At 39.5% G+C, this 143,653-nt stretch overlaps 10 protein-coding genes across 22 annotated transcripts in view; 2 read left to right on the top strand and 8 right to left on the bottom strand.

The window, feature by feature from the left end:
* Nucleotides 1-9,323, top strand: part of LOC138620467 (beta-2 adrenergic receptor) — a 15,806-nt gene extending 6,483 nt beyond the window's left edge. For both annotated transcript variants that reach the window (XM_069697707.1, XM_069697708.1), the window contains 2 exons: nt 3,829-4,196; nt 4,643-9,323. In XM_069697707.1, coding sequence (XP_069553808.1) covers nt 3,914-4,196; nt 4,643-5,544 — 1,185 coding nt within the window. In that variant the 5' untranslated portion in view covers nt 3,829-3,913 and the 3' untranslated portion in view covers nt 5,545-9,323. The remainder of the gene's footprint in view (nt 1-3,828; nt 4,197-4,642) is intronic.
* Nucleotides 9,324-20,359: 11,036 nt separating this feature from the next.
* On the bottom strand, nt 20,360-30,296 carry dhodh (dihydroorotate dehydrogenase). Its single transcript, XM_069697706.1, has 9 exons — nt 30,203-30,296; nt 28,973-29,185; nt 28,677-28,876; nt 26,913-26,995; nt 26,409-26,596; nt 25,742-25,855; nt 24,462-24,615; nt 24,214-24,373; nt 20,360-23,248 (listed from the first exon to the last, which is right to left on the bottom strand). Exons 1-9 carry the CDS (start codon nt 30,218-30,220, stop codon nt 23,161-23,163), a joined length of 1,218 nt encoding a protein of 405 aa, XP_069553807.1. The 5' UTR covers nt 30,221-30,296; the 3' UTR covers nt 20,360-23,160.
* Nucleotides 30,297-45,813: 15,517 nt separating this feature from the next.
* On the bottom strand, nt 45,814-51,003 carry ist1 (IST1 factor associated with ESCRT-III). Its single transcript, XM_069697701.1, has 9 exons — nt 50,916-51,003; nt 50,581-50,761; nt 50,382-50,469; nt 50,178-50,261; nt 49,960-50,070; nt 49,691-49,882; nt 48,573-48,671; nt 48,028-48,073; nt 45,814-47,369 (listed from the first exon to the last, which is right to left on the bottom strand). Exons 1-9 carry the CDS (start codon nt 51,001-51,003, stop codon nt 47,203-47,205), a joined length of 1,056 nt encoding a protein of 351 aa, XP_069553802.1. The 3' UTR covers nt 45,814-47,202.
* A 1,482-nt stretch (nt 51,004-52,485) lies between these two features.
* mphosph10 (M-phase phosphoprotein 10 (U3 small nucleolar ribonucleoprotein)) lies at nt 52,486-58,028 on the bottom strand. Its single transcript, XM_069697700.1, has 11 exons — nt 57,880-58,028; nt 56,277-56,955; nt 56,016-56,185; nt 55,761-55,926; nt 54,916-55,057; nt 54,701-54,768; nt 54,428-54,565; nt 54,221-54,331; nt 53,815-53,922; nt 53,489-53,719; nt 52,486-52,765 (listed from the first exon to the last, which is right to left on the bottom strand). The coding sequence occupies exons 1-11, from the start codon at nt 57,963-57,965 to the stop codon at nt 52,616-52,618; spliced, it is 2,049 nt and encodes a 682-aa protein (XP_069553801.1). The 5' UTR covers nt 57,966-58,028; the 3' UTR covers nt 52,486-52,615.
* On the top strand, nt 56,864-60,445 carry mcee (methylmalonyl CoA epimerase). Of its 3 annotated transcripts, none has more exons than XM_069697703.1 (4): nt 56,864-57,095; nt 58,001-58,120; nt 58,794-59,134; nt 60,065-60,445. In XM_069697703.1, the coding sequence occupies exons 1-4, from the start codon at nt 57,011-57,013 to the stop codon at nt 60,215-60,217; spliced, it is 699 nt and encodes a 232-aa protein (XP_069553804.1). In that variant the 5' UTR covers nt 56,864-57,010; the 3' UTR covers nt 60,218-60,445. The 3 variants fall into 3 exon arrangements, with proteins under 3 accessions (XP_069553804.1, XP_069553806.1, XP_069553805.1); XM_069697705.1 differs by having other exon boundaries at nt 57,019-57,095; nt 58,001-58,085; XM_069697704.1 differs by having other exon boundaries at nt 57,073-57,095; nt 57,939-58,120.
* A 1,555-nt stretch (nt 60,446-62,000) lies between these two features.
* Nucleotides 62,001-65,288, bottom strand: LOC138620462 (ferritin, heavy subunit). The gene is made up of 5 exons (XM_069697699.1): nt 64,991-65,288; nt 64,054-64,159; nt 63,410-63,556; nt 62,963-63,088; nt 62,001-62,434 (listed from the first exon to the last, which is right to left on the bottom strand). Exons 2-5 carry the CDS (start codon nt 64,153-64,155, stop codon nt 62,276-62,278), a joined length of 534 nt encoding a protein of 177 aa, XP_069553800.1. The 5' UTR covers nt 64,156-64,159; nt 64,991-65,288; the 3' UTR covers nt 62,001-62,275.
* A 2,998-nt stretch (nt 65,289-68,286) lies between these two features.
* rplp2l (ribosomal protein, large P2, like) lies at nt 68,287-71,848 on the bottom strand. Its single transcript, XM_069697692.1, has 5 exons — nt 71,786-71,848; nt 70,261-70,384; nt 70,106-70,154; nt 68,799-68,894; nt 68,287-68,415 (listed from the first exon to the last, which is right to left on the bottom strand). Exons 2-5 carry the CDS (start codon nt 70,381-70,383, stop codon nt 68,336-68,338), a joined length of 348 nt encoding a protein of 115 aa, XP_069553793.1. The 5' UTR covers nt 70,384; nt 71,786-71,848; the 3' UTR covers nt 68,287-68,335.
* A 1,323-nt stretch (nt 71,849-73,171) lies between these two features.
* lin7c (lin-7 homolog C (C. elegans)) lies at nt 73,172-84,525 on the bottom strand. Its single transcript, XM_069697691.1, has 5 exons — nt 84,299-84,525; nt 81,476-81,594; nt 81,301-81,372; nt 80,924-81,133; nt 73,172-78,924 (listed from the first exon to the last, which is right to left on the bottom strand). Exons 1-5 carry the CDS (start codon nt 84,333-84,335, stop codon nt 78,757-78,759), a joined length of 606 nt encoding a protein of 201 aa, XP_069553792.1. The 5' UTR covers nt 84,336-84,525; the 3' UTR covers nt 73,172-78,756.
* A 2,690-nt stretch (nt 84,526-87,215) lies between these two features.
* bdnf (brain-derived neurotrophic factor) lies at nt 87,216-102,932 on the bottom strand. Of its 10 annotated transcripts, none has more exons than XM_069697683.1 (3): nt 102,685-102,932; nt 101,077-101,195; nt 87,216-88,789 (listed from the first exon to the last, which is right to left on the bottom strand). In XM_069697683.1, the coding sequence occupies exon 3, from the start codon at nt 88,766-88,768 to the stop codon at nt 87,959-87,961; it is 810 nt and encodes a 269-aa protein (XP_069553784.1). In that variant the 5' UTR covers nt 88,769-88,789; nt 101,077-101,195; nt 102,685-102,932; the 3' UTR covers nt 87,216-87,958. The 10 variants fall into 10 exon arrangements, with proteins under 10 accessions (XP_069553784.1, XP_069553785.1, XP_069553786.1 ...); XM_069697684.1 differs by lacking the exon at nt 102,685-102,932 and adding an exon at nt 101,960-102,386; XM_069697685.1 differs by lacking the exon at nt 102,685-102,932 and adding an exon at nt 101,738-101,908.
* Nucleotides 102,933-120,501: 17,569 nt separating this feature from the next.
* Nucleotides 120,502-143,653, bottom strand: part of kif18a (kinesin family member 18A) — a 66,067-nt gene continuing 42,915 nt past the window's right edge. Inside the window, exons 7-18 of the mRNA XM_069697694.1 lie at nt 140,818-140,994; nt 140,631-140,705; nt 140,388-140,488; nt 136,355-136,517; nt 135,621-135,785; nt 134,460-134,581; nt 134,029-134,312; nt 131,901-131,957; nt 125,774-126,140; nt 121,852-121,944; nt 121,561-121,652; nt 120,502-121,260 (exon numbers count right to left, since the gene is read on the bottom strand). Of these exons, the coding sequence (XP_069553795.1) occupies nt 121,130-121,260; nt 121,561-121,652; nt 121,852-121,944; nt 125,774-126,140; nt 131,901-131,957; nt 134,029-134,312; nt 134,460-134,581; nt 135,621-135,785; nt 136,355-136,517; nt 140,388-140,488; nt 140,631-140,705; nt 140,818-140,994 (1,827 nt within the window). The 3' untranslated portion in view covers nt 120,502-121,129. The remainder of the gene's footprint in view (nt 121,261-121,560; nt 121,653-121,851; nt 121,945-125,773; nt 126,141-131,900; nt 131,958-134,028; nt 134,313-134,459; nt 134,582-135,620; nt 135,786-136,354; nt 136,518-140,387; nt 140,489-140,630; nt 140,706-140,817; nt 140,995-143,653) is intronic.

The raw sequence follows: 143,653 nt of genomic DNA, 5'->3' as shown, positions 1-143,653 counted from the left end.
GAAGCTCAGGAATATGGCTCCAAAAAACAACAAATACGGAAAGTTTACAGGCACAAACCAATCCACTATCTATTTATATACAACTAATCAAATATGTTTTGAAGGAAACACAATGCAGACTAGATTATGTTTTATATTAACATGAAAAGGAAATCTCACAAGTCTTAAAATGCTGTACACTGAAATATTCAGTCTTGCGATACACTATCTGCTTGTGTGACTATTTTTAATGGCTGTTTAGGCACTGACATACTGGTCATACTGGTTTCATACAGAAAAGGGCTGCAGTGACTTGAGACACAGTGTGTTAATAACATTTCATTCATTCCACACGATCCCTTTACCACGCTACTTAACCTAACCCCAACTACCAAAGGAGTGTGGATGCTCCCCACACACCATCCAACACACCCACTTCACTGCAACTGTGGCCACTGATATAAATGTAGCACTTCATTAACTATGAACAGAATCCAGGCAGTGATGACATTCGTTAGCACAACAAAACTGGGAAAACAATTATCCAAGAGTTCCAACAGTATTATGTATTATTATTATATAATTTCTACAGGAGGCAGAGTTGACAAGCTGCACTCAGATGAAGGACAATCTGGACTGAAAGAAAACCAGACTCAGAAAACTGAACTGCTGAGAAACCCGGAGCTAAGAATGTTGGGAAAAGAGAAGACTGGGCTCTTGAAAATCAAATGCTATATTACAGAGCCTTTAAAACAAAAGACGCCGGCAGATTGAGACCACAACAATCCAACACAGAAGAACCACTTAGAAACTGTAAAGGATCACATACTGAACAAACAGGAAAGCCCTGCTTTCACAACAGATTGATATGAAGCTGGTTTTGCCTAGTAACTGGAAATGTTACCACAACTTTAATTCTAGAAGAAATTATGACAAAACTGCTTTTCCAAGAGTCCATACATCTCATTCAGTTCTGTCAGAAACATTTTGTTCCCTTGTGGATGAATGTTTTGTAACAATCCAAATAATGGATTAACATGAAAAGTGTTCAAATTTGTACAGTTCATTGTACATTTTTTGGTGAAAAAACAAAGGAGATAAAGTATGCAGAACATAACTAGTGTATAAAGCATTGGGAGCAATATTAAAGTAATATTAGAATAAATTTGTTTCATATACAATCAATATTGTCCAAGCATCTCACGTCATTACTGGGAAGTTGTTTTTCACTATGTTACCTGCTAACAGGGGATGTATGATAACAAAAAAATGTGAATTTATAATGTACAAGATTGATCGCTGCTGTCACCTAAACATGTGCAGCCTGACAGGCCAAACCAACATCAGCACAAAGTCCGTTATGACACATTTTCAATTTTTCACCAGCAATACACAGAGATGTATCAATGTGCAAAGCAAATACACTCATCCACACATACTGAAGGCTGAGGTGCATCTACTGAATGCAATTCGAATTTGTGTTTATTTACTTCACACAGATGTTCTAAACAAATGTTCTAAACATTACAGAGTAAAAGTCTTAAAGCCACGTTAAAACTAATGATAAAGATGAAAACTTTGAAGGGAGCAGCATGTTTTTTATAAGCACGACATAGTGATGCTTAATTCAAAATGTTAAGGAACGTCAGCTCTTTGGGTGTGCTGTTAACACTGCTTTTGAATATGATTCACAAAAGACAAAGGCTTGTTCGGTTGTATTATATCATACCCTGGCTTCCTGAATTTAGATTGATATTCAAATTCAAAGTAATCATTCATATACAAACACGTTGTGCACGCAGACAAGCTTTAACGTCCTTTCATACGCAATTCCTCGGAGTCTTCATTAAATCCTGAACAATATGTTAGTGACAGAACGTACACACACACAAGTGTTTTCTCCTGCTTCTCAAGAAGCTCTCATTAGTCTGAGGCTAATTTATAGTTGATAATAGAAAAAGTATTCAGTCTCACAGCTGTGATGTTTCTGCACCCAAAGCCACTCTGCGAACATGGGCTTTGGTTTGGTTTTGCTCTGGTCTGAATATGTCCATTCCTGTTACCCTTTGTTTTCTCGGATGTGCGTACCTTCCTGCTCTCCAGCCCAATGAACAGCATAAATGATTGAAGGACCCATGTATTTAGTTGTCAGCTGAGAGAGACATTTGGTACTGAACTCTGAGTTTCGGCATGGGTACTGACAGCATCGAGGTGCTTCCAACAGTGTTAGGACACAAGAATAACATGTTACCACAACACACAAGTAATGAAACACAGTCTGTACTCCACAGCCCAAGAGGAAGGTCTATCTACCATTTATACCATAATCACCAAAGCAAATTGCATATATCTGTAGTGTAAACTTCACCATAAATTCACTTTACACCCTCCAAGACAGACACATGATTGGATCGATCATTTATTATTTGACCCAATCTTCCAGCAAAACAATAAACAAAAGGTATTTTTGAGAGATGTTCTATGTGCAGCCATTAAATTCACATAGATAGAACAAAAGATAGAATGCAGTATACTTTTAATTGTGGTCTAATATCAATGGCTTTGAAATAAGATAGCTATAACCTAATCCTCACTATAAATGCAAATGATGCAGATTAACATATTAAAAGTGAGAATGTTGGCAAGATATTCACTCAAAATTAATTCCCAGCTTGAGTGGATATGGTTTTCTAGCTAAAAGCTTTTGAGAAGGTCCAGTCAGTCCTTTGGGCTCTGACAGTTATTCAGGAATATCCGAATGAATACCCTTCATTCAGCCACATCAGGCAACATGAAGTGTTTACTGTTTTTGACTTCCTGAAATGTCATGCTGTCTGACCAATTTAATGTAATTTAAATCTGATGACATCACAACAGGTGTTACCGGTAAGACTTTCACATCCCTCACGGTTCTCTCTTGTTCTTGAGCTTAATAGCAAAATGTTGTATCTGTTCACGCAAATCGAGTCCTGATTGAACTGCATTTAGACCATCTAAAGCTTTCTGTCTTTTACACATAATGGGAAGGTTTCGTATTTCAGTAATTAATGCTGAACAGCTGGATGTAGGGTTAGCTCTCCATTAGTAAGAAAGATTTGCTCAATTCAGCTCTTATAAAACTAAACCAACGAGGTTGTGTTTCTTTTTAACAAACAACATCTGGCATCGCAGTTGTTTCTACATTCAAAGGTCCTTCGCATTTCAGCAATCTTAAACAATAAATAATTACAACTTTGATGGCAGTTGGAGGGAAGGACTTTTGAAGGTGTTTTAGTCCACGAGGATTTAAATGAAGCTGAAATGGGCGACGAACATTAAGGGGTTTAAACACCGTGTGATGAGCTTGGCTTGTGGTCCCTAAAGTCTGATATTTTACTTGCATGGTTGATGGAAGAGTGAGAGAAAGTTGTGAGAGCGCTTGATATGCAGAACTTCACACGGCATTTTACAAGACTGGATTATTACTTGGACAGATGGTTCAACTGTGATCATCCATCCATTATCAATACCTGTTTTATCCTGAAGGGTCACGGGCGGGCTGGAGTGCTGAGGCAGGGTACACCGTGGACAGGTCGCCAGTCCATCACAGGACCAACACAGAGACAGACAGAAACAAAGACCATGCACGCTCTCATTCACACCTAAGGGCCATTTGTAGAACCATCAATAAACCTAACATGTATGTTTTTGGACCCGGAGAGAACCCACGCAGGCACAGGGAGAACATGCAAACTCAGAAAGGCCCCTGGTGGAGGTTCGAACCCAGAACCTTCTTGCTGTGAGGCGACAGTGTTAACCACTGCACCGCTATGCCGCCCTTCAACTGTGATTTCTTTTATTTTTATTCAGGATAGTTTCCCAGTCCAGGACATGGTTTCCTAAGGGTCCTTCCCAGCAACGCATCTCAAGGGTTAAAACCAGTCTGACCTGGGCCATGACTGAGCCGCTACCCAACGTCAGCGTTCCTGGGAGTACAGCAGCTCTGCTGGTGACCACCGACAGTCCATTTAACCTGACTGCAGCTGCTCAGGCAGGACTCGGGTCGGCCCAATCACTGGCCCCTCTCTGCACCCTCTGCTGCTGTGGGTTTCTCAATCGCATCTTGACCGTGGTGTTCATGGTCAGCCTGGCGTTTGCCATCGTGGTTGGAAATGTAGTCACACTTACTGTCTTTGTGCAAACGAGGCAGTCCAGAACAGCACAGGGATACTTGAAAGGTAAATGTTGTAAATAATTTTAACACCCACGCAGGTCACGTTGGTAGTACCAACCTTTTCAATTGATTATTTCATCTCAGAAAATTATTTGAATTTATCATTCAAGTCACAAAATGAAATTTCCTGTTTCTATTCAATGCATTCTTCTAAAGAAGAGGAGAAATGTATCAGCCTGCAACACCAAAGACTTTTGAAGGTCTCATTACAAAGATATAAAAACATTTTGGTAATTTATTTCAGTGCTGTATGTAATTCAAACGGTTGCCGTATAACACTGACCAGATGTGATTATTAATTTAGATTTATATTCCAACACACTCGTTTATTTAATAGTAAAATTAAAGTGTTGACTCCCTTTTGCAGTTTTACTAAATAACAAACATAATGCCAAGAGAAAAGCCTTCATTCCGTTTCTCAGCTCTGTCTTCGTCTTGTCTCTCCGACAGTGTCTCTGGCCATAGCGGACATGATGGTCGGTGTTCTCGTGGTTCCTTTCTCTGTCTACACTGAAATCTCTCTGATGGTGACCACCGCTCCTCCCTTCTGGTACCATGGTAGTTCTACTTCCCCTGCCTCCTCTTCCTCACTCGGTGGACTAGTGAGTCCCTGGCAACCCTGCATGCTGATTGGTCCCGTGTTTGCTGGATGCACTTTTGTCTCCATCAGCACCATCTTCCTAATGACCTTGGAGCGCAGTGTGGCCATCCTGCGGCCACTCCACAAGGACGCCTTGGTGACCCGAAGACGAACTCTGCTCCTCATCCTGCTCTCCTGGGCTGCCAGCTTCCTGCTGGCTCTCGCGCCACTCATCTTCAGCAGCAACTTCACTTTGGAGTACAATGAGTGCAGTCGCATGTGTAACTACACCCCACTACTGTTTGGAAACCAGCTGCCACCTGATGCCAACATTTTGCTCTTATTCCCAGCTTTCGACTTCACACTGCTCGGCAGCACTTTAGCAGTTAATATTGTGTCTTTCACAAGCATCCGACGGTACTCAAGAAAACGCAAACTGCTGTCAGAAGGGAGTCTGAGTGATGGAGGGGGAGGAGGAGGAGGTGGCGGAGGATGCTCTCACAGGCCCTCCTTTTCAGACATCAAAGCTGCCAAGACAATTGGCATATTAACATTTGCCTTCACAGCATCCTTCTCTCCCATCGCAGTGTTTGTGCTCGGGAACGTGGTGGGATACACCTGGTGTAACTTTTCCTTCTTTGCCTTCTGGATTTTGACAGGAAACAGTTGCTGTAATGTCATTATCTACAGTGTCAGGGACCACCGCTTCAGGAAGGGTGTGACCCTGCTCTTTAAACGAGACCACTCCCCCCCACATGGTGAGAAGACCTGAGGGGCACATTCATTCGTTCAACAGCAACAAACATATATTTTGTGGCTGCGGTCCACAGTTCAACTTAGGATGGTTTGAAATGTTGAGAGATGAGCTCACTCACTTTCTTCAAGATGAAAACCCCTCTATGTTTGCACAGTAAATATAAAGCTTCACTTAGCTTAACAAAAGACACAGGAAATGGGGAAACAGCTCATCTGGCTAGGTTAAGTAAAGTGTAAGAACAATGATGGTTTTATTTCTTGGCTCTGAGCCCTTACAGAAAGTTTCCCATGTTTTCCATATGGGACACGTGATCAAATGTAGGAAACATGTTTACCATATGTTGCAACTTATGATAACATTGGGAAAATATGTGGATGGGCTTTACACATTACATCAGGAAAATGTTCCAAAACTACGTTTCCCATATGCAAATTATATGTTTCACGTGCACAATCACATATGTGTGTGGTCACATGTGATCACGTGTTTTTTCTGTTAGAAAATGCAAAGTAAGACGCATGGTTCGAGGGGTTTCACTTAGTCTCTTAATTAATCATAGATGTGTTTTGGGCATTAAATTAAATAAACCATACAGAGTGTTATCTACCATTTCCTTTAAGAGCCAGGTGTGGTTGCACCGTGGTCGATTGCTATTATAACGTCGAATATGCCATGTAGTAGGAAAGATTATATCTATCTATATTCATATTTTGCATGTTTGTGCTCTGCTGCATGTCCCTGTGAGTGCAACCAGCAGAGTCTACGTGTTGTGTACCCTCCTCTGTCGATATTTATCACGATCTTAACAATGTGCCGTTAAAATAACAGTAAAATGCTGTTCCATTGACTTAAGATCAGGTTTTTCTTGGTTAATCGTGCAATCACTGCCTCAAGATCGCCCTGCACCAACCATGCGCCTGACCATACCTCCTTTTAAGACACCCACGGGTGCTAGGATGGGAGCTAGCTGTTTCCCCTGTCCCCTCTCTGCCCCCCTCTTTATACTGAGCTGATCGTTTCCTGGCAGGAACTTTATATTTACCATACATCTATGAGAGTGGTATTAATCTTTCCATCTAACGCTTTGAAAGAAAGTGAATAAGCACAACTGCCCAAATATTTCCTTCACGAAAGTTTTAATAAAAAAAAAAAAGTTCCAAGTGAAATTAATAAAAAAATAACTATTTTAAACATTTAAAAATATTCCAGTTCTTTAATACAGATAATTGTAAACTGACGCCAAATTTAAAAATGTTTGGCCACATTAATATTTGTCTTTGGACCAACAAATCTATTTCTATGCATTGCATGATAAAACAGCTTTCAGGTTTGGACTAAACACACATACTGTAGATCATGGAGGAAATGGCCATTACGTGAATAAACTGCAGGTCCTGGTAGCAACTGTACTGCTGAAACAATCCACATCCTCTCCTCTGGTCTCCTTGTTTCGCCTTAGTCTATCGTCAAACCTCTGTCCCGACACTTTACATCAGAGGGCTTCTATGGGCCTTTCAATAATTTCAGGAAACAAATCTACCGTCTTTACGGGACCTGACAAATGCACTGCACAGCAAATTTTTGTATGTTTTATGTCAGTGGTGGTTTTGCCATCTATTAATTCATAAGGGTTTTTTGTGTTTATAAATGATGCTTCTGACTCCTCATTGGATTAATGTGGATTACAGATGTTTTGATTAAGGGAACAGTTTAGATTTGATTCTGTAGTGTGATAGACATTTATCTGCCTCAAGTATCAGAAATGCACAATATTAGTTACTATGTGAGCCATTTCCATTGTGCCATGTGTCAGACAATATTTTTGTATACAGGTTTTCTTTTTCATTCTATGATATCAGTTGTTTTTGTCATGAAATAACAGAATGATCTGTATTTTTATCTCATCAGTACTGACTAAATGAATGGAATAACAACCACTGAGATTAAGTATGAAAAGGATTATGATTAGAACAGACCCTCAAACTGTGCCAGCCTATCTTTTCAGGGTATAATGTATTTGTAACATAAAATGATCTGTTTCAGCTGTAAGTCATATGTATTGTTTGAAATTCTGTATTGTACAATTTGACAATATAATAACACATATACAAATGAGGTTGATAGCTATTTCTGAAGCATAAAATGGCCAAATGATATGGCCATATCATGTAATTTTGTCATGACTGACAGGCCTTTGATAACTAAGGGAAAACTAATAAGCACTGTAAAGAAGATTTTAGTCCCGCCATTAATTACTCTAAATTGTTTAAAATAATGTGAATCTATAAACAGTGATCCTGCAATTCAGTTAATGTGATAATAAAACCAAGATATTTTGTCCTGTTTATGAAGTACCCGAAAAAGGAATAGTTCAATATCTTGGAAAATCCGATTATTTGCTCTCATGCTGAGTTGGATGGACAGATCAACATTAAACATCCAGGAGACAATAGCTTCACTCATCATATCACCTGGAAACAGGGACAAACAGATCCCCTGGTTGTGTCCATAGGTAAAACATCTCATTTATTTGGTGCATACAAAAATGAACAAAAAGCCACTGCTCACAAGAGTCTTGCACATGACACCAGTAATCCCACAAATGGTTATTTCTGGAACTCATTCTTTGGATGAATTAAACAAGCCAGACATGTGCCAGGCTGTCTCTAATTGGCTACTTACACTTGCTAATTTCATTTGCACAGGTGCATTCGTGCTGTCAAGTACAGAAACATTCAGCAAACTATTAGGACCCAGATAGTGCACTCATACTGGTCCACAAACTGAGAATGAAATGATGGACACTTTTCCCCCTCTACGGTCACCATAATGTCTATGTAACCGAAAGGAAGGAACAACCGACAAACTGTGGCGGTCAGGGAACTTACAGCTTTTGCGAATCGTCGCAGTATACAAATACAAGTTGTGCACGTCCATACAGAAGTGTTTATTTTTCACCTCTATAGTACCTTTATGCTGCTGTTGGATAGAAGTCATCAGTATGTTTATTTCTGGCACAAAAACACGTACATTTTGTATGCCAAGTAAAAACAAAATAAAAACAACAACCAGATATGTTAGTGGGTGATGCATTCAAATGTTATGCTCATTTCTGGTCAGTGCAGATGTGCAGTTTCAGACAACAATACCCTGTCCAAATTCACACACTACGCAAGTGTGGTAAAATGTAAAAGTACTAATGGAAATATACAAATTAAAACAAGAGACTGGGAGGATTTTGTCATCTTTGGACAAAGCCAGACTAGCTGTTTCATCCCCTTTCCAGTATTTATGTGGAGCTAACTGTTTCAGAACTACCAAACAAACATGGTCTCAAGCTTCTCGTCCAACTCCGAGCACGAGAGTGAATCAACGGACTTCCCAAATTATTCCTCTAATGCCAACTGATTGACAATCCAGTTCATGTTCATGGAAGCATCTTTGAATATAAATGGTGCTGTGATGTGGCTGATGTTGACACATTACAAACATCAGGGAATTTAACAATCAACTGAAGGAAATATAATCTAATACGTTAACATGTTTGTGTGAAAGTCCCAGATTGAATGGATAATTATCGTAACTTACAGATGTTCAGGCATTATTTTTCTAGTTTTAAAATCTGTCACAATCCTGGCAGAATCTGAAACATGCAGCATCCTAATCATTGTTGGTTCTGTATAAGAAAACAAGTGATAATTATTGTGCTGACATTGAATCACTGTACAGAGTTGTATCAGTTGTGCAAAATTCATCAATGGTGATTGCATCAGAAATGGTAACAATAAATGTGTTTGGGAACATTTTCATTTGTGACTTTAATGGCGTTCAGTGTGACAGTAATGCCGCCGGTCACTGCTGTAATATTCCCAACCTCAGCAGTTACACAAGCTGCAGGAAAACCACTTCAGCATTTTCCCCATTTACTCTGGAGTATTAATGGCCTCAGCCCAATTGGATCAAATTTGTCATGTTACGTAATGTGGAGGAGAAGGAGCAACAGGAACATCAGGATACCTGTGGACTTAGCATGAGGGAATCTTTGATAGTGTGCAAGTAAGAAAGCAGAGTGAAGTCGAGTGTGCCGTCTCATCTCTGTGCTGGAACAACTAAAATAGCTAAGCTTAAGCCTGAAGACACAGAGAAGCAGATCTTGAAACCTAGTGACCTAAATAGTAATTTGTGTGTTTGCAGGGACAAGGACAGAGTTTGTATTTTACAATTACACTGTTAGAGAGTGATCTTGCACTTTGAGAAGATGTTAAGAGAGCGAGGTGGAAGAGGCGAGAGGCTGGTGGCTGACGTCAGCAGCGATGTGATGAAAATAAATGATCTGACACTGGCCTGCTCATGTTCGACTTCAAGAATGAGAAACATGAGATAGTCATGAACAAAGCACAGGGGAGGGACAGAGACAATGACAGAGAAACAATAAATTAAGGATCCTTGCATGGAATTTAAGTGACCAAAACCCTAATATGTCACTTTTGAATAAAATAATGAATCACTGCATATTTATCTGAACAGTCTCATTTGTATTTCTGGTGCAGACTCAGTGAATCAGTACATTATATCCTTACATTAACAGTCCTATGGATCATATCTTTGGTGACTACTGGCTGATGGTATTGTTCACTAACCAAAGCCGTTTCAACATGTCTACTATTAGTGGACGGCCTCACAAAACGTAGAGATTTTCTGCAGGAAGGCTGCAACTTTCCAAAATACATCCTGTTGTCAAATGACACCATGTATGTTTGGAGATTTACAAAACATCAAGGCCAATATGCATTTATTTATTTATTTATTGTCACTGAGCTGTGAAGCCTGTCACTTATTTCAAGCTGCATTAGTTTCACAAAGGCAGCCATTAAAATTACAAAGTTGATGATCTGCTGTTGTGTTTGCAAAGCTGCTTCACTTTTCTTGTTGACTACACCTTTGGTGCTTCCCTCCCATTTCTGACTATAAATGATAACAATAGCTGTCTACTGCCAACTGATTGCACCTGCATCAATCCATCAAACAGACTAAAGTCCTTGTTCTCACTTCCTGAGGTCTGATTGGTTCATCATTAAATTGTTATGCCCACCAACAGGTCAGTATAGGGTCTTATGAACAGAGACTGATTGGATTTATCTCCAGAGGCCCAAATCGAAAGTGATTGCACATTTTCAGTCTTTGCAACGCTCTTCCATCAACCATATCTCATAACTATATGTTTATATTATGCTAATTTTCAACAGCAAAAAATGTGTTCACACAGACGTAATGCCACCTGAATTATGTTTCTCTTACGAGGAGAGGTTTTATGAAGGCATCTAGCAAGTTGCAAATTTCCTGACACTATATTGAATGACTGCTGTTTTTTTGGGGTTTTTTTCTCATTATAATTGCTGTTGTTTACATTCACATTTGCAAACTTTCTGTGTTCTTCTTCACTGTCTCTGGTGGCCTATTGAAACCCTGTGTGCCTGTGTGTCTGTGTGCTAATCCACTGCCTGAATAAAAGGAAGACCATTACTCCATAGTACAAGTATAGGGTCAAAAACTATGCTTTCAAAGCAAATATGGGAAAACAATTGAGTCGTATTTTGGTTGCTTGCATTAAACTGAAGACCATGGACAGCTCTAAAAAGCAGCTCAAGAATCACTAGTGTAAGAATCACCAGTTGTAGTCACAAGCCGATTCACTTATAGGACCTGGTGTGCATGTTGCCAAGACAAGACAAATCCACCACAATAACAGTCTACAAGCTTTAAAACTTCATTTTTCAAGCCAGACTACAATTGAAAGACTGAGGTTAGTTCATCTAAAAAGAAAAGCACAAACACGAATATGTATCAAGGAAGGTGTAAGAGTAACTTGTCCGGGAATAACGAGACAGTGGTATTTCCTTGTGTCATGGGCAGGGCGTAGAACATGGGACTCGGTTAACCTCACATGGCCGCCTCAGAGGCTCTGCAGCGTCACTTTTCATACTGCATGTATGTGGGGAACAAAACAGGTTGCCACAGCCCTGTAGTGTGTCGCAACTATGTGCAAAAACAAGTTGTTAATATAATATCCTGTGTAAGAGCTTGAGACTAAATACATTTTCTCATCTAAAAAGGTTATCAACAAGAAAAATACAACTTTAGTTCCTTGTAAATCAGCTGTTGACATATAGGAAACACTGATTTGCAAGTAAAAAAAAACACGAGATGGTTATTTGTTAGTCAGAATCATTTAAATGTGGTCAAATATCAGTAGATAGTCAACATGAGTCTTACTGCTACACCTTCATCTTGAAGAGTCTTTTTTTAAAGAGACCAACTGCTCTGAGGAGCCAAAAATGAAAAGAAAATAGTTACAAAAAATACAAAAATACTTGTGGCTGTGAATTTCAGGTCTTAAAACAACAAAGTGTTAAATAAATAAAAAATGTCCCTCTGTTGTGTGACTTTAAGGGCTACAGCAGGACAGCCTTGTTTTCTATATTAGACAGACTCTGTATCTTTATAGTTACACCACAACACAACGACACAGACACATGCGCAATAACGCCACCAGCAAGAGACATTGTGGATGATAGGTCAGAGCACTTTGGAGCCTCAGCAAGGTTATGTATTGTTGTTTGTCCTGTTTCTTTTTTATCCTCTCTCATTTCATTGTCCTAATGAATTTTTAATTGTCTCTCTAAGCTCTTAAGGCAAGAGATGTGTGTCAGAACCAATAAAGCACAGAGACCACCTGTGGCTGGTGTCTGTTTTTGGCTCTACAGAGGAAAAGGCAAAGGCAGAGATGGCTGAGAGGGCTGACAGGGAGGGGTGGGTTTGGGAGTGATGCTGTGTTTCCTCCACAGGGGCAACAGCAAGCCACCTCCACTCCAGGTTTGCAGGAGTCAAACTAATCTGTAAAATGACACCGAACAACTGGGAATACCTTCATCCCTGAATTGTCATCATCCCATCACTGTTCTGCTGCTAGAGAGTGGAGTTCTTCCTCTAACAATTAAGGCCTAAAAGCAGCCATTATTTTGTTTGCAACTTTAAGTTAAGATTAAGTTAAAGTTACTGTTTCCACACTATAATAACTGAATATTACATGTGCTGATATTTCAAAAAAAAAAAAATGATTGAAAAAGCTGTTTTTTACTTGTGGTTGACTTGAAGTATTCCACTTATATCTAGAAGATCAAATGTTTATTTGGCCAAATATGTTAAGAAAGTCAATAATTTCCATGGGATGTACTTATGGTTTTCACAAGACCAAATAAAATAACCACTTTTTAATTACAACACATCTAGTTTTCTACAGTCATGATAGCAACTAGATGTTTACGTGCCTGCTTACACATATTACAAATATGCATGAGTTGAAATCTTTGTCGAACTAAACAATGTTTAATTACGGAAACACACATTTATTTCTTTGCTTGTCTACCGGTGTTCTTGGTCTGATCTATATGAGAAGAAGTCTTTGTCCAGTTATCCTTGGATCTGCTGTAGTAAGGTTGGAGTTTAACTATTCACTCAACCACTGATTGATAATCCTTCCTTGACATAAACCGATTGTCTGGAGCTTCTTTACTATAATTTGCTTTCTAATCCTCTGGAAGTGAAGTGCCTTTCTGTTTGCTGGTGTTTTGAATTTCTCACTCATGAATAACATATATGCAAATCATTTTGCTGTTGACGTGCGGTGCACTGAGTGCAGGGGGGATTGTAAAAGTGTGAGGCTGGTGTGATTAAAGTTTGTAACTGGCTGCTCATGCAGGCTAGAAAAGAGCAGAATCTCCATTGAGAGTCCGACAACAACAGCTCCATCATCATCCATCCATGTTGCTCGTCCCTACCCTCGCAGATATGTCAGCTAGATTATTCAACCGTAATCACAGTGGGGCTCCAGTGATCCCACCTTCCCTGCAGATCGAGCCTCAGCCGAGTACACAGACTGTTGGTCTGGTGTCACGTCTACCTGGAGTCTCTGCTGACGCTGACTGCTATAAATACACACACCTGCACAGTTCATCCAAAGTCTCTTCAGTAAACTCACGATTGCACTTAACTTGAGTGTTCCTGTCACTGCAGCCTGTCCTAATGCAGAGGTTGCTCTGTAATATTTATTACAAGGGTTTTACTGAGTGTGAGGAAGGAGGTATGATAACGCAACAGCTATAGCTCTTGATGCAATCGTTTTTTCACCAAGAGCCGAACCACGAACTTCCAAAAGTTTTAAAGTTTTATAAATGATCCTTAATTTGGAACAACTATTCAAACAAACACTAAATTCACTCCTCATAAACACTACAATTAAAATATTTAGCAACTTCCTACTTACTAATTAGCATTGTTTTCTCTGTATATCTTTAAATCAGACTGTTTGTTGAAAGTGTTGCAAACACAAATTATTAATTTTGTTTAAATCTTTGAATTACAGTTCATTAAACTTTGTTATTTGGGTATATATCTATTTAATTAATGTATAGGGGCTGAGTGAACGTATAAATTGCCTCTCAGGCTGCTTGTTTCACGCTGTCTTGGGCTAATGAGAGCTGAAGTCCCATATGTCTTTACTGCATGGCAGCAAGTGAGTGGGTGTTTGTTTATTTTATTGGAAGTGTGAGTTATGTAAAGCCTTGAACATCTATCGAAGCACTGAAATCGTAATATCTGGGAATTATCTGAAGTGGGTCCTTTGCACTTTTGCCTTGATACTTACTTTTAGTGTATAGAGCGGTACAGAACCAGAGAGCAAAATTTGATTTAAATAAATTATATTAAAGATTTTAATTTCAGCAGTATACAGTATATCATAGCTGTGCGGTTGTTCGCTAATGTTGGCAGTATCAGTACAGTCCTAATAAACAGATTTTTTTTTTTAATGTTAAATTAAATAATAAATACGAATTTCCAGATTTTACATTTAATGTTGTGCAGAAGAAACAATATTTGTTGTTAAGTTTTCATGGGTTTTAATGGCAGAGATAAGACCATTTTAAACTCAACATGCTGTTATTTTGTGAAGAGTTTTTCTCAGCTATTGCATGACTTAAAAAAAAATTTTTAATCAAGTCACAGTCAATTTTCAGATTTAAATGTAATCCAACTGGAAAATAAAATCCAAAAATGATTTCATTGTGTGTCCTTTACCATTTAAAGGAAGCATTTAGACATGAATAATATGTTTTATAACAAACTGGCATATAGTTGTAAGTAGATAAATGTGTTTAATATTAATTCACCAACAGGTATAATCAGATGAATGATGATGTAGTGAAGCAGTCATAATAATATAAAATACGTCTTTGTATAAGTTATATTACAAAAAACACTTAAAGATGTTGTTATAACTATATCTTAGCATGTTATAAACCATTTAAAAAATGTTTGTAAACGGATCATAAATGCTGTTAGAAGTCACTTTGCCAAAGATGTGTTTTTATAGTTTGAAAAAACATAACTACATTAACATGTATACTTTTTATGGAAAATAGAACCTCAAACAAGATGTATCCTGCTGTATCTGTCTCTTGCCTCTTTGGGGTTTTTTTTATGTATACACACCCTCCCATCAGCAGTAATCGATTTGGGCAGGGTGGTATGTGGTTCATGACTCTGCCTGCCTCCATCACACCTGTGACTTCCTGTAGCCAGAGGCCTCACCAGCTTTCATAACAGCCATCTGCAGGAGGACACTCGTCTGTACACTTCAGTCACCCTGCACTGCAGACACATAGCACTCAGGCTACTTCAGGCCTCCAAATGCATCCAGGCTTTTTCCACGTTCACACCGCTGTCTGCTTTTATTTCATACACAACAGGTGTTTTGCACCAAATGACACAAAACTGGACTTTTCTTTTTCAGTGCTTTTATTTTCAGACCTAAATCGGCCCGGAGTGAACATTTCCTGCTCTGTACGTCATGCATCTCAAACACTTTTAGACTGATGCACGTTAATCCGCTCAGTTTACCACAGTCTCGATCCAAAGAGAAATGTTTTGATGATGAATAAACTGTCACCTGTGCTGGAAACAGGTCATCTAGGTGTGACACAGCTCTCGTTTGCATGAAGTGCAGTGATGTATGAAAGAAAAGGAGGGTGTGGTGAGGCCAGTGCCCACTGTGGAGTTACAGTAAACAGCACTGATGTAGGTTTGTCAGTATAGTTAAAAAAACAACAACATTAATCTCATTAATAAACAGGATCACCTAACTGTCTCCTCCAAACAATGTCTGTGCGTCCACTACAGATGATCTCTTTGAGTCAGAGATTGTATGTGCTTTTGTTTGTCTAATAGTAATTTGACTACAAAAAAGAAGTAACTATTAGAAAATAATACTGCACATGTACAAAAGAAAAATGGAAACTTAGTGAGAGCCTCTGATAGCAGCTAGCAGTTCAGAGTCTAATACAAATGAGTAGATGAGGCTGTAGAACATCTGAACATTGTGTTCAAACCCTTACAGGAAAGAAAACAGGTTTCCCATGTTTCCCATGACCAAAATACATGTGCATAATCATGTGTGAGTTTTTGAAAGTTTTTGTTTTGTGAAATTCATGTTTTTTTTTCTGTAAGGGAAATACTGTAAGTAGCAGATACAATTTTGAGGCCGTGTCATGACAAGAAAGTAGTTATGTTGTATCTTAATACAAATCTTATATTTTTGTATATCAATACATATATAAAGAAAATGTGTTGATTTTGTTTTTCTGAAAGTAGATATAGAATCTGTCTGTGCTTAAGAAATAGAATAAATAGAAATACACTTGTTCAATCTACTGAGGTAACCCAGGATATATAGTATACTTTTTGAAATATAAGGGTGTATATATAGAAGAAAAATAAATAAATAAAAAAGTGAAACAATATGCAACATAATAAATAATTTATATTTCTAAAAATGTATATCCAAGTTCTTTACCAATTTTATCTTACTTTGTTAACTTCTGTCTGAAAATGACAGAATATAAACATCCAGATAAGATTACGTCACCATGAGGATTCAAGAAGAACATTAATGCCTGTTTGGTTGACTTGACCTGACAAGCTCGCAGCTGTCATTCCTCCTCCTCCTCCTTATGGCAAACAAACACCTCAGACAGCACCTGCAGCCCTCCACGTTACATAATCACCTCTGCTTGACATCCGCCTTACTGTCCATTGATACTTTTCACCCGTTTTTCAGAATTGAACAAAACTTTTTGAAGACCTGCTTTTATTTAAGTCTGTGACATCAACGATGGTGTAATAAAGATATATACCCGAAGTCACTTTAAAAATCTATTGCAAAATGGTTGTATTTGATTGAAAATTGGGATCCACTAAAAATCCGATAATATGGTTCCATGTTCATCCTTTTCTCTGCCATGATGTCCTAACAGCTGTTGCCTCTCGCCCAGAGGAGATGATGCTATTCCTCGATACGCAGTGTCACAATGTTAAAACAATGTGTGTCTGGGTTCTGGAAGAATATTAAAAGTGACACACAGTAATTTTAGATGTTGATTTACCTTTGAATCCCTTGCATTAAGCTGTTTATTAGGATGTATACCGAGAAGAACACTCTACAGGGATCATTTGTATATCTGAAAAGGTATTATGGATAATTGCAAGGAAAATGAATATTTTTGGGGTGACAACTCAACCCTTTACTGTGAAACACTGGACTAACAGACTGAAACAGGAGTCGCCTACATAACGGAAGAAACAACTGCAAATGAAAAGGATGAATACTTATATATATATAAATATATATTATCGTATATATATATATATATATATATATATATATATATATATTATAGTAAATAATATTATTTACTATATAAAATATGATTATTTACTTTGGATATTTTCTTGAAATAATGTTTTGGAATGTTTGGAGTCAAACAATTTTCTATATACAAAAAAAATTGTTTCAAAAAGGGCTCTGCTTACCCATGACATGTTCTCAAAACAAAATTAATGAGACAGTGCCATTGAAGAAGCCCAATTCATCACTACTAAAGCCTGTTTAAAACCATTTGAAAAGGTTAGTTTTCAGTTCACTTCTTACAAACAGAAACACAACATAAAAACATAAATGTAAGAAACTATTTTTGAAGTGCTTCATGAAGAGTGAGGCCGACAAAATTTTCAGTACGAAGCTGTTGCACCTCTAAAACTGGCTTTGTTTTAAGGTTAAGGTTAAGGTTAATAATCATTCCCTGTTAGTATCTTGTATTCATCTCATTTTAGATTAATTGAAAAAAAAAAATGAAAGGTCTGTTTGTCACAGCTGCATCATCTATGTTTTTCCTGGTTAGTTTACTTTGTTATTATTAGAATTAGCATTAGTTCCCAAACATGTCTATTTAAAAAGCAACAGAACAATTACTTTTGAATTTGTAATACTTCCTGCTTCAAATAGTGTAAAAGTACCAAATGAAAGGCACGACCGTCTGTGATGAGGTTATAGGGGGTCAGGGTGATGCAAGAACTGCTCTCTACAAGCTAAAGCTCTGTGTACCACTGAAAAAGGGCACATCTTCCTCATGCTCCCTAGTGCAGGTTAAATTACAGGCAAACAGTCTGTCACGACACTATAAACTCGCATGCACTGCATAGAGAGGAAGAAAAGCTCACACAAGAGGGGGCTTTAGCAGCAAATCTTATTTGGATTCAAAGCGTACAAATCTATGTAGATTTAGTTTTTTTTCCTCACAGATGTGGTTTAGCTCAATCAGGTTGGCTGGAAATAATCTGTGAAAAGCTATTTTCTAGCAACTTCAATGAGTTTCAGTTAGATTTCAGTATGAGCTTTGGCGCGGGCCTCTGCAGGGCTTTTATGTTATTGCTCTGAAGTTATTCCAGTGTTGATATCTCCTATGTGTTCACGTTCACGGTCCTCTCGGAAGACTGTTTCGATCTCAAGTGTTTGGCAGTCTAAGGCAGGTTTCCTCTGGAGAATTTCTCCATATGTGTCTTAATTCACTGTTCTGTTGATTTCAAGCCTCCCCCATAAGATGCTGTAATCAACCCGCTTCACAGGAAAATCTGTTAGATGGCAGCTCAGCTTTTTGTCTCTTGCCATGTGAAATGCCTTTCATGAAACCAGGCTGTTATATACAACTTTTTTTTTTAAAAGAGTTTATTTTTAAACTCGTTTTTTTTTTCTCTCTCTAAATGATTAGGTGTCGCAGCCGTCCCGGCGCAGTATACACGTACTGAGATCGACACTTCGACCGAAGGACTATGTTTTGTAAGGGTTTATGTAACTCATCTCAAGCCGTTAGACTTCCAATACATTTGTAATAAATGTAAATAGAGAAAAAACCTGTTTAAATTCCAAGTAGGATTCGAAAAAAAAAGTAGAAATAAAAAGTATAATATTAACTAAATTTACTCTGAATATGCTGCCTCTAAACTTTACAGTATTTGTTTTTAAAAAATGTTACTTTCCGGGTTCCGGGTACTTTTCTAAATCACCTTACTTATTTGTGGACTATCTGCTATGTTTATATTGGATTATATTTGTTTTTATTTTGTGATTTGTCATGCAAACTTGCTTATTTAGGCATAAAAAAGTTTTATTTTGAAATAAAATTTTAGGAACATTGCAAAAAAATGTAAATATTTATGATATTAATGTGTAATAAAGGTAAAGGCATTAAAAGCACTGACTGGGCTTGAAATCTATTCTTTTCATTTAAATAAAAGCATGGAGATGTGAAGTATAGAGTATATAGTATATTGTATAGAGTACATCGTATATTGTATAGAGTATAGAGTACATAGTATATTGTATAGAGTATATAGTATATTGTACATTATAGAGTACATTGTATATTGTATAGAGTATATTGTATAGAGTATATAGTATATTGTATAGAGTATAGAGTATATAGTATAGAGTATACTGTATAGAGTATATAGTATATTGTATCGAGTATAGATTATAGAGTATAGAGTATATATATATACTATATATAGTATAGCCAGGGTGATGCGGCTAAGTTTAGTGTTTCGCCGTGACACAGGACGTTGATGTTTAAGGTCAAACGATGCTCCAAACATCATGAAACTTGCATCATGCACCAACTTTCATTAGTTTTTGAAGATGTTAAAGCCACCACCAAAATACGTTTTCTTTCTTTTCTTAATTTCCATGGGATCAGATTTCCTTTTCCTTTTGTGGTCACTGTTTTCCATTGCTGGAATCACTTTAACACACACAAACCCCTCATTTAAATACAGCAATTTGCACCTGATTTCAATGACACAATTACTCAGTAAATCACCCGCAAAACAGGTGCAAAACATTTTTGGGGAAGGAACACACAATTTAGTACCTTTATTTGAGATGTGTTTTATATGACAGTCAAACTGTCTTATAAAGTTACATCACTTGTGACTCTTTCTGCATCTTTGAACCAAACTATTTCCAGCTATTTCTGTGATATGCTGTATACTTACAAGGAATAGGAAGTGCTTGCATATGCCTTTTGTCTTCATAGTATAAAAAAATTTAAAAAAAATAAAAAAGTTTTTCCTGGACTCGTAATTTTTGCCAATTGCCACAATTTTACCAGATAAGTCACCAAACCTTTATAAATTGCATCACAATCTACATAAAATTTCATATAATCTATCTAATAGTTATTGAGACATTTCACCGTGGACCAACTATGTCAGGAAACATGCGCTGGTTCCAATTTCCTCTTTAATAAGTTTTATATTATTACAGGTGAATATCTTTGAGTTTAAGGATGTCCCTTTGGGAATCACAATGGGCATTTTGCACTGTTTTCAGACTTTTAAAAAACTAAAACTAATTTTGTTTCATCCATAATGAAGACAGTAAAGAGCTGCAGCACTTGCAGATGCTGTTTACTCAAAGCAATACAATATGCCGATTTTACAAAGAGAGAATGTTAATGTCTTCTGTTCATTCAATTACTTTTTCTATGACTACCATTTTCCTATTTTCACTGGCTGTATGTGTAAGACATGCTCTACACATAAGGCAGTTTTCATAGCCTGTTCTTTAGTAATACTGCTGTCTCCAACAGAAAAACAAGGTTTGACCTATAAGGCCTTTATTATTGGTCTCGTGAATATACACAACAACTGACACAGTAATAAACATTTGTGTTATACTTTCATTTTCCGATCAGCTCACATATATAGACAACAGCACGAACAGCAGCTCAGGAAAAGATTAGTGCTGCTGGCTATGACCGAAGTTATATGAGGAAACCGTACATCCAAGTGGCCATCCGTTTTGAAGTTTTGCTTGCCTGGAAGCCAGGCCTCGCCTCTCTTCCCCCTGTAGCACCACATATGGGATGCAAGCCAGTCTGGACGCCCCAGGAAAGGAAGAAGGAGGCACTTGGCAGCTCACAGCTGATCCTCACAGAACTGCTGCCTTCACTGGCTATGTCCAATGGCCGCTGTCTATTCTCGGATTAGCAGGCGGTGTTGTGATAAAGTGAAGGATTCTCAATATGTCAATGACTGACGGAAATCCAAGAATAACTATAAAAGCAGCAGCCTGCACCAACAGGAGGCCATGACACCACACAGCAATAAGAGCAGAGGGAGTCAGAGTTCATCTGAGGGGAAGATGACTTGAAGGGCTTTCTGTACTGCTGCCAGGAACATAAAGCAAGGTCATCTAAGTCCTTTTAAATTTGAAACTCTCTTAAATGAGTTTCACTGTGTTTACTGTTACTACAGATGATTAGAAAGATCAGGCAGAGAAGGTTTGTCGTCAGAAGGACTGTGAAAATATTGTTTTGCTTTTGTTAAAAAAAAAAAGAAAAACTCCTGCAGTCATTCCCACAGTGAAACTTGTTTCGTTTTTTTATTGTTATTATTTTTGCTGGACTTTAAAACATATTTTCCACTCCATGTGAATCATTTGCCCTGACATGTGCTGTACATATACATTTTCTAAAATCTTGAGACGGTACACTGTACAACATTCAAAAAAGTTATTCCTTGCAAACGTCCTCACACATAATGTACTGCGTTCCACAGTGAGTTTTTATGAGGGAAAATAATGGTAAAATAAGCACAATGTGAATGTAAATTCTGCAAAAGGTACATGATTCTTTCATCACTGCTTCAAGGTCTTCTGGCGCAAGAGAAAAGAGGATGTTTTCAAAGAGACAGGCTGACCTGAACAAATGCAGAATTTAGTGATGCATTTATTTTGAAGGTCTTTAGGGATTATTAGCAGGCTGGGAAAGGAAACTGAAAAAGATTCTTTCTCTGCGGATCATTGAAGTGTTCAATACATTTTACACCAATGTCACGAATAGATATTGCAAATTTGGGGTCTGATGGTAGCAATATGTTAGAGTAAGGAGTCATCAGGGTCAGTATGACTGATCCTCTGGGGTCCGAGAATAACCACAGACTCTCCACTTGTTTATTGTTACGACACTTTTCAGCATCAAAACAAATAGAATCGGGGTTCTGTCTTGAAAAGGGAGTTGCTGTTTTGAAATGTAAAGACTCTTGGTTGAAGTTGTCTGTTAGCAGTAAGGCTGTAGTTTGGTGTTGATCTTCCAAACTGAAACAAGTACCTTTATAAAGTATAACGAATTAATTGGCGGCAAAACTGAAAAAAGTGATGAAATTTGTCACAGGATTGCAAATGGCACATAGTGCTTTCATATTCATAATATACAGAGAGTACCAAGCAGCCTAATAAGTATCAGCCTGATGTTTTTCCAACACGGAGTTCTGTGGCTCTTATTTTGTAGAATATCTCTTCACTCAGAAGTAAAATGATTATGTTCTCTAAGCAGGAAGTGATTAAGAAAAACATCAAGGTTTTATGTAGTGTTTCCTGGTTACCCGGGACTTAACCGGTCTACTGCCAGATCTCTCCAAGTGGAGCTTTGATGAATTCTAATATCTTGAAACATGGTCACAATCCCAAACTGGTCCTGTCTAACAGCACAGTGCAAAATATACAACTTCATCCCAAACACAAGTAACATTTATTGTGTTGGGATTTTTGTGCAGTACCATCTTAAATATGTCTTTGCAATTGTTTTGCAAACTGCAATTAATTTATGAATAATATTTACTTTTAGAGGGACAGCAAATAAAACGGGGTCAATATTTGAAGGCATGTTTCAACTGTATTTGATATTTGCTAAAGTTTTTGCGATTTCAACCGTAAATCATCATGACATTATTTTCTTCACACACAAGAAAACAGTTTGTATATGTATTTAAACATAAGTTTAGGAGGCAGGTGCTTGAAAAGTTTAAGCACTTTGGTGTCAGTGTGCATTTGAGATACACTTAACTGCTGTTACACTGTAACAAAGATGAACATCTGAAATCGAGGCTTAAATCAAGATCTTACCTTCTTAATACTGCAGATGCAACATCAAAGATTTATCATTACTCACTAATTTCCACATGAAGGTATGTCCTGAGATTTTGTGAAAGTGTGGTTATATCTGCCAGTTCAACCCATAATGTATCTGCCACCCTGGAAATCAAGATAGATGGATGGACTACCACAAATACTCCGCATTCAATACAGTTCAGGAAAAGCTGACCATCATGTTTCCTTGTAAGCGGAGGGAGCAGCTCCAGGAGCCGCTATGCCACGAGCGTCCGTGTTCCCATTTACCATCTTTACAGCGGATTCTGGTCCTGAGTCGACCCATCTGTTCCCCTGTGATCAGCTCCAACTGCCTCAGACACACTGCTGAAACCTTGATCTCTGTGCAACAGATGAGTGCAGTGGTATAAACATTAGTGCTGAGAATCAAAGAGGATGATGTTTCTGCAAACTGGAGAAACAAACCCATCAATCAACAGGTGTAAAGTAATGAAAACTAGTGCTCAAAGTCTTTGAGAAATGTGGTGGATGAAATGATTTTCAGCACAACAGTCTCATACCTCGTGGAGTTGCACTAACATCACTGCCGAACACAACTGTAAGAGTAAACTGGTGCTCAAATTGAGGAGCCAATCACAGCGGCCTCTGCCACCCGGGAACCATAGTCAGATTATCGAAACTTTATTTGTAGGCGAAACCAAATGCGTGACCTGAAATATGTCCGTAATAATTTGTGTGCATATATGTACAGCATTTTTGATTTGATTTTTTTGATTTTATACACTTTATTAATCCCTGAGGGGAGATTTCTTCATGTCTTTCATGTACAGTAAATTAAAGTTGAGCTGGAAAATTGTTTTGTAAACTGTGATGGATGATAATTTTTCTACATTCACCTTCATTTTCACCTCCAAAGAAAAGCTAACATGTTTTTTTTTTGTTGTTGTTGTTTTTTGTTTTTTTAAACCTGCCTGACTCTGTCCGTCCAGGGATTGCAAATGAAAAATGAGCTCGAAGCTAAATCTGATACAAAACATCTTCTCCTGATGAGATTATTGTATTTTTAAATGGTCCCTGTTGTAAATAAATATAATAAACTAAACTAAAACTCAGACTTTTTAGGTAAATAGCTGGGCTACTTGGGCTGATGATTAAAATATAATTTCCAATCAAAATGATGTCCAAGACTTTTAAAAGTAAGATTTGTATTACTTGAGCTAAACCAAAGCAATCTTTTTAATGATCAAAAATGACTTCCAGACAAAATTCTTCAAATTTCCACTCACACTTGATGACATTTTCCTTGTTGGTACTTTACGAATATTTCAATGCGCACTTATACTCACTTGAGAAGTTGTTCCAATTCTCGCTTTATCTTCGTCACTACAGGTGGACCCTGATAGGTCATGACAGTGTAGAGCTGAACTAATGAAGCACCAGCACGGATCTTATCCATTGCATCCTGCCCACTGGCCACACCTCCAATTCCAACTATCAGTACTTTACCTACAATAACATGAACAATAGTGAGTTTATTTTATATGTCATGTCTTGATGCTGAGGGGACTAAACATTGACAGAGATATTTAAATACCTTTGGTGAGGCTGTACATCTCTCTGACAGTGCTAGTCGAGAGGTCTTTGAGAGGCTGGCCACTCAGCCCTCCGACCTCAGACTTATGAGAGTCCTGAAGTGTCTCTGGCCTGGACACAGTGGTGTTGGACACCATTAAACCATCCACTCCCAGCTGCAAACACAGAACATACACAGAAGTAAGTGGCTGCATCTACAGGAGCAGAACTGATGTATGGAGGCGAGTAGAGGCCATCTGACTTTCACAGACCTCTAACGTAAAGTGTACTGTCATAAAGAAAGAGTGTCATTAAAATATTTGCTTTTTTTTCCCTCCCTAATGTCTTCTATTAAGGTGCATCTACTCTTCACTCCAATGAGCACAAAAAAACAACTGGAGTTGTAATAAAATTACTAGAGCAGAGTGGAAGAGGGGAGCCAGACCTTTTTAAAGTATTCTGATCAAGCTTGAGGCAGAACATTTTCAGTGTTCTGATAATGCTGAAAATTATAAAGTAAAACGATCAACTGAGACACCACACAAGTGGTTTAAATAATTATGTAGAAAACAGAGGCCCTAAACAATAAATTATTTTTCATAATTTTCCATTTCATTGCTAAACTACTACACACATCACTTTACAAAATACTTTTTTTTTGTTTAAATTAAATCAGGGTCTGATGAAGATCTGCGTTTACATTTTGGACTGAGACTATGTAACATGCAATGAGCCCTTCACAAGACAGCTATATTGTTTTTTTATTTTTATTTTAAATGAATTTATTCTCTGTCCTTCTATTTACCAGATTGATTTTACTTTAACTCCTGAAATATTTTTTTACCTTGTAAAGCACTTGTAGCTTTGATTTGAAAGATGTTCTACAAATATGATTTATTGTTGTTGTTACTAAGGCAATTTTCATGACACTGAAGTCAAATTTGCAGAATGTCATTTGTTCCTGTCAAGCAAGCAGGCAGCTGCACCCTTGCAAAAGGTGTGTGCAGTTTGCATGAGAACATGTGATGTGGGTGTCTCAAGTTACAACAAAACAATTCAGAAACTACAGGTTTAATTCCATATAAGAAGAGCGTGTAAACTTGAAAAGTATTTAATCAGATTGATATTGTAAAAAATGGCAATGAAAGTGAAATGTTTCAATTAAACCTGCAGAGACCCTCTATTCACCATGAATGTAAAGCACAGCAGAAATACAGTATGGCAGTACAAGAGAGAAATTAAACACAGAATTCAAAGAAATTTCATTATAATAAAAATGTAATAAGTTAGTTAAATTCCAACCTCAGTCACAACATCAGCAATGTCTTGTTTGTCCTGGGCAGTGAGGTCAGGAGCGATCTTCACCAGGACCGGAGGTTTGTGTTTTTCCTGCAGTGCATCCCTCTCCTTCAACACCTGAGCAGATTAAATGGGTATCAGGTGAGAAGGCAGAGAGCTACAACTACTTTAAACTAGACAGAAAGACAGTGTGCGGGAGTGGAGTTAAAGTTCAGAGAGTTCAAACTTTTGCCTCTGAATTGATGGATGATGGATTCAACAACAAAAATACAGAGTAGTTACTTAAAATAACAACTTACATCATGTTTAAGAACTCAACACTTAAACAAGTTTTTTTTTTTTTTAAATGCTTTAAACCCTAACAAGCAAATAAATAAATAAATTCTACATTGCCGTAGTTGGTTGTTGAACTAACCCTAAACCTAAACCTAACTTTAACAACAAATCACAGGCAGAGCGTCCCTCTTGCTGATCCAATTCAGCACCAACTGACCTGTTTGAATTCCTAGCAAGTTTTCAGAGTGGTAAGAACGACGTAAACTTGCATCAAACACTTTAATGCCGATTTTTGAGGATGGAAGGCTGAGCAACAGGGCCTGATGGGGAGTTTTCCTTGTGCTCACATTTCCATCAGTGTTGGGTAATTTAGCAAACATTCAGACAGTCCTACCGTGTGTAAGAGCTGGCGGAGCTCAGCCTTCCCCTGCAGATCTCGGAGACCCGGCGTGTTAGGACTGCTGACGTTGACCACCAGGTAGTCAGCCAGCGGGCCGAGCGCTCTCACCCCCTCCGAGTAATCTGCCCCTGCATCCCGGGACAGCTTGTTCTTCCCCAGGTTGATGCCCAGGGGAAGGCCAGCTATAAACACAGACACGCGCACATATGAAAACACACGCACACACAAATAGGGAAGCTGGGATAAACACAAACACAGGCTGCATCATCAGACGCGTGACTCAACTGGGGCAGAGGCTGCCGATGTGCTAAATGGGCTGTGAGCGAGTTTGGAGACACAATAAAACGCGAGACAAGGACAGGTCAAGATCATTAAAATAGAATAAAAATTGTTTTTTAAAAAGAGTCGTTTATTTAACCTCATACACAATCCAGTTCTTAAACTGGATCAGTTATCACGTTTAGAGGAGTTCACAGAATAAAAGGAAGGCCTGCTAACCTTTACTTTGTCCCTGCTGTTCTTCTTCTCTGGCCTTCAGCCTCGTCTGTACTTCTGCCAAACCACAGCTGTTGAATCCATATCTGGACACACACCACAAGCACACGTACACACATTAAGTACAACTTGTTAAATTACAACCTAGGAATATAAATAATCCTACACGCTTCATTCCAGATTCAGGATGTTGAATAATTGCTTATGGGGCAGTTCTTCTATCAGATATCTCTTTGCCTGTTGATGTTCAGCCATCAGTAGATTTTCTGAGGCGCTGTCTTCATTTTAACTGCACATGGATTCTCATGATGGAAGCATGACATTATAATGAGACATGTCTCGTTATAAAGTACAAACTTCACTTTTTGATAACATTGATGCTCCAATTACAACAAGAAACTCACTTTAAGTTCAAAATGAGACACCGAGAGATGTCTTTCCAACGTGGCAGCTCTGCTTTGCTTTGCATGTTTTAAAGTCTCTGCATACGAAGTTCCAAGACTGTTGCGTGCAAACAATGTTTAAACTTTTTCAAACAAAACAATTTGGTTTAATTGTATTGATTTACATACTATACAAATGTGCAGCTTCGTGATGTGCACCAAGTACATAGAAGTTGTTATTCACATGTGCTACTAAGTACTAATAAGTTTCGTTACTTGATCAAAACCAGCGCCTGAGTTACACATGTTTGTGTCAGCAGTGGTCCGAGTGCGATGGGGATGTTTTACGCACCTGAAACTTCAACTTTAAACTGGGTAATCCTCTAATCCTTTTTAAATAAAAAAAATAAAATAAAAAAAATTCTATGGAAAGAGGAATAACTCCAACCAGAGTTTTAGAGCTGCTGGTAAAGCTCAAAATTTACAGGTAAATTTCTGTCATGAAGATAAATCATCATAAATTAACATAATTTCCCAATTTGATTGGGTATAATGGCTGTGGGAAACAAAGTCGAGGCAGATTTCCTTCATTCAGCTCATTCCAAAGTGTAACAAATTAAATCTACAAAGACAATGAGATAAACCTTTATAAATCTGAACCGTACAGCAGAAAACATGTAGGCGAGATAATCTCTTTGAACATACTAAATGAACTGAAAAAGAAGATTATCATTACTGTCGCTTTCAACATAAAAGAAGAATCCTGTGAATCTTTTACTGTTTATTGATAAACTAAAATAGAGGGGGCTTTAGCTACTAAATATGGTAAAAAAGAAGAAATACTTTTAAAGTCACGAAATGTGCACATAAAAGGCATGACTGATTAATAAATTCAGCATCTATGAGCTCCAACGAGCTACAGTTCAAGAAAAATCTGTTAACTTTTGAGGCTGACTCACTGCTTACTAAGCTCTCAATGTAATGACAGCATCAGATCATGTGAGATTAGTAGTGATATTTTTTACACAAATAAATATTTAAACACCATTAAAACAGAAAGAAAAAAGTAAATAAAACAATGTTCATTTAATGTAAAAACACAGTGATAACTTATAAAATACGATTTGTATTGTTACTAACATATATTGTGTATACTCAGCTGCCATTATAAGGTAAACCTAAAACAGCCTTGCAAACACCTCTCTGTATAATACAGTACAATTCACAGTAGCATCAACTCTCTGAGTGGTTAGAAAAGTGATTATAACCTTGCTGACGATAGGATTCATATCTGGCCTGCCAGAGTTTCAACACGGAGCACCAAATAAACTAGAGAGCTTTAGATTTTGTATTCTTTTCAGGGAATTTACTTTCGGTAACGTACCTGTTAATAATTGCGTTATCTGCAGTGAGTCGAAACACGCGTGGTTTGGGGTTCCCCTCCTGAGGTTTGGGAGTAATCGTCCCCACTTCAACGAAGCCAAAACCCACTTTGTACAAGCCGTCTATGGCCTCTCCGTGCTTGTCAAAGCCTGCCGCAATCCCAATAGGGTTTTTGAACTTTAACCCGAGGACGTTCACTTCCTGTGGAGACGTAATAACAAACAGGAGTCAGATGTCATTCTGAGGTTTATAGAAAGTGTCCACTTCACTGAGGATGCAGTGAGGTGACATGCTTACCAAGGATGCAGGGTCCTGGTAGCGGTTCAGGGGAACCAGACCCAGACCGATCATCCTCACTGACAACACGTGCGCTGTCTCTGGCCCCACAATCCTCTGCAGCAGGGGCATCAGCTGGTTGGCATAGAAACGCTCATCTCCAACCACAGTGAGGTAGGAAGCAAAGAGGAGGCTACCTGAGCTGATGACCTTCACAGCCTCTTTTAATTGTTTCTGTTGGCGAGAGCATTATAAAAAAAAAAAAAACATCATGCACAGGATCATGTCAGACATTCATTACTGTGAGTTGGTTAATAGTGAAATAAAAGAATTTATCATGTTTGCAGTGAGCTAATTCCCACAAAAACCTAAGTCTGCATGTGCCGTGTTGAATAAATAGTACAATCGTGTATACAGAAATGCATGGCAGGACATGGCCTTCGCGCTTTATATTACGAGTCCCCAAACACGAGGGCGAGACATCAAGAGAAATGAGCATTATATATACATGTAACCAATTACATTTGTGCTTTTCCAGCTACGACACATCAGACTGTCTGAAAAGGTGTGTTTGAAACATTTGTTGGAGTCTGCTGTGATTCAAGTAACGCACTTTAAACTTGCAGTAAATGTTGTTCCACTGTGGTGACCGCAAGATTGTTATATCATTATCTGTTAAGTTGATGTAGCAAACAAGGGGGAAAACAGTTCCTTATTTAGACATTTAGTAGTAATGGAGCAACATTACTCTTCACTGTCAAGAGTTACTTACAGGAAAAAGACATCATCAGACATACAAACAGTATGTTATATTTTGTGGGTGTAGCACACGTGTAAAATTTCATTGATAATATAAAAAACTTGATGCAGTTGACGACTGTGTCAGAATTTAGTACATTACAGTACATTTTTTGCAGCTCACAGCAGTATTAAAAGAAAAGGATGCATCTTTATAATTCTTTGGAGTTCACTGATCTCAGCAAAGCAGCACCTGACATGACATCAATCAACTAATTGATCAAAATCAGAGCGAATGAAGACATTTTTGGTGAACTGACACGATCACCGGCTGCATGTGCTCCTGTGGTGATATGCAAAGACACCGCAGAGATGAGCTGCAGTGTTTCCCGGTGCAACGTTACTTTCAGTCAGAGCAACCGAGCGAGCCAAAAGGAGCACAAGTGTCGTGGCGACGTCTCAAAACACACAACTCTGCAAAACTACAGATATTACCAGTGTCTCTGACATTACCTTCAATCGTCCCGCCATGGGCGCAGTTTTGTCATTGCATTTAAGGGCACTGAACGCCTTTTCTAACGTGTTACACAAACACGCGCGGGCTCTGTTTCCCCAATAACTTCTCGCGATATTTTAGTACTGGGTTTGGACGGTGACGTACATGCACGGATTCACGGAGCTTCTCAAGACGCAATAAAAAACGGCAGTGAAGGAGTGGTTAATATATAGAATGATTTATTTATTTTAAAGAAAATGTCATTATGATTCACACACAATACTATTTACAATGTTTTTCATGTTAACTGCAAATAAAAAGTGAAGCCTAACTGCTCAGTAGGCAGTAGAAAGCACTTCAGTTTGTGTGACTCTTGGTCCCACCAAGTGATCCCTTCACTTTGCATCTTGTTTGTGTCTAAAGTGATTTTCCTAATGTATTAAGAACATATGCAGAGTTTTTCTGGAGCAGCCTCTCTGATTGTCATGTGACGAATCCAAGTGACCTTAGTCAGTTTTGTTCCAGCCACTGTCCACGCAGGACTATTCGCTTTAGCTCCCAACATTATGAGAACAATGGACATGTTACTCAGGACATCCGTCTTTTTGTGGATTTCACTTGGATTACTATCTGTCCCTGAGAAGTCCGAGGCCTTTCTGAGCAACGACACCCCGGCACTGTGTGAATTTGTTTTCAGAAATGTCTGTTTGGAGTTTGTTGGGCAAACGACAACCTGGTCACAGGCCAGGAGCAGCTGTGAAAGTCAAGGAGGGGAGCTCCTGAGAGTGATGACCAACCCGATCAAAGTCTTCCTGAGCAACATCACCAGAAAGGAAAAAATCATTGATTTCACTTGGTGGCTCGGAGAGGGGGTCCAAGGGGATAACCAGGAACCCACTAAAAGTAAGTGAATTACAGGTTTATCTTGTAGGTGTTGGATATGTTTTCTTTTCTTTTCTTTTTTTTTTTTTTTTAAAGTTTATTGTGTTTTAAGTTTGTGGTCTTTAAGCACAAGAAGTATCTACTTCATAACCCCTGCTATGGGCTTTACATGGAGTGGTGGACAGTTCAACCAGGGAAAAAAATGACTTTTAGGTTGTTTGATTTGATTAATCACCGGAGGCCTAATGGCTGAAGACTATTCATTAAGAAGAAATGGGCACACATTAGAGAAAAAAAATCTCATATCACCACAAAATTATCTCATGAATTCAAAGGAGGTAGTTGAGTAAGGTAGGGTTTCATTTGAATTTTCGGGATGAAGGTACCAACCCAATCTTCATTTAAATAGTTTTGAATACGTTTCCTTAAAGGATAAAAAACAAAAAAAAAATTAAACATACTGTCATGTAACAAAATGAAGAAAACTTCAAAATAACACTGTTGATCCATTAATTTTTTTTAAAAAGAAAGGAAAAAAAAAGTCCCCTTGGGGATTAATAAAGTAACTATCTATCTATCTAAAATATTTACCTGGCAAAAATGCCAAATATTTTCTGCTTTCAGCTCCAGGATTTCATTTGTTGCATCTGCATGTATTACAAAATATGTTATTAGAATGTTGATCACTGGTCCAACAAAACAATCACTGTGAACACCCTTGCAATAGCCTATACCCATTTTTTTTTTTTTTTTTTTACCGTTTTTTGACAGTAATTGATTAGTCGGGAAAATAATTGACAGATTAATTGTGCGATTTCCTAATGCTCTTTGTGTGTGTGTTTGTGCACACACACTTCTTTTTATAGCGGAAAATGGTGATGTTTCAAAGGACTTCTGCACATACATGAAGCTGAATCCTCTTCAGCTCAAGACATCAGACTGTAACCAGAGACGAGGCTTCCTCTGCACCCACAGTATGTGAAACCTCCTAGACACTGCGCTAACTCTTTCTTTCCTTCATGTCTTCCTTTCCTTTTCTTTCATTTATCACACCCCGGTGAAGTTTATTTACATCTCCCTTTATATTTACTTTGCTGTTTGTTAAACGTGTCATTATTGTTTTTAAAGTTTTGCGATCTCCATCAAGCTCAAAGGTAAGAAATACATTTCACATATTTTTCAGTAAGAAGCCACACAAACAGAAAATGTTCAATGTGTTCATATTTTCTTTACAGAGTATAATAGTCCCCAGTCATGCAACCCGATCTCGTAAGTTATACTGAAACATTGTGTGTCTCCTTATTCAACAGTCAATAACCATGAAACTAAATTGTGTGCACCTCTCTTTCTTGTTACCTTTCAAACACACACAAACACAAACTTGGATTTTCAGGGCTCAAAAGGAGTATAGGTGCCATGGCTGGAAATGTCATGGACATTGAAAACCTTCTCACGGTGGGAGAAGCCTCATTAATTATACATCCAGAATTTGTGAAGTTGTGAATTACATGAGTGTTGAATTGCACAGAGAATGTAATTTTGTTGAATATACCACAGAGTTTACAAGTGCTGTTTTTCTGAGACAGGAAGCAGACAACGTACTACGTCAAATGGAAACGACAGTAGGGGAGCCGACAAACAACGACATGGTGGGCACCTTTATTTTGGAAAGCCTGTGGGAACTATTACATCGTGATTGCATTATTCACATCCTTCTATAGACTCAGCGTCTCATGCCATGTTAAATTCTATCTGCTTTTCGTTCTCAGAAACAATTTATTGAGTATTTGATGGCAGGCACCAAAGCAATGACTAAAGAGTCCGCTTTACAAAACAACGACACCATCAGTCACATTATTAACTGTAGCATTGCCATCCTGCAAGTCTCAATGGAAAACTGTGACATGGACACCAATCCAAACGACAACGTAAGTCCATGTGTTTATATCAACGTTAACATCACACACATATTAGTGCCATGCCATTGTTGTGGCTCTCACAGTAAGATGATGCAGCTTTTTTTTCTCTCCAGACTTTGTTTGACAATGTTGCTGAGATTTTCCAGACTATTGCTGTGCTGATGGGTACATCCGACACACAGCAAGTCACCATCCAGCACTCAACAGGCACTGTTTATCTGGCCAGGTTGGTATCTTCAATATCACTTGTTTTTCCTTTAAAAACTGTTATTCAAAAATTTGATTTTCCTCCTACCAGCCGCAAAGCAAATGAATTCAGTAATTTGGTGCTGGGCTCTGAGTCAGATGGGGCGTACATAAAGTTCCCCGATTTTAAGGAACTGAGCCCACAGCTTGAAAAGTACGACACAATCACTGCTCAGGTCTGTCTGTGTCATCATCATCATGTTTGTTTGCATCTTTGTTGTCACCTACAAACTTTTTAACAGAGCTTTTTCTTTCCGTTCTTAGATGTCTGCATTCTTAAATAATCCCCATCCATCTGATACCATATCTGGGATGGTTTGCAACATTGTATTGAGCAGCAGATCAGCAAACATTAATTTGTCAAACCTGAAAGAGATGATTGAGGTACAGCCAACATGAGTCATTACAACTATAGTGTTATTTACAGCAGGTGGCACTTTTAGAGACCAGAACATTACATTCAGACTATCCAACATCACAGTGCCTCCTAGTCAGGGCAGTTTTGAAAAAGACAAAAGAGAGATTGAAATATTACAAACTCAGTTTCAGTGTTTCACACAGATGTGTGCAACAGGATCAGCTGTGGAATTTGTGGAGAAAAGCACCTGAAAAGGCAAAAATAGTCTTGAAGAAGAGTAGCAAATATACTACAAATACACAAAAGGCTTGTGGTGATAGAAGGTGATCAAAGAAGAGGGAGATTTTGGTATTTGTTATGTAATGCATATGACAAAATATGGGCATCCCATGTATGCTGTTGGGCTCTATGAACAAATGTGTCCTTGTCCAAATATTTTCCAAAAAAGCCAACAGTTTCAATGGGATGTTCTTACATTTCTTGATGACTGTATATTAAATTTAAGACAAACAAAGAGTAGTCCAGACTGGGAGGCTCACACAAAATAATACTCTTTTTTGTTCATTTTGTCATTTTAAAGCCTGATGTTGCAGTTTATTTCCCTTCCCTCTCCAGATCTTTCTGCCTCATCCAGATGCTGCACCTCTGTTGAGTAACACAGCTGTGTTGGAGCAAGATAGAAAATTGGTGACCTTAATCAACATAACAGACCCTCAGGTGACTGTCGTCTTCACTGTAGAGCACAACGCCAATGTGTCACTGCTTCTGACCTTGGCTCATGGGTCACCTCCGAATCCCCAAAATTCCAGAAACAGAACCGTCTTTAGATCAGCAGGTAACCACCAGCATGTTGATCTATTACTGTGTAACCAGAGCTCAGGTTTCTCTCACTTTTGATTTTAACATTTAGGAGGGACATTACAACCGCTGTACCTGTTGGAGTGGAACTTTTCAACCCTGTAGACACTAATAAAAACAAATATAGCAAAGATTAATTTCCTTGGTTGGTTCTTAGATTATGAATTTGTATATATACAAATCTTTTGCTTCAGGAATCCATCATTGGATTATAACTCCAGAGATGTTAAATTTGACTGCTGGGATGTGGTATGTTGACACCAGACTCAACGATTCAAAGGAGGTGTCAGGCTTGACCCTCAAGATCAGTTCCTTCATGAGCCAGTGCTTGTACTGGCACGAAGTGAGGCAAACATGGAGCACTGAAGGCTGCAGGGTAGGTGGCCACCTGATAAAGTCTGAGCACCTGCTATGATGCTTTGGCTCCTGCATGGACAGTTATAATCTTGTAGCAGCAGACAGTGATACGCTGTGTTTGTCTCAGGTGGGAGAGAAAACCACTTCACAGCAAACCCAGTGTCTGTGTAACCACCTCACTCTCTTCGGGAGCTCCTTCTTTGTGATGCCAAACAACGTTGACATATCCCGCACAACAGAGTTGTTTGCAACTGTGAATGAGAACTACGTGGTGCTGGCTCTGCTGTGTGCGTTCTACGGCCTCTACCTGATCACTGTGCTGTGGGCCGCCTATGTTGACCGCAGGGCACGCTCTAAGGTCAGTCTATTATAACAGGTCCTATTGGATGTGTTTTTCATGTAATATTCATTAAATTATGAGGCATCAACCCTTAATGCAGTGTTACTGTGTCGGCATAATTCAGCTACAAGAAGTTAGAAGAATGTTTACTTTTCTCTTGAATCTGAACTGTATATATCATCTCATTGTGTTAAGTCATAATATCCTGCATAATGTCCTTTTTCAATGATGGACATTTCATTTGGAAACTAAACTCTTTATATCTTTATATTCATTACCCTGCAAAAATGAACAGGTTTTCCAAAACTATTCATATTTTACTACACCACAATGTTTACTTTTGCACAATCAGAGGAAGATGACTCTGCTGGAGGACAATCACCCGGGAGCCCAGTACAACTACCTGATCGGGATCCAGACTGGGCACCGCAAGAGCGCTGGGACTTCTGCTAATGTAAGCGTCATCTTCCACTTACACAATTATGACTCATTTCTTTTTCATTTCTGACAGAACATTGAAATAGCTCGTAGAATGATTCTTTTACTGAATGTGCAGTACAATACATCTCGGCTTAAAGACCCATGTTGTTCTTGTATGTTTTCACCTTTCAACAACTTTGTATATTTCAGATAAATCCATTTTTCCTGCTTTTCAGTCAATGGATTCAGTTCAGTTCATTAAGATATGACTATAGTTGCAGCTGAGTATATACACAATGCAGGGAAGGAAGGATTGTTTAAAAGTCTTTACTAAAAGGCTCATCTAATCCAGAAGGAAAACAACCAGCAAACATCTTTCTTATAATGTGATTTTAGCTTCCCTAAAGGACGACCTCAAGTTTTTCAAGTCTGGAAACAATTGTAAGGTTTTTACAGGAGGTCACAGCCATTGTGGACAGTATTAAAAACACTTGCTTTAATGGTCAAACAGACTCCTGACTATTGGTTTTAGACAGATTTGAAAACGGCAAACTTGCCCATTAATGAATAAAGTTGTTTTACGGCCATCATGTAAGAACTTCCCACTGACACTTTAATCCATCAGAAGAGTGAACTGTAGTGGAAACAGTAACCGGCTATCATAACTTGCCTGCACAGGTATCAAAGAAGATCCTAAGGATTATATTTTAAAGAATATTCTTAACATGTATTCCTAATCTATGCTTTCTCAAACACTGTTACTGAATGGAGCTTTGACAAGAGGATTCAAAAACTAAATTTTTACTTATAAAAACTAAGTTTCAAGTCATTTCAAAAGCTACTAAAATGAATGGAAACCAGCCTGGACATGACAATATGATATCATTCCAGATATATTGTTTGCTCTAGAACTCTTCTGGTCCTTTCAGTGTACACCGTGTGTGTCACTGCTCTCTCTGGTTCATCAGTAAACTGTGCTGTCCTGCAGGTCACAGCACAGCTGATTGGCTCAGAGGGAGAGAGTACCAGACACATCCTCACGGACCCTGACAAGCCTGTGTTTGAGAGAGGAAGTGTCGATATGTTCCTGCTGGCCACACCCTTCCCTCTGGGCGAAGTGCAAAACCTCAAGCTGCAACACGACAACTCTGGGGATCACCCATCATGGTACTCCACAGGCTGAGCATATTTTAATCAGATCAAACCACAGCGCCTCCCATAAACTGTCCAAGGCAGCTGATGACCTACTTGTAGTTTTATGTTATAGCTGTACTGTAAGAAAGAAATAAGATTTCAATTGCAAAAAATGCTTTGGGTATCTGTAGTACTCCCAATAAGATACTATAATAAATGCAGCATCCACACTTGATTATTATCTTTCCCCTCGGGGATTAATAAAGTGAAATAAAATTTAAAAAATAAATTAAAAAAAATCTTTGCTCACGGTATGATAAGTAGGCCAATATCATGTTTCCTTTCACACTATTCTAATACTGGCTCTGGCCACAGGCATGCAGTAAGTGATAAATGAAAACATCAAAGCAAAATACATTGCATAAATATATGGGTAAAAATTCTCAAATTTTACTAAAAATCTGGTGCTCACATTTTGCAATATTTCCTTGTGCAGCTAACTATGATCAAACATTTGCATTTCTTACATACGATTATTCATATCTCAAATCTGTAATCTTTGTTGTTTTAATGAACTTCCCTTATGAAAAGGTATATAAACAAGGTGACCGTACAAGACCTCCAAACACGACATGTGTTTCATTTCTTCTGCAACTGCTGGCTGAGTTTCGACCGAGGAGACAACATGACTAAGAAAACCTTCAACGCTGCAAAGAACAACGAGATTGCCAGCTTCAGGTCAGAGTCGTAGCACTTTGCACTGCTGAAATAAGCCACCTCAGCTCTTGAGAAGGTCATGTTCATTGATTACCATCATTGTTTATACCTGTTACTCTCTTTCAGGAACATTTTCCAGAGCAGAACATCGACTGGCTTCAGGGATGAGCACATCTGGGTGTCCATAGTGGATCCCCCCTCGCGTAGTCCGTTCACACGTGCCCAGAGGGTTTCCTGCTGCATGAGCCTGCTCCTCTGCACCATGGCCATCAACATCGCCTTCTGGAACCTTCCTGTGGATGAGAGCTCACCAGTACTCTTCTCATTAGGTGATTACAGAGTCTTCAATTGTTTAACTGTTTCTTAGTTTGACGGCATGAAGAGCAAATTTTCATTCAAGAAGGAAAACTTCTCTTTGAGTTCATCTTAGCTGTGTTGCTGTTGGGTATTGAAGGCATCTAAATTATTTGGTGGTCCTTATATTGTTAGAGAAAGATGCTTCTTACTGCTCACAGTAAGGTATTCAAGACACAAGACCATTTGCAAAACAAACCTACAGTTTTGTAAGAAAGTTATAATATTGATCGTAACTTCTTTAGGTCTCAAAGGTTTGGATTAAAGGTCAAAGGTGAATGACAAAATGTGAGCTGAAGCCAGAGATGTGATTTGATAGAGAATTCGAATTGGCTATCTGTTTTCTTTTGATAAAATAAATTATATCCAACATCCCTGCTTCCACTGACATGTTGAGCTATGAAGGCTTCAGCGTGGTCTTGTATCAATAATTGAACCAAACATGGGCTGTAGGCGGCAAAAGAGTAGTAGCACAATACTACTTTCAGGAATTGTTACAGCTCTGTGTGTGTGTGTGTGTGTGTGTGTGTGTGTGTGTGTGTGTGTGTGTGTGTGTGTGTGTGTGTGTGTGTGTGTGTGTGTGTGTGTGTGTGTGTGTGTGTGTGTGTGTGTGTGTGTGCAACCTCTTAGCTTAAATTAAATGATATATTCAAATGGAAGACTATCCATGAGTAAAATTAACAAATGTTAAATATTTAAATGTGAACACAATTGTGGTTTTAGTAGGTAAAATGTAATGAAATAAATATGAGTTTATTTAGGCATGATCTTTGCATTGGATTCAGTTTTTTGAGGAAGTCATTGCATCAAATGAGTGAGTTTAAGCGACAACACTAAGGATTATGGTTAAAGATTTAGTACCAAACAGCAAGTCAGCTTGCATTGCTATGTTCCATTCATTGTTTTGCTCATTGCCTTCGTACTGTACCATCATTTTCAATCCTACAGATAAAATCAATTGGATCAGCCCTCCTTCCTCTCAAAAGTAAACGTTCAAGGCCAGAAAGCATACAATGACACAAAGAGCACAATTAAAACTCAGTATTCAGTGGAAAATAAGTATTAAGTATTTAAGTATAATAAAATATTTGAAATTGCACAGCAGGTGGAAACAACCTGTTGCTGCAGCTGTTTTTGTAATGTTTTTACTGCTCAACGACACAGTGTGCTTGTTCATCCAGGTTCATTGCAGATCACCTGGCAGGAGATCATCGTGGGGGTGGAGTGTGGTCTCCTCATGTTCCCAATCAACATCCTCATCATCACCATCTTTCGCAGCATCCGACCTCGCATCATTTCAAAATCTACAAAAGACAACGACCAAGAGAACTTGAAACCCCTCGCAGTTACAATACCGTCTTTTCTGAAGGTGTGCTTTATGTTATCTGTCTCGGGTGTATCTGACGCATGTTTGATTCATCACTGACCTTATAAGACCAGAAACAAGTTTTGCATTGAGTTTATTTTGCATGGATTGTGTTTACTTTTTTATGTAGTTGATCGAATGGATATTTATAATTTGGTGTTCTTCCATCCTACAGGATACAGAGGAGGTCATTTCTCAGATAGGCATGTGTCCGAGAAACAAGATGCCCGAGATAAACAGTCTGATTTCCACTGTTGACCTCTGGCCTGCCTTTGACCATGTGAATGAATTGATCCAGCGTATGCAAGGTACTTATTTTCTAACAGAACAATAGAAAACATTAAACACATTAGTTTGACATGATACAAGAAAAAAATACAGAATACAAATTTTAAAAAAACACTCAAATTAATTTACATTGCATAAAAGAATAAATAACCACAACAGAAGGGATAAGATGCAGCAAGTGGATGAATAAGACAGTCAGGTGCTGCTTTAGTTAAACCGGCAGACAAATTGGCATTGAAAAACCCTCAACTCTCTCCAACATCCTCAGTCTGTTCTTTGCCCTCAATGGTTATTTGTTGAAGACATACATTTTAAAAAATGGGTCACAAAAATATACTTTTAATTCCTAAAATTGTGCAATGCAGTTTTTGGAAAAAGTTCAAACAATAGTACCATTTATAATTGTACATTTGTAAGGGAAGAATCAGCAGTTGCAGATGTGGTGCTCTATAGTTTATCATCAGCAGCCGGAGTTTTAGACACATCATTTTCCATCTGCACTCCTTCTTCTCAAAGAAAGAAACCTCTCGCCCTGGCTTGGACATCTTGCCCAGAGAAATGTAATTAAATGCTGATGTGTGTATAATCATGTCACAGGGGAGAGTGAGAGTACCTCTCACTGGGTGTACAGCAGTAAGTTCGTCCTGGCTGGTCTCTGTCACCTCCACATGTGCCTGGAGAAGCTGGATGGGAAAAACTTCAACTGTCCTGAAGATTACCAGCACGCCCTCAACATCATCAACGTGATGGTTCGCAAGGCTGAGATGGTCTTCAGCATCCACTTGGCCAACTGGTCAGCAGTCCAACTCACACAGAAATATCTGTCTAGAGCACAGCTGTTACTGTTTTTATTTACTAGGAAGATCTTGTGTGTTCTTGTCTTTTCTTCTCGTTCCTTCCCTCTTCTTGACCCCAGCCCTCTTCCCGCGAAGAAAAAGAAGAAGAGGTCAGTGGGCTGCTTGCTGCCCTGGTGGTGCGTGTTCCTGGGTTGGTTCCTCTTGCTGTCCATCGCTGGAGTTTCCACTTTCTTCACCCTGTTGTACGGTTTTGAGTACGGCAGAGAAAAGTCCATCAAGTGGGTCATATCTCTGGGCATGTCCCTCTTCCAGAGCATCTTTATTCTGCAGCCTCTCAAGGTCGGTAAAGATGTAACAATGATTCCTCTTCAAAAGTCAATTCATTTGACATCCCCCCCCCAAAAAAACTGTATTGTTTCCAACATGTCACAGTAGCGATAGAAAAATGTGCTTGATAAACATATTTCACTTTCTATAATATTAATGCGCTTTTTTAAAAAAAACAATTTTTAAGATTCTTCTCTGTTTTCATATTTCTGAGTGCGACATTTATAAAAGATGTTTTTATTCACAGGTGATAGGCATTGCTGTGTTTTTTGCCCTGCTGCTGAAACCTGTGGCTGTGGAGGAAAGTGAAGAAGTTGAGCAAGTGCTGTCAGGTAAGAGAAAGATCATGCAGCCCATCTGTTAACAGACAGAGTTGAAGTGTACAGGCTCTTAGCTGTTCGTAAAATGTTGTAAGTACTGTGCTCACGTTTGCTCTTTTTAAACACGTTTTCATACGCTTATTCATATGTAATAAGTTCTTTTCTTTCTTTAATAATGTCATTGCTTTTGTACAGCTAGCTTAACATTTCTATTGTTTTTTCTGTCAATCACCATTCTTAAAGCTGCTGTAATCCATATTTTGGTATCAATAATACATCAAATGACTACTTGCATTTGAAAGGCATCACTCATAGCAGCAAAACAATGGTTTCAGTGTCCTTCAGCTCATTGTTTTGGTTTATTCTCACCTCTCCGTCAGCAGTGTTACCTGATGGGTTGGGCAGCTGTTTTCAATAAAAAAAAAAAATGCTCTAAAAACCCACTGTATGCTGCAAACTCAACACCAAACAGCAGACCGACACAGTTAACAAAGAGTAGATGAAAATAGTGGCGCATTTAGTAGCTAAAGAGCAGGGAATTTCTCTCAGATCAAAACAGAACACAAAGGAGTGAATATTGGATTTATATTAATCAGGTGGCCACAAAGACAACTCCAAATGAGTGACAATATTTTTCCAAAACTGGAGGCTGTGTAAATAAGCAAGTGTTTGCTAACACGACAACCATGTCAACTTAAAAAGACACAACTTGTTTATGCGGCCCCCAAGTGGCCAAATACATTTAGTGAATCAACAGTAACATGGTCCCCCTACATTCACTGGTTTGAATGCATTTTCTTTACGTCAAAATTTCTGTTTTTATATTTTCACTTCAAAGAAGCTTTCATAAAATATAAAATACTTTGCAAAACAAAAACTGAAAAAAAAAATAGCAAAGACGTCTCAGAATAGAAAAAAAAGCCTTTAAATAAAAAATTGCCTCAAATTTCATTTAAAACACAAACTGTGAAGTCCAAACTACCTATTCAAATTTCATAAAGCATACAAAGGTATCCTTTCCGTTTTATTTCAGGTTGACTGCAGAGTTCTTACGTAATCATGCCTATCACACAGCAAAACATATTTGTTGACAACTTTAAACTCGTGACCCTTTTAGTTTTCCACTCCTCCAAGTGACTTATCTCTCTTAAGTGTATCAGTGCACCCTTCCTTCTGTTTAAGTAAAGTACTGGGAGTCTGACTGCCATGTCTTCTCCACTTAACAGAGCAACGAGACAAGTGTAGACGGTACTCTGGCAAGGACACGCTGTGAGGACGCTGCATTTAGCAGCAGAAGATGTCTTCTGATGGGCACAGCCGCAATCCACAGCACCGTCGCTTCTTAAACACTCCTTTGCACTTATTGGGAGTTTTACTTTCTGAGTATAAAATTGCGTAACACACTGCGTTGTTTTTTATGTGTACAGAATTTCCAATGCCCGAGAAAGTTTCTTGAACTGGTGAGTCATAGTAAACGGGTAACTACATACTGTTCTTATATGTTGAAGTGTCCATGATAATTGGTGAATATGAAGAAAATCTCTGCTTATCTTAGACAGCTTTTGAAGATGCACTGTTCATCTGATGTTAATGGAAAATATCAACAATCATTTTACAGATTCAAGCTTTTAGATGTTGAAAACTGTAAGACTTATCATGAGCTCTTGAAAGAAAAAAGCTGTCCTCGATCCAATAAATGTAATCAATAAGGAATGCAATAGATGTTTATACTGACATACATAGAAAGTCTGCAGAATCTGCAAAGAAATGTGCACATAGATTGTTCTTTATTCGTTTTTCTAGTTGTTGATTTGGGGTTTTAATGTTACTCTGTTATTGTAAATTGCATTTAAAAAGTTCTTCTTTGTCATCAAACTGGGGAAACACTGAATTTCATATTATTTTGCACCAGACTGATAAAACCTTACATTATTTTAAGTTGGTACAGAATTATTTGCAGTAAGCGAGTTTAAAACTACTGATGTGATCAGCATTCAAAGACTCCTAAGAGCCTCAGCTTGTCAGCATGCATCACAGTGAATGACAGCCACCCATCGATTGTACATGACCATCAACTGTTGAGGAGGAGCCAGAAGGTGCTTTTATGTAATCGTACATATGGCAGCTAATGCTTAATTGATCACTGCTTTCATTTCACTTCTGTCACTGTAATACAAGCTGAAAGTGCAGGTCAGGCCTCTTCATCACTTATGTCTGCTTCTGGGAGATTCAGTGTCCCCCTCTTCCTCCCTCCCCCAAATGATTTATGCAAGAGACCTAACTACATTCAAGTTTGTGCTTTTGGTTTGGGAATACAACCAGCTCTGCAGATGTTTTAAATGCTCTATCTTAGACCTTCTGTGCTTTCATATAATCATTAATGACTTCATTCATTGGTTTCATTGATTGATACGCTTTGTATGTGTGTGAATTTAAATAAACAAATTTTAAAATCTTAATATATTTAGTCTCTCTGTGACTTGATTTTAGAAAAAAAAAATTTTTTAAAAGCTGGAGACATACAGTGTTAAAACAGTGAATCGGAATATTTTAAAATGAATACTAAATTACAAGCTTACCAGTCATCTGAAGACTGACCACTTTCATGGACAAATTTTAGTTTACCAAAACGCATTATACACTAAAAGCCACGATAACCAGTACGGTTAGTCATAATTCATCAGGTTCTTCCAAAGTGATATTTTACTGCAGCTAAATTTGAACATTTTCTTTATATGCATGTTTTAAAGTCTATAGAGTAGCTATCACAATTTAAACAATGAACAAGGCTCGGTGAGCGCCCAACAGCTTGTTGAATTCTGAATTGTGTGTTGTGAGTAATTAGATGGACATGGCAGCCAGAAACCTCTGGCATATAATCAAATAATGATTTTACCTCCAATTATCTAAATATAAAGTTCATTTAGCGAAACAATCACTGTCACTATGATTACATATATCAATTAAAAACAAAATATATCACATTATTCTCTATAATGAAGAACAAAGATGGATAAATGGGGATATTCAAACAAGAATAACGATTTATCTTCGCTACTGAAAAAGCAGTACTTGACTTACTTCACCGGGTGATGTTACCCTCGCCTGGTGTGACCAGATCCAGGAAACCAGCTATCACAGCTTCTCAACACAGCTGTTCAGAGCCAACAACAAAGCCAGCTTGTGATTATTTCCTCTGAGTATAATGTGTCATTTCAGTGGAACAATCTTTGAGATGCCTGAGAGAAACAGACAGATATTCCAGCTTTGGCTTCTACAAACAGCTCATACCTCCTTGTGTATCAGCAGCCTTCAGTTTTATGCAGCGACACAGTAGTGTAGCCTGACCCACATTCACACCGCAGCAATAGACTTATTCACTCCTCCACTGAGTAGGAGGTGAAGTTGTTATAATACTGACAACAGCTCAATGCCAGTAATGTGAAGAAAGCCTGTTTTTGCTGCTGAGCCTTACTATAGGGACTCAAACAAAACTGCTGGCTATGAATTCTATTTCAATGTAATGTAGGCTTAAATTATAGTAAAACGACAAGCCCAACACTTCATACTAAACATATCTGACATCTAATCTGCGTAGATTGAATGTACTTATTGTCTGGCTTAAAGAAAGGTTGAACTTTCTCGCTTACAATGTCTTGCTCTGTCCCACAGAAAATTCGCTCTGCAGCAAACACTGGGGCTGAGCATATAAACCCAAATCCAAAGGTGCACTGTGTAAAAGGGACTCTCTTCTCAAACGCTGACGTCTGCTTTTACAACAATTTTAAGATGTTCTGAAAAGAAGAGTCCACAAAGAGGACTGCGACAACCAAAATTCCTCCCACAGCTTTCAGAGTTTCACCCATCAGCCAGTAGATGTGAGGATTTTTTTTTTTTTTTTTTTTTAAATGCACATTACACATTGACAGATACAAACTCAGCAGAAGTTCTGGTTATTGCTAAAAACAAGTTATAGGCCTGCAGGCGTAAATTTAACTCGGGGTTGTTGTTTTTTTTTTTTTTTTTTTCAGAAAAAGCCACTCATGAGTGGCTAAAGCCTGCAGGCCTATAACCCAGAGGAGGTTCTCCTCTAGCTGCTGGAACTTATACCAACTAAAAATGATGTTAATAAATGTTAATTGATCTGATTTAGACGAAAGATCAAAGTTTCACACTGGACCGTCAAGACAAAACGATCTGGATCCATAAAATGAGACGGGAACTGATTTTTCTCATCTGAAACATGAAGTGCTAACCTTCAAGAAAAGATCTTTCTTTACATCTATTAAAAAAGGATCCTCTTGAGGTCACTGACTGAATCATTTGTCAGTGCTTTCCCTAAACACAGAGGCCCCCTTCTGGTTAGCACTACACATTACAGGGTCGTGAAGCAGGAACAAGTCCAGAAAAATGGATAAATATTGTGGAGACTTTAACAAGTGTTCCAGTTCCAAGTAGTCTTTTATTAAATTGTTATTTTAATATACATTAGGGGGGGGGATCCTGTTTTCTTTTTTTTCAACCAGACACCATTTTTGTGTCTCAAGGTTTAGCATGAAAGAACAGTCCAACATAGAAAAGACAGTGATCAGATCACAGTTCTGTAGTGTTAATAATCTGTAATAATCTAATTTCTCCAACACCTGCAACAGCTATAAATAAACTGCGTCTATCACCCTGCCAGAAACCTTTTGAGTGTGCCTCCAGAGATTGCGGAGATTACGTGAGGCCACTGTCCATTTGCCGTGCAAGTAGAGCTGGGTGTGGTTAGTTTACAGCAACGCGGCACATCTACATAACAAAAGCCCTCTCGCTCAATTTTTCCACAGGAAATAGAAGAACATCTATCTCTACGGCCTGTACAGACTTCTTTACAACCAAAACGTAAATTTAACTCAGGGTTTTTTTTTCAGAAAATTGGTTATAAGGTAAATCAAATAAGTATAAAGTGTACTTCATTCAGGTAACATGTCTCCAGTCTTGATGGATAACAAATGCTAAATCCTAGTACAGACTGGCAAGGCCTCTGATGAGAGATGATAGCTAAGGCAAATGCAGTGGTGCACATACAGTGTAAGACCCATGCACACGATCACAGGAGACAACACAAAACTAATATCTCCTGGGTTAAAATTTACATCTAATCAAATTTTGTCAATGAGGATTTTGCTTGTAAATCTCCAACATCATAAGAAAATGCAGGTACTTGGTAAAACTGACGTTCAAAATGGGCAAACAAAACTTTATTTGGAGTTCCTGTATATAAAACAGATTTGTCAAATCTGGAACACCTCACTGCTTTAAACTCTGTTTGCTATACAGTTAAATCATTCGTGGACATAAGTCTATATACTGTAAACGTATTATGTTACAGATATCCATACACTTTTGTGTTACTTTACATCCGTGTCCCACCACCCCTGTAACATATGAACAGAACAGGTTTGACATGTTTCACCATGAGCTTTTCCTGGACAACACACACACACACACACGTTTTCTGATAACTTGAAGTTTTAGAAGCTTGAAAAGCAATGTGTGTTTTAAAAATGTCGATTCCACAGCGATAAAACTGCAAAACACACGAAAAATATGGCTTCAATCTGTCCCGATACCTTTATGAAAAACATTGCTGGGTGCTGGAGCCTCGCCTCTGAGGTGATATGGTGACTTCATTAAGCATGAATGCCTGCTCACCAACAAAGTGGGGCGGCCTGTGGGGCGGCCTGTCTGGCTCGTTTGACTGGTCTACAACAGGACTGAGTGACACAGTGGCAAAGATCACGGCATGTGCAAAGTAGAATCAAGGCATGTACTGTAAATATTAGTCACACACAAAACCCCAGGAAACACTTAAAACCTAAATTTGAGAATATAATTTATCACACAAAGAGGACCTCAGACGAGAAGAAGTGAACAGAGGTCAACCCTCACATGATTGTATGCAAGAAATTAATTATAGACTGTGCCATATAGAGGGAAATTAAGACATGTCACTAGTACTGCCAACAGAAATGATCATTATCATCCACACCCTCAGTAATCTGGTCATACGTATATAACTGAGGTAAGAATACATGTATGTTTATTATGTATGTAAAATTACTTCACCTTGGAAAGGGGGAGGAGCACTACCCAAATCTGATTCAGAGCTTCTGAGCTGTGTAGGTGGCAACACAGGCCTCTGTGTGTGTGTGTGTGTGTGTGTGTGTGTGTGTGTGTGTGTGTGTGTGTGTGTGTGTGTGTGTGTGTGTGTGTGTGTGTGTGTGTGTGTGTGTGTGTGTGTGTGTGTGTGTGTGTGTGTGTGTGTGTGTGTAGACCAGGCCTAAAGCAATTAGGTCTTCTTCTTCAGCTCCTCAAACCGCCGCGTTAGATCGTCAAAGTCGATGTCGTCCGAAGTGGTGGTGCGACCGCCGAAGGAGGACGTGGGGAGTGTGTCAGGAACAGACGGGAGTTCTGGGAGAGCGTTGTTGTCAAACGGTGGAGACGAAGGGCCAGGACCTGGAGAGCAACGTACGCAATTTATGCAACGCCATGTATGGCAACCGCTATAGAATAACCGGTGGTGAGCTTCCCACAAGCAGTACCAAAACATAAAGAGCACACAATGGACACATTTACATATGGACAAATGATGTAACATCAAAGATCATATTCTTCTTGTTAAAAAAAAGAATAACAACATAAAAGACCAAAACCAATAGATCCCACAAAGTGTCTGAGAAAGCAAAGTCTGATAGATCTTGTTCCTCCCAACTGAGCCACACAGCTGCATGAACACTGGGCACTGAATTAATACACATATACACACCACATACACTGTCCTGCTGCAGTCAATATTCACCAAAGCACCAAATCTACCTCCAAATACACTTACTCCCTAATTTACTGTTGACTCTTATTCGGTACTATTTGCTAAAAACTACAGTACCCACAAGTTTTTGGATATTATTAAGCCATTTTCAAAATATCCATTTTTGTGACATGTTTTTAAAGACTTAAGGAGGAATAATGGACTTATGGGTACATTAACTTAAAAAGCTTTGCGAGATTGACAAACAAACCGTTGAATTCAATCTTTTGAAAGGGTTTGTTCACGATAACAAAATGATCCAATATTGCCTGTGTAATTGTTTGATGTGTTGCTGACAGAACTCACCTGTAGCCTGGGACGGAAAAGAAGGCTTGTCAATGAAGTCATCAATCTGAAACAGCGGAAGCGAGTTAGGGATAGCGTCGTCTTCATGTTTAAATAAAATTATATTTGTTAGTGATGACAAAGAATTAACAAGAGCTTTCAATAATGCAGAAATAACAGTCAGAAAAGACAAGACGAGAAAACTGCAGGGTATTTCTGAGAATGCATCACCTTTAGTGCGCGACACAAAAACAGATGCCTAGCTAGCCTAAGCTTTCTCTTTCAATGACTTAACACTCTTATCTTCTCATTGAAGTCCTTCTCAGAGATGATCAAGTCATTCAGGAGTTAGTGGGTTACAGATTTGATCTTCATGCTACCTACATCCGTGCGGATGAAGCAGAATCTGAGCTCCATAATAGAAATAGAGCAAAAGTGTGGAGGACAGACAAAACTGGAAGCAAGCCAAATAAACTGCTCTTCCCTGAGTGGTGCCCCGCCCTGTCCAGTCTGTCCATCTGTGGGAACAGAGAGGGGGCATGGATGGGGGGGGTTCAGTCACTTACAGACTCGTATGTAGGGGGAGAAGTGGGCAGCTGAGGGGGCTGCCCTCCTCCCATGGGGTGCGGGAAGCTGTTGTAGGTTCCAACCGGGTTAAACGGCTCCTGGGGGGGAAACAATAATCAGGCCCAGGTCTGAGGGAGATATCTGTAAATGTATAATCCTCTCTCGCTTTTACTCCATAGCAAATCAGGATAACAAATAACAATAATTTGCAGTTCATAATAAATAATCACTGGTAAAACTGAATCTCTCTTTTCATCACAATAAGTAGTTGTGAAGGGCTTCAATAAATTAACAAAATGGAACAAAATTGTTTTTCATAAAAAAATACAGAATATTTTTTAAATATTTTTTTCTAATTCTTTTAATTCCTCGTTTCTTACACTATACTGTAATTTTAACTCTTTCTAATTTCTACTTGTGTTTTTTTTTTATCTTGTGGTTCCTTTTACATTTCTGCTTGATGCCTTTTATGTCTCATGTAAAGCACTTTGAATGAACTTGTTGTTGATATTTACTTTACAAATCTACTTGTCTTGCCTTACTGCATTTTGTTTAAGGGTATGTTAAATAGAAAATAAAATAAATTAAAGACAAGCGCAGAGGATACTCTATAGACCGCTCTACATCAGCTCTGGTTGGAAACCTGAGATAAATAGCATGTAGTGCGTATTTTCAGTGACACAGACATCGTTCATGAAGAAAAAAAATAAACACGTTGCTGTTGAGTTTTTAAAGGTAATCTTCAGACGCTTTGAGCACTAAAAACAAAACTCCATTCATGTCTGTTGTCAGGTGCTGGTAGCAGAAATCTTTAAAGCAGATATAAAAATCTGTATATACATCCGATTAACTTTCTTTTTTCTTCTTCTTCTTTTTTTTTTAAGAGATGTTATTGTCCTATATATTTTAAGTCACTTAAGTACTGTGTGTTTAAAATCTGAGGATTTAGCGATAATCACAAATATACAACCACAGTTGGTTGATGTGATGATATATGTCCTGATTGAAGATTTCCTCCATGTCACCCACTTCTCCTGCACTCTAAACTCTTCTGTCACCAAAATCATAACTCACAACTGAAGAATTAGGAACGGTGTCTTTAAAAGGATTCCCTTACCCCTCCTTTAGGAGTTGGATAGTTGAAAGCTGTTGGCATGGGCATAGACATGGGCATGGGCATTGGCATGGGCATGGGCATGGGCATGGGAGCAGTGAAACCTCCACCTCCACCTCCACCACCTCCACCTCCAGACTTCTTGTCAGTGTCCACATCGATCAGGTCTGCCTCCTCTCCTGTACAGACCTCGGGCTGTCAGGAGATGATGGTTAGTGGGTAAAAAAAAACAAGAGTACATAACTTACAACAATGGATTCCTAAACGCTTACCCGAACCATGGCGTCAGGTTCATACGGCACATTATAGTTCTTGGCGATCTCTATCAGGTAGCGCTCCACCAAGATCTTGGGAGGAGCTTCCACACTCAGTTTGTGCATCAGCTGTAAACACATCAGATAGTTGATCAGATGCTTCAAGAAGTTACTCGGCAAAAAGTTAATGTATTCTTAAACAGACTTGTGGGCAGTCACTGGAAAAAATGACTTACCCTGTCGTTGACTGTGCCAATCTGGTTTGTCCTGCATAGCTTGCCGTACTCCTTGCTATATTTTGCACATAGCTGTTCAGAGACCTGAAAGAAGCATTTCGAGATAAGACTGTTGAAACCAGCCTGACGGATATAAATTGACAGAATTTGTTTGACATTGTTGGCAATGCTTCCAGAACCATGTTATTTTCAGACAGAACTTACAATCTTTAGTTCAGACACCTCTGACTGGAGACGAGGTGCTGCCCAGATGAGGGTGGACACCGCCTCCTGTAAGCCAGGATCTAGTTCCCTAATTATCGAAACAGAAACGGTGTTTGCAAGTGACAACCACAGAAAAGCCCCATATTCCCAACTGTCAATAATCCAAGAGCATCTGTACAGTCAGGACTTCGGTACTCACTTCATGGATTGAATGAGACCAAAGCGAGCCAGCAGCAGGTCGCAGTAAAGCTCCAGGATCTCCATGGCTTCTACCAGATAGTCCTCTCTAATGATGTGCTCCACACGGATCCGCGCCCGCTCATCCTTTCCCGATGACAAGTAGTCAGCGATCTCCTTCCTTGCTTTTTGAGCGAGCTCAGCTTCATTTGTAATTTGTAAATGTTCGTGGGGAAAAAGTAAACTTTCATTACTAAAAGGGAACAGAAAAATAAAATTGCTTCGCAAACAAGAATCCACTTCATCAGGTGTGACGTGGTGTTGTTGTTGTTGTTTTTTATTCAGGCCAGGACTCACTTTTCTTTTTCTCCAGGAGTTTGAGCCGGTTGATGACCAGTCGTAGGTTGACTCTCAGCCTCTCTGCTTTGAATCCTCCTCCCAGCATGATGATGGCAGAGTATCTGTGAACGGGAGAGGAAAAGAGAAGCTCAATCCACACGGAAACACGCAACCAAGGCCAGCCTGCAGTCCGTCAACCCCCACCTGACTTCATCATGTGAGCATGACCAACCCATCGAAGCAGAATGACATCGCACATTTCCTCCAAACAAACACAACGCAAAGGTAAACAAAGCAATAACTACACAGGAAGTTATGTCGTCAACGAAAACTAACGTAGCAATCATCGTGTAGCAGCTCAAAACAGCTAGCTATCAGCCTGACGCCGCGGACGGCTAACAAGGAGCTGCCGTGCTCCTTTAAACGTTACCACTGCTTATTCATCGACTTACTTCTCCACAATAATATCGGTATAAATGTACAGAAACCCAAAACGCTGTGTCCGTGTTGTTAAATGTGACCGTGAGCCTCTTGCTTCGTTAGCGGTCGTCTGTTGTCATCGTTAGCGCTAGCTGCCGAGCTGTCGCTCACCGCGAGCAAAACAACAGCGGACTCACCAAACACCCCGAAGGAAAGGACCGTTTCAGAGCGACCGGATCGTAGTAAAGTGACGGAAACTCACCTGTAAAATATTAGTCGGGCGTACACACCAACTTATTTGGGTTTATGTCAGTGTTTCGTCGTCTGGTTCACTTCCGCTATGATCTCCGGTGACGTCATAAGGGCTTTTACCACCGGGGGGCGGGGTCTTTGTGTCAAACAGGAATGAACCACAGGTGTGTCCCAAGTACAGTACACTGAAACACTGAGTCACACACGTTTGTAAGTAATCCTACTTATAACTTGTATTATTATTATTATTATTATTATAAATAGTATTATTGTTTTTGCATCTTTACTTTATTAAAATTTGGAAGAAAATACTCTACTTTTTGTTACAGTTTTTCAACATGCCAAACATTACACAAACAATAGAGTTTAAATTAGCTGGCAGTATACAGAGTCGACAGCGGTGGTGGTAACTTAGTACATTAACACAGGTTGTGACAACTTTGCCATCTCAGTACCAGATTGAGATGTTTGAAACCTAAAATCACCTGTTACAGGTTGATGTCACACAGCATTTCATTACCTCTATTGTTCTGTGATTTACAATTAGAAAAGGGGCGTAATTGAGCAGCTGATGTCACGACTCCAAACAATGAATCATAATCATGACCATGTAGAATGGGTTTGATTTGAGATTGTTTCTGAGACAGGGGTTGGTCGGCCCTTCTTGCAAATTATCTCAGCCCTTTTGGTCCTACTATGGAGTTCCTGAGGTAGGTTTTACTCATCGTTTATTTTACAACTGCAGCCTTGTTGTATAGGATTTTCTAAAGAAAAATAAAGATACCACCGGTGTTATGAGCAACTGCGTGTCTTCAGACAAGCACAGTCTGAGGTGCTCTGATATTTTCCTGTGAATAAATACTTGAGAAAGGTTGTAAATAATCTTCTTATTGCTGAACCAACAGCTACACATCTGGGCATTTGATCAATTTTAATGAAAATGGAAACACTTTACAAGGACTTTCAGATTGAATATATTGCAGCTTACTCATAAAAAAAATCTGTACAATGAAAAGTCAATTGTCAACCACGAGCTATCACAGTTATTACAATTTAAGTTTGCTGACAGAAACCTCTTTGCTTTTCTTCTTCTTTGAAGACGGGTCCTTTGCACTTTTGATCTGACTTTTGACCTGGTCCTGCAGCTGAGAGAAGAAGGCTTGAGAGGAGCGCAGAGCCTTGTCTTTCCCCCCGTCCTGAAACCAATGAACAGAGTATAAAATACAGTCAACTCTGTAACATACACAGTATTATCGAACAGTGATTGTAATGTTAACATTGGCATTAAAAGGTGTGTGAGCAATCCGTCTGACTGCTTCAAATGACCCACAACGCAGCAGCACCCCTTAAACTGACTTCTTTGATTCATCAAAGCATTTTTTTTGATTCACTCGGGCCTGGAAGAAGTTCTGTCTCTTAACTTAACTCGTTTAAACAATAGTACAGAAGTATTGTTATCTAATTTTATTCAAAAGTTAACAGGCTGCTATCAGTGAAACATTTCAATGTTTTCTGGTTGAAAGGGAGCTAATTAGAACTATTTCATATAAACTTGTGGGATGTTTAATCTGTAACTGCTTCATATTTTTTAAAGTTTTCATATGTTTTGTGTTTGATCATTAAAGTAACAAGTAACGATGGCAATCAAATGTGGCTCTGTAAAGGTACAATATTTCTTCTGACATGTAGAAAAGCTTAATGAGGCATAAAATGTAAAAACACAAAGTGTTAAGTACTTTTCCAAAGTACAGTAATTTACTTCAGTCTTTCAATTATGGGACTTCATTTCAGACACAGTCAGTGTTCGTACATCCAGTGTTGTTCTCCTGTTTTATCGTCTAACTCCAAATGTTTACAACTGAGAACTTTGACAGGCTCTGAATGCAAAGTGATGTGAGCAAAGTGAAGTCAGCACTCACCTTGACCACCGTGGCTTTGCCTCCTTTTATGAGTTTCTTCAGGTTTTCTGCGACTTCAGCCTTTGATGGCTTTTTGTTCTCCCCAGTTGAACTGGCCGCTTTAAGTTTCTCTCTCTTCTCTTTCTCCTTGATCTTCAGACGCTTCACCTGCTTTTTGTGACGTCTCTCACGCTTCTTGTCTGTCGACGACTTCTCAGTATCACCAAGTACATCTCCTGCTTTGTTTTTGTCCTTCAGTTAGAGGGGGAGAAGTATTATTATTCGACACACTGTGTAACTAAATATACCAATATCAAAATAAATGTGTACACGGACTGATAACGAACCTTGACTTCTTCCGGTGCGAGCAGCGTAGCATCACTAGTGCTGACTGGAGCCACCTCCTCCATCGTAATGGACGGTAAGTTGGACACCACTTTGACCTCAGGAACAGGCTGTGGACAAGAGCAGGGCAGCATGAATGAGAGTCATTATTTACTAAGTGTACTGATTGGCTCCCTGTTAAGAGTACATAATTTACTCAAGAACACGTTCAAATTATCAGTTCACATTTATCATTCAACACACTTCCACATTAATGAAGTTCCACCATTTACATAAAACATGCTTTGGGAGAAAATGGCATGGTATATATTGTCTTACTGCCTTTTGAAACTATCTTTCAAAGGGTTAATTTCAATACTTTTTAGTGTATCTGACAACTTCCAGTTACTGCTTTCAGGTGAAACTCACTGGTTTAGGTGTGAAGTGGAAGTTGGAGAGAGCATCCAACTTTAGGAAGAGTGTGTCCATGAGTTTTTGAATTTCTACATGGGCTGAGTTCTCCTCTTCCTCTGTCTTTTGCTGAAATAAGAAACAACAAAAAAACGTACAAAACAATGGATGTATTATATGTTCATATGTATTAGATTGTCAAAGAAAACAAGATGCAAGACAAACCTGAGTTTGCTTGAGGAACTCTTGCTCGTAGACTTCTGCTAGACTCTGCTTGCTCTTCTCGTGGTCCAAAGTTAACCTTTTCTTGTACTCGAACACCTCCTCTTTAGGTTTCTCCTTACGGACCACATCATCAAATGCCTTCCAGAAAGACAAGTGAGATGCACTGAGTTATAAATCAGACACCAATGAAAAAAACAAAACAAACAACAACAGCAAAAAAAAAAAAACCTGATATTTCTTTCTGACAATATAAAACCCATTTTTATGACTAACCTGGTCTTTAATTCTCTGTTTGATGATGTCTTCAAGCTGTAGTGTGGTCTCCTCGGTGACAGCAGGGGCTAAAAAACAAAACTACAATCTTGTCGTCTGGTTTGAGCTTCAATAACATAAACATCCAGCTGGTGTGAATAACTGCATTAATCAAAAATAACACCGTGAGTTGCCATTATGTGAGTGCAGCACACAAACACAGAGGAGTCCCTCACCCATCCTGGAGGTCTGCTCGAACTCCACAACTTCCTCCAGCATGCTGTTCTCCGGACGGGTCTGCGCCGTCGCTTCTCCGGACAGCTGCCAGGGCTTCTCTGCTAGAGATGCTTTCTCCAGCTCCTCGATCTTCTCTGACATCTGCAGGTCAGAACAACAATAGGATGAAACCGATGCTATTAGTGACCTAAAATCATCCCTATGCTAAAACAACATGTCATAGTTACATTGGTGGGGGGTGCTGCTGCAGGTACTGACGACACGTGAAACACATCAAGTCCAGTTTGAGAGACAGATCAATGACTTCCAATACCTCTCAAGTCCTTTTCAGACATGGACCCCTGTATGTAAATCTGCTGACAATTTAACATGTTTTCCTCTTCTCTCTCTTGCAAAGTCAGACCAAGTAACATTTCCGTCTGGCAAAAAAAATCACATAAGACTGCAGCAACAGAATATTAAAAACAAAGAGAGAGAGAAATGTGTATTTTGTACAGACTTCTTAATGATCTCCTTCATGATCTCTTCTGCATATCATTTTAATACAGTTTCAGTTTAGTACACAAGGGCACAATGTGAAAAATGACTGTCAAAGTCACCCACGTATGAATGACAAAAAGTCATTGCTTTTGCAGAACAACGTTATGTTCGATGCCTGAAACACTCAGGATTTTATAAATAGTACAAATACTGCATTCACATCAAAGTAATTCACCGGGAGTGTGCATTTGTTTACTTGATTGATAAACAGCGTAGCAAAGCCTGGTTTAACCTTGTTTAATGGATGAACTTGTTTGCTGACACCCATACTGTGATTTTGTTCAACAGAACAATTACTAGTTACCTTTTCCTGTCGTTTCTCAAATGACGACTTTGATTCGGACTTTGCTGAACTTGGAGCTTTCCCTCCAAAGATGTCCTCCATGTCCTCTCCCTCGCTGTCCTCATCCCCCAAGACGTTAAAGGTCACTTTCTTATGCGATGCTTTGGACTGACTTCTCTCCTCCTCCCTGGTGAAGAGTGGACACAACCTGGAATCAGCCAATCATGCTTCTCCCACACCTAATTATAAACATTATGTAGCGTTGATCACACTTACTCATCATCACCCTCCTCTTCATCATCATAATCATTCTCCTCGTCCTCTATTTCTTCTTCACCTTCTTCCTGGCTGTCATCCTCTCCATCTGACTGGTCATCTGTTTTAGCTGCTTCACTATCCACAGCATCAAAGAAGTCCTTGTACTTCAGATTCCTGGAGCTCTTCATCTGTCAATATAAACAACAATTAATATATTTCCTATATTTTGTGACATCAGGATTCGATAAAATGAGTGAAAATTTGTGATAAAATACATACGGTCTTTTTCTTTTGTTTTTTGGAAGAAATTATTTGATCTAAGTCAAGATCATCATCCTCATCAGAGGCCAGGTCCTGAAAAAGGTCTATGCCATCTTCATTTTCATGCCCTTTTCCCTCCCGCTTGTCCATGTCATCAAGAAACGACTCCATCTCCGACAGTTTGAAGAACTTATCGTCAACCGCAGAGGGAACCACTTTTGTTTTGGAGCCTTTTTTGCAAATCATTTTCTTCTGTTTCTCTCGGTTCTCCAGAGCATCCACATCAAAATCTAAATCTGAGTCCTCGTTTGAGTAATCATGTGCCTCCTCCTCTGCAGCCATTTTCTTGGACTGGCTGGGTGTTTCCTCCTCTTGGTCCTCGTCAACATTTTCATCATCTGCACCTCCTTCTTCCTCTTGATTGCTCTCTTCTTCCTCCTCCTCCTCCTCCTCCTCCTCCTCTAACAGCACAGTCAACGTCTCATCTGACAAAGCCCCGTCGATGGCATTTTCAAAGTGTTTCAGCACAGCGTTGTTCTGCAGCTCCAGCTCCTGCCAAATTTGCTCTTCATCAAAATTTTCCACGACCAGCTGAGCCAACGGGCTGCCGTGATAATCTGCAGGTTCCTGAGCTTTGTGGAGGTCATACAGGGTCTTAGTGAGGGAGGTAAAGTCTGCTGCCACTCCATCTTGAAGGCTGCAAAGGTGAAAAAACAATCAGTGAGGCAGACATGATGCATTATTAAAAGCACATGGATATTTCTTTCAGTTGTGTTTGTCCGAAAGACACCCATGAAGCTGGGATCAGGTTCGTGGATTACAATCATCAATGCTCAGGTAAGTGCAAGTACTCAACACAACAGTATAAAGATATGGAGATTGATAGATTGAAAACACGATTCATGGAGAATAATATGGGTTTGTTTTTTTCTATTACTAATTCATATTAAATGAGTTTCTTTCAGAGGCAGGTTCTGGGCCTTTCCTGTGATGATTCCTGCCCAGCTGGCTGAGACCATCTTTGCAAACAAAACTTAACATTCATATTTATGTACACAACCACTATATTAGTGGTATATTATGTGTGTAGTTTGCATTCATACATATAATACATCGTGTTTTCCTAGTTTAAATCTAACTCGAGTCCAGGCAGTCTTATCTGGAAGGTTTTGTGACACTGACTGGTGAGCAAATAAAGACTATAGCTCCATACCTTCAGATTTAAATGTTCTTCGGTTACACTAACATTTGGTGTATTACAGCAGCTGGTTCTCTTGCAATAATCACATCATCCTCAACAAACAGCATTTGACGCCATTATATAGACTGTTTCTAGTTGGATTTTCTGAAACTCCTGTGGTTCTCATTACTAGAAAAATGCAAGATGTTCTACATTGGAGCGACCGAAACTCTGCAAACAATAACTATGCTGACAAACCCTCCTTATGTGGTTCACTGATTGCTGTGACACCGTGCTACCATTTAATACGTTGAGGCTATGCTGACGCTACGAGTTGAGCAGTTAGCTTTAGCTGACGGCTAGCTGCTTAAACCTCTTTTCTACAAACACGTAACGGCTTTTTCAACAACACACACACACACGCAGATAACAAACACTTGCCTCAGAAAGTTCTCCGGCAGCGCTGTGTTGGCATTTATTTTCTTTACACACTTCTCCAGCACACTCCACACATCTCCGCTAGCCATGGCTGTGTCCACATGTAGGACCGTCTGTGTCGCAGGTAAACATGCTCACCGAGAAACGCTTCCGCCGCCGGACTTTGGTTCCGAGGTGCAAAATGGCGTCCGCCGTGCTGAAGGTTGCAGGTTCGTTTGTGTAAATAATCACGAAACGACAAAATGTACGTTTTTCTGTGCTGTATTCACCGTGAATATAAATATGGTCTTCCTCGTATTTGTTGTGCTGTTGAACATAACATGACAACAGTCCACGTGACAGGATGAGTTTGTCTTATCGCAGCGTTTGTGTACATGGTACTTGTTTTGTGTTTGTGTTTAAAAAGTGTTTGCAAAACGAAGTGCGTTAGTTTGATCTGGAGGCATGCAAAGATCGCCTTACCGTATGCGGTTCAGTTCGATCACGGTCCTATATTTACCTGATATACAGATCTTTTCTTGTACTCAAATTTGAAATGATAAAAGTCCCAACGAACTTAAAACGGAGACTTAGACGAGTGTCACAGCTGTGTTTCTGCAAAAGCATGAGGTACTAATGGAGTGTTTGATCAGAGATCTGCTGTATGTTCATCAGTCATTAAACTCGTGCTTTAGACAAACATTGATCAAACCGCACATGCGTTTGTTTTATAGTCCCGTGTGTGTAAATTATGCATAATGCATCTGAAAATCAATTTGTAAACATCATTAAGTTTAACTGAACAAGCTGGTTCAGAATATACTGTATAATGTTGTATCTGCTCAAGGGGAAACTTTATGTAAAAACTCTTATTGAGGACTAGTGTTTTAAAACAACAGCTACAACTCACCTCACTATGTTTTAATTTGTGTATTCAGCCGCAGGTCTTTCCAGGTGTTCTCATGTCACTCTGCTGAGGGCACAATCTACCACAGCACACCTCCATCAGGGTGTTCCTGGGTCCCTGTGGAAGCTGGGGAGGCTGAACCACATTGCCATCGTTGTCCCTGACATGGAGAAGGCCACGGCTCTGTACCGGGATGTGCTTGGGGCCACAGTGACCGACAAGATGCCGCTGCCCAAGTTCGGCGTCTACACAATGTTTGTCGAACTTGGCAACACTAAGCTGGAGCTTATCCATCCTCTTGGGGACAAGAGCCCTGTCTCCGGCTTCTTACAGAAGAACAAGTCTGGAGGGATGCACCACATCTGTATTGAGGTGAGAATACACTGATAGCACGCCCCACTGTTAGGTAGACCATGTCAGTGTTGGGTATGACCCAGTTTAACCCTCCAATCATATTTTATCGCAATAATCATGCAGAACATTGAGAGGATGATTCATTAAGACCTGCGGTGATTAATGAAAGCTCTGCTCCATTAATGTGTGCAAGTGAGCCATTTTCACTTGTCTTACTGGGAAAGATTAATCAAAATGTCTGCCTTCAGAATGGTCTAATGTTAGAATAACTATAAAATAACTTCCAGTCTGATTTTCATTCAAACTTGGCAGAAGGTTTAGCTGAAGCCAAGGAACTTTGAATTTTGAAGCCAATCCAAATCACAGAACCAGAGGCAGATCCACAAATTATTTTTCACTTTCATTAGCATTGCCAGATTGAGCATTTGGCCTTATTAAATGCCATGCATCTTAAAATCCAGGAGATGGCAGTGAAGTTCAATAGAGAGAAAACATGGGCCATTCTAATGTACCATAGTCTACATTCAGTACCAGAAATCCTCTGGATACCCATGTACTTATATGTATATATTAAGTAACAAACATCACAGAAATGTGTACAGGAGTTGACTAACAGTAGAAACAGTGTCAGTATTTATGGAAGAAAAAAAACAAAACAATTGTTGGTGTGGGCTAAAAAATTCAAAAACACCAGCTGGTCTCAAAGTTTTTCTAACGGCAGTAAAGCTACTTAAAGACTAACATAACATGTTGAGTGAGTTGAGTGAAGGAGAGAGTTAAAGCTGAACATTTTAAAGCCTACTTTAATCACTCAGGCCTATATGTGCTTTGGACACAAGTTGGCAGGACAGCATTTAAAGTACATACTTTATGGTAAAGATGATAAAGTGTGCAATAAACTAACTAAAGATCTGTGAATAAGTAACAGAGTTTTCCTCTTGGTTGCAGGTAGACGACATTAATGCTGCAATAGTTGACCTGAAAGCAAAGAACATCAGAACTCTGTCGGCAGAGCCTGGAATAGGTGCTCACGGGAAACCGGTCATATTTCTTCATCCTAAAGATTGTGATGGTGTGCTGGTGGAGCTCGAAGAAGCATGAACATCTCTGGCATTGATTGTTGGAGCTGTTAATTCACATTTATACATTCTAACAGCAAGTTTGATAATCACCATGGTAACATCGCTGATTGTTCCCTATAGCCTTTCTCATTTCAAAGGTTTTTCTTATTGTTGTTTCGCTGCTGTTCATGACTTTCCGGTTTTGTTGGAAATAAATTTAAGTGTGGTTTGTGTTTTGACAGTTTCCATAAAGTTGAATGCCAATGAATGCTCTGTGACTCTTCAATGAATGTCTATTTACATTTGTAGTGAGGATGACTACTCACAGCAGCAAGTACGTGCTGCAGGAAAAAAACTGATGTCAACTCACACTAGAACATTTTTAGTATTTACAAGCAGTTTTCAGGAGGTTAGTTCACATTAAGTACCTATAATACGATATATATATATATAGGGCGGCACAGTGGTGCAGTGGTTAGCACTGTCACCTCACAGCAAAAAAGGTTCCGGGTTCGAATCCGGTCCTGGGCCTTTCTGTGCAGAGTTTGCATGTTCTCCCTGTGCTTGCGTGGGTTCTCTCCGGGTTCTCCGGCTTCCTCCCATCATCCAAAAACATGCACCTCAGGTCAGGTTACCTGGCGCTGCGCTAGTGGCAGCCTGCTGCAGCATCGCCCCCCTGCTGTAGTGAAGAAATTTCCCCTCGGGGATTAATAAAGTGTAAAAAAAAAAAATCAAATTGCAGTTCAGTGTCATACAAAAGAATGTGATTTTTTTTTTAACAATGACATAATTAATTTTTACATGTATGTATAATAAGTTTTAATTTCACTGTAGTGATTCAGAAAAATGAACCGATAACAATTTTTTTTTCCAAACCTAAAAAAGATTCCAACAAAGTCATAAAAATATGAAATAAAACCTTCTACTTAAGAGTGCAGTACAATAAAGGTGGTCAATGATTATTTAAGTCACATTTTCTTGACATACAGCATACCTTTTAGAAACTTGCAACAGCAACTTGTAAAATTATGTATTACCCAAACCGATGTCAAAGTACATCCTGACCGTTTTCTAAATTGCAGTGTGGTTGTTTGTCATCTTGTTAATTCTAGATCAGTGTCAGGGAGGGACACTAGTATTAATCTCTGGCACCAACACTGTCCCTTCAGAAAAACATGTTTGCAATTACAAAACGGGAACTCTGTGACGCAGGTTCATTGAGACTTCCTGTAAAACATCTAATTTTCTGAGTTATAGCCCCATGATTACTTGACCTTTTATAAGCTTTATAGAGAAAAAAAAAAGACATACCTTGCTACCCTTTGGAACTGAAGATCAAAGGAGATAGCAACCATGTACAAAACCTTAAGACCTGAAAGACTGATGATGCCAATTAGTTTCTCATCAACCTGCTTTTTAAGGATTGTTGGTGTATATTTTCTAGTGACCACAGGTTCTGAGGAAAACTGTATTTATGTTCTGCACATTCAGATAAACAGTGATTATTTTCTTGGTTTAGTCTTCTACTGCCTAAACACGTGTTCTCCATCAGTTTGAACAGCGAGATCTTCAGATATTTTATTGCTAACATAGTTCTCCACTTGGTTCATTTCCTGTAATATAGGGGTAAATTGCCTGCCGAGTTCTGTTTTCCCCATTAGTGGAAGTGAAACAAATAGCGAGTACTTTACTCACTTTCACAAGAAAAGGTGTTGGTTTTTTTTCCACTTTGTCAGATATGGAGCTTAAATTAGACCCTTCAGATGCTCCACTATTTTTAACATTTGGACAACATTAAAAAAAAAAAAAAACAGACATCAGAATTCCAGAGGGTTTGATTTATTTGGTCTGATTAACAACTCCTGACACACCAACTATGTTGTAATAACATGAACACATCTGACAGCCGAGAGAAGTGCAGGACGGAAGAGTGAGCTTTGTATAACGAAGTCTTATGTGAAGGAAATGGCAATAGTGACATGAGTAAATATAAGAAGCGAGGCAATACCATGCAGATGGCTTCATATTTCAAAAACATTTGTAAGCAAGATACAAATATACAGTTACAGAAGCTTTTGCAGATGTGCTGTGGAGGGATTTAGCTGCTTTCTTTGCCCAGAGTATGTTTGTCGAACAGGTACTCTGCCATGCCATTCTGAGGTGCTCCCATGCGGCGCAGGTTGGTCACCCAGTCTGCCAGTTCTTTGATGGACTTCACCTGCTCATCCAGGTAGTGTGTCTCGATGAAATCACACATCTGAAAGGAAGACAGAGTTGAGTCAAATGAGTATATAGAAAGGACTGTCTTTGTTGTTATCTTGCTGCTAAACTATTTTAAAATGAACACGAGTAAAAGTTGAAGTGTGGGGGATGCACTGCCAGACAGCTCTTTAGTGAGCTACAGTTCTGTCAAATTTACTGGATTTAAAAGGAAACTTCTAATGACTATTAATAAGAACAAGTCATGTTTGCAATTTGCTACGCAGTAAATCCCTTCAGCTTCACTGTACAAATGCCATAGAGGCCACATCAAAGTCTGAAAGAGGTTTTCAGGAGAAATAAAACAAATGTTTAGAATTTGTAGGTAATTGCAATTTTAACAAATCTCTCAGTACAATGTATGAGTGTACATTTGAAGGGCTTGGAGTCAGTTCTGAGTATTTCTTTGACTCAGAACTTGTGAAAATACTTGACACTTCAATTGTTAAATATTAGGATCGGTGTTTCCTCAGACTAAAATGTTTGATGGTGCTTTGCAACAATAAGGCCACAGTTTAATACTCACATGTGGATCGTTGTGATCGGCGCAGAGCTTGTGCAAGTCCAGCAGCGACTGGTTCACACTCTTCTCGAGCTGCAGAGCACATTCAAGAGCCTCGATACCACTGCCCCACTCATCCCTATCTGGCTTCTGCAACACAGAAGCAGGTCAGGAAAACAGTGAGACACTTATTAATGAAAGGTGGGAGGTTAACGACCCGACCCAGATGGCAGCATTCTGATTAGTCCGAAGTGGGTTTGCAGTTTAATGTTTTACTCGAACACTGAGGGTTGTGTTTGTGTGTCTGACAAAGATAAGCAGCTCAGCACACTCACACCCTCTGTATCTGTCTGGCCATACGCCACCCTCCCAATGGGAGACTTGTGATAGCCCAAAACAAGCAATCTCACACCCATTATACAACTTATATATATATATATATATATATTATTCACAAATCTTCACCCATACCCTGACATCTTGAAGGAAGATCCTGCCCCCTCTCTGGTTCTGCAGTTTCATGAGCTTTTCAGCATGCTCGCGCTCCTCGTGCGACTGACCACGGAAGAACTTGGCAAAGTTGGACAATGCCTGGTCATCCCGGTCAAAGTAGTAACCCTGTGAGGAGGAAATGGGGACATTGCTCGTGTTTTAGAAGCTAATTATGTCGTTCAGTTGGAGCAGAAAAGTCTTGAAATGTGTCTTAATGCATAGCAAATAGTTAATTGGCAAATCTATTAAACAGCTCAAAGTAGCCACGCGCACACTCTCTCTCTGAAAAACAGCACAAAAAGGGAGGCTGTTTAAAAAAGGACAAAAATAGAAGAACAGCTGTGTGTGCCGCAGAAGCTGTGCTGTGGGGTTGGGGGGAACTCTCTGCCCATTCTCCGTACATTATCTCCAAAGGAACTTCAACCTTTGTGTATTACTCAGTCACACAACATCGATTTTAGCTCAGTACAAACATGACATCTCAAACAACTCGAAACTCGCCAAATCTTTTTAAAGGGTTACACAGTTCTCCTTTCATCTGTATTATCAACAGCTGTTGTCTAATATTTGTTCACTCAGCTGACTTTCTATCATGTGTCTCTATCCATCTACTGGACTCTCACCATGGACAGGTAGACATAGGAGGCGTACAGCTCCAGGTTGATCTGCCTGTTGATTGCAGCCTCGCAGTCCTGGTGGAAGTTCTGTCTCACCTGGGAAGTCATGATTCTGAAACACAGCAAAGGTCAAAGTTACAGCTCAGTCAATTAGGCATGTCATTGATTAGACTTGGACACAAATTGGAAAAAAGACATTGAACGACAATCTAAGTCTTGTTTAAAAAATTAAAAAAAAACATACTGCTTTTATCTTCATTATGTTATTGTAAACTGAATATATCAGGGATTTGAATGACTGATTGGAGAAAACAAGCAATGTGACAACATCAGCTGTGGAGGAACTATAATTGAATGATGTGTAATTAAACCATTTTCAGGTTTTGTCTTTCATATCACAATAAATTATAGCAACTAAAATGTAACTTGTTTTAAATTGCCTTTTTGTATGATACAGGACGTTATTTTATTTTTTTACATGATTTAGATACATGCATTTGAGACCATCATATCACACCACAGAAGTTTATGACGTATAATGCCACTAAAAATGTCCAGAAAGCCATCAAACTTTACAACAGGTTTTATTTACCTACTTAAAATGTTATAACAGTTGCGTCAAACATTGAATGAAAAAAACAAAAAACAAATTTGAAGGCCTTTAAAAAGTTACGGTTGTTATAATATAGGACGTTTATATAAAGTACTGTTGTGTTGGAGAGCCCAGGTCGCTGACCACATGCCTGGCGCTGAGAAGATGGCGCAAAGGCCCAAGTGCCAACTGCGCCAAGGCCACAATGGGAAGCAAGGAGATAAACAGGCTCGATACTACGAGGTTTTTACTCCACTGAACACGGATCAAAACTAATTTAGTCTTCGCTTTACAAAGGTAAAAAGCCATCACACACACGACCAGACACAAAGTTTGGAGACGTATTCTCACCAAATATCTCTGGAGGGTGTTTTGTGAGGAGGTTGACGCAGTCCCAGCGGCTCGCTTTGTTAGCAAAACAAACAGATAGCTTCCAAGCTCGGTGTGCTTTAGGATAACTTAAACTCGCTGATGTTTCAAAGGATTTAAAAAGGTTGAATTGAAGCTGTCGATGGAAGTCGGTGGATCAAAGCGATTGTTCCGGTCCCGTGCTGTTTGAAGACAGTTAAAAGGTTGCCGTTCAAGCACTGTTGAAGCAGGTAACCTTCACCGTCCGCTACCGAGAGGATCGACTGTGGATTTCTGCGTTCCGACCCCCGCATATAAGTGGTACGGACCGTGACGTCACTATCGGACGAGGGCGGGGCCTGCAGGCTAAACTGACCGTAACCTAGTAACCAAGTCCGTCCAAGTTTACACGGTTTACACACGTGCAAGTATGTGGTTGTTGTTTCTGAGTTTACAAAAATATCAAACTATTTATTATGGAAAACGTAAATAATTAAATTTTTTAAAAAATGGGATATATCGCTCTCCCAGAATAGTAAAACTTTAAAAGTAAAACTTTGAATGCAGGACTTTTATTAGTGATAAACTACTAAGTATTTTAGTATAGTGTCCTCCATGGGCCACCCATCACTGTTTAGAAAAACAATGGATAAACAATTTGTCATCAAACTTTTATTTATCTATGATTTCACACAATTTAGGAACAAACTGAATTTGAATCTAAACCCCCAGAAAGAATATTATGGCGCCCTAAGTTTCTACTGTTTAAAATCAGAGGCATTACAAAGTGAGAAAGGGATCAAATTTAGGAATAGCCCCAAAATTAAGACTTGATATACCAGAGATGAGGACAAAGAGTCAAGACAGTTTACAAGTATCTGCTTACTCAGCTCTAAACAAATGAGATGACTCACTTCTGTTTTTTTAGAATTACATTAGGAAATGTGAAAAGTTGGGGATGAAGTAACACTCAAGAGTCACACAAGAGAACATGACTAATTGGTTTAATGACACATGATCTTGTTTCTTCATCTTGTTCCCTTATTAATAGGGTGAGACTACCAGCCGGGGGAATAAGCACCAGGTTCACTGTTTGGTTTGCGGTAATTTGATTAGTTGTAGCCTAATTATGTATCTAAATCCCACAATATTTAACAATACAATAAGGGTTATTAGACAAAGCAAGCTTCTTCTTTTTTTGGCTACCCGAGCAAAGGATTTGAACACTTTTTCCTCCACTACACAATAGGAAAACCTTGTTTTATGGCCTAAATTGTTGCATCACCTTCTGTAAGGCTGGATGGCCCCTTAACATTCATCAAGGATCATGGTTGGGTTTACATCATTCCAGTGTTAGCTAAGAGCAAAGATTTGTAAATGTGTCTGTTATAGAAAGCCAACGTGCTGTGCAAGAGCTACTCTAATTAAAATAACATATATCTCAAATAGGGCATTTTCTTATTGTAATTTATATGACTTTATTCAGTCATCCCCTATCAATATTGAAAGGGTTTTACAAATTTGTGTTTACCACTGTAACATACTGCCCAATTTACAGACGTTCCCTAAACGTCTCACCGAGCGAGCTGGTGGTGTGAATGTCCTGGCGTAGCAGAGCCCTTACTGGAAATCGGTTGGAAGAGACTAATGGTGAACTGTTGAACTTTAAGGAACCTCCAAAGATATAAATACAAGACCTACTTTGACTGACAACTGTAAAGGACTAAAACAGACTATTAAGAACTAACAACTGAATTATTTTGGGTTTAACAGAGTTCAGAGGTTTATACCTGATTTGAGAGTGACTTTATTTGTTATAATATGCAATTCCATGGTTGAACATCCAATTTTGTTACCTGGTAATTTGAGTTAAGTGGAATTCATTTTATTTGTTAAGAGCTGAAGTTGAGTTAATGTGAGATTTAAAGGTATTGTTCAAGTGAAATGGTTTAAATAATTCTGTAAATATATTCCCTCATTAAGACTTGAATCATTGGTTGTGTGCTTTGTGGGCTGGAGGTGTCATTGCTCTTATAAAGAGTTGCTGCCACCAATCTCCTTACTGAACCTGGTAATTGAAATGAAGTGAACTGTAATCAAGGTAACCTAAAGAATCTTGGCCTGAACTGTTAAAGAACCTCTGATACTGATATGACATAGATAGTAGGGCCGGGGTTAGCATCATAGATAACCTTTAGTAAAAGATTATGTGCTACAACAGCAAGGGTTACATGTGCATGTCTGCCTGTGATCTATTGGCTACTATACTTTGGTAAATAACTGACATACAGGGTGTTGACCCTTAAACTCAGTGAACTTGAAATGTATATACTACTATTAAAGGCTCGTGGTCGCTTTTAGAAGCACTAAAAAACAGTCACATTTACTTATGAGCCGTGGTGTGACCATATTTGTCCCATTTAGCATCTGTATAAATGAAATGCAAAAGGATATTTCAGGCCAACTTTCAAATTATACTTAATTGTGTACAATAGCCTATATGATCCATGTAATAAAATAACTATTATTTAAAAAAAAATATATATATATATATATATTTATCCTGAGAAGATACAATATATATTTTTTTTTAAGACTTTGAGATATATATAAATACCTTTGGCCTCATCAGCACTCCTGTGAGTTGTCATAGAAACAGGATGGCCAACCCAAATATCCTCTCCCACGTTTCCATTTATCCTTCGAGAAAAGATCTCTTACAAGCCATCACCATGTTGATCTTTTGTGTTAGTGATGAAGCTTCAAAATAATTTTTTTAATCCACAAACTGTTTTAATGAGTTACTTTATCTGATGTTTCTTAAAGCACTCCGAGCGGCTGACACACAACATCACCTGAACATGACAGCCGGTGTCAGTCTATAGTGCAGCTGCCAACATTATAAGGTGTGAAACGATTCAGCCAACGACGTGTGTGATCGTTGGCTGAATCGTTTCACACCTACATACAGGCCTAACCAGCATGTGGGTCTGTGTCTGTGTCTTCATGGATAATTCAAAGTGATGGACGAGTAAGTCAAATGAAAGGTTTAGCAGCGCCATCTGCTGGGCAACGGGCTAAGTTACATGCTTGTAATTGCTTATTGAGAAAGTGAAGCTCTTCTTTTACCAAACACAGGATGTGCCATTAAGTCAAATTCATTTTCAGCTCCAGGTTTTAAAATCGTAAGATGTAAATGGCTGCTTGAGAATAATCATTGTCACATACCATTTTACTAACCTTTACACACCGATACGTCTTAGTCCACCGAGATCATTGAGCCGTAAAGAAGGAAACGGTTTCGTTTTTTTTTTTTTAAATAAACTTTATTCATTAGAATGAAAAAGTTTAGTCGAACAGGCCGAATCCCATGTCGTCATCGGATTCCTCTGACTCTTCCTTCTTCTCTTCCTTCTTCTCCTCAGCAGCTGCAAAACAAAAAGCATGTCAGATGTTTTCCTTCTCTCAAAGTAACATATTTAACAAACAGCTTTGCTTATGAGTTCATTCATGGAGTAATTTTTTTTTACTGAAAGTTTACAGTTATTGATCGATTTGACACATTGGTGTACTAAACTGTTCTTTTTCTAACAAAACATGCAAATTCTTACAATATATTCTACACGACTCGTACAGACCAGGTACGATCGGTGAGGTTTTAAACACGTGGATCTATATCCTTTAATTTAATGAAATGCTAAACGAATCAGTCCGCAGGTAATATAACATTACCATGCAAGGTCAATGCAAAGGCACCGTCTGCCAAGTGTCAGTGATGCTGACAAACTAGGTGCTAAGCTGCGATGCTCACCTGCAGCAGGAGCTGCGGCTCCGCCTGAGCCAACAGCTGCAGAGCTGGCAACAGCTACGGCTCCACCTGCTGGCATGCTGGCCAGCTTACCGTAACCTGAGGAGACACGAGTTGGCCGACATAAAACACAAGTGATAACAGTGACACGCCGCAGTCGGACACAAGACAGAGGTCACAAACAGGATGTTAGTATGAGCTGGAAATATACTTGTAAAGTAATAGGCTCATTTAAATATAGTCTTTTCATGTTGAATTTATATTCTATATTTGCAAAGTGAAATGAACAATGTCAGGTATCAGGCGGTCCAGGTTAAAAGAGAAAAAGATTTATTTTCAGCTTGAGCCAGGTTTGAACAATTCATCCACGACACTATGAAGGCTGAAAACAAGTTTGCAGTTTGTTGGTAATTTCTAGAAACAGACATGTACATTTGAATAGAGAATCAGTCAGCAACCGGACAAGATTTTGGTACCGGAGCTGGTTTTTTTCCCCAGTATCGACCAGTCACGTGTGATGACTGGAAAAGAACAGCTCCGGTACCAGTGGGCTTTGGTTACATGCGGGTAAACAGTCCGTGTGGAGAGCAGCGGAGGCAAAATGCATCGGCAGAAATACAATCTCCAAACTCATCAGGTATCATTTGATGACGGTTTGGTTTGTATTATTTTAATGGCTTTAAACTGTTAACTGAGTGTAAATTGGATACTTCCAGTCCAGTCGAGACATTTCTCAACTACATTCTCGTGTCTCAACTTGCTCATCGGACTATAAACCACAACCTACGCACAGAAATGTGACGTCTGATGACTACACGGGTCATCAGGACAATAACTGATTGAGCTGTTGGTAAATTAAGTATTTTGTATTTTCCAAATACCCCGATTACATTATTTAGCAACACTTAAAAAACATGATGTAATATGATTTTAATAAGCTGTGCATTCCTACTTTTTTAGCAGGTAGTGATTGTTGGCGAGTCTACCTTTAAGAGGTCACTTCACTCTTTTTTTGAATATTTCTTTATTGCTTTCATCCTTTGTTTTGACAAGAATCAATCACTAGTAACAGTATCAGTCAGACATAAATTCAGGCCAACATATCCCTTTTCTTTTAAAGAAAATGGAAGTGCATATCCTGGTCAAGACATTTTGACAGAGCATTTAAGTATTCAAATCCTGGCTGAAGCTGTTTAAATTGAAAGAGACTAACAGACTTTCAGAGTTCAGCAAAATCAAATGTAATACCAGAGCTTCATCGCTATAAACAGGCACAAACACCAGGACACATGAAACGGTGGCAAACTCACCGGCGGCGATCACCTCATCCACATTCTTTCCCTTGAGCTCAGAGATGACCTGAAGAGAGAGAGACAATCCCATTAGATGTAAATCTCAGCGGTGGTGACCAGCTGCTAGTGAAACTGCAGCCACAACACCAGACGCACAAAGACGAGCTGTATACCTTTTCCAAACGTGTGTCATCGGCCTCGATGCCAACGCTCTCCAGGATCTTCTTGATGTCCTTGGTGGCGGGGCTTTCATTGCCTCCGAGGGCAGAGAGCAGGTAAGCAGCAACGTAACGCATCCTGAAACACAATGTTTTACCAGGAAAGATGAAAACAACTGAGACTCTTCCATGGACATAATCAGAGACAAGTAGGGGAGGTTATCACCAGAGGACCCATGAATTAACACAATTGTGATATTTAAATCACGAAAGAATGCTGTGATGTGAAACATTACGGTAAAATATACTGCAATCTATCACCTTTTTGTTACCTGAGCTACGTTCTCAAAGGGAAACATCTGTTTTTATCTCATAAAGCTTTCAGTCTGTTCATCTCACTTAGATTGATTTGTTGCAGCATAATGGGATCGTCAAACAGACAGATGGACCAACACTGTCAGAACAACCTGTTAAAAGTTGCACGTACCTGACAAATTCATTTGTATAATAAAGTGCCAATACGCTGCGATATAGTATTAATACAACATTGTCATGTCAAATATTGTGATACAACTCCATATCAAATTTGCTGCACTGAACAATTTGAAATGCATTTTTGTCAAAAATGTATACCAAGTTTAAAAAAATGTATACCAACTATTTAGTTTCATGGCTTATAAGTATTTACTTCCTTTAGCAAAAATGAGATCCATTAAATATTCTTTGTCGTTTTGCATTAATAGTATATTTACTAAACTAGACTAGAGTGGACTTTAAATGACTGACTGAGGAAAGTGAAGTCTCAAAAGCTCAAGCTCTTATTTTACAGTCGTTTATTAAAGATTGAAATGTTAGGATTAATAAATCTATCTCTCTTATGTTAGTAGAGACTCACTTCATCCACACAATCGATAAACTAAATGTTGGGCCTCTAAACACTTTGTATTCTGATAATAATAATAATAATAATAATAGCAATCGTTCAAAGTTCGCTCCCTCCACACGTCAAATGAGCTGCTTTCTTTCTGTAGAGGTACAGAGAGGCTTTCACATCACACGATTATTACCGTAAATTTGCAAGATTCAGATTTAAAAACATTTTGACGAATAAATAATAAGTCTGTTTTCAGCTCCTACATCAGTTTAATGTTGATTTTCTGGCCAGATTAGCAGATGAGCCAGAACACAATCTGAGCACTCATCCACGGGAACTGCATCTTTTACATGATTTTTTTTTTTTAGATCTCTTATCTCTGTGATCTGATCCTGATTCATTAACTTCGTGTGTTTTACAGAGTAACAACTGGGGGAAACACAGCTTTAGTTTTACAGCCATGTGGCGGCGAGTTCTTCCCTCCCGCTCCATTTAGCTCATTTAGCCGCAGCAACGAGAGCAGATTAAAACGCATTAATATCCCATTTATGGCGCTCTTTAAGGTTTTAAAGCTGCCGGGGTTTGAAGTTTACTTCTTTCTTGGGGTACCGTCATGACTCTCACAGTGCATACTGCATTTATTACATGACAAAAAAAGACACTCACTTGAGCTAGAAAGACGAACGCGTGTTCACTCCGAGGTTAGCACGGACAGAAAGGAAGTTACGTCATGGAGTGAGAGCGGAAGAGCCTTTTCTTCTTCTACGGTAAAGGATTAAAAGAAAACAAAGCTGAGTGGAGGCCTGCTGTCCCGGAGTGCTTGTGCAATATTTTCCAGCATGTTCTAATCATCTCAAAACCTCTCATTGTAAACTTCTGCAGTTTCTAAAAAGGAAGTTTACTCTGACAATGAAATAATGCGTTTTATAAGTTATTAGCATCTTTTTTTGCACTTAAGGCTCAAACCCGCTGCCTCACACCAAACTTTATAAATGTTCTCCTTATTGAAGTGTGGTGTGCGTGTGTTTTAGTGCATCTTCACATGACTCGGTTTCTTCTTTCTTGTCTGCTGATTTGGCTCCTGGTCCAGTCTGAGCTCCCGCTCTTCCTCGGCTGCTGCTGCTGCGTTTGCTACCTGGGTGTGATTGATTTCGGTTGCCAGAAGACGAAGTGAACCGTCCACACGAGTTTTTTTTACCCCCTTTGCGAGCAGCTTTTAGCCACCATGCTGCTCACAACACTGGAACGAGATGCCAGAAGACCAAAGACTGGAATCAAGGCTCAGCGTGTTTTAATTCAAGCTTAAAACTTATCTCTTGATGTCGTATTGAACACATTTTCTTCAACATTTAAAAATAAATCAAAACTAAAGACTTCACTTTTAACTGTTGCTTTTTTTTTCTATATCTGTCCTCGTTATTTGTTGATGTCTCAACTGTTTTCAATGATTTAATGTTTTGATTTTTTTGTTCTTTGTAGACTACAATCCTCCTCCTGGTTTTCCAGTTGCGACCCCTTAAAAGTCAGTGATTTCAATAAGTTTGTATGGATGGCTCTCACCCAAGAACATTTTTAATTTAAAAAAGCTCCAGGACAAAACCTGCTAAAGTTCACTGGGGAACAAGTCGGTTTTCATCCTTTCAACAATGATTTTACACTTGTTTTCCCAACTTTGGGTGGAGGTTGGCATGGAGAAAAGCTTTGTTATTTTGAGCAGGAAGAACTATGTCTTTCTTTGTTTCCAAAGGAAAGTTTGACAGAAAAATTAGGAAAATTCTGCATTATGTTATCACCTGTCCATTTGAATAGCTGCGCCAGTCACATTTGTTTTGACCAAGAAATTGTGAGCTTAAGAGAAACTGTATCCAACTGATGTTTGAAGCTGCCGTGATTCTCTAATCGAGTTTCTTACGCGCTGTAAAGATTTTATTGTTTTGATACGGAAGGATGACATCACACTTGTCCTCTCACTGCTTGATCATTGCTCTCGGTGGCTGTTATTAAGACGAAAACTAAAGCAAATGCTGTGTAACAGAGGTTCAAACAGACGTGTCAGAGTCATAAATGTAAGCACGGTTTATTGAGCTTCCAGTCCAACTAGTATTATGTTCTACGTCACAACATTTTACATTCCACATCATGTAACACAGTAAATTAAGAAACAGGAGTAAACAACAACAAAAAAACACAACACAGTCTACAGGCATTAATCTTAAATAAGTACCAACGAAAATATTTCCAAACATTATCAAAATTTTCACAAATGTTGCAAGTTTGGTCTTGGTCCTAGAAGGAAAAGAAAAATCAGCTGACACCTCAGAAAAGAAGCGCTGATCTGCGACGGTTAATCCATCACACATCGGTGCTGCTTTTCAGAGAGCCGGTGCTGATATGGCCTTGGTACGCAGTCAAAATGGAAGTACCAATCATTCCTGGTATTTGTTTTTAGGAAAATCACTTATAAAAATTGAGAAAAATACCAAAAGAAAACCCTTATAAAAAATACTCTATTGACCATTCCAATATATAGACAAGGAAAATGAGTAGAAAGTTGAAGGGTTCTTCACAAAAAGTTTGCAACTAAATTAGTGACATTCAGTGGAGAGTGCGACTGTGCAATATCAATACCAAGTCTCGTTACATTTTTTCCTGATTTATTATACATGTTTATGCGTGTGTGAGGAGTGAATCTAGCTAGCTAATGTTGGCTAAAACACAATTAATGGACAAACTATACATTATATTAAGACTTTTATGTACATCCCGACTCTTCCGCTAAATTTTCTGCCTCAAAACAAAAGTATACTCAACGTAACCTATGGATTGATCTCCTAATAACCATGCTTTCACATTCACCTATTGGGTAACACCTCAAATTAAATCCCTCCATTTAGCATTTTAAAGTCTACTGCCGTGCACAAATATTGAATAAGTAACATCCGACAGACTATAATGTAGTTGTAAGGAGATGTGATGACAATTTCAAGGAAAGTTTGCATCAATTGCAAAGTTTCTATGTTCCATGTTATTACTACTGTCTTTTACTTAATGACAATCATTACTGGATCGCACAACTGTGCAATTATTGCACATAACTGTTACTCCTGCACTAAAGGAGTAACAGTTGTTGACAAATATATCAAAGATGGGTTAGGTAGCTTTTTTGGGGGGCGTTCCCATGGGTGAAAACTCCATTATAACTTTTCAGCATTTTGTAATCCAAGACATGAGAGAAGAGGAGACTTCTGCACCTTCTGCATTCAGGCTCTAGAAAATCTAGCTGAAGATGAAGACCTTCAGCCAATCACGGGTCATTTCAGAGAGAGGGCGTTTCTATTGGCTATTCCTCAAATATAGATGTGTGCACATTCGTTCAGATGTGAAGCCTGGTTCAGTGAAGAGTTAAGGTTAACATCCTGGAGAAGGAGTTGCTATTCCAGCACTGGCAACAACTAGGAGAGAGTTGGGTAGCCAGAGGCGCATTGGCAGGTGAGCAGGGTGAAGCTGCTACACCCTGCTCAGGTTAAGGTTTCGAGTGGCACACCAGGAATGGGTGTCATCAGAGAAGGACCCCACACCAGCCTCCACCAAGATAGGACAGGGGCAATGTTGGGCCCAGGTGGCAGTGGGTGTTGAACACCTGGGAGATCTGCACGGAAGCCGTGAAAAGAGCAACGGAAGGTGAAGGGCTGAGGCCACTCCTCCGACCCGGCGGGAGGAAGATAAGTCGGCAACCAATCAACACCTACGCCAAGCAGTACTGAAAGCGGACCAGGCGAGAGACCCTCGGTAAACCGGAAACAAAAGAGGAGCGCAGCTGTTTGGGCAGGCGGGCAACCGTGGTGCAGTATGCACGCAAGAAGCATGTGCATGAGAACGCGCTCGCCTGGTCGAAGGCGCTTAGGACAGAGGGGAGAGGCTGTGTTTTCAAATTCTGGCATTTCTTTTTTGCCTTTTCCAGAAAACTGCCAACCCCGGCTTCAATAAACACTTACTTCTGCTTACAACTACATCATAATAATAAATGTTGAATAGGGAGCCATAAAACAAAGTGTTGCCGCCTGTTTTTCTACAAGCATCCTGACAAAGTTAACATCATTTGTAGATTTTCACTGCAACTCCTTTCTGATGATCAGTATGAGATTGTTACACAAACTTTGTACCATTATGTCACTCTGGTGTGTTTAAGTGCAGCGGTGCCAAAGCATTATTAAACATGTCGTAGTACATTAGAAGTTTCTCCACAGCCTAAACACAGTGTTTTTAAGTAACATTCTGCAGGAAAATGACAATTATTTTGCACCAATAAAGATATTTCCAAAGTTTTTAAGTGATCTTGCATAGATAATTGATATGCATTCAGTTTTTGCAGTACTGTTTGTGTTATATTTTAAACTTTGTCCCATATTTCAGAGTTTTTCATGAGGACTAATGTATTACAGGGAGCACACCCACCAAGTACAACTGGGCTACGTACTCATCATAATTTTTCTTGCAATATTTAAAGCATTTGATAAAAGTTAACGACACCTTCCACTGACTTGAGAGAAGACAGTCCTGCAGGTAAACCGGACATTCAAAGGAACTGCAGACTCTGAGTTGACATGAAGACTAATGATGAACATATGCAGAGACTGAAACAAACAAAAGCCCCAGATTTCAGTTACAGTCATTAAGTGAATGTGATCTCGTCACTGCAGACTGATACCAACCTAACCTTGCACTGATAATGGTATCTTGTAGCACTTGGTGATGTATTTCAGTGCATTTATTGATGTACAATAAGACAGATGGTCTAAAAAAAAAAGAAAAAAAAAAGAAGAAGTGTATTTTCATGTGAAGGAGAGATCACTGATAAGACACGGGTGTATTTTAGATTTTTGTATCCCAAAAAGTACAGACAGAGATCAATATTTTTGAATGAGCTATTTACAATTTGCTGGGGCGACTGATGTCAGAGGCAGCTGCCCTTACTGAAGCTTGGTGTATGTTAAGAGGTGGATAAAATAACAACAACACCAGATGAAAATAAAAGAAGAGGCGCAACTACGACACAAACGCAGCTGCACGAGCACATAGAAACGGTCAGTGACCTAATCTCAGAAGCCTTGGTCACAAAAACTGCAGTTATCGATTAGACATTATGACACGTCTATCATGGCAGCATATGCCAAACATCAGTGACACACTCAACTGGATATCCACATGACAAAACATACAACCACCACTTCACGCCTGAAGGACGGTTCAAGGTCAGAGGACAAACTCTTGACATGTATGACACCATCGAGAGGCTGAAGCTACACTGAAGGCAATGTGTTTCTGTCACTTTATCCACCATTTCATTTCTACATTAGATTAATCAGAACTGTCCTCGTCATTGTTGTCTCAATTATGCAATGTGTTGATCCTGAGACTGGACAATAGTATGGCTTAGTCAGCTGAAGCCTCGTTTAGAAGATACACATGATATTACGCCTTCTATGAAAACAATAAACGTTTGTGAAATTAAATTTGTTCTGGAGATGTTTTACTATGAGACTGAATGATGAGGGGGGTCTAACAGACTTTAAATAATGGGAGTCAATTTCCTTTTTCCTTCAACGGACAACCAAGACAGGTCGTAGTCATATTATAGTCATTTAGTTTACTAAACAACATATTATTTTGAAAAAATGATGACTTTAGGACTTGTTTGATTGACATGTTGCATATAGGCTGAAAGTTCGGATTTGGGCTTCTTCATCAGGAAAGGTATATTTAAGATTAATACTCCACAACATAAGACGTTTCTCATGATATGAGGAGTATCAATATGACAGCTAAACATGCAAACTTTTCAGAGCAATGAAATGTTAAAGTTGTAGTGTGTTGTACTTGTAAACGTGGGATCTCATGTCGACAGTATATAGACAGTATAGAAGAGATTATTGAGACCGTTTTGACATTAGCCTGCTTAAAAACGCATTTTAACAACCTTGATCGTTTGGCAGTATTCAGTATAAAATGTTCTTATTTTAACATGATGTGCAGTTTGTTCTGTATTACATACAGAGTACATTATGTGCCACTAAAATGTTGACGTTAATGGCATATTTGTAAGTAATGAAGAGAAAAATGACAAGTAGGGAAATAAATCTGCAGTGAAGCACAAGTCAGAAAAATTATTGCTCTAAATTATTGAAATGTAAATGTTTTTGAATGGAATACATGCATCATAAAAGTTAATGGTTATTTAAATTTCATTACATCGTAACCCTGCATTTTTAAATGTTGTGTTTCATTTAAGACATGTTTGATCTGCGAGAGTAACAAAATGCTAAAGACAGATGGAAAACTACCAATGAATGATGGCCAGTGTAGCAGATTTACAGCAAAATACATTAAACACTGTAAAGTCCAGAATATGTAGAAGTCATGTACGGTAATACCAACATCTGCCATTTCATTCATTAAAAGAGTCATGACAGCCCACAATGATCATTACTCAAGAGATCGTTTGACATGATTACATTGCCTGGTATCAGGAATGTGAGATTTTACTTCATCTTAACTGTCAATCAATGATGAAAAACAAAACTAACGAGCAGTTGTTTTTTTTTCATCAAAGTTCAAAGACAAATCGATAACTGACTTCTCAATACCTGTCAAAGGTAAACTGACATATGGTACATTCCTGACAAATGAATTAGAAGCTGAGCCGGTTTCATCTCATGTTACACTGACTGCAGAGTTTATGCTTGTGAAGGTTTATTATTTTGATAAAAGTAAAAATGTGAGTCTCTGTGGTGGCAGATATTTAGTTCAAGAGATACTGAGACCCCATTACATCACTTACAGCAGCTGCTGGTTGTTGTTTTTTATAGCGCAGTACAACATTAGAAAACAGAGAGGGTAAGCCCAGAGAAAAACTTTAAAGACAATCCATCACCTTTGTTTTGAAGTGGCCTCTCAGTGGTTTCACTTTTTATGAAACACGCATCTCGTCTCTCTTTAACGAATATAAACTATATTCTATATTCCTATTCAGGGCAGGTATGTGGCAATGAAAATAAAACTGAATCTTTTTTAAGTTAGCATAATGAAAGGGCTTCACATAGCACTACTACGTCTTTATATCAACTCAAATGATCTTTGAGACTAACGGATTCCTGCCACAAGCATTTAATCACCAGAACTCAACTCGGAACCATTAAATAATTAAATAGAAGAGTGAAAACAGTACATAAGATAAATGTGTTTGCCCTGAGGCACTTGGTAGTGATGTGATAAAACAATTAAAAGTACTACCTTTCCAGTCAAAGCAATTGTGTAGTTTGTCACAAAAGTACTCAAAGTTGCATTCAAATTGTCAATTCAAAAATAATGCACACGGTGCGACGTACACTCACAATCATGATCTTTCGAGTTTCTTCTAGAGTTGTAGTGTCTCGTACAGTAACAATGGGAAATATTAGAAATGCTACAGAAAAGGGCAAAAGTACAATACGTAGTACGTGTGGGTAGAAACTAGAACTAAACATGGGCATGTTTTTTATCTGGTGTTTTTTTTTGTTTTAGTTTTTTTTCAGGCAGGGAGATAAGAAAGAGGCTAGAGGAGAAGAGACATGGGAGCTGGGCATCAACACGGAAAAATCCTACTGGGGATAGTTGTTCTGTTGCCGGCGTTTCGCCGACCTCATTTTCTCAAAGCGTGACTCCATTTCCTCGAGGACTTTGGGGGTGTACCTTACTACCAGCTTCACTGTGCCCTGAGCTGCTTTGAGGAGTTCCACAGCTTTCTCATGGTGCTCACCTTCCACACTCTGAAGAAACAAAACACAGAGATGCACTGTAAGGTTTTATCAAGGAGAAGCACTACTCCAAGAAGGCCTGCAGCTTTTATACTTTGATCTACAGGGATTTACTGTACAAGAATCAGAGTCAGTTGATTGGCCAGGTATGTTTACACATACAAGGAATTTGACTGCGGTTGTAACTTCACTCTCAGTGTGCAAAAAACAAAAAAAAACAGACAGACATAAATAGACATTTAAAACATAAATAGACATATATAGAGCATAGAAATGGATATAAACATATATACACCTAAACAATGGTGCAATTGCACCTAGGGCAGATGGTGCTGATGGAGTTGGGTGTAGTGCAAAAAGGTCCAGTGATGTTGAACATGTTAAGTGTTTAGCAGAGTGACGGCCTGCGAATAAAAACTGTTCTTGTTTCTGGTGGTCTTGGCACACAGTGATCTGTAGCGCCTCCCAGAGGGTGTCCAGGGTGGGATGGATCTGCAGAGATGCTACCGGCAATTTAAGCATAAGATCAATAAGATATGAAGTTGTTTGGAGTAAACAACGACCTCAGTATTTTATGGACACTGGAATGAACACAGTTCCAATATAAGCCTGAGCAGCCTGGTTCAACTCACCACACAACGGCCTGTAATTTGGACATTTTAATGAGAGAACAAACTGAGCAACAAACAAAGTCAATTGGATAATTGTTTTTGTCTGGTCTTGAAATTTTAAACTACCTAAACAGCAGGTCACAACTGCTGAATGTTAATGTGGAAGAGCTGTAAATATACCCTGTGGAGTTGTTGTTGTTGTGGTTTTTTTTAAAGCCCAAAAATGTACATTTACATTTACTGTTTCCCACCAAAACCCCCTGCGTGTCCTCGAGGCCTCATTAAAGTGTTGAATACATCTCCTTCCTCCACATTTCTTAAACCTGCATTGTTAACATCCATATGTGCTTTGTAACAGTCACATCGTTACATTTATTAGTGACTCACCAATAAATCTAAACAAAAGGTTTTAATGGTTTTAAGTGAAGCACTTTGAACTACCTGGTTGTTGAAATGTGCTCTACAAATAAATGTGCTTTGTCTCAATAAACACTAACTCAAAACAGGAATTGTGACATGTGGAGAAGTTTTGCAGATGTAACAGCTCGCAAACACTCTTGGTAACCAGCTGAGAGTCAAAAACTGAAGTAGACGCAGACCCATCGAGCCCCGTCAACTCTTATTTTGGAGACGAATGGTTTGAGTATGAAGATCCGCTCCAACGGGCACTTGGCGTGAAGTAAATCTATTTTATTCAGAAGGGAATGTAAATTTGCCCGTTTGGCTCATACACCTTCTCGCCTGCCTCTCTTACTTTGTTGGATCCCTGATGGATGAATAACTGCTGGCTTCATATTGCAGAGGACAGAAGACCAGTGAGTGGTCTGTAGCTGCTAACCTCTCCTTGGATTGCTGAGCTGGTTTTGCTGACCCATAACATTATGAATGCATTTCAAAACACTTTGTCCAGATCAAGCATCTCGCATGTTTTGCCAGACATTAGAGGAAAGTGCAAAATAGAAGCTCTGCGAAATCTTTTTATAGCCCTACCCTGCTTTGTAGGCATTAATTAGCTTCATTTTCAGATCCTGAGTCATTTGCTAAGAGCCCATAACTGCTGTTTGTAGAGTCAGACAATGTACTGAACTCTGAAGCTTTCATGAGCTGACAATTCGTAAGGACGGATCTTGACCTCCTTTACAAGTCCTAAAGGGTCATTTATTAAGGTGTAACGAAATAATGAGGAAGAACTTTATAAATACAAGGATGCCCAAACTTTTCACTTCAAACAATAATGAACTACGTAACTTGCCTGCAGTCTTCTGCTTACAACTATATATGAAAATGCTTTCCATTCAGTCCATGAAATGTGTGCATGTTATCAGAGTGAAGTGTGTGTCATGCTAAAGCTTCACGTTTCGCATCCTGGACAAAGTCATGAATCTGTGCCGTGAACGTACCACTCCATTAACAGAGAGAAGCTGGTCGCCTCTTTTCAAGCCTCCATGCCGGTCAGCGATGCCTCCTGGGATGATCCGCGAGATGTAAATCGGTGAGTTCTGCTCCTTTCCACCCATTATGTTGAAGCCCAGGCCTTCCTCTGTCTTGGGCAGTTCCACGACACGCGGATGTGAGTGACCCTCACTCGCTGCAAAAGCTGCCACGGTAGCCTGCAAATAAGGAAGTGGTGTTGTTCAGCTAAACATTTGCAAAAGGATTTTATTCATGCACTCAACACAAAGTGAAAAGTAGAGCACCTTTAAGACATAAAAACATTAAGACGAGATCAAGACAAATAAAAGGCGTGCGTATTAGATGGTGATTGATGTGGGTCTACCTTGGCTGTGGCGTTGGCCCGGACCTCAGGACTGCTGTTGATGTCCACTGTTTCGTACACATGTTCATAAACCTGAAGAGACAAAGTAATCAAACCAAACAAAAGTTAACATCAGAGTAGGAAAATTAACTAATGCCATCTATCAGTTAAGTGTTTTAATAACAAAGGGTCTCACTTCTCGGACAGCGTTACAGAATTCACTCTGTAAGACCCTCTGCAGCGCCTGCAGCTTCTGCGGAGGAACTTCTCCCGTCCGCTGGAGCTTATCAAGCAGCTCAATAGCACGGTTGATATCTGTCAACAAGAACACATACACCACCATCAAGGTGAAGGATGTGTGCAGACGGAGGTGTTCAGATGAGCAATGAGAGTTCCCTGTATGAATGCATGTCAGTACTCAGTCTTTAGTATTATCAACTGAAAAGCTAGAGACGAGGATTAAACTTAACAGATGCTTGGTGTTGTGAACACTTCATTTTCTGTCAATTAACATGTCTTACAATAATTTGAGATGGCACTTACTGACTCGTAGCACATTTGTTCTGATTAGAAGCACTTTGTGTCTGGAGGAGCTTGTCTTAATTACAGTACATACATATAATTATCATAAATAAAATCACTATGAAGCTACAAATGGTACTAAAGTATCTACCACTGTATCAGTCAAGACATACTTCAGGGTTTCACCTATTACGTGCTTTATCACGGCACCTACAAGCCACCATATCTTCTTTATAAGCTTTGTTTAACCAGTGCTCTGTGATTATTATTTTCATGGCAGGCAGCACATTTAAAAAAAATATATATATTGTAATAATAATAATAGTCCAAAATGACGTCATGATGCAAAGTTTTTAGTCAAATAAGTGCCCTCCTACCCTCACTGCTACCACAACACCGAGGCCCTTTTATGAAAGGACAGAGCAGACTCTATTTGCTGAAGAGACGCAGGTCTTGTTGGAGAGCAGGGAGCAATACCGAGGGCCCTTTTTTTGACCCTGTGGTGGCATCAGACACATTTTCTATAGAGTGGTCTGCAGGGAAAACGGGATCTCAGCTGCTGACAGGAAGAGATTTAATAGAGCGATCAAAAAACCCAGCTCTGACCTGGGATGCCCCTCCACCCAGAGGGGGTGGAGGCGGTGGGGTAAAGGGGGGGAGGGTGGCTAAACTGACATGCATGCTGGAGAACACATCAGCTCCCGTCACGCAGACAGCACTGAGCCCACCTTCAGTGTCAGGCTGCTCCACCCGCGCTGTGAACAAGTGATAGCCTCGGTCTGTTCTGCAGCTGCTGTCAGACTTTACAACAAAGGCTGCTCACACTACTCCATCCGACAATCAGTTATACAATATGACTCCATACTACACATATATATATATATATACATACTAACTGTGCGATGCCTATTTCTATATGTTTTTTGTTTGTATATCTACTATATATTTTTTATATATTGTCTTTTTACTATATCTTGTTTTTTTGCTCTTGACACTTTTGCACAATCTATTTGCTGCTCTAACACGGACTGATAAAAGATAACAGGGTTTTCTCAAACATTACAACACAAATGTTTCTTCACAGCGCCCGTAAACCACTATAGCTACCAGTCTGTTGTGGCCAGTGCGTTGTACTTCGCTGGGGTCTGCTGGGGGAGCAGCGTTGGAGCCGGCGACACCAACAGACTTAACAAACTGGTGAAGAAGACCGGCTCCATCATCGGCTACAAACTGGACAGCCTGGAAAAGGTGGTGGAGAGGAGGACGCTGAACAAACTATTATCCATATTGGATAATCCTGTCCACCCTCTCCACCACCTGCTGCAGGGACAGCGGAGCACTTTCTCCAAAAGACTCCTCCAGCTCTGTTGTCACAAGGACAGATACAGGAGATCATTCCTGCCGACCGCAATAAGACTGTAAAATAACTCACCTCCGGCAAAATCCATCACAACAATAACACTGTTGTCTGTGTTTAGGTTAGGTTAGGTAGTTACTTTATTAATCCCCGAGGGGAAATGTTTTAATTAGTTTCTTGGTTGTTTGTATATAATATATATAGATATATACTGTACTGTATATACTGTGCATTTTATATTTAAAATTTGTACTGCTATTTTATTATCTTATTGCTTCCTGTATGCTGCTGTAGCGGAAAAATAAATAAATAAATAAATAAATATATATATATATCCCCCTTGGGGATTAATAAAGTACCTAACTTCACTATAAACTTTGTTTTACCAATGTCAGGTGATTATTATTTTTATGGCATACAATGCGTTTCAAAACAAAATAATATTGTAATAATAATAGTTACAAATATACACTATATTTTTTTTTTTAGTCACACAACCTCTGAGGAAACCAGAAACCAGGGTTATCTTACGTTATATCTACTTGTCAGGGCAGGCATATCATTCAACTTACAAATAAGTGATCGCCTCGACAGAGGAGGAAACCTCAAAGCGTCTCGTTTTTAATTGAGCCTTTAAAAGATGACTTTCGTCCTGCAGAAATCACAATAACCAGCGACAACCTCCATCTATCTCCACGTTTCAACAGCTTCACATAAAGGATGTTTACGTCACACGTGTGAGGGAGGAGAGGGGAAACAAATAAACGTGCTCTCTTTCCTGCGGATAAAGAAGTCGGTGTTAAAATGTGAAGCCTCGTTTATTTTTTTTAAAAGAATAAAAACCAGCTGCGGATCACTGCTGTCGTTGATATTAGCTCGTCAGCTAGCGCGCAAACTAAATTAGCCGCAAAAAAAAAAAGCGAAGGATTACTCGAGTTTACGAGCAAATAAATATACACACTTAAACACGAGATATCCGCAAGACAGCGTTAACGTGCCGTTATCCGACGAAACAACTAAATGTGCCTTGAAAAACAATCTCTTAGCGGTGTTCAGCTAATGCTAGCTGAGCTAGCTTAGCCGTCTCGTATCACAGCAAAAATATTTCTAAGCTAAAGCTAACGAGCTAATTAAGTTTACCTCTTTCCAGCCGCACGGGCTCCCCGAGTGATGCCATCCTTGTAAGAGAGGCTTCTTGGTTTTTAGACGCGGGTTGCGTTAAAAAAAAAAAGAAAAAAAAAGGGAGTTATGGAAAACTAAATTTGGTAAATCCTGGCTGACGTTACGTGCGCTTAACTGAGGCGATAAATCAGATTAGCCAAGTTAGCCGGCTAGGCTAGCTGCCAGTGTCGTGATGCGTTCAGGTAAACCTCGTAAAGTGGACAACGCGGCAAACTCAATACATGGATGATGATAATTAGTCAGTATTTAAGATTACATTTAAAAAAAAAAAAGAATATTTACTAATTTCTGCGTTTTTAATACCATTCAAGTTTACACGTGTAAAAACACACCGGAGTCCTTTCTTTCAGTCTTTCCTTCTTATACCTTTAGTGCCTTGGTACATGTTTATTTCTTGAGTTGATACCAACTATAAATGTTGGATATGAATCTGAATCATGTGTAACTTTGTTGAGTTGAGTTTTGGAGAGCGATCATGCTTTGGTGCCCTGTGTTTTGCTCACAGGCCCAATAATCCGGACAAAAGGTACTCATTGTGATCCAAGATCCACATCACTATCCATTAAACAAGCTCTGTTCAGCCTCTATAGGCACAGCTCGAAGGATTGTTTCATTATGTCCTGTTACAAGGCAACAGGGGCCACTCAGAAAAAAACAACAACTTATTTTTATTTCATTTCTCACTTTCTTTGGCTTTTTGTTGACACCTGGGAGGAGCGGTCTCCCTGCTGCCCTCCACTGGTCGGCTGCAGCATATCTTCAGATAAAGCTGCAGAAAACTGCAGCTGCACTGCTCTCTGTGGGCTGAAACTTCGGAGCATGATTCATCTCTGACCACACCCCAGCTGGTGATGAAAAACAGTTGCCAGCTAATGAAAAATACCAGCTCTGATATCACTGATTGGGGCGTGGCAAGAGGCGCAACGCATTTGAACGCCAAAGGAGCAGCAGCAGTTTTTGTTCTTTTTTTTTTATATACAATAGGCCCATTGTTTGCATTGTTTTTCTTTCTTCAGCTACAACTTAAAGTAACACATCATTATACTGTCAGATGTGTTCACATGCATTATTTTGGATCACATAAAAGTACATTAACTGGCCTTTTCTGCAAACATGGGTTTCACCCTTTAAAACCAGATGGGGATTCTAGAGTCCCTTTATTCATTTATTTATTAAGAGTGTAATTAGTCAATGGCAGCTTTCTGCAGCATTTGTTGTGCAGCACTTTTATCATCAATGTATGGTTACATGTGCTATCTAAATAAACTGACTTTTCCATTAATAAATCTTTGTTAAACAAAAATAGCCCGAAGCTCCTACTAATGACAAATGGAGCATTTCAGAGTACTTTATCTAAAATCCATCCCACAATGTTTGATTCATTGTCCTGTATGCCGAGGATGTGTTTGAGCTTGATTAAATTCCAATTCTGTCTTAAGGTGGATTTTCTTCAAAGAGCAGAACAAGTACTATGTCTTTGTTAATTGTAACATGGTTTATGTTGCCATGACAAGAAACCTCATGATCTCTTGTTGAATATTTATGACAGTGATGTATTTGAGTGACGACTGTATTTTTGTCATCTCTCAGAGCTGGTGGAGACTTTATTTATTCTCATCTTTTTTTTTTCTTTTTTTTTTTAACAATAAAAGTAACTCACGGCATCTTCGTCAGGCCTCTCTGGTGACTCCGAGTACAGTGATGAAGAAAGTGGATCATCTTTTCTCTGTTCATGACAAAATTTTTCTTCATTCTGCAGTCTGTTTCCCAACTCGTCACACTTACCTTCAGGTTGATGAGGAAGAAGTAAAATGAGATGTTTGAGGTCACATGCAACACAAACATGACGTGTAATTGAAGCTTTTGATGAATCTTGGTATCTGCTTTTTTTTATTTATTTATTTTTTTTAAATTTTTTTTTTTTATCCATGAGCATCTTCTTTTTCTGACATTTGTCATGTTGTGGGTAAATCTGGAAATGTTTCATGATATTAAGATGAAAAGTTGAGCACATTTTAATGTTACCCAAATACGACCTTAAGCTATGGCGTCCAGTCTTGGCAAGCCGGGGTTTCTCGCCATGTAAGGCTCTGAGTTATTACTTGCTGGAAGGGATATTGATATAAAGCCGCAGCAAAACAGTCTTTTAACTCAAATGCCAAACAGGTTACAGAGAAATGCTATTCCTTTAGATAACAGAGAATCTACAGCTACATACAAATATTTGTGGTGATTGTTCATTTGTAGAGGAATTAAAGATGGGATTACCACGCACTAATAACGACAAGTTGAGTGTATATTTATAATATCAACAAATGTATGGGTGGTTGAATCCATCACTGTCAAACTCAGGCATGCTTCACATGTAGCTGAGCCTACCCGTACTAGTCTGCACTTGAATGTGTAGGCGTTTTTATTGTTAGGTTCTTGTAATTGTGAAATATTACATGTGCAGCTAGAGTAATAATTAAGTGAATCTCTGAATACCAAAGTATCAAAGCACATAAATTCATGTTCCAGTGGTGTGCTGCTGGGGAGCAGGAGGTGGTTTTCTGTGCAGTTTTCCATGTTTTCCCTCCTCAAAGAGCTGAATAACACCAAGAGGTGCCTGGTTCCCACCCACAACACTGTCATGTTTGCTGTCCCCGTGCATTATCAAATGCATGGACTCTTCTGCTACTGAAAGTATATTGTTTTTCTGCACCTTGCTCAAATGTAAAACAACTTATGAAGGTCCTTGTAGTACATGATATTCATTTTGTAGTTTGTGCGCGTGCATGTGTGCGTATGTGCCTACCTTCCTCCCTGCCTGCCTGTCCGTGTAATAAAATTTATCCTGCCTAAAAATGCACTGTTGAAACTTTATCGACATTGATTTTGTTTTTCAGTTGCCTATAGTCATTTTTATTTCTTCAAATATTTCAGTTTAATATTGCAAACAACTTCACAACATACAAAATGAATAATATTAACCCAGAAACATGTCAATGAATAAATTTTATATATATATATATATATAATTTTTTATATATATCTTGTCCTCTGGTGGGGATAAAAAAATAAACAGCAAAGCTTTGACAACAGCACCTTGACATAGTATGTAATTCCAACATTACCTTGAGAAGTTTAGAACAGTAAACAGATAAATTACTTGAGAGGAAATTGTTTTCTGCTGAATATGTAAACGGAATGTTTTTTTGGTCAGCATCATATCCTTTTTTGTAAGTGGAGAATTTCTCGATTCACAATTGAAGCAGCATGCAAGCTTTTGAAGATGGAACTGTCCTCTCTCATTCCTTGCCTGTTTTTTTTTTCCCTTCATTTTCTAATTCTTGGCAACGTAAACAAATCACAATGTCTTGAGGAATGTGATATAGTAATTTAAACTGGGCGCAAATGACTGATCAGATTTTTTTTAATTGTTTACAAGGTCATGAATATGTTCAATAAATAGACTGTAGTATCACTTTTACTGTATAAACTTCATCTTTTTTTACATGCAGTCCATAAAATTTCCATTTGACGGAATAATTTACCCTGTTATGTATATATACAAATAGATATTTTCTCTTTATTCTCTTTTTTAAACTCTTCAATAAAATCTATACATTTTATACACTATCTCCCTCTTTTAATGGTCAATGTGCATACACATGAAGTGTCTATCCTTATAAACCGCCAGCCAATCTTCTTTTTGCTATCCATGGTAAGCGCTCGCACGTAGGACTGGGTTGTCCTGCATTGGGAATTATAATGCCGCTTGTCTATTCCTCTGCAGCCCTCCTTTGTGTACCCCATGGGGTTGCATTTGGTCTCATAAAAGTATTGCTTCAGTTGGCCATTGGGGACGGGGACCTTTTCCATGACGGTAACTGTCTGCCCAGACATGTCTATTGCCGTCTTTTTATCCACAGCTGTCACCCACTGGCTAATACTGTCACACACACTGAGCTCTCCGCGCCGTGAGGGATCGGAGTGTCGCCGCACCCTCATGGACATGTTAGCGGCATCCAGATAGTTTTTGTATTCCTCCAGAAGAAAGAGCAACGGCGGCTCCAAAGGCACTTGGTTGCTGATCATCACCCGCGAGTCGTACAGGTCGACATCCTTGGTCTCAGTGGTGACCACAGACGACGGGCCCCCACCTCCCTGGCTCTTATCAGTCCCCTGTCCCAGCTGTGCCGCCTCTCCCTCCACCTCCAGCAGCTCCTCTATCACCTGCTCAAATGTGTCTGTGAGTGAGGGCAGTTCCCCGCGCTGGCCTGGCCCGCCACCACTCTGGGGAGTCCCGTGGCCTCGTGCGGCCGTCGCAGCGGCGCCCAAGTAGCCTTCCGTCCGATGGCCCCGCATGCCCGGGGCATCTCTCAGGGGCGCAGCTCTCATGCAACTGAAGTATGAAATAACCATAGTAAGGAACAGGATGGTCATCACTCTTCTAACCTGGTGGAACTGGAGGGGGAGAGAGAGACAGAAAACAAGAGGGAGGGAGGGGAGAGAGAGGAAAAGACGGTTAGTCAGAGAGCCTTCTCAACAAAGTTAGCTTATTCTTGATCCATAACGCACCACGTGAGCCTTTCCTCGTATTTACACCCTCTACTCTTTGTTTGCAGGCCAAAAAGAGAGCCAGTGGCTTTGGAATAATCACAACATGTTTTTATTAAACTGATATTGGCACTGTGTCATCAGTGTTTTCAAATTGTTTGCAAACTGTAATCATTTTGCTCCTATGTGAGGTCTGGCTTAGATTTCTATTTGTTGGCAGCGCTGCACAAAAGCTGTGCTGAGCATCACAGAGACTGCTTATTACAAAAGATAAGATTACACAAATAGATGTCAAAACATCCTTACACGCTCGCTATTATTCATAATCTCTGTTAGTGGTGTGTTAAATTGCACCGTTTATTCGGAGAGTGTGCATGGATGTTTAGTTTTATAACGGCCAAACCTGTCAATCACCCTTCTCTGCCTGAATAATTGTGTTGTCTGGTCAGTTTTGAAAGCTCAAACCTCCCCCTTATTATCTTCATTCACTGAGGAAATGGTGGATTTTTTTTTTTAAACTCTTAAACTTCGTCTACACTGTAATATTTTAAGAGGAAAACGGCCAGGTTGGATGCATTTCAGACTCCAACCATGTGCAGTGAGAACTGACAAAGTTTGGCTGAGATAAAGATATTCTTTTGTTGGACGAGTTCATGTATTTTTATTACCCCACGATTGAAATCATCCGTATCAACACCTCAGGAACCTCCATCATGGACAGAACTTCCTGACTGACTGAGTGGCAAATGTCGTGTCTGTGTCAGCTCTGGCAAACACTGCAGCTGCAGTATTATAAAAAAAACCAATAAAAAAAAAAACCCTGGTGTGTGCTGTAAGACCGGTCTGATACTAAACGTCACGATCAGGAACGGGAAACCAGGGGTTTGCTGAGGGACACTGTTTGTTTTTTGGCAGGTGGGTGGCGAGAGCACTGCAGGATGAATGAACAGGATGTCATGAGGAAACTGAATGACAGAAAGATGTGTCATGCTCCCTGCACAGAACCAATCTGGGAGTCTCAGGAGAGCAACCCACAAGACAAGCAACGCACCGCCAGGGTTAAGAAATAACCACGAGGAGGCAGGTGCAGCCGAAACACTACATACATCCTTAATCATTGAATCGCACGTGTGCAGCCCTTACCTCTGAGGAGCTCTAAGATTCACAGCAAATCAATGAGTTGGTGGGCATCCAACGGCCAGAGATATAAAAGCAACCATAATGAAAAAATAAATCTAGATCTTGCTTTCCACAGAGGCTCATTTAAAAATAGCCCGGCCGAGGCTTTGACAGCACTCCGCATGTCCCAACGTGACACAGGAAAACACGGCGAGCAAACACACTCCTGCCTCCACTCAGAATGGACACGAGGACCTTTACAGTAGGGAGGAGCGAAACCCCACCTTAAAAGCATTTCTTTCATTCTTAATTAGTATCTGGGGCTGTGGCTGCAATTAACCGACACCACGGTGACTGCCATAGAGATATCTCGTCTAAAAATAGATGTGCTGGGAGTCTCACAGTCTCTATTCAGAATATCACATCCTTCTTCTTAATGAGCCACTCATTCCCCGAGCTCAGTGACGTGCTCCTCCAGAGTGTGTGAGTGTGTTAGAGGGAGGGCATGGGGAGGGGCTGGCTTGTGTGTGTGTGTGTGTGTGTGTGTGTGTGTGTGTGTGTGTGTGTGTGTGTGTGTGTGTGTGTGTGTGTGTGTGTGTGTGTGTGTGTGTTGGCGGGGAGATGGGGGTATTTTTCCTCTAACCAACTAAAACAACAATGAGGGCAAGCTGAGAATGAAGAGCTAATTATCAAATGTTCATTAATTATTGTAGATAAAATCCTGTTTATCGTGTGGAAATCAAGCTTATTAACCCTTCAATATTGTTGAGGTTTCGGTTCCAGTTCCAAGAATTTTCTGTGAGGCTTCCCAGCACAGAAAATCATGTAGGTTTACGGGATTGAGGCCAGTCACGAGTTTTATGTGTAGGATGCATTTAGGCTGATATTATTATCAGCATCGCACTCAAATGGTTCCACTTCCACATGAGGGAAATGAAGGCAGAGGGCTGATTACTGTTAGGCGTCAAACTTCATGCTGGAAATGGTGCAGACGAAGAGTGCTGCATCTTCCGTAACAGACCACAGGGGTAATATTGCAGTAGCAGGGGGTGGAGAGAGTGCCAGCGTCATTTCGCAGCATAACAACCACAGATGACGTCTCTTCCAGGTCTCCATAGGGGAGAGAATGGAGGGGAGGAGGTTGCTGGGGGTAATGCCACTCAACGGCGTGCAATTGCGTGCCGTTCCCCCGGGTATCCTCACACCGGGAACAACAGATGATTTTATTTCTATCTCTGTGATTTCCTGTTTCCATCAGGACAATCAATATGGCTTATGCTCTCAATCAACATCCTGTTAAAATGCGATAAAGCCAATGAATCATTTAATTGCTGTGGGACTGGCGGAGAATCTCTGGCTTATATCTGCTGGAGGCTAAATGTGACAACCGATTGGTTTGCTCCTGCTTTATACATCCAGTGAAGGAAAATGTTATGAGGATTTCACGGTTAATAAAAAAAAGTGGCTTGAGTGTTAACATAATGAGCATGAATAATAAAGCGAGAGATGATATGGAGCAATGAAATCTTCTTTTTGGAGCCTCTACAGCAGCTCTGCGACAATTTGTTTGACTATGAAAATGTCTAATACAAGCAGGTGGTTGAGTAAAGTGCAGTTTCTTCGACCCAGATTGTTAAAGATAAAAAATTTAAATGAAATCCAGCCACTTCCATCTAATGCATGACCATCTAAACATGACGCACTGAGCACTCAGCTAACAAGATGGAGCGGAGGGAGATAAAGCCCGTACTAACTGCTGCTCAAACATGCCTTTATTCACGACAACACACCTAGAGCATGAAACACCCTGAACAATAGGAGCAGGTGAGTGTGTGGACTCTGACTACTGTTTGGCTTCGACATCTCTAGATGACCACCTGTTCATCTGCTTTGAGAGCGCGGCTGTATGGCTGGGATATGTAACTTACCCTCGCATTTACTCTCTGTGCCAGGTGGGGATTAAAGTGATAAATGCCGCCTTTGACAGTTGCTGAAAAGTTCTTCTAAAGCATGAAAGGACTAGCATGGCTAGTACTATTACACATTCAGTAATGTTCCCCAGCCTCTCTGCACATGGCAGCACACTTTATGGCTTCATCTTTACCAGCAGCATGCATGATATAAGCCATTACAGGGGGAAATAAACAAGAGGTATGATAGAGCGAAGTGTGCCCTATTTACCTAGCAACATGTTTTGTCATGTTCACACAATGCCAAATGTTCAATTTGTGAACAAAAAAAAAATCAACTCACACAGAGCAAATATGATCACAATGTCCACCCGAGGACCCCTTGTGTGCCACAATGCAGCACTTAAAACTAGCATTTAGGCTTAATTGAGTTGTCTGCAGTAATAGCTGACACATGTGGAAGCTTGCTTCCCTGAGATCTGTTTTTAATCTGACACGGCTTCAGAGCACATTTAGTAATAGATGAGCATCACTAGGATTATACCTGGCCTCCAGGCCAACGCCAGCCACAGAAAGCCCCGCATTCAAATACCTGCTGAGTGATTTATGCTACACAAATGAGCCGCTGCCTCCCTCCCACACTGAGTGCAGCAGTGGACAATTGTGAGGAGATATTGGCAACAAGAGGTAAAATCACGATTGACTCTCATTAGAAGCAGCTTATAATTTTTAATGACTCATCATTAATTGTGCAAAACTCGACTTTATTGATATAAACGTAAAATTGACCCATGAATCAACACTGAAACTTGACCACTGAAATAACCATCAGAACTATGGCTACGCTGCAGTTTCCAACGTCGTCCACTAGATGGCATATGAGACCGTGAAATAATAAGAGCTCCTTTTCTTCCTCCTCTCTCCACCTTCATCCCCTCTTTCTTTCCTCCCTCATGTGAAACACGATAGATAGATAGATAGATAGATAGATAGATAGATAGATAGATAGATAGATAGATAGATAGATAGATAGATAGACAGACAGACAGACAGACAGACAGACAGACAGACAGACAGACAGACAGACAGACAGACAGTGGTTTTTAGTTTCTTTTTTCAAGCGCACAACCAGATTTCGTTGTACGTAATTGTCTAGAGGTTATAAAGTTCACTTATTTGCAATTTAGTCACAACTCTGACAAAAAATGTGGCCCTAATTTAAAAAATTTGAACGAAACATCACTACTGTGTCAGTCTAACATTATCCAAGCAGCCCTTGCTAGGATCCTCGAATGTTCTTATTCACAATACCTTCACATGAATCTGTCCCAAATGAGCCCTTTTTTTTTTCCCCCCTCCAGAAATCGGACTTTGTTTTAATCCGCGTTTATTCACCAACACCAAGAAGTAGACCCAACAGTGAATGTTGGCCGACGCAGCTAGGCGTTTAGGTCTCGGGTTTCCTATAAAGTCTTAATGAGTTCATCAAAGTTTGTTTTCTTTCCAAAACAACAATACAAAAACTGTCTGGAGTTTTTTGTTTGTTTGTTTGTTCATAGCTCGGAGGGGGTGGTGGGGGGTCTCCCAGGTTAGGTGAGCAAATATAGACAAACATCCTGAAGAAAGAGTTTATTGAGCTATTTATGAACGTGAAGTTGCGGTAAAATGTTCAAACGTGGCTGATTTCATGCAGAGGCACGCTGGATTGTTTCCACTTTGTTACCTAGAGAAATACAAATAACCACAATGCTCAGGCTGCCCCAATAGTGAGAGAGTGAGTCTTTTTTGTTTTTTTCTCTCGAGATTACATCTGCTGAGCTCGTGCTCTCCACTGGAAACCCAATCAACATAATAACTCCGTTTTTTATTAATGAACGAGAGGATAAGGTTACACATATCCCCTCTCGGGCTGCGGCGCTGTCTGTTCGCAGGATAACCGGACTTGATCGAGCTACTTTTAGACACCCCCTCCCCTCTTAGATTCACCCCCCCCCCTCCCCAACACCACACACACACACACACACACACACACACACACACACACACACACACACACACACACACACACACACACACACACACACACACACACACACACACACACACACACACATCGACAGACACACAACAGCTGTCTTTCTCTCAAGCAGCATCAAACAATGCGAAAGTGTTCAAAATAAGTTATCTGAAATGAAACAGACACATACCTTTCACTGCCCAGTCGTAAAACAGACCATTCAACAGGACAGTAGTGTCATCTGGGATGTTTTGGACAACTCCCTGAGTAATTTACTTAAGCGATATTTTTCCTCTCTCCCGACCAGCTTCAGGATATCTCTTCAGCTTTGGAGCAAATAGATTAAATTATTGATGGTGGAAATTGCATGGCTGAGGTAATGCACTCCCATGGCTGCACGGCTCCTTTGGAGATCGTCTGAAACTGAAGTTGTCGCATGCTGAAAAACGCCGCTGCAGCACAGCACCACGGGTTGAGGAGACCTCTGGAGCTGAAATGAGGAGCCTCTTTGCAACTACAGTAACTTTACTACACAATGACGCTGCAACATGTGACCTGCCGCTGGCTGACTGGTCGCAACCAAACTCCTGCTTAAACAGCCCCGAGGCGGAACTATTAATGCGCTTTCAGTGTGCATTATGTGCTTTTGCTTGTCCGCATACCGTGCAGCCTGCATCCACACCATAATGTCTCACAATGTACTACAAAGCACAAGTGAAGCCTCTCCTCTTCCGTATTTTGCTCAGCTTAAAGAGATGCCTTTTTTTTTTTTTTTTTTTTTTTTTTTTTTACAGGTTTTGCGTAACAGCGCGTCTCCACCAAGTCGTGATCCACTGCGTGCCATTTAGAGATGGCCTATTTGTGTAAAATTAGATATTCAGGGAATTAAAAATAAGCATTTCTTGTACAGGTCGGCAGAAAGTGAGGAGAACTTGGTAAGTTATATCAAAAAAGCTTAAAGTATTTGAGACTAAAGTTAATCTTTGTGAACGTTTTTTCACCATTTATAATCTGTTAAATGTTGGTCTTCTTCCTAAACCTGTTTTTACATCCATGATGTAGCCCCAGAAGATTCTAACAATATTCTCATATGAAGTGTAGATGGTGTATAATTTAGAGTTGATATATTATATGCAATAAAAGCCTGGACGTCAGCCCCAGAACATGACCTTATACTTTTTTTTTTTTTTAGAAATGTAAGTGTTGGATGTGAACTTCTTGCTTTTAAAGTGAGCCATCTCCACAACAGATGGATGACTCCCCTGCAAGTGCTCTGCTGTGTAGTAACCAGCTTTCACAGGTTAATATTACCAAATGTCAGCTAAACAAACCTGTGTAGATTATATACACAGTCTCCTCACAATGAAACTACTTGGCTTCTTGATACTCCGTTTCCCTCTTATCTGGAACAAACCAAGAGCAGTTCAGTCCCTTTATGGTGCAGAATTCAAATAAAGAAATGTCAGCGGAGGCACAACCTTTCAATGGGTGATGAACGTTTGGAAATTCCACCTCTGATGAATACAAGAGTGAGCATAATGGAGAAATAGCAGCTCATTATCCTTTCGACTTGGCCCTGGTCCAGTGCAAAGATTTATTGTGATGTGTTGGCTATATTGCCATCATGATTCTTCCCTGCACGAGCTTATGAGCTGGAGAGCTCTTGTTTGGCATGTAGCAGTATGGGAGTGGATGCTCACACCTGCTTAATGAGTCACTCCCACCTCCAACACACCCGGGGACATGCCAAGATAGATATAGCCCTCCCCGAAGGCTCACAGGAGGTGAGGGCAAACTCTGGATGACAAAGAGTTGCATCAGCAATCACTGAGCGACATGACTCCAAAGAGGATAGAAAAAAAAAATGCACACTGCACAAGGGGGCTGTTCCAAACAAGTAATTCATAAATAAATCACTTGGCATCTCATTAGAGGAGCAAAAACAACAACATGGTCTCTCTCATTTCTGCAAATACAGCACAACTGAAGGTGGCGAATCAAGAGAAGTCATTTGGCTTGCACGTGTCTGAGGCTCTAAAGCCTGAATTTCTGAATGAAATCCATAAAATGCCAGATAATTGTTAGAAAGAAAGGAGCTGTGAAAAATGTCAGAGTCTTTTTGACTCATCCAGTTGAGGATCAAACACAAGCACGACAAGACAAGCAGGAGTCATTCTGAAAACGGCTAAACCACTATTTCATCGGAACTGAGGTGTAAGGTTTCTGAAGGTTTAAGATTTCCCAACACGGCGCCAGTGACAATGACTTCAAACTAACGGAGGGGTTGTCTTTGCATGTCATGTGGCAAATTTCAACCACATTCACGGCCAAACACGTGTAATTGGCAGTAACAGTTGGGTAGCTTTCTCCTCACATCTTCCCCGCTCACAAGCGTTTTGCTGTTTGTGCAGCAGAAAGAAGAAACAACCACAGGAGCTGACAACACGACACACTTGTATAACCTTTCAAGGCTTCTCTTGCCAAGTGCAGCACGATGCTGACAGGTCCGCACTGCCGAAAGCTTCACTTAACAAGTAGAATTATGCCTCCTTGTGCGAGAGAGGAACCGTGTAACACGGACGAAATGACATTTTGTGAAATGTCATTTTCACTGGGGATAAAGGAAAGAGATGTGGGTATTTTGATCAGAGTGAAATTGCATTCCTCCTCAAGGAGCAAACACGTCAACCGAGAACACGTTTTGTATGAGGCTGGATGACGTCAAAGAAGTCGAGAGTGAGCTGGAGAACCGTTGAGAAAACTCCAAATTGGTAAACACGTTAAGTCGGTGCAGGCCTTTTATAATCAGAAGCCGGAGTGGGGAGTTAATGTCATCCCTCCTGTGATGACAATAACCTTTAATGTAATCATCAGGCAGATACAGCAGACTAGTCTTCTAAGCTTCATATACACTCCTCCTTCCACACCCTCATACAGATACATTATTTCTATAGTGGCTTAGACTACAAATCAATCCACAGCCTATTAAGTCTCAGTCAGTCAGTCAGTCTGTCTGTCTGTCTGTCTGTTTTCTTGGCTCATGCCCCCCCCCTCTCCACCCTCCCCCTCCTCCCCTCCATCCCCTCCATCCCCCAGCAATAACGTTTGCTTGGTTCACTGCTAAATGAAAACACACAAATCACTTCACAGAATCACTTGCAATTGCTGAAATATTACATTTAACTGAAAAGGCACGGATGCTGGATTTGCTGTGTCGACGGGGGCTGCAGAGAACTAAATCAGCAGCTTCGATATGACTCCTGCTTGGTTTGATATCGCACATGCTGCCACCTGCAACTACACACACACACACACACACACACATCTTCCTCCAAATAAAGGGCAGAAATGAGACACTTTGAAATCAAACTAGGAGTTAGTCCAAACCAGGACTGTCTTTGAGTCTGTCTGAGATTCGGGAAATACAAATAGATGTTTTATTGTTTCGGGAGTTGCTTGAATCCAGTGACGTACAACGTGCTCACATGCTGAGAGTCACACTTGAATGGTTTGCCGGCATGGTCGAACATTTCCACACACTCACACACAGGCGCGCGCAGCATCGTGCGTTGTCCCGCAGTGGTCCGACATATAAGATGTCTTTACAGTAAGAATATCCACTGTGTATTAATAACTTATCGTGGGCTCCATCCACAATCACGCCACTGAATGACGAAGAACTGATAATTAAAGGTTCAGAAGAAGGTTCAAGGCTTCGCCTCCTGCCAAGAACTTGTTTAAACAAGCTTGTTAATTGGATGAAGGTGTTGGTGATGAAGATGATGGTGTGGTGACTAAAGCAGCAGCGACGGCGGTGGTGTTGGCGGCGGCGGCGGCGGGCGATGTAGCCTACATTTCCATAATGATTAAGATGATTATTTTTTGCTCTAAATATATCGTGACGTCCGCAGAGCTGCGAGCCGAGATTTCCACCATCTATATCCCCGAATTAATCAATAGCCTATTTATAATTTACATCAGCTCGAATCACACACAAGTTATTGCATTTCATGAATGAAAACGTTGTGGCAAAGTGAGGCGAGCAAAATCCGAAAGCGAGTTTGATTAAAAAGAAGCCCCTCCTATTTCTCTCAAAAGAAAATTGAACGTCCTTAATTTAAAACCAGATTTCGACAAATCCTTTTAGTCCCCGAAGTGCACGAATTGATCGCAACGGAAAAACGACACACAAAGGCCAACATTCACATCACGAAAAAAGCGAGAAAAACATTAGCTGCATGAAAATATCAAGCACAATGTTAATGTTATCTTTTTTTTTCTGCACAATGCATTTATTTTTTTTTTCGTTAAATTAACAGGCCTACCGAAAGAATGTCATCTGATTTTTGCAATGAAACCTACCATCAGGTTTGTTATTGACGCCCACCCCAACTCTGCAGAGCTGAGAGTGCAGAGAGAGAGAGAGAGAGAGAGAGGGGAGATTCTCGGTAAAGATAACACACGCGGGGACGCACGCGCACAGGCGCGAGCGCACGCAGGCGCACGCCCGCACACAAACACACGCAGCCCCATTTATGGACTGATCCGCTGACGTACATTGCAGAAAAGTGCTATAAAAAAACCTTCATACATACAAAGTGTGTCGTGCCACCCCACAGACCCCTCCTAACCCGCCTCCGCTCATCCCTCCTCCTCCACCCAACACGCCCACGCCCACACCATAATCCCACGTCTCAGTAGAAAAAAATAAATAAAATAAAAATACTGCTACATGGCCAGAAAATAGGCATTCGGCAAAGAAAATATTTGATTTAAAAACAAATATAGCCGAAAAAAGATCGTGCAATAAAAAACCATCACTGACAGCGTCTGTTAATAAAAGGCCAAAGATGTCTTTAAAATGTCATAATTTTCTTGATCTTATTTAAACTAAAACCTGCATCGTTTCGTTAGATAAATTATTGAATCGTTGTAATTTGTAGAATCAACGGGTTTGTGGTATTGAAAACTGCTATTACAGTTGCGACGCAGCCTTTATTAAAGGAGCCTTTTTTATGACTGTTGGGCAGCCTAATAAGTAATATGATCTATTTAGGTTTCACTGTCTCATAAAATGAGGAGTAATAGGCTGTAATATGCAGAAACCGATCTGCGCACATTAAATTGCTGGGTAAAAATTACCGAAAACGCCAGCGGAAAAGTCCCATAATTCAAATGCAATTAGGAATTTACGGGATACATTCAGTTGTGAGTATTTATTTGAAAACGCTTCCTGGGCATGAGGAGTGTTGATTAAAACAGGACTGCCAGTGGGCGTTGGGGCTTTTCTTGCTGTTGTTTTGCCATGCAATTGCTTCGTCTTGGATCAGAAATCCTAAATCTTTGACCAAAGGGAGAAAAAAAAAAAGAGGACGAGTGAGGGAGAGAGGGAGTGAGTGAGAGATGTACAGGGAGAGAGAGAGGGGAAATAGACAATATCCACCGCTTCTGCATCGGTGCGAGACGATTTTTTTTTAAGCTACAAGTCCTTCAGGAGAGCAGAGAAATAAAATCCCAGAGCAATTTTGTGTGATGATCATCTCAATCTAACAGCCGCGAGAAGGGATTTTACGCGTGCCATTAATTTCAAATAAAGAAAAAAGAAAAGAAAAAGAAAGGCAGGCAAAAACGATGCTTCCCGAACAATTGCATATCAAGCCATTTTATCTCTCTCCATCACATTCAGCCATAACATCTGTCAGTGGATGGACTTTGACCACGCCCATCTTTATTGTAATTTTACACAGGAATAATCTAACAATTTGTATACTGTAAAAGGAGCTTCGCTTTGGCAAACCCGGCAAACTGCACGAGTCAAAGCAATTAAAAATTAAGCAATCTTTATTTATTATTATCATTCATTCGCAGCCTGCGTTTGACAGGTCGACAGAGCCGTGTGCGGACAAAAGAGGGGGGTAGGGTAGCAGGTGAAGTGAAAAGCACCTTATGAATGAAACCGTGGAGCGGTCGTAGTAAAAACACAAGTGATTTGATGGCGATGACGGGAGGGGGGGTGGGGGCGATGGAGGAAGGGTGGGGGGGGGGGGGTAAAGAGTAGGGCTATTTTTGGTCGATAACAAAATCCAGAGGGTTTGACATCAAGACAAAACATGATTGCAGCAGACCAAACAAGAAAAATAAGCGATATAGATAGATAGATAGATAGATAGATAGATAGATAGATAGATAGATAGATAGATAGATAGATAGATAGATAGATAGATAGATAGATAGATAGATAGATAGATAGATAGATAGATAGATAGATAGATAGATAGATAGATAGATAGATAGATGTGAAGGACAGAGGTTTTTCCCAGACAGTTTTATGATATATGCACCAGCATCAGTAGTCCAGTTCGTGCTGGAAGGATCACTGCAGCGTCTTAAATCCCATATTGGGAGCATGATTAGGCACAACGCAACGATTACGCAAATTATGTTGCAGCAGGCAGTGTTCGGAAACTCCAAAAAAACGCTTCAAAAAGCTCTCTTCTTCAAAATCCCAAACACGAAAACGAGTCCCAGTTTCAGCGTTTCACAATACTTAAAGCAGCATGTGAATGTCCACGCACCAAGCATTTAGAAATATCAATTTTAGAGGAGGAAAAAAAAAAATAGATGATGTTCTACGAGGTATTGGTCACCTGGATCGGATTTCATTTCGGAGTTATTTCGGTCACTGCTGTCCACAATGAACACACCGCCAAGGCGAAGGGCTGCATGCTGTAGTTTAAAGCCGAAGTTCATTTGAGAAAAAGCCAGAGAGAAGCCCGTAAAGACGACAGGAATAAAAAAAAAAAAGATTGACATGAAAACAATGGATTTTGCTCTTACCTTTACAAGGGCTGACAACCACTATGTGCGTGGTTAGATCTCCGCGACCAAGACTTGCATGTCCCAAAGTTTAACGCAGTGTGGGGGGGCTTATAGGTACCGAGAATGTGGTGTGCGAAAAGACCAGACCGCCCTAACATTTCAACTTTCTCAGTGCTCTACAAAAACACATTTTAAAGCACGAGCTCTTTTAACGGCAAGCGCTTTTTTTCTTTTTTCTTTTTCCCTTTTTAAATTATTTTTCTTTTCTTTCTTTAGAATCCCGTTTATTTTCCGTTTACAGACCACAGGCTCCTTCAGAATAAGCTTACCAAAAGTTGAAAAAACAATCCCAGGTTTGGCAAAGGGGGGCTGGGAAAAGAGAGAAAGAGAGTTGGCGTCCACTCGGCGTTTTAGTCCATGCACGACTCCGGTGCCTCTGTCCAACGTGCTGAAAGCATAACACAGCCAGGGTAACTATGAGGGGCCAAGAAAATAGCTATATACTTTTGTTTGAGTGCCCACTTTAAACTGCTTCTTTTTTTTTTTTTTTTTTTTTTTTTTTTTTTTTTCACTCTGCTGCTTCCCCGCGTCTTGTCACGTGTATTTTTCCCACCCCTTGCCAAACCAGTCCTTTTAATATTTGATCACATATTGGTCGGACATTTCCTTCTAGATAACAGCACCTATATCACAAACGCCGGTTCAATTCAGTGTACGCTCGCCTCAAAAGGCTACACGCTCCACGCCAAATTACAACGCTGATACTGAGCTCTATTGTTCCTCATGTCATGCTTGTGACAAGTGTCACAGATAAGTGGCACATGTTGCTTATCTTTAAAAAAAAAAAAAAAAAACATGGACACCGCACTCAAAAAGAACATACATACATGCATAAAATATAAAGCCCTCACTGCCGACACACAGCCCTCCAAGATAGCCTACATCACATCCACACACATTGCGCGCAGACACAATGTAATATTTCCTTACCCCCTCACTGTACCGGCATATCCTGAGCAGAGAAATGCCACACAATCTTTTTCACACAAGCTTTGTCAACATCAGCCTCATCAGACATGGGTCTCGATACTGAGTTTCTCAAGTAGCCACTGAGTCAAACCCTTCCAGCAATGCGTTGCCAGACTAAACAGCAAGCACGACTATTTACTGGTATTCATCCCTTATATGCTGTGTGTTTCCATTGCTACTTACCATTTTCCCCCTACGCTGTCCTGGAGATAGAAGTGTCTTAATATCCACTCACTCCAACAGATGCTGGTAGGTAATGTGTCTTGTTTGAAGTCATCATATGAGAACTTCTGCTGTGCTCAGTAGATCGCCCACCACTTCGCTGACTTATGAATCTAATAACCCTTTGCAATATCGGCGTGCTTAAACTCTCTTAGGCAACACCTTGGTGGCTCTACAGTAAAGACAAATATCAACACGCCTGGCTTGTCAGAAAAGCTTACAGATATACGTAACACCCTCGCCCGGACAACGCCATTAGGGGTCTTACGTGATTGAAATAAGCGACGGCAATACAAGTTTATGGGGGTACTAGTTCCTGACTGATTGCTCGTTCACCGCCTCAAATCTTTAAATCCGCATCGACGAACAGTGACAGAGACATAAAACTTCTGAGGCACATCCATATTCACGTGTTTGTGTTATAGCCTGTTAACTCCCTCTTTGGCGAGGGGCCATGGCCTGATACGCATAACGCACAACCGGTCATTTAGATTTTTCGAACGCGGACGATGCGCAGCAGGTCGGCTTTTCAAAACAAATACACATTTATAGCGCCCCTGCGTCTGCCTGTCAAGTTCTTGAGGAACTTGTTGCTGCTCAAAAAGAAACCCCCTTCCGCTTTTTTCTTTCTTTCTTTTTCTTTTTTTTTTTTTTTTTTACTGGACCAGACACTCGTATATACTTACAATGTCAAATTCTGTTGAAGTGCTGCGTTTTGTTTGTTCTCGGACAGATGTAACAGAAATCCGAAAAAAAAGTTAATCCACGTCCTCCACAAGCGGAATTACACCGAGAGAAGCGACCAGATCGTTTAATGGTACTTTTCGATCAGGAATATGTGCAAGTTCAAAGGCGAAATCTGTTTTCAGTAAAATTCCATCAGTTGCACTGCCAACACTCAGCCATCTGATTGTTATGCAGTGACGAAGCGCTGTGCTTGCAAGTGAAGCCCCAAATGTACTAAGTAACATGAGTAATAGGTGATATTTGCCTGACTCTTTGCCAGCATCCAAAACTTTCTAGAACGCGTGTGTAAGAAAAGTGTCATTCTTGTGGTATAAATTACTTTTTTGTCATAGTTTATGGAAATCACGCCGCATGGGTGGCGCGTTATTGGAACCTGTAGGCGTGCGTCTCCAAAGACACAAAAGCACCAATCTGACAAATCCTTGGACTTCTCCCAAAACAAAACCAAAAAAAAGTGTTTTAGGTAACTCGATGCCATTCAGACCTGCTACTCTGGCACGCCGTCTGACTTCTCGTGAATCACGGATTTAAAAGAGGGGGGGGGCAGCAAGGTCCCCCTGTCCCCATCACATGCACTGACAAGATTTGAACATTAAACCGGCAGCTTTATGACTACAGGGAAAATAAGATGCAAATTTCCTGTGTTGTCAGTGTCGCTTGTCAATATTGAACCAAACTTCTGACACATTTAAAAGTTTTTTCTTGGCAAATGTAGTTGATTCTAATCTGGTCTGACTACTTATGTGTCAGCTTGCTTGTAGAGGCAGTGGCCAATAAAATACCAACGTATTTTCTTTGCAGTTTGAGTCAATACATTTCTTCCTCAAAGACACAAGATGGCATAATCACATAAAATGAATGTCTTTTTTTTTTCTTTTAAAAAAATAATAAATCAGAATTATTACTTGCTGAGAAAGATGTACATTTTCATGTACCATTCAGGCAACAAGTGCTGCACCTGGAAGTCATATTGCTTATTGTCCTTGAACCTGCTTCTCTCTGCTTTTCACACAGAGTCTACTCATTACAGGCTTCTAATAAAAGGCAGCGACGTAAAGAGAGAGGTAACACATGTCAGCTCGGTGTGGACAGCGTGAAGTGGATGAACAATTCCCTCCATTCGCCTCAAATGATTAAATGATCAGGATTTATGTGTCCCGTCACATCTCGGGCTCCTACCATCATCCTACTCTCAGGCCTTTTTGCTTCCTGACGTAGTGACTTGACTTGCTCCTACTTGTGATGTTGTTAACACTTCCTCTGCTCCCACAGCTTTTTCGCAGACTCTGTTACTGACTCATGCTCGTCCCTTTTCCACTATCCATGCCCTCCCCCGCACTCTTCACCACAATATCTTATGGCTGAGTCTGAGGTCACAGATCAATCACTTCATCCCCTGGGCTGCATATGACTGCATGGCATTTTGCTCTAGGGTCTGCCAAGATACTTCACCTCTTTTGAGCTTACTCTCGGAACTTTTAAGTGTTTGAGTGGAAAACATTTTGGCAGAGGGAGTGTGATTAAAATGTGTAGCCGACGGGCTGCGCCATGGGATAAATATGGAGATAAATGTACACCGTTACAGGTTTTTGTGGTCTGTACAGAAAGACTGAGACTGCTATAGATATTGATATTAACTGGATACAGTAAATACCACAAAGAAGATGTTGGATATAAGAATAATAGGAGAAAGAGTCGCTGTACCGCCATGTAGTGGTGGGCTCATTACCACTTGTTGTTATTACTCCGTGAAACTTTAACTTCCAAAGCTGCCATCTGCTTTTAAGGTGTGATCTTCTGTGAGGAGCTGCCAACCAGCTGCCTATGAAATCATGACAAAAAAAATCACAACTCCACCTCCTCAAATGACAAATGTACAATATCCATATAATATCAATAAAAAGAAAGTATTGTTAAAGCCATTTTTTAACCCAGCAGTCATCATACTTCCCTGTGTACATCTGCTAATCACATTTGGGCCCAGACTGGTCTCTGGAATCATTACTAAAATGCAGAGTGCCAGCCAAAAATTTCGAGTCTATAAGCACTTTCCTCCCCCTCACCGTAATGACAACTATTAAGCGAGGATGGATCCAGTCAGGGCTGTGTGTATCATTACTCTGTCTTAATCTTTGTTCCATAAATATTGATAACAAGAGCCCCACGTCATGTGTTACTAGCACCTGCTGTTAAAAATAGAAGGCCTGCTGATGGCAGGTTATCTCTTACTGTCAGATCCCAGAGTATCTCCCCCTTCTACCTCTTGTATCTACAGGAAGTTGAGCTCCGGGACAAAAACAAAGAGCAGACAGAAAACAACAAATACTCTGATTACACACCACTAAATCAAACTACTGCACATCTTGTCTCTTCTGTTTACCCTTTAATGGTCAAACAAAAGTGTACTTTGTAGGAAATAAACTGCCAGGTATAAAATGTATTGACGTATTAACATAAAGACATCATTTCTTTCAATAATGATGAACCATAATTTCATAATTATACAGTCAAAATAGCTCGACACAGTCACCCTGTAGACAATGTGCTCTGTGCTGTACATCTGTCGTTCTGTAGTGCAGCTTCATAATATTTCTGTGGAGTGTGGAATTAATTATCAGGCTCGGTCGGTGACTCAGAGCTCAGGTCTTCAGAAAGTAATGCAGCCCGTAAATAATCGCCCTACTGCCACCATAATTCACACTGATGGCGAGCGCTGCATTTGTGCTAATTTCTCCGTTCTATGTATAGTGTGATGGACAGTCAGGATGAATGATATTTGGGTTGCCCCAGTGGCTTCACAGGCTAAAATTGAACTGAATGTGCTGGCGTGACATTGAGGGGTTTCTATCCGGCTTTGCTGCATACAGTATCATCCGTCTTCTCCTGACCATCTCTTACCAGATAAATGCAGGGTGACTATGTAAACTCTGCCTTTAGTGCCAGGGGGGACAAATCTGGAGCTCTCTGTGTGACATATAAATGCATTGATCTTGTAACTCTGACTAACCTGCGTCTGCTCAACAGCCTGGAGTGGAGGATGCTGCCTGTCTGCCATTATCTTTATGACTGCCTGGGTGAGACGGGTAATCTGGGCCTGCCACTGGACTGAGAGGCTGCCAGACTAAAGGAGGCAACAAGAAGAAGGGTGAGCACAACATTTTTGATTTAACAGATCTAGAACATGTCAGAAAAGCCTCTTTTTTTTTTTTGGTCAACAAGAAAGGTGATCACAGAAATACGGAACCAAACGTGTCTCAGATCAAACATCGCCCCAGGACTGTGACTTATTTATGACTGAAACATCTTTTAATTCCGCAGCTCGGTGTGCTGAGATGAGATTGTGTGTGAGCGTTTGTGTAAGCTTGAATGTGTATGGAGTGGTGCGAATTTGAATAGATATATTTGCATCTTGTTGCTTAGCCAAAGGCATTATTGGTTCCCAGTGGTAGTGACCTGAAATTTTGCATGCACAGCAACCCTGCAAATGGTAGCCCCTTTATGATCAGCCAAATATTGCACAGTACGAGTGTGAGGCACTGACCTTCAATGCAGCACATATATGTAACACACGTCGATGCAGATGTTCACATTTCATGATCTCTGCTTCCCAGTTTTTCTTCTGAACTCTACGAGGGAAAGAGAAACAATACATTAAGTGTGTTTGCATGTAGGATGTGAAGGTTCAGACTGATATGGCGTTTCTTGTCATTAATATTCAGTCCTATGTTCATGCCATCCGTAACTAAGATTTCAGATATACTGGAATGTGACAAAAAAAAGACCAAAAAGACGACCGTGACCATAAAATAGCAAGTGTGCGGTTACTCTTTATAGCTTGCAGATGTACAGAAGTCATTCCACAGCATTTCTGCATTCATGCTCCGGAGGTAGGTGGTAGATTCTGAGCTCAGATATTCAGCTTGTGTGACTCAGTCGGACACCGGTGAGGTGGACTGAAGCAGCACAGGTAGTTGACCTCGTAATGGATTTCTCAACTGGACAATGAGTCCACAAACATCTTATTTTACTCACAAGAATAAGAAAACCGAGGTTTTTAATTTTATTACAGTGCAGTTTGGAAGAATATTTAGTCAGTGTTTAGTTTTCCACCACCTAGCATTGTAAATACCTTGTTGTAAAATCAGTCAGTCAGTCAAGGTCAGCAAGCCTGCAAAAGTCATATCAGCATTACTGGGGCTTTTAAAACAACAGTTTTTCAATGTTTTTATGTAAAAGCCGTATTCTGACCCCCATACTAAAATGCCTATGTGATGAATATAATCTTTATCTGCTTAAGCACTTGTGTGCTCCCAGGAATGGAGGGGCCAAGAATTTGAGCTGTTTTACTGGTCATCTGATATAAGAGACAGTAGCAGCAGCCTGCAGAGGAGGTGGAGGCTCATGACTTGGAAGCCGGCAGTTCAAATCCTTGGACTGACTGAAGAAAGCTGTGCTGGCAAGCAACCCCGCGCTTTGCCTCAATGGCAACTGTCAATGTGCTGTTGCACAGAGTCGTTGAAGTCCCAGCTGTTCAGTGAGAACAGTGTAAGATGGTGGCAGCGTATACTGGACATCACCCAGGTGTGAGAGTCAAAGCTTTCTCTTCATCTGGACTGGATAAGTTTACAGATTTTAATCAAGTGTAGATTTACTGTCCAATTAAAGCTGATGCAGTAAAATGTGTCGTAGGTATGTTGGTCCCCAGCAAAAAACACATTAGTTTCACAACAACGGCAGATAAATTGAGATGTTTATGTTTGAAAGTGGGCTGTCGAAGACGGAAGTCATGTGATGGTTCAGAAAGAGTAACGGTGTCCGTGTAGGGAGGAGGCCGGATGGATCAAACTCAGGACTGTCGCGCGAGAGCAAGGTTCGAGTCCACAAGAAAGCAAAAATCCACGTGGATTTATTTTAGGTAATGTAAGTAAACATACTTAGCATATTTAACTCGGTTACATAACATTACCTACGTACATAGAGCAGTTAATCCAAACCATGATCTTTTCCTAAACCTCACCACGTGGTTTTGGTGCCTAAACCTCAGACACTTTGTGGGTATGTTTGAGACGCCAGGAGGCTTTTTTTCTTATGTGGACGTAGGCCAGTAGAAAAGAATAGGCCAAGAAAAAGGTAGGCGTCACACAGTTTGTGAGCTGTTACATTTTGTGCTGTGGACCAACGAGCTACCCGTTTTGGTGTGAGACTGGGTTGTATATCTGTGTTTAGAACAAACATACAGTATTTCGAGGACTCAAACAGAAAGTTTATTCTTGACCCGAGAGGCAGAGGCTAACAAAATAAAACCAAAATTTTAGAAAGTCCAGTTTTATTTGTTGACAAAGTAAAAAAAGAAAAGAAAAAAAAAAGGACATATTGTGGCTTTTAAAACCTGTTGGTTAGCTGTTAAAAACACAACTTGTCAATTTCATACCTTAGTTTTAGCACATTAAACAAACAACACATAACATGTTAATTACTAGTTACTTTTGGACAGAGCTTTGTTTCCGGTTGTTGTGGCAGGCTGATCTGGCTTCTTATCTGACTCTCAACAAGAGAAGTAATAAGCATAAATACACAATCTCCTCCCTCCTGAGCTGTTTCACCCTGTTTTCTGCTAACGTGTAGGTCAGCTTCAGTTAGCAAGTAAAAACACAACTTGTCAACATTTTGTTTTTTGCACAGATTAAACAAATTAAGTGCTAATTAGAACATATTAATTGCTAGGCTGGCTGTTTCCCCCTGTTTCCAGTTGTTTCGCTAGGCTAAGCTACCTTCTTCTAACCCAACTCTTGGTAGGAGAAGGAATAAGCATACATATGCCCCCCTCCCTCCTGTCCCAAAGTCAGACAAGATTCCCCATTACAGTTGACAGACAGTAGGCACAAAGTTTAAAATAAAGGTCTTAAAGGGAATAAAAGCTTTGCAGTGAATGGTGAGGGAATTGTTAAGGATAATACAAAGGAGTGGGATTTCTTGTGTATTTGTCTGCGAGGGATATCCCAGCCAAAGTTTCTCTATACATCAAAGGGCCGCCGCAAATAAAAGCACACTTGTCAGGGGCGAACAAACTGCCTCCTTTGTGCCTCCTACCAGCCAAATTCAGGCACACAAAGCCTTTGGATGTACAACACTGCAAAGAAGACATACTATTCAGATGACATGCTTTGCTCTCTGGTGGTTTGCTGTGTGCTTTTGTCTGCCCTGACCAGGACAGATATATAATATCACTGGATCAAAATCCTTTCAGTCCCTTTTAGTCCCTGTTAAAGACTCCCGTTTCACTCCCTCCCCCATACACTCCACTATTCTTTCTTTTCTTAAACAAAGTAAACTTGATGCAGCCAGATAACACTTGCAGCCCTCAGGCCTAATGCCCAAAAATGAGTCTCAGGTTCATTCAGGTTTTTTTTTTTCTTTTTCACCAAAGAGCCTTGTACAAACTGTGGCCAGACAGACTGGACATATTTCAGTGTTGACAGGAAATCTTTGTTTTGGTTTTCTGTTTCTTTAAACATCTGTCACCTGCACTTTTTACATTCCACTGAAATAAATTATCGCTTTTCCATGCCAATAAAAATATAAGAAGAACATAGAATTACTGTCTGCACACATACATACACACACACAGACACACACATCTGAATCACATATAACACTGCTGCTTCTTTTCTTGTTCTCTTAAGCCAGAGATTTGTGATGATTGCATTATTTCAGTTATATAAATGTGATTGAAAAAAACTCCACATATTTTGCATCCATCAGCTGGTTTTGATAGTATATTAACAGCGGTTACCAACATGCAGGTGGGAAACTCATGAAGGAATCATAAAATAAATCTGAGCGGTCTCCACATGGTTAACAAGAAGAAGAAAAAATACTCTGTCTCACAAAAGAATGTTTTCTACGGAAGCTGAGAACTGCCATGCTTGCAATTACATTCAGTAAAACTGTTATCTTAAGATCAAGAGTTAATCATTTCATTATATCGAGATAATAACAAGATAACCAATCTGTTATGTCGGGGAAACAACAGGTCATTTCTGCTTATCATTCATAACGTTTATCAGACACCAGGAGTGCTATAGCAGCTGTCGTAGATGGTGTCTTGACAACTGTAACACCTGATTCCAGCTAAAAATAGCAGATCAAGTAGATCTATTATTGATCAACGCATCAGACTGTACTTCAATCAAGGTCCAACACAAGCAGAAACTGTACTGTGTCTTTCTGTAAAAGATCAAATTCAAACCAGTCATTTAAGGAGAAGGCTAGCCTCGCAGCCACTTCACAGTTGTCCCATATTTTGCTGTTATAACTTACATCGTTAATCTTTAGCAGTTTTCAACGCATAAGAAATGAATCTTCAGCAGGTGTATGTGTGATCCAGTTTCATTTGAGAACACATGACAACCTGCTGAATTAATGAATTTGGTGATGAAAGTCCAGGATTGCAGTCAACAGGTGTCTGTTGGCCATGCTGTGGGAGTCACGGTGGGACGGGCTCACAAGTCTCACGGTAAATGAGAGAGCGGCAAAACGAACAGTTCTGGCAAAACAAACTTTGTTTTCTCATGATAACGAAATTAATCATTTTTGGTTTTAAGATGACGGCATTAAAAGAAATAACTAAAAGTACGGCTGTTCTTGGCTTCTGTAGCTTGTCTCTCTAACCTTTGAATTTCAAAGTACTGGGCAAAATTGTTGTACCATTTCAAGCCTCTAATAAATATTAAAAATAAAGTCTGCGAAGGGGAAATCATTCTTTGGTGGAGTCACTGACATTTTATAGGGAGTTGATGCTTTATTTTAAAAAGTTTTGCCAATAAGTATAGATTTATAAATCTGTCAAACATTGACATTAATTATTGAGAATTCACAGGTAATGAAAAGCAGAAATGCAGCAAAGCATTCATATTTTAAATTTTTCTGTACATGCAATGAAATGCATGATAAATAAAATGCTTTGATTCTAGATTGTTTTTATTATAAGAATATGTTTAACAAAGGAACTAAGTTTGAAAGAATAGCTGTGTGTGGCCGGCAAATCATTGACCGATTTCACTGGATTTTAATGATGTTGTGTACTATTTTTGCTTGACTTTCAAAAAAAAAAAAAATAAACATATTGAGAAAAACGTCAAGGCACACCTGAGCTCGCTCAGAGACACAATAGTTAGAGCCAGTGCTTCACTCTGCCTTGAGAGATTTCAGTGCGTTGGATAAAAAAATAAAAAAATCTCAGAGTGAATGCAATGACTCATCACCAGGGTCATTTGCCTTTCACTGCAAATGAGTGTGGGTGTCTGCCTAACTTGCAGTTATAAGCTGGATATTGTTTTTTAATCATTGGAGGGAGAGAGAAAGGGTAAAAAAGAGAGACCTCGTGTTTGTGTGTACAGTGTGCATCAAAGAGTGTAGAAACATGAGTGTGTGTGTGTGTGTGTGTGTGTGTGTGTGTGTGTGTGTGTGTGTGTGTGTGTGTGTGTGTGTGTGTGTGTGTGTGTGTGTGTGTGTGTGTGTGTGTGTGTGCGTGTACAGTACGTGTGTCAGAGATAAAGACTGAGGTTCACATGTTGAGTCTTTGAGACTGCATTGTGCGCCCGGAGACACGCGTGTTATTTATCAAACAGGCGCTCTGGCCTGGAAGTGCAGTTTCCTGTCATCTGACAGAGAAGCCCACTGTGTGTCAGCGGTGAAGTACGCTTCTCTCTCGCACGCATTTGAGGGAGGAAAGTGCAAAAAGTGGGAGGAGATATGATAAATGTGGCTGCTTGCGCATTCTGTGAGCTTTCTTAAAGTTCACACACTTTTTTTATGGCTGGTTTTAAGTGAACATTTTTCATCTCCGCAAAGCAGGTGCAATTTTTTGCAATTTTTTAAAATTAAAGGCAAAGGTAGGCAGGAGAAAATTAAATTAACCTCTTTCTGCAGAAAACCAGCCCACATACAGCTAGAATTATATCCATGGTAACAGTTCCTTTCAAAGGGTGTGTATAAGGCTGGCATTACACTATCTTGAAAACTCATGAAAACTAATGTGATCATGAATTAAACTTCATGACTGGTTCACATTGTTGCCATGAAGTGCCATTTAATTCTTAATTTTAAGCAATATTATTATAATATTGCATTATTTTATCTGTAAGAAATCTTGTAAAATCTTCTACTCTAAATAGAAGTATTCACAAAACAGCCTTAACAGCATACAAATGTAATGACAGTGATGTAGATGCCAGTTTCAACAAAGAAGAAGCAGAAAGTAGGCTACATGATGCCATTAACTCATATTTTTACATTTTTAAAACTGCTCAGTATGAGTCAGCCACTATTTTATCAGTGTAAAGCTAAAAATGATATTAAGAACAGGTTTCAAATATACTGTCATCAATTGCGTAAATATGCAACTAGTTTATATTAGAAAGAAAAGGTTTTAACATCTGAAACTGACGTTTGTTGTTCCTTTGGTTGTTTTTTTGATAACTGGTGGTAACCAGAAGCTGAGCTAACAAATGACAAAACGCAGCTAAGCTTTTTAAAAGGAAGTCATGTGCAAACTACACTTAACATTTAAGTGTTTTGAGCAGCGATAAATTTTATGTAACTTAACTAACTTAAACGGCCTCGGACGTTGTTTTATAAAACTAAGCTATGAACTGAGCGGTATCGGAGCTAACAGGAAATTTCCATTTGCAAAATTATAAAAACCACATCACAAAAAAGGTAAAAAGATTATAAAAATATTCAAACAAATTCCTACACTGTATGTAATACAATCATTGCTGAAGGGAATTTTGTGCTAATCTCTCAGAATTAATTTCATAATGTTTTGGTGTTAAAATAAAATAATATTCACGCAACCTTCAAAAATCCTGGACTCAATAATGTTTTTCAAACTGTCCTCAGAGATGTGACAGTCAGTCGTTTGAGTAAGAGTCCCAGAATGACCTATACACATCTCATTTTAAGTAAATATTACGATTTTAATTAAATAATTATGGCCACTAGGGGGAATTAGGGGCCGCTCCTTGCTTCGCCTGCTACTTAATTAATATCGCTTGTTCAGTGAATATGCCAAATTTTTCTTGCCGTCGGGTTTGCTTCAGTGTTGTGGTGCTAACAGCACGAGCATTTCAGCTCCACCCATAATTGAGTTAAAATAAAAATAATTTTTCCAGACTCCAGAAAGTTATATGAATAAAAAACCTCCATAAACCAAAACTTCATGATACAAAGAATGATAAGTGACCATATTTGTAGTCAGAGGTATCCTGCTACCATTTTTACAGATGTCTCTTTGTTCATGGTGCTTGTTTTTCATCAGAGGGGATTTTTGTTGCAATACCACGAGTGGCCACCGGGGAAAGTTGGCAGAACGGCTGAATTACAGGCACGGACTCTATATAAAAGTGGACATAAGTTCCGGCACTGAAAACTGAGGCCAATGTGGAAGTGTCTTAAGCTGCGATACCACCGAGTGCCACTAGAGGTCGGCTCCAAACAGCCTCCGGTTCCATAGACTCCCATTCAACTTCTCTCATCAAATTCTCAATCAATAAAATTTCTCCTCTAGTTATCTCGGTGTTGTTAGCTAAAGTCGATCCTTGTTATTAGTTTTCTGGCGGTTGATCTGAAAATAATCCGTCATTAATTAGTAAATAAGCTTCAAAAATATGTTTTTTTTGGGGGCGTGTTGTTTGATTGACATGCCTGTGGTGCAGTCAAGTTACAGTTATCGGTGGGCGGGACGTAGTGTCGCCGGGTTTCCAATCAGATCGAGTCTGATCCCCCGCTTGCGCTCCTCCAGCTCGCCCAAATATGGTCACTTCCTGCTCCATACCGCTCGGAACTAGCAAAATGGCGACGGCCAAATTCCGAACTTGAGGCTTCATAACGACCGTAAACAAACCAACGGGTGACGTCACGGCTGGCTGCCGCTTGATTACAGGGCTGTTTTGAGCTCTCCTAAAAATAAGGGAGATTGTTGTGTGTTTCCAATGAAGACAATGCTGCTTTAGGAAAAGTATGACTATGAACATCCCCAACCATAACCGAGACTCCCCTAACCTTAACAGAAGAGTCATTTTAACCCAAAGTTGTGTCTGTGCCTAAACGTTGAACAAAAACCGTAACCACAGTGTTCACATCATAAAACTGATAAATGTTGTAACAGCGATTTGTCTCAGACAAATTATATCTGCAAAAAAGGACATCAGATCAGAAAACATGTACGTAAACGGCGTAGCAAAAAAAAAAAAAGTTTATGGTTGGAAGACTTTTAGTGTCTTAAGTTACTGCAGCTGATTAGGCCGCTGTTTAGGTCAACGTTAAGAGGAGCTGTGGATGGAATAAAGTAGGAGTAAAGGAGTTATTTCAGTCGACAGGGAGCCCAGAAGTAAAAGTCCTGTAGGAGCACTTTCAAGGCTTGGATGGACATAAAACTCTCTCAGCTGTATCATCAGTAGGAAAGATTTAAAACTGCAATAAAATATCTGGTTCTCTGATCAAGAACTCAAAGTATTGACTTGAGTACATAAAAACTTTACTAACATTGATCTGAAGCCAGAGATACTTTAATTAATTTGAGCTTCCATCGGTTTAAATCAATCAACTACCAGAGTTTGGGTCATCCTGGATAAATCAATCATTTATCGTCAGATGTTTTTTTAATTTTTTTTATCCCAATAGCAAAATAAAAGCGTTTTAATTGCCACAGCTTTGATTCGTGCCTCTAAATTGGCAGGATTAAAAATAAATAAAAAAAAAAAAAATACATTTCTTATAAACGCTGATGAAACATAATGAAAAGTGACGGCAATAATGTACACCGACTGTTGAATTGCGAAGGAGACCTGTTATTCTGTTAAGAAACAAAGAGAAATTTGTAAAAGAAAACACTGAATTTTTACAGTGGGGAGGGGAAGGTGGGGAAGGGGGGGGGGGGGCGGAAGCACAGCGACAGAATTTGTGGCTTCTCCCAAGTGAAGTCTGTTTTACGAGGTGACCAAAACTATCTACACAAACTCACAAGATTTTAAGTTGTGCTTTCCAACAAGTCCTGAGGACAGCCTCGCACTACCCTAACAGGTGCAACAGAACGAACAGGAGAGTGATGCAGATGTGAATCAAGCACAGCCTGCACACACCCACACGGTCCTGAGAGGAGGTCTAATCAGAGGCAGCAAGAGAAAACACCTGTGTGGGTGTAACATGGATATGGCTCTAACTTTATCTGAAACAAAACCAATTAGACCGGACTAAAAAGTTGTTCAGCTGGAGAATAAAAAGGATGTCAGGATGGATGAGGGGTTTGCGGTGTTGTGTTGAGATTACACTGCCTGTTGTCCCCTGTAGTCGTCTTGACAGACACATACTTTTTTTTTTTTACTTAATGGGCAGTGTGTTTAGTGCTGTCGCCCCACAGAAAGTAGAAGCTAAGTTAAGATAAAAAAATAAAAACAACTTTAAAAAAAACTGTATCTCTGTGTGAGCCGGTTCACCCTGAATGTAATAACATGTAAAATGTTGACGTTTCAAACATCCTTTCTTTTCCTTCAATCTTCATGCCTTCGCATTTCCTGCATTACGGGAGTCGCGTGCTAGCTGGCTAAATTGCGACTTTTTAAACATAAAAAAAAAAAAAAAAACGCCCTTAAATGACGAATGAGGTTTGAATACGGGCGAGAGGGTCCTCCTTGTTTTTGCACCCAGATAAAAGCTTGCTGTGACATGAAGTCCTTTGTAAAGTTACTTTTTAAAAAAATCGTGAATACAAGTGCTGTATGGATGATGACGTAAACACGCCGTGGCGCAGAGCATGGATTTGAATGCTGGTCAGCGGGGGAGTTGGGAGCAACCGTACTCGGGCACGGCTTGGAGTAATCGAACGCAACCGGGAAGCAGCCTTAAAAACAGACAAACGAACCAACATATAGGACTTTGATAATCACAAACCAAAAAGGTTGAAAACTACTGCTCTACTCATTATTGAGCCTAAAGATGGTACATGCAAGGTCCAAAGTAAGGGTTGGGCTTCAGGCCCCGCCCACAGCTCCCGAGTGTTTAGGACAGGAGGAACGCAAGAGCAACATGTCACCACGGGGATGAATGAAGACCAACTTCAATCACAGAAACGTAGCTCTCATATTGGCATCTCTTAAACTACATCATCAGGTGAAGAATACTTTAGAATAAAAAAAGAGCACAGAACGGCAGGATGCTACAAACTGAACGAGGAAGAAAGGAGGGTTTTTCTGGGCGTTCGAGGGGAACAGGTGTGCAAGGCTTCCGGGAACCAAGGATCATTTGAATGTCCACATATTCCCAAACCATCCACCAATGGGTGAAGTCTTTCCTGGAAGTTGTGGTAAGCAGTAATGAGCACACACTCATGCACTGTGTAATACCAGTAGGTTTGGGACTTAACCCTGTCTCCATGGCAATTGCTGCAATGATGACAAATTTGCCGTTTCAATAAACAAAATGACAACAAATCTGAAGCCCTAATTGATGTATCATTGTTGTGTGTTTTAGAGACACCGTCATTACATGTATAAAACAGCAGGGACACATTAACACAGGAGGACATTTCACACAGTGTGCCTCGCAGTCAGAATAAAACAGCACTGGTATGTCAGAGTTTGTATTTGCAGTCTGTGGGATCAGACTTTAAGTCAGCAAAGTACTTCAGTAGACTCTGCAAATCGTGAAATGTTTATTTGCAAGGCTACCTGCACCATACAGCTCATTCTCCGGAGGATGAGTCATCCACAGGCTACATACAGTACGTTTGAGGTGGGCTTTGGATAAGCTCCTGGAGGAGAATGTAGAGGGGCAAAGAACACTGCTGAGCCATCACAGATGTACTGATTTTCTGTCACATTGTTTCACAACAGGAGACATTACCTGGTAAAGGAAACTGTAAATCTCACCCATCCCCCACGATTACCACTGCTCAAGGTCCTGTCAACAGTCAGCTGGGTATTGATAAAGGGAGCCAGGTATTTGCTGCCACATCTGTTTCCTCACAAAATTAATTTGCTGAGTAAAATGGAGATGGAGATGAAAACATGAGACATTTCTGAAACTGCTGGCTACAATAAAAGAAAATGAGCACAACAAACAAACGCACAAACCATATAACCAGATAAATCTGTTTGGTAACATCAGAATGAGTCAGAAACATTGTGTGCCGACTGCTTTTCTATGATTTCGCTTCCTTTCTGTATGTTGCAGACTGCATACGTGTGATGCCCTTGAGGATGGATGTTTCTTGTTGCATCACATCGACAGGCCTCGTTTTTACAAAGTCGACCAAACAACCAACCTCCTGGTCGTCTGTTGTTGTTGTTGTTTTTCCACAGGTAAAAATAGGCGCAAATCATGTCATCTAAGGACACCAGCACAACAAAATCTGCTCCTTTTGTTTAAAGATAATATTTTGTCAATCCACAAATAATGATTATTTATTTTTTTCTCTTGTTTTATTGTTCATCTGTTGACTTTTCACAATCAATTCACTTTTTAGTCAATAAAATGAGCCCAAAAATGACCTGTTCAAAAGAACCGTGATAAATGTGCACTGGAGTAGCCAGAATCCGGTCTTAGATGATCAAGCTAAACAGTAAACACATCAAATCACAATTCTCTGACAACTGTCGAATGAATGAACTGATTAACCATTTCAGTACTTCTTTAAATCTTTGTAAAGGTGTAAACTTACTTTTTCCAGAAGCACTACGTTCAGCTGCCTTTTGAAATATGAAGTCTCTGCCAACACTGAGCTACAATTTAGTGGACAATATTGCTAATTTCATTTGATGGTTATATATCTGTTCCTTCGCTTCCCGCAATGGGATTTACTGGACACAAATGTCCGTGGTGTAAACAACAATCTTCACGGCCCTGTTTTACATGCCGAACCAGGGAGCATTCCGGGAATTTCCATAAACCCCATTTAAATATTTGCATTAAGCATCACGGGACAGGACGGGACAACGAGCAGAAGTAACTCTGAAGCGCTTTTCTAAAAGATGCAATGTTTTTGACTGAAAAATGTCATTGATTATTCTACCTATATATATATAAAGTCCCTAACAGATCACAGATTTTACCTTTTAGTCTTTTCTTTTCATGTCTTTTTTTTTTTTTTTTTACATATTTGAATTATCTACAAAAGCATCAGTGTCCCCTGAAAAAGAAGCGTGGAGGAGCATCAAATACCACGGCTGCTCTAGAGAAGTATTTAAAGCTCTATTTGAAGCAGTAGCATTTACATTTTTCAGCAGGTTTACATGAACAGTGAGCTGTGTGCACGTACACCTGCTTTTAGGCATCACATACGGTACATGTGCATAATTCTGGGCTAACAAGGGTAAAACAAAAGCCAACAAGCGACACTATTAGCGGGAAAAGGACAGACAGTGCTGGTGGTCAGCTCTCCACGAGTTGTTCCACTCTGACATATTGCTTTAAGATATCAGGTCATCTAATTAGACAGGGGATGAAAAGTTCACAGCTGTGACGTGCGGGCTTGTGGGAGTCAGGAACATCGTAGGAGAGATCATACAGTATGGTTTTATATGTCGTAGTCTGTGTCTCTCTTTATGGCCAAGCACAAAAAGAAAGGCTCTTTTCAAATTTGCTAAGACATGACTTATTTATTTAGGGTCACTTTAATTTTTTTTTTTTTTTTTTTTTAAACTATGAGTCATAATTAATTACATCAGAGCTGTGTGTGTGTGTGTGTGTGTGTGTGTGTGTGTGTGTGTGTGTGTGTGTGTGTGTGTGATGTAGGTGAAACATCAGTTAACTCTGATGTTTCACCTACATCACACGTGTGTTTTGATCAGCCTGTTTGTCTGCTGTCTACGTTTAAGATAATTCATGGCTTTGCAGAAGGCTCATTAAAAGATATTATCCTCGTGATTAGGAGCAGAAAATGTCAGACTAAAATGTTAAATCTCTTGTGCTCCTGTGACTTGGTGATGAAATGCTACATGTTGCAACATATTGGCAATCAATCAGAAAAGTGCTCCGACTTGAGGGTGAGATGTCATCAAAGCCGTTGTGATCTTTGTTTAACGATACAGAAATAGAGTTAACAACTTTGTGACGCATTTGCACAGAGGTGTTTTTTTTTTTTTTTTTTTTTTTTACTAACAAAATGACAACACATAGCATGTAATGTCTCTCAGGGAGGCAAGATAAAACAATGGGTCCGACATGATCTGAGATTCTACCTGCAGTTGCTAAGCAACACCCACCTCCAACCTCTCAATCTGCCCCATTGGTCAGCAGGAAAAACGCACAAGGCGCCCCATTGGCTAAGAGAAAGTTAATAAACTTTAGCCAAGACCTGCCTCCCTGTGTGCGCACACGCTCTCCCTCTCTCACACGTACAATGAAGAGATTCTTGTGAATGGGAGCATGAGAGGGTGTCAGTGCTTGCGCAGTACAGTGCTGATATATGCATTGAGCTCCTGAGCTAAAAATAAAGATCACACTGAATGCGGTGCCACTGAAAGTTGCAAGACTGAATTCAAAGTGACACGTCTAGTTCTCTCCAGACAGAGCAATGAGGTCCCACCCTCATAATAGATCCAGGAGGTATCTTTTGACTTCAGTTTTTAGTATAGAATTCTAATAAAAGCTTGTTCCCAGTGACTCTCCACATTTGATCAGGCTAAAAATGAAACGCAGCAAAGTCGAAAATAGCTTGAAAATAGAAATTAAAAGTGATGTTTAGCAGTAGTTCCCAACCTTTTTTTGTTCCAGGCACCCCCCATCCCCATCACAGTTTAGCACTGTTATATAAAAATGGATATTGTTAAGACATTATTTTCTTGTGGCCGAGTGAATATTGGGTTGGTCAAGTTTGTATTCATACTACTGTGACTCAAGGTTGCCGAAGCAGGACATTCAATTCATTTTCACGTTATTTCCAGCTCACTTTTTTCTGACTGTTGAGCCTTTACAAACTATTACCTCCATTATTAAATGATTAATTCAAGCCAACTTTTTGTTACTCGATTTAAGCTCAGTATTTATTACTTTCTTAAGGTATAACATTCAACCGTTTATCTATTTATTTAGATGCGAGTTGATATTTCACAATTCATTTATGCTTTCCTTTGGTACCATGTAACACTTTCACATGCGCATAACGCTAACGAGGAAGTGGTTGAATGCTAATGTTAAGTGTTGTCTAATGCTGGCTAAAAGGTTATCAACTACGTTTTATTTTGGAAAAAGGTCCGATGTCCTTCTGGATTTTGACTATAAATCTTTTCGTTTGTCAGATTCCCAATGTTTATACAATGTGCAACCTAAAAGTTGTATTCTTTAACATTAAAAAAAATTAATAAAAAAATTAGTTGCTCTAAATTGAAAACTGAATAAAATATATAAATAAAAAAAAACAAAAAACTGTCATCTTTGGAGACTGGATGTGTTGTGTCTATACCAAATAATGGTGAAATACATTTGTTGGGATACACAAACAACAAACTTTTAATCTCTGCAATCACACTGCACCTAATTTCCTAAAGGCATATGAAATGGTTAATTTTTTTCATAGGATGACAACAAAGAAGTTATCTGGGAGTCACACTTCGGTCAGTTCAATTTTCGTTGTCATTGTATTTTTCACCTTCTCCGAGTCTGTCCGACATCACTTCTTTAATGCGGGAACATCTCGTAACTGAAACTCCATTGAAAACCACATTCATACACAACACCAACAGCACAAAAAGCCAATATTACATGTTAGTCAGGGATCCATTTATTGAAAAACAGCTGCATTCTTGTTACAAGCACTTTTATTATAAAGTATTTATAACCCTTGGTTATTAACTGTACGAGATAAAAAACAAAAAACAGGACAAAACATAAAATTACAAACAGTTCAGAGTGGAGCAGTTTCAGTTTTATTAGCTGCCCTGGGGAATGTGGTCACCTAAGAGATGGTTATTGTCTCAGAGAAATGTTTAAAGTACACAATGTACGTGAAACACGGAGCGTCCAGAGGATATGTAGCTTTATTTTCTGCTGAGAGTGTAGACACGACTATTTTAAAATATATATTAAAATCTAAAAGAAGGCTTAAAACTGACACAAATCAGCCCAGAAGCTATGAACAGAAAAATCTGAACTGATGCCCAGAACCGATGCAAGGTTTATATACAGTCAAGTAAAGTTTCACTGCAGTGTGAGGCTGAATTGAAGAGCGAAAGAGAACAATGCAAATTAAATTAAGTTCCTTCTCATTACATTCTGCTAAAGAATCCTACACAAGGACCACTTCTTTTTATTCTAAGAACAGTACAGGCAGAAGAGGTTGCAGAGTGAAAGTGTTCAAAATGGCCTGATCTGAACACAACGTTGGGTTCACATCCGCCTGGTCACTCGTTTGAACTGTTGGGAGGTTTTATACAAAAAGGATTTTTTCTGGGGTTCGAGGAGGTTAAGATTTCCTTCGGAAGTGCTCCTAACAACTCTCTTGGGCTTGTTCTCTGAACCTGAGGACAGACACCAAACAACGAAGGTTGTGAGGAACAAACAGAACTACACTTTTCCATTCCTGATAGCTCGGAGTAATCCGCCATGATCAATGATGGGAATAAACATAACCCATGGTTCTGTCACACACATACGCAGGTTCAGTCTGGAGTTATGACAAACAAGAGACAATAATTATGGTTTCCCCTTTCTAAATAAAAGTGGCTCGTGTGGAGTTTGCAGTGTCGGTTGTTATGACGATGTGCATTCTGCCTTTACCGTGTTATTCTTTAGCCATGTGTTCCTGTGATGTCACTTACCAGCAAAACGATGCACTCTGAGCGGCCTCTGGGCCACCGAGGGGTCTTTCTTTACGCGCTTTGGTGCAGAGAGATCCTGCAGTAGCTCTTCTCTGATGCCAGAAAAATAGAAAAAAAAGTAATGATCACAAGTTCCTCATCATCTACGCTGGATTTCCATCCTGTGACCGTCTGCACAGGTTTAGTCTGCCTCCAAACACTCATATACATATTTGGAAAGAGCGACGGGCATGAAAATACGATTAACGTGGATATAAGAGAAAAAACAAACAAACAAACAAGACATGTTACCTGTTCAATTTACGCTTTCCTTGAGCAGCAGACGTCATGGTCATGTAGGTCGGGTTGGCTCGTTTCACATCTTGCAACGAGGCGAGCTGCTGTCTGCAGAACAAAGGTTCACGTTACCATGACATCTCTGCAGTTTGGACCTCACATGGCGACGAGGAGCATTTCCCTTCAAGATCACACGATTACAAAAAAGAATATCCTATAACTGACAACTACGAGTGAGCGATATTATCACGACATTTCAGGGTATTTCTGTGATGACAATATTTTTGATGATTTAACAAAACACTCAAATTTTTTTATTATGTATTTCAATTTATACACATTTCCAAATAAGAGTGCTGCTTAATGGGTCGGACGTCATTACGTCTACAAGTTGGAAAATGACCATTATCACAATCCGATTTTAAAATGTTTAGTAGCCAAATACTTACCAACATTATTATGAACCATAAGCTTTGGCACAACCCTAGTGGTAATATGGTTTGAGTTGTTTTACGGATCTGAACTTAATACTTGACGCATCCTTTGGATGTACTTGAATACAAAAAAAATGTAATATGAAAATTCTGCTGTCTGGGATAAATTTGAAGTTACACCACCAGCTATAAAATGATGGGAAACAGGGTCCTGATTTCATCCTATTCTGCATTAACCTTCTACAAGGTTCAGATGTGACCCGTTTGATCTCAGGGGTCAGGCGTTATGGTACGGTGGACATCTTTTAACCCCATATGATCACTTTGTAGTTGAAAACCTTTCTCACAGGACCATACCTGCTGATCTGAGGTTTAAATCAACTGGCAGATAATGGAGCACGTAATATGTTGCAACTGAATCTGTGCCATTGCCTCATTCTGTTTCAGGATACAGCGCCAACATTTTTGTCACAGATAATGTGACTAAGTCCTCCGAGATACTGGTGGCATCCAAGAGCAAGACCTGGGTGTAAAAACCTACCTGAGGAAATATGACCAGTAAAAGAAGTGTAACCTTTTATGTAATTAACCTTAACCAGTAATTATCCAAATCTAATTACCTGTTCTTGTTCATTACTCAAAGGTCTCTACATTTGTTTGATAAATGGTGTTTTTGTTTTTTTCTCTAAAATTCTTCCCAACATGACGTTTAAATTGTCAAAATGAATTGAAGCTTTGTATCCCTCTAGTGTGTCTGTCTGCATGAAGCCAGCAAAGAGAGCTGCCACTCACCCACCTTGCAGCTCTGAAAATCACCTTTCTACAGTTGTCAGAATAAACCTGATGTGAAGTTTTCTTTCTATCCAAACGAAGTCATTTTCCTTTGAGATTTGACCCGTTCTACTTTGGGACAACTTTGTTGTCAGGTGTGAAGTGAAGTGCAGTCCTAAAGTCTGGATTAGCTTCGACCTTTACCATTCGAGGTAAAGCAGCTTCTTGTGATTCTGTGTGTTTGCAGGGTAGCACAGATGTTTTCAAGCAATGTGGTTCATTTGTGGAGCAATTCCATTGTTTGAGGGGATGCAGTTTGATATTGAAGTCGGATGGGAACAAATTTATCCTACAAATAAAATGGTTCCCATTCTGTTTTGCACTTCAAGCTGAAGACACGAAGGCACTGCTCAGCTCAGTCGACTTAAGCCTCTTGGCTCAATGTTCCAGTCTGGAAACTTGCTGCTGGTGAGAATACTGAGACTATTTGCACTGTAGCCTCCATCTTGTTTTGAATAAGGTTTGGCGGATTTACCACTTTCGAATGGTTTAGTTACCATCCGGACTGAGTGCTTTGAAACATTCAGTGGGCAGCCAGAGGGATGACTTTTTAAGGAACATTTTATGGAAAGTGTTCAAGAGATGCCTGTTAGTCCCCTGGGAACCAATTTTTTTGGAAAAATGCAATAGATATTTTTAATTAAACAAATTCAATCAATTCAAAATGTGTGGTTCAGGAGCTGTCTGTGTTAGAAGGTGTGAATATTAAGGTACTGCTGAATCAATGTGGTTCTGTTGGGAATTCTCCCCAAAAAGTTGCAAATTGCAACAACTCAAAAATTCAGTTTATATCTGTGATCCGTTTTTTTTTGTGTGTGTGTTAGATACTAAATTAATTAACATGAACACAAATTAAACTGGTTTACGTAATGTTGACAACCTGCAGCTCAAACCTGAAAATGAAATGATATACTGAAATAACAACTGTGACTTTTACACCAAATTTTTCATAAACTACTTGGTATAAATAATGAAGGTCCTGATTTACAACTATGAGCTTAATGAGCCCAAAATATTAAGTTGATGCATAAAAGGTGAACTGGGACTCTCCTGTATTTAACATACTGCGATCAGCTGCTTGTTTCTCAGGGGAAGGGTCTATGTGTCCAACATCTCTGGGCGTTGCATAGTCAGAGGCTTGGAAAGAGTGTATTGAGCAACAGAAACATATTTCAGTGTTGCTGTGAAGTTAACTACAGTGATATAATCTTCATTGACTGCAGGTGCCAGGAGTTATTCTGACTGGCAACAACAGCGGTGCCGGCTGATATTTAGCGGGTCTTATGGCGATAAGACGTATTTGCAGTTGATCTAAACCGTGTCGCCCGCGTGAACAACCACCGTCAGGTGATGGAAAACACGCCGCTAGCACGTTCACGTCGTAATACTGCAAATGTGATGGCTTTCATTGGTGAACCAGATGGTCAATAACCATTGTGTAACATCATTAGAGAATGACTTAACAGACATTTATTTAATGAAATTCTTCGGGATTATTACTTCAATGAATGCAGGTATTTTACCAGATCCGAAATGTTAACATCAAGGAAAAATAAATAAGGATGTCCGTAATGTTTTAAACTTCAATTAAAGACATATATTTTTGTGTTATTTGTGCTTGCTAATACACCTGGTAATTCTGACTGAAATGCTCATTGTGTATTCTTGCCAATTCTGACAGAGAAGGAAAGTTGGACCAGTTCATTCAGTAAAATCAGTGTCTGTCAATTAAGAGCACTCTAAGTGACAAAATATATAATGAATGTATTCATCCATGCTGCTTTTTTGTGCCAGTGACATTTACCAACCATACATTTGAAAAACATTTGTATTCTCTTGTCTGGACAAAAATAAAAAGTGATTTCAAAGTATCTGCTTCTCAGGTAAAGGCTACTGATTGGCCAACTACTTGCTTGTCTAGACATCTGAGTGAGAGCAGCCCAGAGAGAAGAATAAAAGTAGATAAAAGAGCACAACCCCCCGTGTATGTCCGGGGCATGTTGGCAACATCAGATAGGAAAGTACTTGATGGTTCGGAAAACAGGCTCAAAATGGAGAGCTTGATGATTAATGGCATAAAGTCCACGAGATAATGTGATATTTTTCTCTGCCAATTAACTGCTCTGCATGTCAGACAGGTTCATTGTAATGATGCTAATATTGTTCACTAATTCTGTTTTAACACAAAAGGGCGCAACTAAAAACACTCACTGGATAACCCTTTCATTAGTGGAATCTCCCTGTCGAGATAAACGGCTTGATGAGAAAAATACAACAAATGGTTCTCATACATTGAGGCATCTGTTGCAGTTCTTCCCTGAACATGACTTATAAAAATAGACATCTGTTATATCAATTTTGGTTGCAGTATTTTCTTTGCTGTTTCCCAAAGTCATTCAGTTGTCGTTGAAGATAGTCTTTTCTATAGTATTTGTCTACTTCCTGTTTGTGTTGAAAGGTGTGCACTACCGCAGCATAAATTTCTGCACAAATTGAAGTGTCTCTAAAAACTAAACGTGAAATTGGCAGGATTTATATGCCTAAATTCTTTAGAATGCAATCGCTCTAATGTGAACACAGGCACTGTTGTGCTTGTTCTTACATTTCTACTGTATATACCACAAAAATCTGAAAATCAAAAGAAAAATGAAGACGTGGATATTTTTTTTGACCTTTTGGTAGGAATCTGGTTCCCCTCAGTCGCCTTGGGAGGATTCTGCAGTTGGCTGGGATCGGTGGACTTCGATGCTTGACGGGGACTTCCACCGCTTATTATGACGGTTGCATTACTTGCAGTCTGATCATCATCTTCCGTAATGTCAAAGGTCATGTTCGGATCCATGATGCTGGAGGAGCTCAGCGACCGGGCTGGAGCAGTTTTTTGAACAGGGGTGCACTGGAGTGGGAACATTCCGTCCTCAAGCGTTTGGGCAGCGGCGATGGTCCGCGGACTTTGTGGTGGGAGTAACGCAGACAAGTTTCTCCTGATGGGCATTTTGGCAAGTGGTTTTTGTGTCAATTCTGTTTGAGTTCTTTGAACTAAAAAAACAAAACAAAAAAACAATCAACAGTTAATACGAGTGAAACAAAAAACCGCCATAAAAACAAATTCATCTGAAAAGGCACAATATCAAAAACCCTAAGAAGGAACAAAGATGTCACAAAGGCAGCTGAACACACCCCCAAAAAAGCTGCTGACAACATTTTCTGCCAAAGGTAAAACAGTTTTCAGTTTTTTACGGTCCTCTTCTCGCTGGTTTAGTGTTGCCCCAAATCAGTGGGAAAATAGGTGTTGCAATAAGTTGCATTCTTCCATTAGTACGGCAATATAATTTCAATCAAAAGTTGGGGGATTGTTTCTTCTGCCTGGCACAATCGATGCAACCGAAACAGTCCCACACTGTCTTGTTACAGCTGATTCATTGAGCTTTTTACTGTTAAAACTCATTCTGAAAACTTTAGTTGCTTATTTTGTCGCAAGTATCTAATTTAAGAGAGCACTACTTGAGATTTGAAACTTTTCAGGGGACAGTTTAAGGTTCCTTTTCAAAAATGGAATATTTGAACAGTGTGAGAGTCCAATTAGAGTAAACAATTGAATGGGGAATTTCCCTGTATGCCGCTTCCTGTATCCTGCATTTACTTTCTATCTGCACATTGTGTGTCCATTGTTTATTGCTCTAGATGTTGTACGTGTTGAGTTGTTCTTGCTGGTCGAAATGCCACATGATGTAGGATGATGTATTTTGTGACTACAGTGTTTGCTAACAGAATGAACATCACCTTTGCATTTCAGTTATTAAAGAGATAATGTTCGCTTTAGGATTGAACATGTGGACACACAATGACATGTTGTGCCGCCTGCTCTGACTTGATAGACACTTAGCAACTGAGTGTACCTTTACCAGTTACCATGTTTGTTTACCGTTGTGTCAACAGACCTTTGAATCAGGTCAGACTACAGGTCAACTTTTGGCCTGCCTCACTTTTGATCCTCGAGAAATAATTAACAACAAGTAATAATTTGACATCATTTCAAGCGTCGTATGCAGATGCCAGCATTTATCAATGTGTTGTTTACAAATACGGGCTTTGAAAGCGAAAGCAAATCAAACCACTTTAAAAGTATTCACGGCAACAGTAAACACTTCGCTCCCCAAATGATGCCTTCCCTGGCACTCAATCAGAAATCAGTAATAAGCGCTGAAGTGCGAGCCCAGGGCAAAGATGCGGTTTAAAACATGTCATAACTCAGAAGCGAGATGGACTGTTGCCTTAAGTTATACCTAAATGTGATCACTAGTGTTGAAGATATTATGCACGCTACAAAGCAATTAATCATTAAAGTGCTCTCCTTGCATAAATAAACATTACCCTTACAATGTCAGAATGGAGCCGTGACATGCATTATTCCCCGAAAAAGAACCGCACTTTATAAATAGACCAGCAAGCGAGGACCTTTTTTTAAACTAAGGAAAACATGGAGCTCTAACACAGAACTCTGAACTCTGTGAGCCTCTGTGAACAAACAAAATGTAAGTGCTACTGTTGGCATCGCTAAAAATAAAACAATACGCAGTAATTGTTGTTAGTACATCAACGGGTACTAATTTGTTGTTCGCATCATGTTAAAATGCAGCCTCCTCCTGAATAGTAGGGGATAAAATGCATTAATGTGACTCAACATAGCAAATATCTTGTCTTACCATTTGTGGATATTGTAATCTTTACCTGTAAGAGTTACTTTTAACATAAATGCATTTCACTTTCTCTTCTTTCTATCAGTAGGCAGCTGGTTGTCTGTACATATAACTATTTTTTATTTATTTATTCAGTTTGACTGTATTTGTTTGGTCTTTGTAACAGTGGTTGCAAATATTTTGTGAGGAAAAGAGGGGCAGTGAGATCAAAACAATTCGGTATTATTTTAAATCAGAAATATTAAATAAAAAAACATAAACTCTGCCATCACTCCAACTGTCCCTTAGCAAAATGCCTGCAGGATCCTAATTTTGTATTATATTTTATAAAGGTGTATAAACATGTATTTTATGAGTAAGCCATACTACAATATGAGACAGCCATGTAAACTTGTGTCTGTACATTCAGTCAAAGATGGTTTGTGAGAGAAACACCACGCAGCATTGTTTTGATATTAAAAATGTTGGCATGGATTGTACCTAGCTGTTAAAAAACACCAAAAGGGTTATGAGTCAGTCAGTTAAAACACTATCTAGTATTAGCCGACTGTGAATATCAATTTCCATTTATGCATATTGTAGCAGACAGCTAACAAGCAGACGGCCGATAATATTCAGAATCCATTGCCTCCCACCGAGCGTAGGGATTGGTTGACCTTGCATTAATTAGTGGTAATTATTGCAAAAAATATATTCCTAACAGAATTGCTATTCTAATAAAAAAAACAAAAAACAAGTTGTTAACCTTATTAACATGTCCATTTGGTGTTTTTATGGGTTACCCGACATGTCAAACGGGAAAAAGCTGTCAAAGCCAGCGACCTGCAGTGTAGCACTAACAGCCACAAAAACACAGGTTCAGGCAGCCAGGGTTTCATATGTCACATATGAAGGAACTAATCCTGTCCACTTGTGGGGTGGGACCTCCCATACCAACGAGCTGCAGGCAAGCAGCAGAGAGGTGGGCGGAGATAGAGGCCAGGACTATTTGCATATTCATATATCTGCTGTACTGAATGAAGTTACCACTTAAAGGTATTCGGAAGAAACTTCTATACATGTAATTTAATTGAACATAGATGAGTTTTCAGGGGTTAAATCAATGCCAGCAGAGGGTCTTTAAGTTGTACTAAAACAAAGTTTGCACAGTCAAATGTTTTATTTTACATCAATATTGAATTTAAATATATTCAATTTAGACTTAATAGTAATAAACCCTATGTTCCATCAAAACTAAAACCGGATAACCAAAATATTTATATCATGATACATTTAAATTCTGGTTGACACATGATATTTTATCCAGTAATTTATTACCCTACTATCTAGGCTCATTTAAAAAAAAAATAATAGAAATAAAAACTTGTACAGGTTGCAGAGCAGAACAAGGTTAAATCACTGTGTCTGCATCATACAGGAGCACTATTACACTCATGGCATTTCCTGCAGAGGTGTGGCGGGGGCTGGGGAGGAAGAGAGGCTAAAAAGGAAAAATGCCAGCGCATAAAGGAAGTGAGAACACTAAATGCAAAGGTGAATGACTGATTTATACATTTCCCCAAATATCAAATGCAATATTTAGCAAATGTGAGTCAGTCTTCAGACAGCACACCATGTGAGGAAACGGTGATAAATAGCCCTTTTCTGTGGCAGAGGAGTTGTCCCCAGCAATAAATGGCAGCAGAGTTCCTTCAATCACATATTTTTGGCTTGTAGGGGATTAATACATGCATGAGTTGCTATTTCTGGTGTAGGCTGCACTGAATTAGGGTCGCCTGGTTGCTGCTGCCTGTTTTTTATAGTGCGCCTTTTCTGGTTGGTGGAGCAGGGGAGTTTACGTCTGTTGACGTTTTTTCCTGCCCTACTGTGGATCTGCATTTTCATGAATGAAGCTCAAGAGGGATTGGGAGGGTTAGATGTGAGACATTTGAGGGTTGGAAGGAAAGAAAGGAAGAATGGAGAAAAAAGACAGACGAAGAGATGTTTGAAGCAAAAGGGACAGCTAAAATCGAAGGAAAAAAAATGTAGATGGGAGAATTTAGAGGTAGAGGATATAATAGAAATATAAACAGGACCGTCTGTGGGAGACAGGGGGAGAAAGCTGAATGAAAAACCGTGGTACTATTAATAGATGCACGTGTGGACATGTAATAATCAACACTAAATTATGAAATTAAGCAATGCTCCTTCATAGTGATCACGTTTGTGTAATTTGCTGTTATAATGCAGTCTACAAAGAGTTAATGTTCTGTCAAAACCACAACCCTCTCCAAAACCGATGAAATCTGATTGGCTTTGCAAGCTGCAGGGTGGAGCTATTTCTCATAACATGCTGCAGTGACTACCATTAAGAGCTGAGGAAGCAGTAAGGAACTGACAAACAGCATCAGGACAAGAGGAGAGGAGTTTGTCTGAATGCTAAATAAAAGCCTTATTTATGAAAACACCTATACTTCTTAACCTCTATATAATTTAGAATTTGTTACTAACTGAAAAATGATTTTGCACAGCTGATAATGCTGCACAGCATGTATAAGGCTGTACATACTGTAGGTACATGTCTGTGTGCATATGTGACTTGCATGTATGACAGAACTTGGGTGATTTTCAAGGATGCAAGTGTGATTGAGGAGTATGCACAGTTATGATTTAATTAAAGAGAGGAAACTGAGGCCACATACTGTCAACAATAGAAAAACAGTGATGCAAGTGAGTTATTTCAAGGCTGAGTAGATTAAACTGATCATAAATGTACAATAATTAAAATATTGTTAAGCCTCTAAAAGCCTTGCATGTATAATGTGTTAAAATGGGACCATTGTAGGCAGTGGATTATTTCATAGGGTGCTGCTGCAAGATGGGCTACAAGCAATCGTTCTCTATTTTATGTTGCCACTGTTGGCATAATGTCAACTTTATTCTTTTTGTTTCAGGCCCAATTAACCGTAGTACTGGACAACGGTGTCCACTATTGTTGAAGGTACATAGTACTATATATTTATTTATTGTGCTTAATATATAAAAAATTCCTAGTTTATGGAAGGTTGCCCATTCCTGTATTACATTTTTGTGCTTGATTAGTTTGTTGCTAATAACAAGGAGAAACATTAGCGTTTTTTCAAACACTACATCCACTCAGAGGTTTTACAATGAGTGCATCAAATGCTGCATTGAACTGAATGAAGTGGGCCATTTAAATGTGTTTTTTGAAAATGTAATCACACTATTTTTAAATACAATTAAGAGAGTTTGCAGGGTTGGCACGTGCATGAGTAAAGTATAGTTCAATAATGAGTAAATCACAATAACTGACTAAATGGAAAAACAATAAAACAACTGCATTGACTTGTAAGACTGAGCATACAGAGAGTACGGCTTTTTGTAACATAAAAACTTTCAAAAATAAATGCCCTATCACTTATTACAATGTGTTTCTGAGAAATTTAATAGCAGCAATGACAAACTCCCTGATGCTTTTGCATTTCATTTCCATTCAAGAAACTCTGGTCATCTGGCAGAAGTATTTTCTTCAAAAGTTACATTTCCCACAGTATGTTTCAATGAACTGTTGACCACCTGCAGTAAATGTCATTACAGCCAATTTGAACGGCCATATTTCACAAAGGCTTTTGTGTTACATCTCCCCAAAGGTTCTCCATGTACAGAGTTCCCGCTATAAAACCGGTTGTGAGTATTCACATCATTTTGGCGAGGATAGAATGTGTGCAGCACAACTATAAATCAAATTATATTACATGTCGGATTTTTATTGTGTATTTTACCACTATGAACAAGTTCTTTATAGCAAAAAGGCTAAAAAACATGTTCAGCAAATAAAAAACATGGCAAAATAAAATTTTGGGTTACACACAACTATTTAAAATTCATATGGCATCTAAAAAAACAAAACACTATGATCTGTGTGTTCTGCTTCAATAAATGCAGAATTGCCTCTTGCAGTGTGTTTGCACAAGTGTGATGGACTGAGTCAAAGATGACAAGAAGAGAGCAGGAGGTGGGATTAAAAGGTATGCAGTGGTTTTAGATTAATGACTACAGTATGTTAGTGAGAGGGGGGGAGAGAGGAGAGTCGATTTACCTTTTGGTGATGGAGCAACACTGCAAACTGATGTTCTTTTTGTGTGCCTCTCTGCACCTGAGAATTAAAAAGTAAAGCGCTTTGAGGAGAAGCAACGTCATCATCACACATACAAGGACATAGAAAGCTTGAAAAGCATCTGTAGCCCGTATGGCGTTTTCTTTTATTAAAATGTGATGTTATCACACATGTTTGATAATGCTTACTTGCTTTTACATGGATTGAAGTTTTAAAATCAGTCAAAGGTATTTACTGAAAATTGGATTTAAAACATTTGTCTGACAGAAAAATGCAAAGTATTTACGAAGGTGAAACATTTGCCGTCACTTAAAAGTAGCTTAGGTTTTGTGTTCATTATAGAGAGTGTACAGATGTTCAATCAGCCAAACAAACTGTCATTATATTTAAAGTCAATCTGACTGGTGTAAAATGTTGAAGAAAATGAAACCTCATGCAAAGCCAAAGCATGATGCACAGTGAACGGGCCCGTAATGTGAAGTCAGAGGAAAACGTTGGCAGTAAAACTTTATATTCATAATGAATTCCCTGAAGACCAAGTCAACTTGGAGTGTTTTGGATTTTATACAAACGTCTTATAATATTTTAAAGTTCAAACTATGTCCCGCAGGAGGCTGACACTAATATCTGTATTTACAATTGATCAGATTCTTTGTTTTACTGATAATAAATTCATAAGAAGTCAGCAAAAACCCTTTCAAATAAGTACTAATTGTGCTACATTTTGAAAGAAGTAAGCAGTGGAACAGAAGGACAGGTGCAGATCATAGTGAGTGAGGATTGTTGGCCAGCTTCCGTTCATGCTCCACTGTCTGTCATGGCTTATATGTCATGAGGGCCTACTGCTGCTAGGTCATGCAGAGATGACAGTTAAAAATGAACTGTGCAGTCTCATGGTTCCCACAACACACACCAGACTTGGAATAGTGTCAAACAGACTGGGACTTACTGAACTGCCTTACAGGACACCTGACTTGTATGTCTAAATCTATCCTAAAGCTAACATCCAGGTGTAAGGTGTGTAATTTTTTTTTAAAGAAAATGTAATTAATTAATCATTAAATAATATCAAAAGCAATGAAAAATTTATTGTTATGTTAAAATTTAAATATATTGGACTCACATTATCCCAAAATAATGACTTTAAAGATAAATAGAGACTCACTGAAGAGAGAGTTTAACATCAGTTATTAGTAATATGTAACAAAAGTACATATGCTTTGAACTGGTATACCCGTTACATGATATGACCACACTTAACTTAATGGGTTGCCCGGCAAAGTCAAAACACCGTGAAACTGATGTTTGCCGTTTAACTGATTAGTGTTAGGTAATCTTAAACAATCTTATAATCATAAAGGTTGCAGTGCCTGAATTCCTCTTCGGGTAAACATATCCAACCTAAAAACAATCTAGCTATCAGCAAAGAGTCGGCACGTGAGAGGAAAGAAATTTTCTCCCTTACCAGTTTGACACAGGTTCATTCGATGTGAAGTCTGTCTCTCTCTCTCTCTCTCTCTCTCTCTCTCTTTCATATACTCTGGTATAGTGGGAGACTGTCATATTCACTTGAGAGGGACAATTTTTTACGTGGAATTATTGGGGAAACCTGCCTCCCCCATAAAATAATGCCCAGTCTGTAATTCTTACCATCAACACAAGTTGACGCATGTGTAAGCTGTTTTCTATCTTATATTCCTAAATAAAAACATTTCAGGGGCTGTGGTGTGTCATCCAAGTTGCTCCTTAACATTTAACAGACAGGAGTTGTCTTTATCATAAGCAACCAGCCATTACTGCATCTATGATGCTTTTGTGGTCCTGTGGTCAGGCTTTCCTGGATTTGCTGCATTCTCTGGTGAACTGACATCTTTCCAGTCAGTTTGTGACTCAAGTTTATTACTCAAACAATTAGTCAATTGATAGAAAATTAACTGACATCTTTAAAAAAATAAAAAAAATAACTGATGAATTAATGTGATGATGTTAATACTCACAATTTATTATACTCTTCATTAATTTTGTATTTACCCCAAACAAGCCATTTAAATACATGCTATATAATCAACGGCAGAAGGATTAATAGGATGAGAGGAGTGTGATGACTTACTGCAGGGGCTATTCTGGTGGTATAGCAGATGTGAGAAAGACAGGACAGGTGCCAGGTCGCTGCAGAGCCAAGCGCCTCCAGCATCATTTATCTCCTGTGACTCCACCCCAATCCCTTTCAGTTGCTGCCCCGCCCCTTCCTGGTCAGCCCAGACCACGCCTCTCTCCCTCAACACAAAGTGCTCAAGTTCATGGTTCTCCATCTCATCTGATTCTGTGGACAGCCCGGCCCCACGCAACGTAGAGTAGTGCCGACTGTAAGCTGGCAACATGATGTTCATCATTCTAAAAAGGAGAAGAAAAATAACATTGAGGCATTTTTGTCATCCAGGAAAACCACAGGGTTACAGTGAGGTTCAAATGCAGTTTCCTCAGATGTACTATAGTGATAGTTTACTTAATTCAATGGGAATGAATTCTAGGTCAACCTACTTGTGCATGCGCTTGTTCTCCTGATCCTGCAGTGTAATGAGCTTGACCATCTGCTTGATGTGTTGTTTGAGATCATTTACCTGCAGCTCCACTCTGCAGCAATGTAGGTCCTTCTCTAATACCTGAACAAGGGGGAGAGGGGAGGTCAGAGAGCAGAAATGATGAGGCAATAGCTATTCTAACATAACAGTTTATTGAATTAGCACTATAGTGGGCAGAATTAGAGGAAAAGGGGGTGGTTGGGGGTCAGGATACTAGGGAGAAGTTCCCTGTTCACCCATGTTTCATCAAAAAAGCTATCTGCTCAGGTTAAGGGAGGGGAGGAAAAAAGAACTCTGACGTAAAGAAACTACGAAACAACAGCAGAAAGAACATTTGACCGGTGGGTGCGTCATAGTTCTGGGTCAGTTCCTGGAAGAAAGGATAAAGAAGAAAAAAATAACATGGACATGGTTTTAGGTAACTGGCTGCTGTGTGAGGGATGAGTAAAGGGTATTGATTTATTCTCTTCAGTGATCCACGAGTGAGCTGGAGAAATAAAATGAGCACGGTTCTAATTACTGGGAGAACAGATGGGAAGAAAACAAAGACAGTCACGACACCAGTAGAGACACAGCCTACCTTCCAAAATAAACAAACAAAAAACACCAAGCAGTGAATTTTGACGGATGTAACCCACATTGTAAAGTTTTTCTCTCGAGCTAATCAAGCTCATTTGTCTTCTTCCATTTCATCCTGTCTACAAGTTAAGTAATTAGGTATGCAATTTTACTCACTACTTTGCCTTCACTGATTTATTGTGGATGTACAGTTGTCTATCTGTACAAAGAGTGACAAGAATATGTGATCCATCAGTGTCACTGTAAAGAATTGTTGGAAATTGTCATGGCTGTAAGTACTGGGTTTACACAACTTTAAAAATAATCAGAAAGTATAACAGAATTTGACATAACTTCTGTATGCAGTTGCTATCTAAAAAAATGGGGGTTATACTAAATCATGAAGCAATTCTATTTTCATGAGAGCCTATCAGCAAAAGAAAAGAAAAAAAAAAAAAAAAAAAAAGGTGTGAAAAGTATTACAGAATTCCTTTGTCACAAAAAAATACTAATTTGCCTGTCAGTACCAGTAAATGTGAATAGGTTAATACGTTCTACTTACTTCTGAGGTCTGATCATTTGAGTTCAGCAACTTAATCTCATTCTCAACACGATGAAGCCAACCATCATTTCCCAGGAAACGGGATTCTACCGCCTTCAAACGTTTGCAAATGTGTTGTTGCTGTGTGCGTAAGCTGGCAATCCTCCGCTCGTGCTTACAAGTGGCCTATTGAAAACAACAGCAAAAGTTAATTTGAATGATATTATGGATCGTGTGCTAGTATTAGTATTACACAACATTGAGTGTGTATCTGGTCTAAATAATTATAGCTCCGAGCAGCAGTATGGTACCCAGCCCCAGAACAGGAATGTAGATTAATCTAAAATCGTTACCATTTGTTAAAATTCTTTGTTGGAGCAGCAAATCTGAAACAACGAATCTTAAGACAGAGGATTTATTTGAATAATAGTTTAAAATGAAGGCACCACTCTCAAGAAAACTGTTTCCACTGTTTAGGTTGTTCTGGATGACAGTGGACCATTCTGCAAAGTTTGGCACCAAAGATTCTTAAGAAATCACGTTTTATACTTAAAATAACAAATAAAGCAGGGACCAAAACCAGGGCTCAGACGCCAGAGAAGAGCCAGGAACTGATGAGCAGTGACCCTTTCCTGTAGTGGCGTAAATGAGAGGCTAAGACAACTATAGAGAAGAGAGCGGTGAAATGATGACTCAGCAGCTGTTTTTCTGCAGGGATGATAGAAACTGTGGATAGCAGTGTAAGCATCAGCTACCTTCTCAGTCTTTTCTTTGGCACAGAAATGTTGGACCTGCAGGTTGTCCTCCTCACTGTAGCGCTGGCGCAGCTCATTCTCCTTCAGTTGTCTCTCCAGATCCAGCTGTTCTTGCCTGATTTGGGCTCGGCTTGAGAAGATTTGCTGCAGAGCTTCTGACACCCTAGGGAGAGGGATTTTTATTACAAGCTAAGCCTTCAAATGTCAAACTTTTTGAGTAATATGAACTGTTTGAAAATCAATTTCTAATGTAAATTCATAAAATAACAGAGCAGGTCATTGTGGTCACAACTTTTTTGTAATTAGAAGAACAATCTTATGACTTTGGCTTTTAAAATAGGTAAATAGGAACACTTGTGCAGTCTAATGCAACTGATAACAACTTGCAATTTATGAAACTGTAATGCTATGTTTTTTTTTTTCTAGTAATGTCGGAGAAGCGTTCATTTATGTCTGGTCATTTTTGAGGCTGCAGCTGTGTTGTTTTGGACTGTATTATACTGAAAGGTGTTTTTGTCCACTCTGATTCCCATTCGTGAATGGGACAGAATATTAGAAACACCTCTTAGTATAATGCAATGCAATAAAACATCACCACAGGGATTCAAGCCAAATGTGATTAGAAGCTGCTGTGCCACATGTAAGGGGCAAATTTAATATAATGCTGTGCCATGAGCTCTTCGCAAACCAGTTGATCAAGTATTCCAACACCTCCAAAAAGACATTTCACATTTTTTTCAATATATTTAAATCAGTTTAAATACATTAATACAAATAATAATGACAATGTAAAAGTATACCCCTAATTACATCAAATGTTTGTTATTTAGCACAATTAATTATTGATGATTTAAGGTTAGAGTCAATTATAAAGTCACAACATTGTACAGCTTCCACAAAATGCCACTTCTGTTCATACTGAGCCAGAAAGATATTCTTAGCTATATGATGTACATATGTATTCCTGGAATAGAGTTGAGGTGATACCCAGATTGGATGCAAGAGGCTGTCTATTTGAGTTAAGCTGGAGAAGAGACAGGGGAGGCATGCAGGTAAATAAGGCTGGAGAGCTGTCGCTGAAATGTGACTGCACTCTTCAATGTAACTCCAGTGACGTAGGAGACGTCGTGGCCTTGCTAGACTGCTGAATTTTTAATAGTGTGAGAAGCGTGCAGCCTCTATTCAGAGCCTCTCACTGTGCGAGTTGTGAATTCTGATGCCAGTGAATGAAGTGTGTGTGGGAGTGCGACTCATTCAGCTTTTCCTTGTCCCCCGCCCCTAACCCAAATACCCCGACAGATGCCACTTTATGCCTTAAAGATGACGAGATGTGATGTGGCCGATTTCATTTAAGTAAAATAAACAAATGGGCATTAATAATTTGAATTAAAAAAGGCACTAAAGGCACAGCAGACCTTGTCAAGATAAAAGATATTTAAATGTAGAGCTAAAATAATGCTATATTTACCCAGAGTTTGTCCTAAAGTTCAATTATTTACAGTCACACTGTTTATTAATAATACTATATAATATTATGTTATGTTATAGTATGGTATAGTATAGTATAATATAGTATAGTATAGTGTGTAGTATCTGACTGTTCTAAGCAGGTCTTCTGACTGCAGTATATGTTAAGACTGACTATGAAAATAGTCCAGATGGTCTTTGAGTATAAAAATGATGCCCTGTGGAGCTTACACATTTACTTAGGTGCTAGTACAGTATTGCAACTTTAACTCCAAAATTATCACAAACAAATCATGCAAAGACACAGGATCAAAGGTCGTAAGACACATTATTAGTTTCTTCATGGGATGCAATTCCTTTTAAAGAGATTTTTACAACCGGACGTCAGACTGGTATAGATCAATCTGTGGTGTAACCCAATGCTCTATCAGTTGTGAAAAAAAGGTGGGAATGCTTTTTAAATGGCACTTATTATACACACTAGTGCAGCATGCGTCATCACTGAAGATACACTGTTTTCCAGGAAGTAACAGTTTTCCTGGAGGTCCAAGATCTGATTTCATAGGACAGTATTTCATGGGAGTATCACAGACAAGTTGTTTAAAAGTAAAATAAAAATATAAAACCAGTGAAACTAGGTGGGCTGTTAGCTTTCATTAGCAGTTTAGCAGCATTGGTCCAGGATCATCAGTTCTGACACTTTGTTTTCAGTCCATTCAGCTGTCAAAAACTCCACTGCGCTGAGTTGTGACTTTACATGCATGGCAGCACAAGCAAACAAACAGCAGCAGGCATTTTTAACTAAATGACATCCACTATGACACCACCTTACCATTCAAAGCATGTAGAACTGCCAGGGGTAAAGAAATTCTATTTTAGCAACATTTTGCATATGTGACCATTTGAAAGTGCTGCTGCTGCTGGTTGAAAACCGCATTTGAAAGAGTGAAGACGAGCTACCCGAACATTTTCACCATCATTAATCGCCACCATTAAAACAGTCACAGTTTAGTTGCAGCCCAGAGGCAGAAAGCATCTCGTCTGGTGACCTCAAGACTTCATAACTGTTCGTTGTTACATGTAGATCTGCTAGCTTGATCAAACAATGACCTTCACCAGCACTGGGTCTGTTGCCAAGGGTTGCACAACTCTAAATCTGAAGGCACTACACTGCTAGAAAAGGATGGGACTACATGGGAGCAAGTTGCTACTGCAAGTACAGGGAATCAAATATCTTGGGTTCTTGGGAGTATTAGACTGCGAGATGTATTGGTAAGTTATCAGAAGTAACACGGGGGTTGCACCCGTCTGTCATGATCTCTGAGTACTGGCAAAAAGGATGAGATTACGGATACAGAGCCAGAATCAGTTTTCTTCACATGGTACTTGGGCCCCTTAGGTACTGGGTGACAGGTTCGAACATTCATATTAAGACAAGAGAAAATTGCTGCTCCTTTTCAGTATAAAAGGAGACAGATGAGGTGGCCGGGGTGTCTGTTTTTTTCTGGCACATCCAGCTCAAGAGACCCAGAGGCAGACCCAGGGTATGCTGTAGGGATCGTACGTCCCATTGAGACTGGGAATGTCTTTGGAACACCCAGAAAAAGAAAAGTGGACAGGATATGAGCTTCTACATCTAAAGGCTATTTTTCTTAATCTGTTACAATAACGATCTACACCAGAACAAGTAACAAGTGTCAGAAAGTGGATAGCTGAACAAAAGGTCACAATACAAGAAAATCTTTTCATTATTTAAGGAGAACTGTGATGTAGTTATTTTAATTTTCAACAGTATCTTTTTTAAATTAGTTTGTGTTAGTGTAATATTAATAGCTTATTTAGACTCTCAAAATATATGTATGTGTGCGAGGAACTGAACAGCCAATATCTATAAAAAATGGCATGTATATACCACTTGCCTCATATTTTTCCACCAAGATATATATTTACTATCAACTCTGAATCAACTGACTCAATATAAACTCAAAGTGATGAAAATTCTGTTGATTCGTCTGACAAGCAAAAAATAATCCAGCGTCACTCTTTTTTCAACAGCTTTTAGTAAATGGTTTGGCCAGTAGGGTTGATTTACAAGTGCTCTCTACAACCAACATTATGTAAGCAATTTTTAACTAATATATTTGCCATAGGAACCTACTGTGCTGATTCAATAAAGGCTCATTGTAAAAAAAAAAACTAATTGAGTGATATTTATTATACCATAAATGGCAATAATCTAATGATGGATAAACAAAGGGTTCTGTTTGAATATCCTTCTTGATTGTACAACTTTACCCACCATGACTAAATAGAGCTTTAACTGCCTGACTTATTTCTTTGTAAATTATTATGGATCTAAAGTCACCAGAACCACTTACAAAACCACATAATATATAATAATAATAGGGCATTCAATTGGCACATGCAAGCTACATGTTCTTTGTGCCTGAATCAGTGTCTCCATTCCAATTACAAGGTTTTCAATAAAAGGGTTTATAAAAGATAAAGAAACAACGACTGACATGTTGCAAGTTACAGTCTGAATAGCACTCATGTACATGCTTACCTTTTGAACTCTGCTTGTTTCTGGGAAGACATCATGTTAGAAGCCCCAGGCACTGTGTTCCCCGCCTCATATTCTTTTAGTTTCTGCTTCAACTGTAGAATCTTTAGAGATGCAAAATGAGATTGAAATCACAGTGAGAAAGGAACCACTGTGCGTGTCCACATACAAAAATAAATTAATGAGAGAAAAATTGATATTTTCTACATTACAATGAGCATGGTAGTGTTGGTTGTTTCATATTACCTCTTGCCGTTGCTTCTCACATATCACCGCATATTGACCAATGTGACTGCCCAGGCTTACAACATTACTCTTCAGCTAATAGGTAGAGAGAAAAATGTAATTATTTAAAAGCATTTTTTATACCGAGAGTAAAGAATCACAGCTTTAAATTACAATTATAAAACAATATGATAGCTTTAATACTAACCGAAGATTTAATCTCCTTGGCCCTGTTAGCATACTTAAGTGTGTTGTGGGTGTCATCATATGACTTAGACGAGGGGCTAACGTTGGCAATCATAACCGTCCTGCAGTTGCCACCCAAGGAATCTTTAAGTAGTCGCGTCAGCTTGCTGTCCCTGTATGGTATATGAGATTTCTTACTCTGAAACAAAGAAGAAAAATGGATGTTTGAGTTCCCTGAAAGTGTATACAGACAACCAACTCAGTAAACATGAAAACTCTTGGGGCTTTATTGTGCTTACTGTGAAAATGGATCAAATAAAAGTTTGAAAGGAACAAATACAGAATCCAGGAAACCACTACATCTGTCAAACACAAATACAATTTATAAAAAGAAAAACATGTTTTTGCTACGGTTTGCAGAGGAGGAAGCACAAATGTGAGGTGTGCCCCAACATGAATTCTCCGTCTGGACATGTTCCACAAGAGAAGCTTAGTCACATTACAGGTTTGGTGGGGACCAATAAACCAAATTGAGGATGAAGTGTTCATTTTATTTTAGTGTCAAAGTTTTTCTGCAGCTGGTCTGTGAACACAGCTCAGTCTGTAATAATGGCATTAGATAAACTACAGCTGCTTTGGTGAGTCACAGTCTTGTGGACATTGGGATTGCAAAAAGTTGTATTAAAGATAAGTTAGCAAAGGAGTGTAAAATGATATCTTTTGGCGATCACAGCTGTGCCTGCGCTTCTCCCGTGGAAAACCCCTAAATCTACATCTGGATTCAAAGATCGTCGTAGTTCATGTCAGGTCCAGGCAGTTTTGGGGAAACTGTGCCATTTGGGAAAATCTCCATTTTAATATTAACAGGCATTCAAAGTTAACATTTAATAGATAATTTCCATATTTTGGTAAGTTTGTCTAGACTCCATTAGTGTGGTCAATCATATGAATCTGAACGTCATTCAGTGTAACACCCCCGACAACTTTCAGGTGAATGGAACGATCTGTACTCGTGTAAATGGGAGGTTAGTCAACCAGATGTTAATCCATACTATTGTTCTAACTTTTAACCGAAGGCAGATTGAATTTCTTGAGGACGTCTCCCCTCTCAGGCGAAAGGATTCTTCCCCACTAACTGACTGGTGGGGAGTTTGAGGCTTTAAACCACCTGAGGGGTTGTTAACGACTTTATAGTTGATGTGGTCACGTGTTAATGGTTTACCCACCCAGCCATCATGTGAGTCTTTGAGGTCACATGAATCAGGTGTGAATGGGTGTTGGATTGTTGACCCATCCCTGTCAACATTTGAGTTGTTAAGGTCATTGTTACGCCACTCAAGGTAATGACGACCACACCGGAGGTTAAGAGCCGGGGATTCCCTACCAGTCCGTTTGAAGTGATAAAGCAGTGAAACGTCCAGAACCACAAGCAAGTCTTTGGATAATGCCACAATCCTAATGACTCTTCACAGACATCCACAGCAGTTGTTTAAAATCGTAGTAAAGATATTTTTCCTTAAAACTTGCCACTTTTACGAGACAAAACTACAGGAAAGTCAGGTGGATCATTTCTTGTTCAAAGTCTTTCAGCTGGCAAACAGAACTAGGGTTGGCATACATTATCAATCCAGATTTCCCCCCCAACAGTCTCTATGAACAATCAGAAAACATTTCTAAGAGCAGTGCTGCACTTACATATGTATATACATTATAACATTACTCTTGTTGTCATTGCTTCCAATTAAAGTGTCCGCTGGCCCATGATTGTAAGGCTTTTACTGTAAAGTAGGCATACGTTTTAGCCTTAATCAACTACATCAATGACAGCAGACTTGCGGCCCCAAATTGACACCAGCAGTTTTTTTCTTTTAGTTTTTTTTTTTTTTTTTTTTTTTTACTATAGCTGACCACACATCTCAAAATTTTAATTCTAATGGAAATATTATTCTGTTCCTGTTGTCAGACAGCAGAATGATTTCAACACAGATCATAATTGCTCCACGGTAACCAAGTTTAACAGTAATTCCAGTAGTTGGAGCCCTTGTATTTTGTATTATTTAGAGGAAAAATAACAGCGATGAGTGGGGTGATAGAAAGTTTGCTTCTAAACATTGCTGCGAGGGATTTGACCATGTCTGAAAATGTTAACGACCACACGTCAGCATTCTCAAAAAGATCGGATTTCTCCATCTATGTCATAAAGCAAGATTGATATCATCAAATGTATCGACTTTTTACAACCGTTTGAGAAAGCCCCTTTTTCATGGGTGGGAAACACTGGCCTTGTGTGGATGGAAGGCCAAACTGGAGAGAAGTGGTGCATCGTCAAATGTATCTGCATTAGTTTGGACATGGCCTGAGGCAAACAACTTACAACAAAAACCTCTGTGCAGCATAGCATGAAGATGACACACTGAACAGCCCAAACAGAAGTAGCAGACATTCTTCTCACTCAAACAAATGGCATGTCAGCCCAGACACAAGTGGGGACATTCTTTCCTGTAAACGATGGTCACAACATGAATTCCTAGTCTGCCAGCAGTAAACACTGGAGCACCAATAACCATGGGACAGGACGAGAAAGGAGTGGTGGGCGTTGTGGGTGGAGCAGATCAAACTTTGAGTCCATGACTGCAACACCCCAAAATGGGGGGCTGGACATAACACCAACTGGACAGTGCTCATAAAAGAACAGTTTCAAACCAAGAATGAGGTAACCTGTTGAAGATGGATCGCATTTCAACATGGCCGTGGTAGATTTGCACAACACTTCCTAAATGCATGTGGCCTGCTTGCGCCTCTTCCCTTGAGACTAGTGTGTAAAGTGAGAAGACTGCTTGACAGGTTAATGTATGCAA

This window comes from Brachyistius frenatus, unplaced genomic scaffold, assembly GCF_029030835.1.
Source record: "Brachyistius frenatus isolate BFR_SWC_R1_liver_20210118 unplaced genomic scaffold, ASM2903083v1 Contig_24, whole genome shotgun sequence".
NCBI lineage: Eukaryota > Metazoa > Chordata > Actinopteri > Embiotocidae > Brachyistius > Brachyistius frenatus.
Note: the sequence above shows the minus strand (reverse complement) of the source record. Positions and strands in the feature narration are given on the sequence as shown.

Bases quoted from the DNA above. Each gene is read 5' to 3' on its own strand.
- dhodh (XM_069697706.1), bottom strand. The intron at 26,996-28,676 runs GTACGTTACCGA...GTGTGTGTCCAG, and splicing joins GATAACGCAATTATTAACAG to ATATGGATTCAACAGCTGTG. The intron at 25,856-26,408 runs GTAGGACTGTCT...TAATCTGCTCAG, and splicing joins TCCGCCAGCTCTTACACACG to GTGTTGAAGGAGAGGGATGC.
- ist1 (XM_069697701.1), bottom strand. From the start codon at position 51,003: ATGCTGGGAGGAGGATTCAAAGCAGAGAGGCTGAGAGTCAACCTACGA. The intron at 50,071-50,177 runs GTAAGTCATTTT...ATGTGTTTACAG, and splicing joins TTGGCACAGTCAACGACAGG to CTGATGCACAAACTGAGTGT. The intron at 48,672-49,690 runs GTAAGGGAATCC...TTTCCCCCCCAG, and splicing joins ATCCAACTCCTAAAGGAGGG to GAGCCGTTTAACCCGGTTGG.
- mcee (XM_069697703.1), top strand. From the start codon at position 57,011: ATGGATATTTCTTTCAGTTGTGTTTGTCCGAAAGACACCCATGAAGCT. The intron at 57,096-58,000 runs GTAAGTGCAAGT...TCTGTGTCGCAG, and splicing joins TTACAATCATCAATGCTCAG to GTAAACATGCTCACCGAGAA. The intron at 59,135-60,064 runs GTGAGAATACAC...TCTTGGTTGCAG, and splicing joins TGCACCACATCTGTATTGAG to GTAGACGACATTAATGCTGC.
- mphosph10 (XM_069697700.1), bottom strand. From the start codon at position 57,965: ATGGCTAGCGGAGATGTGTGGAGTGTGCTGGAGAAGTGTGTAAAGAAA. The intron at 54,769-54,915 runs GTGAGGGACTCC...TTTGTTTTTTAG, and splicing joins CGAGCAGACCTCCAGGATGG to CCCCTGCTGTCACCGAGGAG. The intron at 53,923-54,220 runs GTGAGTTTCACC...TCTTGTCCACAG, and splicing joins TCCACTTCACACCTAAACCA to CCTGTTCCTGAGGTCAAAGT.
- LOC138620462 (XM_069697699.1), bottom strand. From the start codon at position 64,155: ATGACTTCCCAGGTGAGACAGAACTTCCACCAGGACTGCGAGGCTGCA. The intron at 63,089-63,409 runs GTATGGGTGAAG...TCTGTGTTGCAG, and splicing joins TCTTCCTTCAAGATGTCAGG to AAGCCAGATAGGGATGAGTG. The intron at 62,435-62,962 runs GTGAGTATTAAA...TCTTCCTTTCAG, and splicing joins CCGATCACAACGATCCACAT to ATGTGTGATTTCATCGAGAC.
- rplp2l (XM_069697692.1), bottom strand. From the start codon at position 70,383: ATGCGTTACGTTGCTGCTTACCTGCTCTCTGCCCTCGGAGGCAATGAA. The intron at 70,155-70,260 runs GTATACAGCTCG...CTCTCTCTTCAG, and splicing joins ATGACACACGTTTGGAAAAG to GTCATCTCTGAGCTCAAGGG. The intron at 68,895-70,105 runs GTGAGTTTGCCA...GTGTCTCCTCAG, and splicing joins GGATGAGGTGATCGCCGCCG to GTTACGGTAAGCTGGCCAGC.
- lin7c (XM_069697691.1), bottom strand. From the start codon at position 84,335: ATGGCATCACTCGGGGAGCCCGTGCGGCTGGAAAGAG. The intron at 81,373-81,475 runs GTGAGACCCTTT...TTGTCTCTTCAG, and splicing joins TCTGTAACGCTGTCCGAGAA to GTTTATGAACATGTGTACGA. The intron at 78,925-80,923 runs GTACGTTCACGG...TTGTTTCTTCAG, and splicing joins TTCTCTCTGTTAATGGAGTG to AGTGTGGAAGGTGAGCACCA.